Source organism: Choloepus didactylus, chromosome 27 (genome assembly GCF_015220235.1).
Source record: "Choloepus didactylus isolate mChoDid1 chromosome 27, mChoDid1.pri, whole genome shotgun sequence".
Lineage (NCBI taxonomy): Eukaryota > Metazoa > Chordata > Mammalia > Pilosa > Megalonychidae > Choloepus > Choloepus didactylus.
This window is the reverse complement of record NC_051333.1, coordinates 11,247,385-11,381,839: the sequence shown is the minus strand read 5'-3', so window position 1 is coordinate 11,381,839 and position 134,455 is coordinate 11,247,385. Positions and strand designations below refer to the sequence as shown.

The 134,455-nt window shown below is 56.6% G+C and overlaps 10 protein-coding genes and 1 long non-coding RNA gene across 21 annotated transcripts in view; all 11 read left to right on the top strand.

The window, feature by feature from the left end:
• Positions 1 to 2,497, top strand: part of BCL3 (BCL3 transcription coactivator) — a 10,293-nt gene extending 7,796 nt beyond the window's left edge. For both annotated transcript variants that reach the window (XM_037820053.1, XM_037820052.1), the window contains exons 4-9: positions 9 to 213; positions 311 to 399; positions 583 to 660; positions 1,073 to 1,240; positions 1,564 to 1,681; positions 1,866 to 2,497. In XM_037820053.1, coding sequence (XP_037675981.1) covers positions 9 to 213; positions 311 to 399; positions 583 to 660; positions 1,073 to 1,240; positions 1,564 to 1,681; positions 1,866 to 2,053 — 846 coding nt within the window. In that variant the 3' untranslated portion in view covers positions 2,054 to 2,497. The remainder of the gene's footprint in view (positions 1 to 8; positions 214 to 310; positions 400 to 582; positions 661 to 1,072; positions 1,241 to 1,563; positions 1,682 to 1,865) is intronic.
• A 9,025-nt stretch (positions 2,498 to 11,522) lies between these two features.
• On the top strand, positions 11,523 to 26,713 carry CBLC (Cbl proto-oncogene C). Of its 9 annotated transcripts, XM_037820500.1 has the most exons (13): positions 11,523 to 11,659; positions 11,740 to 12,660; positions 14,952 to 15,098; positions 16,224 to 16,380; positions 16,549 to 16,670; positions 17,925 to 18,062; positions 19,768 to 19,855; positions 20,489 to 20,620; positions 21,151 to 21,312; positions 21,576 to 21,656; positions 24,562 to 24,677; positions 24,794 to 24,869; positions 24,975 to 25,034. In XM_037820500.1, exons 2-12 carry the CDS (start codon positions 12,308 to 12,310, stop codon positions 24,801 to 24,803), a joined length of 1,506 nt encoding a protein of 501 aa, XP_037676428.1. In that variant the 5' UTR covers positions 11,523 to 11,659; positions 11,740 to 12,307; the 3' UTR covers positions 24,804 to 24,869; positions 24,975 to 25,034. The 9 variants fall into 9 exon arrangements, with proteins under 9 accessions (XP_037676428.1, XP_037676427.1, XP_037676432.1 ...); XM_037820499.1 differs by lacking the exon at positions 24,562 to 24,677 and having other exon boundaries at positions 24,975 to 26,713; XM_037820504.1 differs by lacking the exons at positions 24,794 to 24,869; positions 24,975 to 25,034 and adding an exon at positions 22,932 to 23,675 and having other exon boundaries at positions 24,562 to 24,639.
• Positions 26,714 to 27,287: 574 nt separating this feature from the next.
• On the top strand, positions 27,288 to 29,355 carry LOC119521890. The gene is made up of 3 exons (XR_005214435.1): positions 27,288 to 27,373; positions 28,391 to 28,592; positions 28,806 to 29,355. It is a non-coding gene; the product is annotated as an uncharacterized LOC119521890 (long non-coding RNA).
• A 59-nt stretch (positions 29,356 to 29,414) lies between these two features.
• Positions 29,415 to 38,458, top strand: BCAM (basal cell adhesion molecule (Lutheran blood group)). Its single transcript, XM_037820344.1, is given in 16 exon segments — positions 29,415 to 29,570; positions 31,226 to 31,347; positions 31,892 to 32,120; positions 32,205 to 32,275; positions 32,548 to 32,644; positions 32,721 to 32,903; positions 33,376 to 33,512; positions 33,871 to 34,027; positions 36,058 to 36,173; positions 36,271 to 36,303; positions 36,306 to 36,414; positions 36,534 to 36,670; positions 36,847 to 36,991; positions 37,085 to 37,229; positions 37,864 to 37,981; positions 38,068 to 38,458. Coding segments are annotated over 16 exon segments (1,893 nt in total). The 5' UTR covers positions 29,415 to 29,482; the 3' UTR covers positions 38,074 to 38,458.
• A 5,155-nt stretch (positions 38,459 to 43,613) lies between these two features.
• Positions 43,614 to 69,278, top strand: NECTIN2 (nectin cell adhesion molecule 2). Of its 2 annotated transcripts, XM_037819856.1 has the most exons (9): positions 43,614 to 43,925; positions 52,848 to 53,243; positions 56,754 to 57,050; positions 58,290 to 58,407; positions 58,602 to 58,750; positions 65,250 to 65,403; positions 67,252 to 67,315; positions 67,459 to 67,545; positions 68,188 to 69,278. In XM_037819856.1, exons 1-9 carry the CDS (start codon positions 43,838 to 43,840, stop codon positions 68,458 to 68,460), a joined length of 1,626 nt encoding a protein of 541 aa, XP_037675784.1. In that variant the 5' UTR covers positions 43,614 to 43,837; the 3' UTR covers positions 68,461 to 69,278. The 2 variants fall into 2 exon arrangements, with proteins under 2 accessions (XP_037675784.1, XP_037675785.1); XM_037819857.1 differs by lacking the exons at positions 65,250 to 65,403; positions 67,252 to 67,315; positions 67,459 to 67,545; positions 68,188 to 69,278 and adding an exon at positions 61,392 to 61,579.
• A 1,365-nt stretch (positions 69,279 to 70,643) lies between these two features.
• TOMM40 (translocase of outer mitochondrial membrane 40) lies at positions 70,644 to 82,360 on the top strand. Its single transcript, XM_037819887.1, has 10 exons — positions 70,644 to 70,794; positions 70,885 to 71,164; positions 71,855 to 71,922; positions 72,403 to 72,495; positions 73,320 to 73,421; positions 73,509 to 73,614; positions 79,195 to 79,317; positions 79,462 to 79,538; positions 79,651 to 79,753; positions 80,668 to 82,360. Exons 2-10 carry the CDS (start codon positions 70,891 to 70,893, stop codon positions 80,805 to 80,807), a joined length of 1,086 nt encoding a protein of 361 aa, XP_037675815.1. The 5' UTR covers positions 70,644 to 70,794; positions 70,885 to 70,890; the 3' UTR covers positions 80,808 to 82,360.
• Positions 82,361 to 82,907: 547 nt separating this feature from the next.
• On the top strand, positions 82,908 to 85,836 carry APOE (apolipoprotein E). Its single transcript, XM_037819888.1, has 4 exons — positions 82,908 to 83,006; positions 83,818 to 83,879; positions 84,389 to 84,578; positions 84,783 to 85,836. Exons 2-4 carry the CDS (start codon positions 83,837 to 83,839, stop codon positions 85,480 to 85,482), a joined length of 933 nt encoding a protein of 310 aa, XP_037675816.1. The 5' UTR covers positions 82,908 to 83,006; positions 83,818 to 83,836; the 3' UTR covers positions 85,483 to 85,836.
• Positions 85,837 to 88,264: 2,428 nt separating this feature from the next.
• Positions 88,265 to 90,558, top strand: APOC1 (apolipoprotein C1). The gene is made up of 4 exons (XM_037819902.1): positions 88,265 to 88,346; positions 88,450 to 88,527; positions 88,984 to 89,131; positions 90,343 to 90,558. Exons 2-4 carry the CDS (start codon positions 88,470 to 88,472, stop codon positions 90,401 to 90,403), a joined length of 267 nt encoding a protein of 88 aa, XP_037675830.1. The 5' UTR covers positions 88,265 to 88,346; positions 88,450 to 88,469; the 3' UTR covers positions 90,404 to 90,558.
• A 7,815-nt stretch (positions 90,559 to 98,373) lies between these two features.
• On the top strand, positions 98,374 to 100,147 carry APOC4 (apolipoprotein C4). Its single transcript, XM_037819727.1, has 3 exons — positions 98,374 to 98,530; positions 99,358 to 99,490; positions 99,919 to 100,147. The coding sequence occupies exons 1-3, from the start codon at positions 98,470 to 98,472 to the stop codon at positions 100,073 to 100,075; spliced, it is 351 nt and encodes a 116-aa protein (XP_037675655.1). The 5' UTR covers positions 98,374 to 98,469; the 3' UTR covers positions 100,076 to 100,147.
• Positions 100,148 to 100,680: 533 nt separating this feature from the next.
• Positions 100,681 to 102,268, top strand: APOC2 (apolipoprotein C2). Its single transcript, XM_037819728.1, has 4 exons — positions 100,681 to 100,759; positions 101,431 to 101,506; positions 101,675 to 101,825; positions 102,017 to 102,268. The coding sequence occupies exons 2-4, from the start codon at positions 101,452 to 101,454 to the stop codon at positions 102,105 to 102,107; spliced, it is 297 nt and encodes a 98-aa protein (XP_037675656.1). The 5' UTR covers positions 100,681 to 100,759; positions 101,431 to 101,451; the 3' UTR covers positions 102,108 to 102,268.
• A 3,779-nt stretch (positions 102,269 to 106,047) lies between these two features.
• On the top strand, positions 106,048 to 132,662 carry CLPTM1 (CLPTM1 regulator of GABA type A receptor forward trafficking). The gene is made up of 14 exons (XM_037819995.1): positions 106,048 to 106,131; positions 111,784 to 111,896; positions 117,056 to 117,179; positions 118,664 to 118,822; positions 121,517 to 121,634; positions 125,686 to 125,771; positions 126,476 to 126,596; positions 127,205 to 127,449; positions 128,116 to 128,209; positions 130,038 to 130,228; positions 130,472 to 130,567; positions 130,845 to 130,980; positions 131,616 to 131,783; positions 131,974 to 132,662. Exons 1-14 carry the CDS (start codon positions 106,060 to 106,062, stop codon positions 132,231 to 132,233), a joined length of 1,983 nt encoding a protein of 660 aa, XP_037675923.1. The 5' UTR covers positions 106,048 to 106,059; the 3' UTR covers positions 132,234 to 132,662.
• Positions 132,663 to 134,455: the final 1,793 nt, after the last annotated feature.

The following is a 134,455-nucleotide window of genomic DNA, read 5'->3' as shown; positions in this document are numbered from 1 at the left end:
GTTCCTAGACCCCGCTGCACCTGGCCGTGATCACTACGCTGCCGTCCGTGGTCCGGCTTCTGGTGACGGCTGGCGCCAGCCCCATGGCCTTGGACCGCCACGGCCAGACGGCCGCCCACCTGGCCTGCGAGCACCGCAGCCCGACCTGCCTGAGGGCCCTGCTGGACAGCGCGGCCCCGGGCACAGTGGACCTGGAGGCCCGCAATTACGACGGTGAGGCCCGACGGGGGCGCCAGGTGGGGGTGCCCAGCCGCCCTCCCGGCCTGCGAGGCCCCAGGCCCGGGTTTGACTGAGCGTCCTTCTCCCCTAGGGCTCACCGCCCTGCACGTGGCCGTCAACACCGAGTGCCACGAAGCCGTCCTGCTGCTGCTGGAGCGCGGCGCCGACGTAGACTCGGTGGTGAGTCCGCGGGGGGTCCGGGGCGGGGGCAGGGGCGGAGCCCGGAGGGGTGGGGCTTGCGCGGCTTCGCGCCCGGGCGGGGCGGGGCTTGAGGGAGCTAACGCACTAGAGAGGTCGGACCGCGGAGACCCGCTACAGGGGCAAAGCTTAGAGACGCTCAGCGACCTCCCCTCCCCGCCGCAGGACATCAAGAGCGGCCGCTCCCCGCTCATCCACGCCGTGGAGAACAACAGCCTGAGCATGGTGCAGCTGCTGCTGCAGGTGGGTGTGGCCCCCGCGCCAGGCCCCGCCCACCCTCCGCTCTGGCCCCGCCCCTGGCGCCCACCCCGCCTTCCACTTCTGGCCCCGGCCCGGGCCCTGCTCGCCAGCTTTGAGTCCCCCTCTGACGTTACTCCCCTGGCCGCGACTTTGGCCTGGGCCTGCTCCCTTTCCACGGTCACCCCCAGCACGGCCTCGGGCCCGCCCGGCGAAGGCCTTGGTGACCCCACCTTCCGAACTTGGCCCCGACCCCGCGCGGACCTCTCGCCTCCAACCCCGGCCCCTTCCCTTTTCCGGCTCCGCCCCTACTTGGGCCCGCGCGGGATCGGGCTCAGGTGGCTCCAGCCCCGCGCGCCCTCGGTTCCACCTGGACCCCTGCGGTGACCCCCCTCGCCCCCCGCCCTCCGCCCCGCAGCACGGCGCCAATGTCAACGCCCAGATGTACTCGGGCAGCTCGGCCCTGCACTCGGCGTCGGGCCGCGGGCTCCTCCCGCTCGTGCGCACCCTGGTCCGCAGTGGCGCCGACAGCGGCCTCAAGAACTGCCACAACGACACGCCGCTCATGGTGGCGCGCAGCCGCCGGGTGAGTGCGCGCGCCCGCGGGTCGGGGGTGCGTGCGGAGCCTGCGAGCTTGGGCCTGGGGGTGCTGGGCGGCGTGGGTGCCAGGGCCACGGGTGTGTGTGAGTCTGTGTCTGTGCCCGTGCGTAGGTGGTCCCAGGGGGCAGGCTGCCAGGTGTGAGCTTTAGAGCCGAGGGGAGCCCGAGACACAGAGGAAGGAAACGACTAGGAGAGAGGCCCCCAGTGGAGGCCCAAGTCTCTGACAGACCCTGTGGGCAAGAGGAGATAGAGAGGGGGATGTGTGGGCAGCCGTGGCTGGTCCCCCGGTGACGCCTTATCTTTCCACAGGTCATCGACATCCTGAGGGGCAAGGCCACCCGGCCTGCCCCCACATCAAAGCCAGAGCCCTCCCCTGAACGAAGTGCCACCACCTCCCCCGAGAGCAACAGCCACCTCAGCTCCAACGGTGAGAAACCAGCTCCAAACCCCTCTGCCAAAGGACTAGGAACCCTAATGCCCTGTCCTCCCCCAGCCCCAGAAACCCTACCCCAGCCCCCTCCTGTCTCCGACCCTGGGGTCCTGGCCCCCGCCCATTCTCTCTGCATGCAACTTCCTGCTCCCTCACTCCTGGTCTCACTTTCCTTCCACAGGTCTCCTTTCTGCATCACCGTCCTCCTCGCCCTCCCAGTCTCCTCCCAAGGACCCCTCTGGATTCCCCATGGCTCCCCCCAATTTCTTCCTGCCTTCCTCATCTCCACCTGCCTTTCTGCCCTTTGCTGGGGTCCTCCGAGCCCCTGGCCGGCCGGTGCCCCCCTCCCCAGCTCCAGGAGGCAGCTGAGAGGGATGGGGGGGCAGATCTCGGACTCATGAGGAGGGGCCTCCCTGCCCTGTGGGATCCACCCTCCTGGAAACTGTGAAGATCTCACTCTGCCCCCCCGCCCCAATCTTTGGGACCAGGATTTGCACAAAGACACACGCCCCTCCCCTTAAGCCCCCTCTTCTGAGCACAAGTATACCTTCATCTCGTCTCCCCACGCAGGACTCTGACCTCCCAGTATTCTCAGGCACCAGCCCCCTGCCTGGAATTCCTTCCAAATGTTCCTTTCCTTGTCCTCTCCCAGAGCTGGTGGCAGCAGCGCACAGCTCTCCCCTCCACCTCCTGCCCAGGTGGAGGAGGAGGGGACAGACGATCAGACCTGACCGTAGGCGAGCACTGATAATGATGTAAATTATTAGGCATTTTGGTTGGATTTCTTTTATAATAAACTATTTTTGTACCATGTCCCTTGCTTGGCTGGGCCCACTTAATGAGGAGCTCTGGAAGGGGGTCTATTTGTGTGTGCATACCCCGAGTGACGTACCACCGCATGGCATGTGTGACCCTGGGATTGCAAGTGCATTTGCTCGTGAATGCTTCTGACACTGTGTCACTGCACAATGGAGTCTGGGGATGAGTAGGTGGGTGACACTTTCCAGGAGACACCACTGGACTGTGCATGTGACCCTGGGTGTGTATATGCATATGGTATGTTTCTGGGGGATTCTACAGTTTGTGGGTCCTTGTGTTATGGGTTGTTATGGGTTGAATTGTGTCCCCCCAAAAAGATATGTTGACGCCCTAACCGCTGGGACCTGTTACTGGGACCTTATTTGGAAACGGGGTCTTTGCAGATGCAGTCGGGCTCAGCTGAGGGCATGCTGGTGTCCTTGTGAGAGGAGGAGGGGCACAGGGAGAAGATGGCCCTGTGCAGGCAGAACGGAGATTGACGTGATGTGGCCACAAGCCACGGAACCACCAAGAAGGTCGGCAGCCACCAAAAGCGGCAAGGAAGGGTGGTCCCCTACAGGTTTCAGAGGGAGCCCGGCCCGGCCGACACCTTGGTTTCAGACCTCCAGCCTCCAGAACTGTGAAGCAATACATTTCTGTTGTTTTATGCCCTTTGGTTGGTGGTACTTGGTGACAGCAGCCCCAGGACACGAAGACGTTGACCGCCCTGTGGCTGATTGTCTTAGGGTCCCCCCTGTGTCTTCCTAACCCGAGACCCGGGTCTTCATGGCCCTGGAGATGCTTCCCTCTGTGACTCTGCGGACCCCCGTGAGACCCCATGTCTGTGTTTTGACCCTGTGGGTTGTCAGTTTCCTATGACGCTGTAACAAATCACCGCAAACTTTGCAGCTTAAAACAACCACATTTGTTCACTTTCACCGAGCTGAAGTCGAAGTGTCAGTGGGGCTGCTTCCTTCTGGAGGCTTCAGGGGAGAATCCGTTTCTGGACCTTTTCTGGCTTCTGGAAGCCGCCTGCATTCCTTGGCTCGTGACCCCTTCCTTGCATTACTCCAACCTCTGGCTTCCAGTGTCACATCTCCCACTTCTGTGGTGAACTCTCCTTCTGCCTCTGTTATAAGCACCCTACCTTTAGGGCCCACCTGGATAATCAAGATAATCTGCCTATTTCAAAACCTTTAACATACTCACAGCTGCGAAGTCCCTTTTTCCATTAAAAAAAGGAACATATCCACAGGTTCCAGTGATCAGGACCTGGAATCTTTGGGGGCCATTAGTCAACCTCCCATAGGGGACAATCAGAAGCAAAGCTACTAGGAGGTGTCAACTAAAGGACCAGTTACAGAGCTTGGCCCTTGCACAGCGTGGGAGCTGCTTAAACTGACTCCATCAGACCACTGTATTCGCCTCTGATGCGAGAGCGTGAAGTCCGCAGGGTTGGCAATTGGAAAGGGGAGTTGGATATAAAGGGGGGGGAGCAAGAACAAGCCCCAAGCAAGAGGCAGAAGCGCTGAGGATGGACTCGAACCCGTGTCACTTCTTACCGCCTCCAATCTCGATGGCGTGGGCGTCCTCCGGGAGAACCCGGTGTTCTTTCTTGCTTTCGATGGCTCTTCTTGGGTGCCCGTGTTTTTGTGTGTTCCTGAATGTTGATGACGGTGAGTCTTGTTTTCTTTTTGTAAATCTCTGGAGGCCTTGCTGGGCCTCTGGGGATTTGTGTGTCTTGGCGATTGCAGACACTTCTGCTGTCGTGACTCTCTAACATGTGGCTGTATCTGTGGGACCGACTGCCTTCACTTCTTCCTGGGTGAGGCCATTAGAGTCTGTGGATGGATGTGTGTGTGTGCACGTGCACATGCACTTCTGGGTGATCCCGTACGAGCCTGCCCCTCCTGACTGGGATGGATGCACATCTTGGTGTATGCTTGTGACCCTGGGCCAATGTTTCTGACCCCACCTCTGGGCGAAAGCATCCCTGGAGCTGCCTGTTGAGCCCTGCAATCTGCTATATGTGAGAACTTCCCATCCGGTAATTTTACTACACCTGGAATGATGTGTGCAGTGACTGTGGGGGCAGGACCGGGCCTTCCGCCCTCCTGCTTACCCCCGGTAGCCAGCACATTCCCTGCCCCGGAGCAGACTCTTGGGAAGTGGGGGGAGGATGGGTGGGCCCTCACCCACCCTCCCCTGCGGTTGTGTGCAGGAGCTTGATCCCATGTCACCTTGGGCAAGAGAACAGAAACGCAAATACTGTGACTATTTATGGACCAGGGTGGGCCCCAAACTCCAGATGAGGAAACTGAGGCTCAGAGAGCACAAGTAGCCTTTCGAGGCCTCACTGCTGGCAGCGGACAGAGCTGGGGTCCAAAGCCAGGTCAGCCGCCTCCCCCCCCACTCATAATTGGTGTGCTCTCTTGCCTTGTGGGAGAGTGTGCATGACTGTGCCTGTTATTCTAAGTGTGTGCACGAAGGTATGTGTGTGTGCACACGTGTGCTGCTGGAAAGGGGGAAGGATGACAGGTGTGGGTGTCACTGAAAGTTCAGGCCCTGGAGTCAGACTGAGTTCAAGTCCCACCCTTCTTAATCAAGGGACTTTGTGTCCCTGAGCCTCGGTTTTCTCACTTGTAAAAATGGGGGCACAGCCATAGGAGCCACCCCACAGGGTTGTGTGGATTAAGCCTGAATGAATTGTACCCAGCGCTTATTACAGGACATGGCGCTGAGTAATGGCTGGTTACATGGGAACCGCGGATGTTATCATCTGGGAATTATTTTTGAGGATAGGAAAAAGAAAAAGTAGAAATGATAGCCCCTGTCCTTTGTCCTGATGGGGGGACAAATGGGATAAGAGGTCCTAGCTAGGTCCTAGCTTACCTGTGTGTATGTTTTACACTCATGTAAAGGTCCAGTTAACAATCCAGGGTTAAAAGGGTGGCCCAAGGATGTCAGAGACCCAGGCTCTTTCTGCCTTGTTGCTCTGCTACCTTTACTTCGTGCTTTCAACCACATGGTCCAATATGGCTGCTTCAGCTCCCACCATCACATCCACACTCTGATCATTGGGAAGAAGGAAAAGGAAAGTCAAGTGAATGTACCCCTGCCTTTTAAGGCTACAATGCAGAAATCACACACATCACATTCCATTGGCCATGCCTATAACAAGGGAAGCTGGAAAATGTAGTTTATTCTGGGCAGTATGTACCCAGCAAAACCTCAGAGGTTCTGTTTACAAAAGGAAGAAGCGGAAAATGGTATTGAGGGACAACAGGTGTATCTGTCACACCAGGGCTCTGCCACCGAATGGCTACATGATTCAGGGCAAATGACTTCATGGCCCTGAGCCTCAGTTTCCTCCTCTGTAAAATGGGGCTGACAGCCACCTCTCAGGGTGTAAGGGACATAGCCTGTTGTCAGCCAGGGTCCTGAGTGTGGGTGATGTGACTCTTTGTGTGTGAGAGACTGTCCCCAAGTTTAAGAGCTGTACCCGGCACTGACCTTGGTAAGTTACTTCCCTAAAATAAAGGATCTGGCTTCTGAACACATGGAAATCCCCTCTCAGCCTCCTAGACCTTGGGACTGGGCAGGTGTCTTTCCACACCCATCCCCTTTCCCCCGGAGAAAGGCAGATCCAGTGGGGGATAGGGGCCCATTTATGGGGTCTCCAGCCTCCAGCCCCCATAGAACTAAGCACTTGCCTCTCAACCACCACTACCACCAACTAGACTGTTTTCTCAGCAGTACTGGTCCTAGGATTCCAGGGTCAGCCCTAAAGCCAGAAAAAGTCATACGTTGGTGCATTTCGTGGGGCCCCCAGCCCCAGTTGCAAAGTTTCACTTGTTCTCACCACCATGGGTAAACCCAGACACTCAGTCAGAGAATGTCTCTTCCAGATGCGTGGGTGAAATCTGCCAAATTTTAAATGCTGGTGATGTTCCAAAGAATGATTTTAAGAGTGTGAGAAAATAGAACATCTGATGTTTAAGTGTATTTGCAGACCCTAATGTAAGTCAAGCCTCCGTTTCGCAGAAAGGGAAAATGAGGCACAGAAAGGAAAGAAACTGACCAGGTGAGGATACAGGCATGAGATTCCATGAATTTAAGTGTCTCTGGTTCACCTTAACCAAGTGATCAAATTCATTGCCAATAAGGGGATAATCAACATCATGTACCTCCTGATACAATGCACCAAGAAGGACAGAAAAAAAAAAAAAGCAGAGCACAACTTCAGTGACATTCCCTGCCACTCAGTCTAATCACCAGGAAAGAGCAGACAAACCGAAATTGAGGGACATTCTACAAAATAACTGACCTATAATCTTAAAAAATTTCACAAACTTGAAACATGAAGAAAAACCGAGGAAGTTACCAGACTGAAGGAGATTAAGGAGACATGAAAACCAAATGCAACCTACGATCCTGGATTTGGTTCCTACTGGAAAAACATTTCTGCCATAAAGGACAGTTTGGGGACAGCTGGCAAAATTTGAATGTGAACTGAACTATTAGATACTAATATCAGTATTAAACGACCTGATTCAGGCGATTGTTCTGTGACTATATATGAGAATGTCTTAAACTTAGAAAGACTCACTGAAGCATTCAAGGCTGAAGGGATATAATATCTGCAGTTTACCCTCAAATGGCTTGGGGAGAGGAAAAAAGAAGAGCAAGACAGTGATAAAAATCAAAGGTGGCAAATTGTTAACAATTGATGAATTTGGGTGAAAAGTATAAAATAATTCTTTACCCTATTCTTGCAATTTTTGTAAGTTTAAAATGATTTCAAATGAAAAGTCATGTTTAAAAAAAAAAAAATCTATGGCTTTAAGCTTCTGTGTTTCTGAGAGTCATTTACCCCAATCACGTCATTTAACATTGATATCAGTATGTAATAGTTCAGCTCGCATTCAAAGTCTGTGCACGCATCTGTGGTCAGGATTTGGAGAGTACGGTGGTGGGTGAATTTGCCGCTTCAGACCCTGTCTTGGGGTTGTGACGAGTCTTAAGCGTTTGGTTCAAGTCCAAGGGCGGGGCCAGGCGCTTGCGGTGCGGCCAGAGCTCGGAGGCTTCCTCGGCTTTGATGGGCAGGCCGTGAAGGGGGTGTGGTCAGAACCCTGGGGCGTGGCCAATGCCTCGGAGGCGTGGCCAGGGCCTGGAGGCGTAAAGGCCACGAGGATAGAGATTAGCCTGTACCCAGAGCGCCCTCTTCCGGCTGCCCGCAAGATCTGGACTCTGTTGAGGTAAGTAGTACTATTAGCCACTTATTTTTATTTTAACAGCGTCATTGAGATACACTCCACATACCATACAACTCACCCATTTAAAGTGTATAAAATTTAATGGTTTTTAGTATTGCTATAGAGTTGCATAGCCATCACCACAATTCTAGAACGTTCCATCACCCCCCAAAAGAAACCCCTACCATTAGCAGACACCCCCCCACCCCATTCCTTCCAAATTCCCTCAGCCCTAGGCAACCACTAATCTACTGTCCATCTCTATAGACTGGCCTATTCCAGACGTTTCCTATAAATGTAATCATACAATACATGGTCCTTTGTGACTGGCTTCTTTCACTTAGCATCATGATTTTGTGGTTAATCCATGTTGTAACATGCATCCACACTTCATTTCTTTTAATGGCCAAATAATATTCCATTGTGTGGATAGACCATATTTCATTTATCCATTCATCAGTTGATAGAAATAATTTGGGTTGTTTTCACTTTTTGGATACTATGAGTAATTCTGCTGAGAACCTTTGTATATAACTTTTTGTGTGGCCATATTTTTCAATTCTTTTGGGTATATATATGGGAGTAAAACTGCAAGGTCATACAGTGTTCCAGTTTGCTAGTGCTGCCGTTAAGCAAATACCAGAAATGGATTGGCTTTGGTAAAGGCAGTTTATTTGGTTACAAAGTTATAGTCTTAAGGCCATAAAGTGTCCAGGGTAAGGGGGTACCTTCACTGGAGGATGGCCAATGGCGTCCGAAAATCTCTGTTAGCTGGGAAGGCACATGGCTGGAGTCTGATCCAGAGTTCCAGTTTCAAAATGGCTTTCTCCCAGGACATTCCTCTCTAGGCTGCAGCTCCTCAAAAATGTCACTCTTGGTTGCTTTGGGGGCGTTTGTCCTCTCTTAGCTTCTCCAGAGCAAAAGTCTGCTTTCAAAGGCCATTTCCAAAATGTCTCTGTAAGCTGCAGTTCCTCTCTCAGCTCCTGTGCATTCTTCAAAGTGTCCTCCTTGGCTGTAGCAAGCTCACTCCTTCTGTCTGAGCTTATATAGTGCTCTAGTAAACTAATCAAGGCCCAAGCTGAATGGGCTGGGCCACACCTCCATGGAAATTATCCATCTAATCAGAGTCATCACCTATGGTTGGGTAGGTCACGTCACCATGGAAACAATCAAAGAATTGCAATCTAATCAACACGAATATGTCTGTCCACACAAGATTGCATCAAAGATAATGGCGATTTGGGGGACATAATACATTCAAACTGGCACGTACGGTAACTCTACATTTAACATTTGAAGGAACTGCCAAACTATTTTCCAAAGCAGATGCAATATTTTACATTCCCATCAGTAATTGATGAGGGTTCCAATTTCTCCAGCTCCTCACCAACACTTGTCATTATTTGTCTTTTCTATTATAATCATCCTTCTGGGTGTGAATGCCATCTCACTGAGGTTTTGATTTGCATTTCTCTGATGACCAATGATGTTGTGTATCTTTTCATGTGCTTGTTGACCATTTGTATATCATCTTTGGAGAAATGTCTATTTAAGTCCTTTGCCCATTTTTCAGTTGTGTTAATTGTCTTTTTTGTTGTTGAGTTGTAGCAGTTCTTTATATATTCTGGATATTAAGCCCTTATCAGGTTAGCAATTATATTCTCCCTTTCTATAGGCTGTGTTTTCACTTTCTTGATAGTGTTCTTTGATATACAAAACTTTTAAATTTTGATGAAGTTCATTTTATCTATTTTTGTTGTTGCTAATGCTTTTGGTGTCATATCTAAGAAAGCACCACCAAATCCAGTGCTATGATGGTTTCCTCTATGTGTCATTCTAAGAGTTGTATGGCTTTCACTCTTATGTTTAGGTTTTTGATCCATTTAGAGTTAATTTTTGTGTATGGTGTGAGGTAGGGATCCAACTTCATTATTTTGCAAGTGGATATCCAGTTTTCCCAGCACCATTTGTTGAAGAGACCATTCTTTCCCTCAATTGAGGTACTTGGCACCCTTGTCAAAAATCATTTGGTCATAGATGTATGAGTTTATTTCTGAACCCTCAATTCTATTCCATTGGTCTATATGTCTGTCTTTATACTGGTACCACACTGTTTTGATTACAGTGACTTTGTAGTAAGTTTTGAAAATGGAAAGTATGAGACCTCCAACTTTGTTCTTCTTTTGCAATATTGATTTAGCTATTTGGGGCCCCTAGTGATTCCATAAGATTTGAGGATCAGCTTTTTCATTTCTGCAAAAAAAGGCTGATGAGATTATTTATTTTTTTTGTTTTTTGGCTGATGTAATTTTCTTCAGTTTTGCTTTGAATCTGTAGTTAGCCTTGGGCAGTACTGACATCTTAATAATATTGTCTTTGTATCCATAAAAGTATGTCTTTCCATTTATTTAGATCTTCTTTAATTTCTTTCAGCAGCATTTTGTAGTTTTCAGTGTACAAGTCCTTCATCTCCTTGGTTAAGTTTATTCCTGGGTATTTTACTCTTTTAGGGACAATTATAAATGGAGTATTTTTAAAATTTCCATTTCAGAATATTTTTTGCAGGGGTATAGAAACACAACTGATTTGTGTGCATTGTGTAGCCTGCAGCTTTGCTGAATTCGTTTATTACATCTTTATGTTTTTAAGAGTCACACAGTTTGGTTTGTGTGTCCAGTTCATTCATCCTAAATGCTGTGTGGCAGTCCATTATGAGAGTAGACCACAATTTATTTATCCCTTTTCCTGGTCATGGACTCCTAGCACTTACCTTGTTTCCAGTTTTGTCCATTTCTGACAAGGCTGCAATGAATATCCCTGAACACATCTCTTGGAGTTTTCTTGCTGAACAACATCCATTAGTGGGTTGTGAAATCAATTTAGTGGGTTGCAAACAAGATTTTTTCTTTAATGAAATGGAATTAAATAGAATAGAAGATATTATAGTGCATTGCACATACTCAGGGTGAGGGTTGCCTGTGGATCTTTTGTTTCTGGGGTATATCCCTGTATTAATGTCCCAAAGAGAGTAAAAATGTTTCCAAGCCACAGCTCTGAAGGATGTACCTGGCAATAGACTTGCCCTATCAAAGGTTTTATGGAGGCTGCCAATTTGCTCTCCAAAGGAGTTTGTCCATTTACACTCCCACGGGCTCCTCCTCACCACTGGGCTTTGTCAGAAATTTGAATGTTTGCTAGGATGATGGGTTTCCATCCTATTTTCCGGCGGAGGAAGCTGAGGCTGGGAGAGGCAGAAACACCAAGTGATGGGGTGCCGATCGGGTGCATCCTGACTGCACAGACCCGGTCTCTGCCTCGTCTGAGATGCAAGGTCGACACTTCCACGAGTTCAGGATTCTCGGGTTCCAAGAGGGGAGGGAGTGGGGACTGGGGAGGGGCTCGGAGTGGCTCAACTCTCAGCCCTGGGATCCTAAGCCCCCTCCCACCTCTGACCTCACCTCCAAGGGTTTTTGATAATTCAGTAAGAAATGTTTGTAAAGCCTGACACATAGGGCGCGACAGAGCGAGTGTTCAAGAAATGTTAGCAATTACTAGAATTCTCCGATTCTCAGTTCTCTAGGGATGTGAATATTTGCCATTAGAACGCGGCGTAGTTTCCCGGGGGCGTGGCCAGGGCGCCGGGGGCGTGGTCTCTACCCTTTGGGCGTGGCCGAGGCGCCGGGGGCGTGGCCTAGATGCTTTGGGGCTCCCACGTGGCTGCCCTGAGAGCAGCACGGGCTGGGCTGATGCTACAGGTTCTGCAAGTTGGAGAGAACGGCGCGCTCCGTCAACCCTGCGCGGACAAGCCCCGCCCGGGCCCCCCGCCTTCTTGAGCCCCGTCTTCCTGCCTCTTCCCCGGGGTCCCAGGAATCCGCCTCCTTTGGAAATGTGGGCATCTGAATTCCACCCTAATTTCCTGCAGGTACCGGCCGTGGGAACCTAGGTATCCTGTCGCCAAATTCTTGCCCCCTCAGTCATCTTCCTCTCAACTCTTGCTTCTAGGGGACCCAGCGGTCTGGTCACGCTGTGCCTTCCTTCTTGGGGACAAAGGAATCGAATGACCTCCCTCACCCTTCCTCCGAGAGAGCCCAGCTCTCTGACCTTTAATCCAGTGCCACGACCGAGGAACCAGACCTTCAGCCCCCAGCCAGGAGTGCCGCGCCCCGGCCCCGCCTCACTGAAGGGTGTGGCTGGCGAAGCCCTGTCACCCCCACCACCCCCAGCCCGCCAAAGTCCCAGGTGTCTCCAGCCCTCTTCCCCGTGCAACCTTGGGGCCCGGCCCTCAGCCCTTCCCTGTAGGGGCCAGGCGTGCTACCTGCAGATCCCCCCCACTCAGGAGTCCCGTCCCACCGCCACCCACCGAAGCCACCCCACCCTGCTCTCTCAGGGGAATCAGACTTCCGAGTCTCACCTCTAGGGGACCCAGGTGCCCTCTTTGGAAACCCGGACGTCTGCTGGTGTCCCCTCTCCAGTTCTCCAGGGCCCGCCCCCGATCTCCCCCGCCCCGTCCCGCCCCTTACCCTGGGCCGGACCGCGCCCGGACCTCCCTCCCCGGGCACCCGAGGGACCCATGGCTGCGGCGGCGGTCCCGTGGAGGCGACAGCGGGAAGAGCCCCGCGCGCTCGGCCGGGCCGTGAGGCTGCTGCAGCGCCTGGAAGCGCAATGCGGGGACCTCCGGGTCACCTCGAGCCCCCCGTCGCTGCGGGACCTGCTGCCCCGCACGGCGCGGCTGCTGCGCGAGGTGGCCCACGCCCGGCGGGCGGCGGGCAGGGGCGGCTCCGAGGGTCCCGGCGGCGCCGGGGACTTCCTGGTCGTCTACCTCTCCAACCTGGAGGCCAAGAGCAGGCAGGTGGCCGCGCTGCTACCACCTCGCGGCGGGGCGGGTGCTGATAGCGAGCTTTTCCAGGAGGGCTCCAGACTCAGGTGAGTGAGCGCAGGCCCTCGCCCCGCGACATAGGTGACATCAGAGTGAGGCCCAGGGCGGGCCCCAAGCTCCTTCCTCCTCAGACCCAGGAAGCCAGAGCCCCAGGACCTGCGACCTCCTTTCCAGGAACCTGGAGTCTGGGGCACCTCTCGGTTCACCAGCAGTCAGGGCTCCAAGACGTCTCTCAGACTCCCCCACATCTACCTGGGAGCCCCTCAGACCCAGGAGTCCAGGCCCCAGGCCCTCCTCCATGAGGGAGCCTGGTAAACTGGGCCACCCAGTTTTTTCTTTCCTTGGGGACCCCACCCTCAACAACCCCTGCCTTCCCCCCACCCCCATTTTCACCTGTCTTGGTCACCCAGCAGCCCAGTCCTCCCTGTTCTATTCCCAGAAGCCTTAGCTGATGTTCTGTCCTGGAATGTGGTGACCCCCTGGGGACCCTGAAGGAGAAGGGGTGGATTGGCACACCTGGAGAAGCCCATCATGAGGTCCCCATCTCCATCCCTGCCTGGGGGACCCAGAGGCCCCTCTTGGTCTTTGGTTCCTGAGGACCAGCTAGCTGGGATCCAAGGGCTGCCCGCTGTGGTGGGTGTTCTGAACTCGGGGAACAGGGCTGCTGAGTGACCTGGGTCCCGTGAGGTTTGGGGTCTGAAGCCCAGTGCAAGGCCCCCACCCCTGGTTCCCAACCCTGTCAAGCCCGACCCCCTTAATTTACAGCAAATATATTCTAGTGTCTTAACCCAAAAAGAAATGCGCAGGTTAAACCACCCACCTACCCACCCATGACTTTTTAAAAAATCACTATAATACCCAAACTTTAATAGAAGGGAATGAAAAAAGGAAAATTTTTCTACATTTGAAATGAAAATGCTGAGTCACAATTATTCTGGAAGACAGATTGAATAGTCAGACACTTGGGCCTATAAATCAAAGTTGCTGAATCAGATAGTCTTCCCTTGACATGTCAGGTAGTTGAATTTCTGCAAAATCCAGTATAAATTTAAAATGTGCAAAAAAAGCTTATGTAAAATGGAATCGGGTCCCAGGCTCAGATAATTATAAATATCTGATGGGACATTCGAAAGTCAAGTGGGATGCAGTCAAATATTGCTTGAGGGGATTGTCCCCCACAATCTAGCCTCCCTGCCCTAATTGACTGTGACAAGTAAATTTCTAGAAGTCAATTTCTAGACTCAGTACATTCTAGAAACTTCTGGCAGATATTCTACTTCTGGTGGATATTCTACAATCTTGAGCATCCTAGGATGTTCTGTGTCAGCACTGTCCACAAAAATATAATGCAAGCCACATATGTAATTTTTAATTTTCTAGTAGACTCATCGCAAAAAGTTAAAAAAAAAGTGGAATACATTTTAATAACATTTTCTTTAATTCACTCTATCCAAAATATTATCGTTTCAATTTATAATCAATATAGAGCAGTTATTAATGAGATATTTCATTCTTTCATTCTTTTTCTTTTTTTTTTAGCACAACATCTTTGAAATCCCATGTGTATATCACACTCACAATACATCTCAATTTGGACCAGCCATATGTGTGTGGTGGCTTCCATATCAGACAACAGAGCTCCAGGCCCTGGGAGGTTATAAACTGCTTATAAACTGTCAGAGGTGGCCCCAGGAGGCTATTAATAATAATAAACACAATAATAATCACCATTCATCTGCTCTGAGGGCCACCCATCTTCCCAGGGTGCTAAGCATTTTATGTTCTGGCAGGACATGTAAGAATCCTCGTCACTCCCCTGTGTGATAGAGGCCGGCCTTAGTCTACACTTATTTCCGTTTCACAGTTGAGGAAACTGAGACTTAGGAGAAAAAAGGAACTTGCCAAAAACCACACCATTGGTAAGGGTCACAGCCACCCTTTATTGCCACCCACATCCTGCAGGAGAAAAGTCAGGACCTCACCACTCAGAGCTGCTGACACTGGAGAGGAAAGCTCCGAGGGTGGGGGCATGCTGAGCCCGGGATCCATGGTCCAACTAGGCAAGGATTGTCCCCTGCCTCCCCGGGCTGCCGGCAGAGGCCGGGCTTTGCTGGGGGACAACATGAGTGCTGGGCAGAGCCTCCGGTTCCTTCACAGATGGGGAAACTGAGGTCCAGAGCAGGGAGGCCTCAGGCAGGACGGTGAGGCGGGCTTGGGAGGACTCTCCCCCTGCACCAGTGCGCCTGGCACCCTGTCCCTGAGGCCATGTCCTGTGGGGAGAGGGCCCTCAGTGGGAGCCCCATGGCCCGGCCCAACCTCTCAGAGCCTATCCCCTCAGGCGACAGCTGGCCAAGCTGGCCCTCATCTTCAGCTACATGCACGCGGAGCTGGGAGCACTCTTCCCCCATGGGGAGTACTGTGGCCACACCTACCAGCTCACCAAGGCTCCCGCCCACACCTTCTGGAGGGAGCGCTGTGGGGACCGGTGAGTGAGCAGCCAACTCAAGCCCTCAGCGACTGGAGCCCCAGCCTGCCCCTGCCTGGGGACCCAGGAGTCCCGGTCCCCAGCACCTACTCCCTCAGACCCAGGAGTCCCGGCCCCCAGCCCCCTCCTCCCTCAGACCCAGGAGTCCCAGCACCCATGCCCCTCCTCCCTCAGACCCAGGGGTCCGGGCTCCCAGCCCCCTCCTTCCTCAGACGCAGGGGTCCAGGCCGCAGCCCCTTCCTTCCTCAGACCCAGGGGTCCAGGCCCCCAGCCCCCTCCTCCCTCAGACCCAGGAGTCCAGGCCCCCAGCCCCTCCTCCCTCAGACCCAGGGGTCCAGGCCCCAGCCCCTTCCTTCCTCAGACCCAGGGGTCCAGGCCCCCAGCCCCCTCCTCCCTCAGACCCAGGAGTCCAGGCCCCCAGCCCCTCCTCCCTCAGACCCAGGGGTCCAGGCCCCAGCCCCTTCCTTCCTCAGACCCAGGGGTCCAGGCTCCCAGCCCCCTCCTTCCTCAGACCCAGGAGTCCAGGCCCCCAGCCCCTCCTCCCTCAGACCCAGGGGTCCAGGCCCCAGCCCCTTCCTTCCTCAGACCCAGGGGTCCAGGCCCCAGCCCCTTCCTTCCTCAGACCCAGGAGTCCCAGCACCCAGGCCCCTCCTCCCTCAGACCCAGGGGTCCCGGCCCCCAGCCCCCTCCTCCCTCAGACCCAGGAGTCCAGGCCCCCAGCCCCCTCCTCCCTCAGACCCAGGAGTCCAGGCCCCCAGCCCCTCCTTCCTCAGACCCAGGGGTCCAGGCCCCAGCCCCTTCCTTCCTCAGACCCAGGAGTCCCAGCACCCAGGCCCCTCCTCCCTCAGACCCAGCGGTCCAGGCCCCAGCCTCTCCTCCCTCAGACCCAGGGGTCCTGGCCCCCAGCCCCCTCCTCCCTCAGACCCAGCGGTCCAGGCCCCAGCCTCTCCTCCCTCAGACCCAGGGGTCCTGGCCCCCAGCCCCCTCCTCCCTCAGACCCAGGAGTCCAGGCCCCCAGCCCCTCCTTCCCCAGGACCCAGGAGTCCAGGCCCCCAGCCCCTCCTTCCCAGAGATCCCCCCACACTAGACTCCCAGAGGCCTCAGCTTTGCTTCTTGCCCCGTAAGGTGCGTGCTGTCCTGGGCTGCATTTGAGTCCCTCTTGTGCACCTGCCACCCCATCGAGCCGGGCTCCACGGCCCTGGCCTTGCGCTCCACCATCGACCTCACCTGCAGCAGCCACGTGTCCGTCTTTGAGTTTGACATCTTCACCAGGCTCTTCCAGGTCAGGGAAGGCTGGGGCTGGGGACCCTGGACTCCTGGGTCCAAGAGAGGAGGGGCTGGGGTCTTCTGTGTAAAGAGCCATTCCCCACCATGAGGGTGAGCACTACGGGGTGGGGGGGGCAGGCTGCTCCTTTGGCCCTTCCTTGACCCAAGCCCTGCCCCACCCCAGCCATGGCCAACACTCCTCAAGAACTGGCAGCTCCTGGCGGTCAACCATCCGGGCTACATGGCCTTCCTCACGTATGATGAGGTCCGTGCACGCCTGCAGGCCTACAGGGACAAGCCAGGCAGGTAAAAGGTCCAGGCCTCGTGGGATGGGGCTGCCAGGGAGGGACTCGGGTGTCCGGGTCCTGTGCTAGTGGGTGGTGGAAGCTTGGACATCCTTCAGGAGGCAAGAGCCGAGGAATTGAAGCTTCTGGGTCCTCAGGGAGTTGAGGACTCAGAGGTAGGATGCCCAGTGGCCCTGCCTCCCCAGCTCCTCTTCGGAACCTCTTGGACCTTCCCACAGTCCAGCCACTAAAGGGGCAATACCTGGCTCGGCAGAAGCCCCAAAGTCCCTGCCCCAGGTTCAGGTCCATTTCTAATAGGTCAGAGCCCATGCTGTACCATCTGTTAAATATTTTGAATCTGATCTCCCCACCTGCTGGGCAGGAGACGGGGTCCTTAAATTATTTCAAGCTGGTAGTTTTTGAGCCCAGAAGGTTAAGTATTGATGAGCTGAGCTGCCTGGAAAACCAAGAAGTTAAGGGAATAGGAGGTCAGATTCATGAGTTATTTAGGATCCCTAGGAAGGTGGGTGTATTAGCCTTCTTCCAGGTAAGGATCAAGCTGGTTTAAGAAAAGAGGAAGAAGAAAAGAGAAAGGGAGAGGGAGAGGGAGAGGGAAAGGAAGAGGGAAAGGAAGAAAAAAGAAAAAGAAAAAGAAGCAGAAAAAGAAAAAGAAAAAACACCAGAAGGAATGAATTAATTTCCATAATCAAGAGACCGGGATTTGGATTTCAGGCACAGCTGGATCCAGGTGCTCCAATGCTACTGATAGGAATCCATTCCCGTTCATCCCCGTCTCTCCTTTCGTCTGTGTTGGCTTCATTCTCAGACAGCATCTCTCCTCAAGGTGGCAAAATGGCTTCTAGAAGCCCCCCCACTGTACACCTTACCAGCTTAGCAACCTCTGTAGAAATGGGGTACCTTGCTCCCTGATACTTTCAGCAAAAGTCTCAGGCCTGACTCCCATCACTGTGGTCAGGGGTCCTGAAATTGACCAAGGCAGAGTTGGCCTTGTCTAAACCCCAGTGAAGGAGGGAGAGGTCCCCAAATGAAAACTGGGGACTTGTTATTGGAAGAAGAGGTGCCAGGCAGTCAAAATCAACAGACAGCCTCTACAGTGGTGGACAGGAATCCAGCAGCACATTGCCTAAAGAGTGGGGACTTAGGCCGGTAAAGGGGCAAGGACACCTGATTCCTTAACAGGGTGGGGGCCTCTGAGGTCCCTGAAGAGACAGTAGTTACCACCCCCCTCACCCTGCCCACCTCCCTCTCCTTCCAGCTACATCTTTCGTCCCAGCTGCACTCGCCTGGGACAGTGGGCCATCGGGTACGTGAGCTCAGATGGCAGCATCCTGCAGACCATCCCTCCAAACAGACCCCTTTTCCACGTGCTCCTGGAGGGACAAAAAGAAGGCTTGTGAGTCCCCATCCTGGCACTGGGAGGGTGTCAGCAAAAGCCGCTGCAAAAGGTTGTGTCTGTTGGGCACTGCACAAGATCACCGCTTCTGAGGGCACGTAGCATTCACAGGACAGACATGTACATTTGCAATACTATGATATTCCAGCAGGTGGCAGTCAAGGGTTTTGAGGAAGGGGCATTTTCCTAGTTCAAAGCTAGCAAAGCTGCCCTGTGGGCTAGGCCCAGCTCTGAGCAGCGTGGGGGGACGTTGGGTACAACCTCAGTGGCCATCATTCCTTGGAATTGGGCTCGAGAGCTTTTGGTTATAAGTGTCCATATTCTTATCTAGAGTACAGTCTGTTAGGACAGGAAGGGAATTGGGGAACCAGCTAGGCTGGTGGCTATCATTCTGTCACCTTGGCTGCCCCAGTGCCCCTCAGAAGTTGTCTTAGATAGAAGCTGAGAGGAAAAAGCAAGCAAACCTTTAAGCAGAGCCCTCATATAGGTTATAGATGCTCACGTGTGTGTATACACGTGCATATACAGTTATTATATCCCCACTTGTCAGCTGAGGAAACCGAGACACAGAGAAGCAGGGTCATTAGCCTCAGGTCACACAGCTACTGAGCTAACGAGCTGGGATTTGGAGGCAGGCAGCCAGGCTCCTAGCGTGGGCCCTCAGCCTCTGCGTGCTCCTGAGTTCCAGGTCAAATTTCACTGGAGGAGAAGATTCCAGAGTCTAAATCAGCATGCACACCACCAGTCTGGTTCATCCCCCCATACACACGTGCACTGCCAACTGGCAGACGAGGAGACCGAGAGACAATGAGGTCTTCCTGCCGCACAGCAGGGTGGTCATAGCGGTCCCCTTTAATTGGTCATTCACCAGCGAAGACAATGCTGTGTGCTTTATGTGCGATCAGTGTCATATTTAGTCCTTGCCACCAGCCTTTGCCTGGGCATGGTTACAGGCATGTTACAGAAGAGGAAACTGAGGTAGTGAGCTCTCGCGGTGTGCTTATGGGAAAGCTGCTTGAGAGTCTGGGCCAGCGTTCCTGCACTGCTCTCCCTGGGCGGCCCAGCGGAGGGGTGGGGGGCACCGGCCTCGCTGCTGGGGACTCCTGACCCCACAGCTGATGTGAGGCTGCTATTCTGACCCGGATGGGAGACCCAGAGGGTCCAGAGCTCTTTCTCAGCCTCTTTGAAGCCCAGTCCTCAGAGCTGACCTCTGGGCCTGGCTCCGCATCTCTCCTGGCCGCACCGTGGGGCCTCAGCCAAGCGCCGCCCCTCAGGGAGCCTCTGCTCACCCTCTGTGAAGTGAGGCCATGGCGGGGGGCTCCCTCCACCCCGATATGCTAAGATTCTGGGATCTGGTCACTCCCACAGTCTGAGACTCTGAGATATGGTTAGGCTTAGGTCTGGAGAATCCACGGAGGGAGAGGTTCTGGGGAGCCTAAGTCCGAGATTTTCATCTGTTTCCTGGTTCTGGTTCAATCTGATCCTTGTTTCCAGTGCTTGAGTCACTTGGGTTTATTGTGCCTGCCCTGGGGGCCGAGGGGACGCGGCCTTGCCCTGGAGAGTCTTAATCTGAGGAGGGAAGAAGGAAAATATTCCCAGGCCAGCAATGGGTTTGAGGCAAAACCTCATCCCAGGTAGTCAAGGGGGCCCTGTGGAGGGCCCTAGTCAGTCTGGGCTCATGGGTGCACCCTCTCCCCTTCCTCAGCTACCTCTACCCAGATGGGAAGAACCACAACCCGGACCTGACTGAGCTCTGCCAGCTGGAACCGCATCAGCACATCCACGTGTCGGAGGTGAGACCCAGGGCTCCTCCTCCTGTGGTCCCTGCTCACCCCCCCACCCCCCGCCCCCCCACTACCCCCAGCTCGGGCATGCTCTCCCATGGCACCAGGCCCTGGAATCACAAAGGCCTTGAGGTGGAGTGATGGCTTGGTGGCTGTGTGACCCTGAGTAAATCACTTCACCTCTCTGAGCCTCAGTTCAGCCCTTGGAAAAGGCTCCTCCTGCCTCTTTCCCAGGCGTTATCATGGGGCCTGATGGAGGAAGAATGCTTAATGGCTAATGCACTTGAGTATTCCTCAGTGACAGCACCTGTGCTGTCCTCAAAGTATAAGTATAGCCCATGCACATTTGGGATATACTTATACTTAATTTTTTTTCCCATTCTTTACCTGAAATTCAACCTTAACTGGACACTCTGCTTTTATTTGCTAAATCTGGTACCCCCTAAGGGTAAGCACCCCTAGAGAACATGCCTCATAACAAGGAGGGAAGGTGGAGGAGGCAGTGGGGTAACCAGACCTTGAACTTCGGAGAGGGGTCTGAGCCGGAACAGAGGTTTGGGACTTTGTTCCTGAGGCTGAGTTGTGTCCTGTGCCTGACACCCCCACCCGCCCCTGCCTTCTCCTCATCTTCTTGCCCACCAGGAGCAGCTGCAGCTCTACTGGGCCATGGATTCCACCTTCGAGGTCTGCAAGATTTGTGCTGAGAACGACAAGGACGTGAAGATTGAGCCATGCGGGCACCTGCTCTGCAGCCGCTGCCTGGCTGCCTGGCAGGTGGGTCTGGCTCCTGCCTCACCCTCCAGCCCGGTCTCCTCCACCCAGGAGGATCTCCCATAGGTCTCATCCATCTGTTGGGGAAACTGAGGCCCAGGGAGAGCAGAGAGCTGCTCAGGGTGACTCAGGTCTGTGTCTGGGCCTCTGGGCCATCTCACTCTGCATCTGTCTCCTCTGTTTCTCCTTCTCCAGCTCTGTTATTAGGGGGAAGGCTCCTTCCTTCCCTTGCTGGGTGATCTGAGATGGTGGCTTCCTGTCTCTGAGCCTCGGTCTCCTCCTCTGGAGAATGGGGCTGATGGCAGTGACCTCTAAGAGGCCTAGTGGTGATTCAAGCCCGTGGGTTCCTTGGCAAAGGCCCTTCTCTCTCTGTGTCAACATCTCTCTCCCATCTCTCTCTCTCTCCGTGATCCTCCTCTCTCTCTCCACTTCCCGCCCTCCCCCCTGCCCAGAGGCCCTTTCAGTCCCAAGAGACATGCTGGAGAACAGGGAGGCCCTGACCTTCCCCTTGTCAACCCCCTCCCTGCCCCCAGCACTCGGACAGCCAGACCTGCCCCTTCTGCCGCTGCGAGATCAAGGGCCGAGAGGCCGTGAGCATCCATCAGTTCCCGGGGAGGCCGGCAGAAGCCAGGGCCACTGCTGAGGGCTCAGAGGACATCAGTGACCTGGGAGACGAGGAGGGGGAGCCAGAGCAGGTAAGCAGGAGCTGGGGCCCGGACTCCTGGGTCTGAGGGAGGGGGGAGCCGGTGACAGGGTTCTTGAGTCCTGGGGGCCCAGACGCTGGCCTCCCAAGGGTATGGGGCGGTAGCTTTCTCTGGTTCTAACCCTCCTGAGGGTTAAGACTTTGTCACTTCTCCGGTAAATCTCCGGAGTCTAGGCCCGGCCCTGAAGACTGGGACACGTGGGTGGGTAGAAAACGGCAGCTCACAAGCCCCATCCCCACCCTCGTCTTCCCCAGGTGGTCTCCTCTGCTCCCCCACTGCCACCTCGGCTGGCTCTGTCCCCCAGGGGACCCAGAAGTGGAGGTGGACTGAAGGTGGTGAGTCAGCCCCCCCCGAGATGGGCAGCTCTGGTCTCATTCCCGGGGTCCTGGTCCAACTGGGAGCTCGGGGCGGGGGGTGGGGGTGGGGCCAGGGCAGGCGCTCAACCTTGGCACCACCCACAAGGCCTTGTGCCAGCTGGCACCCACCACTCCGTGACCTCGCCTCCGATTCTTCTCTTCCTCACTCCTTCCCCTCCAGGCTACTTGTTTTCTTGCTCCTTCTCCAGCAAGCCAGACGCGTGCTGCCTCAGGGCCTTTGCACTGGCCGCATTCTCTCCCTGGACTTCCTTTCCCCCGGGCTGTCCCTCCATCCCCTCCTCCTGCTGCATCCTCACAGCCCTTTCACACCTGGCCAGAGTGGGGTTGCTGTCAAGGGGCTGTAAACTTTATAGCTCTAGAATGTAGGTGCTCAGTAAACAGGGGTTGAATGAATAAATCGAACTGAGTCTTCCCAACAGCGCTCTGAAGTCTCCTCATTTTCCAGAGGTAAAAAAAGCTCAGAGAGGTGACTTTCCTGACCCAAAGCCACACAGCCTGAAAGAGAAGCAGCCAGTGTTGGCGGGCTTGCAAGGCCCCCAGAACCAATTTTCTTTTCTTTTTTTTTTTTTTTAAAGGAAATGACCTAAGCAGGTCAAGGTCCTGGCCTTTCTTTCTCCCCCACCCCCCACCCCTCACCCCCCAGAATTTTCTGAGCCCCCATCCTGCTGTGGAGGGGCAGGTCTCTGTTGGCTCCTCTGGCTGAGTACATGCAGGATTAGATCAATACCGGGCCAGTCTTCAAACAAACAGCTCAGGAAGTCCGGAACATTATTCGACCACAGCAAACAAGAGAGCCAGCAGGAAGGGGGGTGGGGTGGTGGTGAGACCAGCCAGGGAAGCTAAAAACGGTCTCAGACCCAGGGCCAAACAGCAAATGGAAGCATTAGGAGATTACGAGGCACTCAGCCGGTTCCCGGGGGGCCAGGAGGGGGACACAGCAGAAGGGCAGGCTGACAAGGCACCCGGGGCTGAGCCGCACCTCTGCCTGGGCCGTGCCCTCCGCCGGGTGCACCTTTCCCACTTCTCCCCAGTCCCTGCCAGACTCGACTTCCGGTCAGCCCCTCACCCCCACCCCTGCCTTCATCCTTCAAAACATGCTGCAGAAGACAGAGCCCTGGGAACACTGCTCCTTCCCTGCAAGGTGACAGTCACGAAAGGAACAGCTGGCAGGTGAATGACCTTCGCCACATGCCTGGCACTGCTTCTAGCATATTCTGTTCATTGTCCCAACAGCCCCATGACGTCGACGCTGGTGTGATCCCCATTATACAGAAGGGGTCGCTGAGGCTCCACACTCCAGAGCTCGTTCTCCACTCCCTCTGTGGGCCTCGATGACCTGGTCTGTAAAATGGGCATGAGGCTAGTCGCTGCCCCGAGGGGCTGTTGCGGGGACAGTGTGCCCTGGTGCCGAGGCCCAGGTGGGGACCCCAGTGATGGTCAGTGCCGTGTGGAGCGACACTGTCTGTCAGCAGGACCTTGGCTCATATCTAGCCACCCGCACCCCACTTGCCACTGGGGATCTCTCCAAGCCTCAGTGTCCCCATGTGGAGAATGGGAACAAATGTAGCTCAAGCCCCCTAGGTTTTGATGAAGTCGGTGAGATTGGGTGTGTGTAACCCCAGTTGGATCCCCCATCCCACACCCCTCAGGAACCCCCACTATCTCCCCAGGGCTCCGAGAATTAAAGCCCAAGTCCTCTCCATGGCCCCCGAGGGCCCTCACCCCCCCACGTCTCCAGTGTCCTACCACCCCCACCCTGCTCACTTCTTTCCAGCAACCGTGAACCCCTGGGCGTGCGTCTAACAGGTCAGCTCGTTCCCACCACAGGGCAGTGCCAGGTGCTTGTTGTATTCAGGCTTCCGCTCAGTCGCCCCCTCCCCAGAGAAGCCTTGTCCAGCCACCCTCCCATTTCCAGGCACCCACCCTTCTCCCCAGGCTCTACCTCAGTTCTCTGAAGGACATGCAAGGCTCTCTCAGGTACTTCCTTGTTCCCACATTGATTATTCAGTCTCTTGCTCAGTAAAAGGTCAGCTCCACCTGGGCAGAGATTTGTGTCTGTCTTGCTCAGGGCTGTTTCTTCAGAGCCTAGGACAGGGCCTGACACACAGTAGGTGCTCAGTCAGTCAGTGGGATGGATGGATGGGTGGGTGGGTAGATGGATGGATGAATGGATGGATGGGTGGGTGGGTGGATGTGTGGATGGATGGATGGGTGGGTGGATGGGTGGACAAGTGGGTAGATGAACGGATGGATGGATGGGTGGGTGGATGGATAGGTGGATGGATGGATGGATGGATGGTTGGATGGATGGATGGGTGGATGGGTGGACAAGTGGGTAGATGGATGGATGGATGGGTGGGTGGATGGATGGATGGGTGGGTGGATGGGTGGACAAGTGGGTGGATGAACAGATGGATGGATGGATGGATAGGTGGAAGGATGGAGGGTTGGATGGATGGATAGGTGGATAGACGGATGGATGGATGGATGGATGGATGGATGGATGGATGGATGGATGGACGGACGGATAGGTGGATGGATGGAGGGTTGGATGGATGGATGAATGGTTGGATGGATAGATGAAAGGGTGGATGGGTAGGTGGATAGGTGGATGGATAGATAGATGGGTGGATGGGTGGATGGATGGGCGGATGGATGGACTGATGGATGGATGGATGGACAGATGGACAATCATATTAAAAGTTCTTCCTACTCAAGGCAGAGGTGCAAGGGAGAAAACAGTATGGACTGGGAGAAGGCCCCATCACCCAGCCTGTCACCCCTGCCTAGACTTGTGAGGTGGATCAAGCCTAGTGTCCACTGCTGCAGCACACTCTGACATTTCTCACCCTGCTCCCTCCAGGCCTCACTGGCCCTCCCTCGGCTTCGGGCTCCTCTCCCCTTGCCAAAAATTAGGACTGTGGCCTCATCTCCGTGGGACATCAGCTCCAGCCCCCAGGCTGGGGCAGAGGCCACGGAGTAAGTGGAGGGGCAGCTGGGGTCAAGAACCCTTGAGTCTGGGGGGAGGTGGGGACAGAGGGGAAATACTAGATCCCAGAAAATCAAGAGCCCCCCTCAACCTCTGTCCATTGCAGAAACTCCTAAAGGGAAAGTACCCCCTCCAGCTGCCTCTGTGGGGGCCCATGATCGCTGCCCAGGCCTGGAGGCCAGGTGAGCCCACTCCCCTCCATGCCCTTTGCCCTTCCCCCAGGTTCCCTTCCTGCCTCACCCGGATGTGATAGGATCTAATCCACTTTCTCTCTTTCCACCTTACAGGGCACCAAGATGTGCTGCTAAAGGGAGCCCCAGGGGCTGGAAGGGGTTTGTGAAGCGGAAATAAACTGCCAAGCCTGGGCGATTTTCTGGTGTGTGGAGAAAGAGCACAGCGGCCACCAGGGGGCAGCTTGGCATTGGGAACAGACGGCCCCCGAGGCCTGATCCTCACTCACTCACCCCAGGAGTCCGGGTCCCTAGAGAGCCAAGAGTGAAAGATCCGGTTCCTCTGGACCAGGAGTCCATCCCTCAGGACAGAAATCCAGAGTTCCAGGCTTCCAGAGAATCAGGGCTCCAGTCCTGTCCCTCCTCCACAGCCCCACTCCCCAGCTGAACCATGGCAGAAAAATTCCTAGACCTAGACTCAGATATCCAAGTCCTAAATCCCTATTCAAAGAAGACCCCACATTTGCTTGAGAGTTATGCACCCAGTCTGGCCGCCCCCACCCTCATCCGTCTTTCTTCCAGTCTCCTCTGGGATCCTTCTCCCAGACTGACAACTTCCAACCTAGATCGAGCTGAAGAAGTATTTTCTGCCTCATCGCTAGTTGGAAGGACTATGCCTCCCTCCACTTCCATTTAAATCCATCCGTATTCCCTGAGCCTCTGCCTTGAGCCCTTGCCCTGGGCCGGGCAGTGCTGGGAACACGGCAGGGATCCCAACAGCCCCTGCCCCACTTTCACAGGCTCACAGTCCACTGGGGGAGACAGACCCATCCCTAGTGTTGACCCAGAGTGGACAGAGCCAGTGGGGCGGGGGGGTGGAACTAAGAGGCTGCGGGAGCCCAGAGGGAGTGACTGACCCAGCCTGGGAATCAGGGAGGACTTCTTGGAGGAGGGGACATTAAAGCTGAGACTCAAAAGATGAGAAAAAGGATATACCAGTTTAAAGGGAGTGTGGAAGCATGCATCAGAGATTTAGTTCCCAAGCACTGGAAACCACCTCTGGGGCAGAAAGGGAATTTATTGAAAGGATTTTGGGTCACTCACAGAATCCCGGGAGTGATTGGAGAACCAGGATTAGAAAATAACCAAGAACACAGGCAGCCGGCCAGCACCGGGAACCCAGCCACCCTCACGCCGTCAAACCGGTCTGATGAGAAGAGACCGGTGCCCCCGATGACCACTGGACAGACACTGCACCTGCCTGGCCAACTCTGAAACAGCTGCTTTTCTCATGAGCCATTGCTCGTAACAAATTACTCCAAAGTGCCATGGCTTAAAACCCGCAACAGTCATTTTAACACCATGGTTTCTGTGAGCCAGGATTTTGGGAGGGCACCTTTGGGTGTTTTGGCCCAGGGTGCGTCTTGCAGTTGCAATCAAAGGGTGGCTGGAGCTGCTGGAGCCACTGGGGGCCGGGCAGGCACCCCACTGGTCTCAGAGTCTCCCCACGTGGTCTCCACGTGGTCTCCCTGTTTGCTAGTTTGGGCTTCCCCAGGCCATGGTGGCCTCAGGCATTCTGCTTAAATAGTGGCTGCAGACTTCACGCAGAGGATTCCAGAGAAACAGGCCAAAGCTGCGTGGTCCTCTTGATATTTTTAAAAATTGTTATTGCAATAACATATATAGAACATAATGTCCATTTGAACCACTTCCAAGTACACAACTTGGTGGTGGGAACTACATTCACGATGTTGAGCTGCTATCACCAGCATCCATTACCAAAACTTGGCGTTCGCACCAGAGATTGCATTGCCATGAAGTCTTATGCATGGTCTTTTCTGACCTGATTCTGCAAGCTGAGAACTTTTTTTTTTTTTAATTTTTATTGTGGGAACATATATACGGCATAACGTTTCCCATTTGAGCCACTCTCCAGGTTTCAAGTCAGTGGTGTTAATTACATTTGCCACGTTGTATCTCCATCACCACCACCCATGACCGAACCTTCTATCACCCCAGACAGAAACTCTGTGCTCGTTAAGCTTTAACTCCCCATTCCCCACTCCCAGGTAGCCTGTAATCTTCTTTCTGTCTCCATGAATTTACATTCCATATCAATGAGGCCATACAATATTTGTCATTTTTCTGTCTGGCCTATTTCACTCAACATAATATCTTCAGGGTTCATCTAGGCGATAGCAAGTAACAAAATGTGGACTAAATTTTACAGTTAACCATCACGCGCTGCGTGTAAAACAATGAGATAAAAGTACAGAAAAGACAAGGCTTTCTAATTAAAATATGGACGTAAAGCAAGGATGGAATTGGCAAATTAATTCATTCACTCTGCAAATATTTACTCAGCTCCTCCCCATGCCAAGTACTGTTTTAGGCACCGGTGAAGAAAACAAAGTTCCCATTCTCTTGGAGCATTATTCTACTGGGCAAGACAAACGGTAAAAGTAATGAGCCATAAAATAAGGGAGAAGGGAGTGGCTGGGATTGCAGGTGATGAGGTAAGGATCTGAGGCAGGTGAGGGAGGGAGGGAGGGGGGACTGTCCCAGCAGAGGGAGCAGCATGTGCCATGGCCCCGAGGCTGGAAGATGCTTTGCACATAGGAGAAACAGGATGGCCGCAAATTGTCTCATCAGGGGGCTGAGTGAGGGGGAGAGTGTGGGGGAGGAAGTAAGGTTGGTACTCAAAGGAACTTGTGAGCTGTGGAGGGAGCTTTAGCTTTGGCTCTGATGGGAGCCATGGGAGGTTTCTGAGCAGAAGTGTTGTGATCTGACTCACATTTTAACCATATCCCTCTGGATATTTGGTGGAGAATAAATTGCAGGGAGCAAGGGCAGATGGTGTTACAGGGCTAGTTTCTGCAAGTCTGCCAGGGGCTGTAAATGGTATTTTGGGCTTCCCTCCACACCTCCCTTGTCCCTCACCTAGAACCTCAGCGGCTCAGGTTCTTGAGAAAGGTGGAAGGGGATGCTGATGGGAGGGCGCCGACCTGGGTGCAACTGCAAGCAGCAGGTGCATGAGCCTGGGACGGCCGAGCTGGGTGTGGATGTCCGGGGTTGCTTCAGGTGAGCTCGTGTCAGGGAGCAGTAAGGGGCTGCATGGCAGTGCACCTGCATTTGTCCTGCAGTGGTTTGTTTGGCATGTCTTCTGATGAGCCAATCCGGGTGGAGTTTGCACTTCAGTTTCTTGCTCCTGGAGTGCCTGGTTTTGCTTGGCCCTGGGCTGGATGGTGCTGGGGACACAGCCATGACTGAAACAGCCCTGGCTCCAATTTCCTGGGGCTCACAGCCCAGAGGGGGAGACAGACCTGTCCCTAGAGAGTGATGATCCAGAGTTGGCAGGGCTGGGATGAGGGAGACAAAGGGTTTGGGGGGGTGGGGGGGTGGTAAGAGGAGTCAGGGAGGGCTTCCTGGAGGAGGAAACTAATACTAAAAAGTCACCTTTCCAGGATATCAATTGATCATCTATGTGACCAATGGGTAAAGTAACCTTGACCAGGCTGACCATTATCTCCCAGGCTGATCTCTGTGTCTGATGGGGCCAAGAGCAGCTCCAGTGACCTCCAGTCTGATGAGAGGCCCAGGGAACCACTCCCCTGGAGGATTGTGTCCCAGTTCCACCCAGTTGTGAAGGAGTTTCTGGCAGTCTGACTGTGATCCTCAGTCTGACCTGAGAACCCCCCACTGTGACCAGTGGGCCGGGCTCCTCCCCTTCCCCAGGTGCCCTGGCCTGTGCCCCTCCCCCACCCACCTGCTCCTACCAGCCTGATTCTCCTCCCCTCCCCCTAAGGCTGAGAGGGTGGGAAGGGGAGAAGGAGGGAGAAAGGGGGGTGGCATTCCTGGGATTCCCTGGATGGGGGGGAGAAGAGGGAGGGCCCTATGGGGGAAAGCAAGAGAGACAGCACCCAGCAGCCTTCCGGTGCCCTCCCCCAGGCCCCCATCTCCACAGCGCACTGGGCACTGGGCGGAACTGGGACTGGAAGACCATTAGCTATGACAGGTCGGCCAGGTCAGTTCCAGACCACTGGTCAGAGAGGGCCCCTGGCTGCAGGGCAGGGCCTCATGAGACACACTGAGCAAAACCGTCCCAGGCCACTGGTCGTGGTGAGAGTCACTGCGCAGACTGGGAAAGTCTAACTTATGGTAGGTGGTTCACCGGTTATTCTGGGGGAGGCTTAATTCAGGCCATGGGTCCCTATGGGGCTGGGGGCCACTGGTTACACTGGGATCTGCTGGTTCAAAGGGACCAGGTGAGCCCAGGCCTCTAGCCCTAGTGGGAACGCGCCCCCAAGGCCCCTGGTCAGCCTGAGCGAGGAGAGGGCCCGGGGTCTCCATTGCCCGGGGGAGCTCCCAGCCCAGGGCACTGACCCGACTAGTCGGTCAGTGTTCCCGCCGCGGGCGCGGGAGCCCCGCGCTGGCCGGCCGGGGGCTGGGAGGGTCCGCTCCGGGCAGTGGGAGGGTCCTGGCCCCGCGCCCGGCCTCGGGGGGTGGGGGCCTCGGGGTGGGGGGCCGGAGGGCGGGGCGAGCGCCGGGGGCGGGGCCTCCTCTTTCCCCGGCCCCGCCCCGCCCGGCCCAGCCCCGGCTCAGTCGCCGCCGCCGCCGCCGCGAACATGGAGCCCCCGGACGCGCGGACCGGGGCGCGCGGGGCCCCGCGGCTGCTGCTGCTGCTGCTCGCGCTCCTGCTGGGGGCGCGCCCAGGTAGGGCTCGGACCGGAAACGGCACGGGACTGGGGGTGGCTCCGCGGGACCCCGGGAGAGGAAGGGCGAAGGGGCTTCCTGGGATGGGGAAGCACTGGAGAGCCCCCTCCCAGTGACAGCGCTGGGGACAGCCGGGCAGGGCACCGCGGCGGATCGGAGACCACCTGAGAGGCAGCCCCCTCCCGGCTCAGGACGCGGGAATCCGGGCCTCCTCCCTCGGACCCAGGAGTCCGGGACTCCTTCCCTCTTCGCCCAGGCTACAGAAAACCAAAACTCCGGGACTCCCCACCCCCAAAATGTTCTCAAGTTTTGAGGGGGCCAGGGACCCCTCAGAGAAGCCAGGGATCCTGGTGGCTAGAAACCAGCAATTCAAACACATGGGGGTTTCTCCAAACTGGATTCAGAGATCAGACTGTAAAGAGCTGCCTCTCTCGGCCAGAGGCTGGGGCACCGATCCTCGGCGGTGGCTGTGTCTGCTTCCGACTGACAGTTTCCCCTTCGCGGGGCCCCAGGCACAGCGGCACACCTGCGTGGTGGTGGGCCAGAGGAGACCCTGGGGGCTGGGGATGGAGGGACAGAGATGGGGGAGACAGGGCCAGGCCAGGGCCAGAGGTAGGTGGCTGGGAATCAGGCCCCTTGTTCAAGCCGGGCAAAGAGTGGGTCCCCAGGGGCTGGGCTGGGCCGGGCTGGGCAGGGAGGAGAAGGGCGGTTCTGAGAATCAAGGACTGATGCCAGGATGCCAGCCCAGGGGGTGAGAGAGCATGGTTCCCTGACAAGAACGCCTCAGTCGGCCAGGATCCTGGGACCCAGGGCCCCTTCTCCAACTCTCCAGGACTAAGGCATTCAGGCTGCGGCCCCCTCCTCCCTCAGACCGGGGAGTCCAGGCCCCCAGCCCCAGCCCCTCCTCTCTCAAACCCCCCAGCCTCCTCCTCCCTCAGACTCAGCCCCTCTCTGCCTCCACCTCTCATTTCCACCTCCCCGGGCCTCAGATCCTTCGGGGTTTCTCTCCATCTCTCTCATTCCTTGCTGAGCTAAGGGCGCCTCCCCCGGGCCGTGTGGGGCCCTGGCACCTGCATTTGAAATCCTGGGGTAACATTGGATCTTCCCTCACCAATCGCATTGGACTAAATGTCCCTCGGGGGCAGGGCCTGGCACCGCTATGTGGGGAGAATGTCTCTCCATGGGGCCCCTGTCTCTGCATGTCTCCTTCTGGGAGTCAGCCCCTTCCCCGTCGTGGCACCTCCACCTGTTTCTCACACCCTCCCTCTCTCCCTGTCTCTCTCTGACTCCATCTCCCTCCTCAGGAGTGGGGGGCTGGGGCGTGGGCTGCGTCGGGCCTGGAGCTGAGGCGGATTGAGTGTGTGGGAGCGGTGAGGGGGGGACAGGGCTGGGCAGGTTTCAGGAATGCGGGAGGGACAGGCTGGCTCAGACCTGCCCAGCCTGGCGCCAGAGCCCCCTACCCGCCTCTCGGCGCCCCTGTCTCCTTGACAGAGCAGAGAAGGGGGTAAGGTGAGTCACCTCGAAACAGGGTTGCGTTGAGGCCCAGCATCCTGGGTCTGAGGGAGGAGGGGGCTGGGGGCCCGGAGGAGGGGGGACAGTGTCGGGAGGGCTCTCTCTGGTGGCCATGGGTGCCAGCTCGACCGCTGTCCCCGCAGACGCCCAGGCCGAGGTGCACATCTCTGTGCCTCCCCTGGTGGAGGTGATGCGAGGGGAGCCCGTGGCCCTGGACTGCACCCTCTTGGAGGCCCACGACCATTTCATGCTGGAGTGGTTCCTGGTGAGTGCTGCCAGCAGGGAGTCGGGGCACGTGGGGCTGGCAAAGGGGACCTCGTCAGAGCCTCCAAGCTGCACCCCCATTTCACAGATGGGGAAACTGAGGTCCAGCCAGAGGGAGGGACTCACCCAGGTCCCCTGGTGTCTGGGCATGGCTGATTCAGGATGGAGTCCTCCTCCCGAGCGCTGGTTCTTGAGAAAGGGCTAGAACATTCCGAGTCAAAGATACCAAGAAAGGGAGAGAGCTGAGGCAGCACGAAAGAGCACGAGGGAAAGTGAGAGGCAAAGAAGAGAGAGATAAAGCAGGACAGACAGAGAGAGGGCTGGGAACAGAACGAGAAGAAAAGGGGAGATGGAGAGAGCAGAAAGAGAAGATAGGGAAGCAGGGGTGGAAGGGAGGGGAGAGAGAACAAGAGGGACAAGAGAGAGAGATAAGAGGAAAACAGATGAGCCAAGAAGAAGCAGAAAGAACGGGCCCTGGAGCAAGACAGAGTGAGATAGAGGAGGCTGGACTTCCACGGGCTGAGGCCCCCCGTGTCCTCTTGCAGACGGACCGCTCCGGGGCCCGCCACCGCCTGGCCTCGGCGGAGCTGCAGGGCTCCGAGCTCCAGGGAACAGTGCTGAGCCCCCAGGGCCGCAGCCCTCCGTACGAGCTGGACACGCAGGGGCGCCTGGTGCTGGCCGAGGCCCAGGTGGGCGACGAGCGTGACTACGTGTGCCTGGTGACAGCTGGGGCAGCAGGCACTGCGGAGGCCACCACGCAGCTCCGAGTGTATGGTGAGCATCCACGGGCCACCCCTGGGTGGAGAGGGGCGTTGAGAACCCAGGGAAGGGGCTTCCAACGTTATGCCTTCCCCGCAGCCAAGCCAGAGACCACTGAGATCATCCCCAACAAAGGGACGCTGTCTGTGATAGAAGACTTTGCCCAGCAGGTACCCTGGGGGTGGGCCTTGACTCCAGGATTCTGGGGGAGGAGGGAGGCCAGGACCCCTGGGTCTGAGGGAGGAGGGGGCTGGGGGCCTGGACCCCTGGGTCTGAGGGAGGAGGGGGCTGATGTTCAGAGTTCTTGGCCCTGGGGACACCAGGGGTTGGGGGCCCGGACTCCTGGGTCTGAACCAGGAGAGTCCTGAGGGAAAAGGGGACTGGGGACCCAGACTTCAGGGTCCCGGCTCAAAACCCAAGCCCACACCTGCGTCCGCCTCAGATTGCCACCTGCATCAGCCGGAATGGGAACCCGGCCCCTCAGATCACGTGGTATCGGAACGAGCAGCGCCTGGAGGTGCCCCTGGAAATGAACAAGGGTGGGTGCCAGATCCTGGGCGAGCGTGCGGGGGTAGGGGGGAGTGCCAGCTGACTGCCTCCCCCGTGTCCCCCCAGAGGGCTACATGACCATCCGCACCATCCGGGAGGCCTCGGGCCTGCTCTCTCTCACCAGCACCCTGTACCTGCGGCTCCGCAAGGCCGACCGGGAGGCCAGCTTCCACTGCGCCGCGCACTACGGGCTGCCCGACGGCCAGCACGGCCGCCTGGACACCCCTGCCTTCCGCCCCACCCTGCACTGTGAGTCCTCGGGGCCCCTGACCTCTGACCCCTCACTCGGCCTGACCCTCCAAGTCAGCCCGTGGCTTCAGACTCCCCTCTGGGCCCCGAAACCCCCACCTCGCGCTGAAACGTGTGGTGAGGCTGGTTTCTGACCTCTGACCGCTGACCCCCACCCTGAGTCCCTCCGAGTTTTATGACGGAACGCTGTGCTCTGCTCTCTCAGTGATCACCTTGCCCTGTATTGGGGCCCAGTACAACTTCACGCTGACCTGTCACCCACACCGACCTCCAACCTTTGACCTGTACCCTCAGCTCATCCCAACCTCTTACCTCTGGCCCCTGACCTCAAGACTTTGCCTCGAAACATGTGACCTCTAACCTTTGGCCATCCCCAGCCCTCTCCCTGAACCCAGCCCTGCCTTTCACCTTTGACCCGTCCCCTGTTCGTGATTCTGCCCCGAACCCCAGTCTCCTCTGCCCTTTCCCTCAGATCCCACCGAGCACGTGCAGTTCTGGGTGGGCAGCCCGTCCACCACGGACGGCTGGGTCCGTGAGGGCGACTCCGTGCAGCTGCTTTGCCAGGGGGACGGCAGCCCCAGCCCGGAGTACACCTTTTTCCGCTTTCAGGTAACCCGCCCCGGCGTCCCCTGGGAGCCTCCAGCCCCTGGCCTCTGGGAGTGCCCACCGTGCCAGCTTCTGGCACTTGACCTGAGAGGTGGGGACCTGGCTTAGCAAGGCACCTGACCGGGCCGACCCACGAGCTCACAGGACCTCTGCCCTCTAATCTGAGGGAGTCCTGCTTAGCCGGATGCCTGACTTGGGTGACCCTTGACCTGGCAGGCCTCTTGATCCCCTCCATGAGCACCCCGCTGACCTAGTGACCTTTGACCCACCAAGACACGTGACTGGGCCTGGCCCTGACCTCATATGACCCCACCAGACCGGGGTCTCTCCTGAACCTGGCTCTTCACCCCCGGCCCCCCAGGACAAGGAGGAGACGGTGCTGAACACAAACCTCGATGGGAACCTGACCCTGGAGGGGGTGCAGCGGGGCCAGGGTGGCACCTACGGCTGCAGGGTGGAGGATTACGACGCTGCCGAGGACGCCGAGCTCTCCCAGACCCGGGAGCTGCGCGTGGCCTGTGAGGGACTGGGCGAGAGGGGAGCGAGCGGGGGGCGGGGGTCTTGGCCTCCTCCTCTCCCTCCCCCCCCTGCCGCCTGCAGTGGCCCCATCGTCCTGAATGTTCTGCCTCCATCCCTTTCTCTCCATTTCTGTGACCCCTGCCCCGGCCCAAGGGCCCCTTCTCCTCCCCAGTCCCCACCCCGATCTCACCTCCCCCTACTCATCCCCCTACAGGGCAGCCAGGGGGCTCTTTCTAAAACACAAACTTGACCCTCCCCTATACAGAACCTGCCATGGCTCCCCAGCACCCTCAGGAGGAAGCCCAAGGCTCTCAGCAGGGCCTCCGACACCTGGCTCTGCTTCCTGTCCACTTGGCCAGCTTCCCCTCCGGCTGACCCTTCTCCCCAGTCAGGGCTGTCTCCCATCACACCCCGAGCTCTCCGCCTCATTCCCGTGCTGTCCCCTCCACCATCTATCTCCTGCCAGTCCTTGGGATCCCAATCTACCAAGAAATCTTCTCAGTCCACTTTGCACCTGAGCCCCGTGCAAGGGTTTGGGACCCTAACACACCCTTTCCTGGAACTAGATCCTGCACCAGATGTTGGGGAACATCTGTGATCAAGATAGCCCAGCTCCGCCTTCCCAGAGTCCCCAGTGTAGTAGGGGAGACAGGCGGCAAATGCTGAAGAAGACACTTTCAGTAGCAATAAAGGCATTTACAGGGAAAAGGCAAGGGGCAATGGGATGGAGGGGCTTTCGGGGTGAGGGTGGAAGTTATTTTAGATGCAGGGTGTTGCAGGCTGGGCCCCCCACCCCTCTCCAGGATGCAGATTGTGATTTGGAGACCTGCAGGTAGAGCGTTTATTGGGGAGTGACTTGGGATGAGCATCCACAGTAGGAGGGGGTGGGGGAGGCAGGATCGGGCAGAGGGAGAAGCTGGGATGCGATGCCATCTCAAGAAGGCTTCAGTTGGCCCCACAGGGCACTCGGAAGCTGAGATGGTCCTTTGGAGTTGCCCCCAGCTGGGGCAAAGCAGCAGGGCCTTGACACCCCCACATCAACTGGTCATTGAGTACGGGCTGCCCCGGGAGGAGGGCGTGACCTTGGGCCAGGATCTCTGCAGCCGGGGCAGTTCCCAGAAAGGCCGACAGCTGCGGGCTGACAGCTGACAGCCTTCTCGGCAGCTGGGGGAGTAAATCCTTCAGTCCTGGATGTCCACAACGGGGTGGTCAGGGAAGCCTTTCTGAAAAGGGGCCATTTGAGCATGGAACCAAAGAACGGAATCAGAAACGCGCAGAGCTAGGAGAGCGTCCCAGGCAGTGGGAGCAGCAGGTGCAAAGGCCCTGAGGCAGGTGTGCCAATTTGGCACAAGAGAACAGTGTGGCTGGAGCTCAGGGGGCAAGGAGGAGCATGGGAGATGAGGTCAGAGACGTAGTGGGGCCAGACCAGGCAGGATATTACAGGATGGATCAAGGAATATAGCCTCAATACCAAGGGCACTGGGGAGCCACTGCAGGATTTTAAGCAGAGGGGAGGGCTGACCAGTGAGTGTTTTGAAAAGATTCCTCTGACTGTTGGATGAAAGATGGACATGAGAGGTTAAGGTGGGTGTAGGGAGACCACAGAAGAAGGGACTGGTCTGGGCAGCCCCCATAACAGATGTGGAGAGCAGTGGGGGAACCCATTTGAGGGCAGAGTGGATAAGGCAATGCGGAGAAGGCAAGGGTTTGGGCTCGAGCTCCTGGGAGGGTGGTAGGACTGTGAAAGGAGCACTTTCCACCCTCCGGGGTTACCCACCGCCCTTGAGCTTAGCTGCCAGCTCTGGAGCAGGTGGCTGAGATGGGGGTGCAATTTGGAGTTAGCCTCTAGGTTTAGGCTTGAGGGACCGGATGGGGGAGAGATTTCCAGGAGGTGGGGGGAATGAGGAAGACCACTTGCCATCCTCCACCTGGGGTTGTCCGTTTAAGTTTGCACCCCCAGCAGCCCGGGAGAGCCCCTAGCCCAGTGGGAGAGGGGCTGAGGACGGTGACAGTCTCCTGCCCCCTGCAGACCTGGACCCCCTCACGCTCAGCATCGGTGACGAGCTCACCCTGACCCTGGGCGGCAGTGCGGCCGTGAACTGCTCCGTGCAAGGCCTGCCCACCCCCACCCTACACTGGACCAAGGTGAGAGGGAGAGGAGCCCCCCACTTCCTCCCATCTGCCCGCCCTCCCCACTTCACACCCGCCCCGGCCTCCCCTTCCTGTCACCCTCCCACCCTAGGATTCTGCACCTCTGGGAAACAGCCCCATGCTCCAGCTCTCAGCTCCATCACCTTCGATTCCGCCGGCACGTACACATGTGAGGCCTCCATGCCCACGGTGCCCCTTCTCAGCCGCACCCGGAGCTTCAAGCTGCTAGTCCAAGGTTTGGGGGTGGCGGGGGGAGGGGGGGACAAAGAGGGCGAGCTCATGGCTGGACGCTCCGTTTTCTAAGACTCTATTTCTCTCTTCCTCATCTTTCTCCCACCCCCACCCCACCCCCAGGATTGCCAGAGTTAAGGGCAGAGGCCACCCAGCCCCAGCCCGAGGGCGGCTGGACGGAAGGAGATGAAGTCAAGCTGATCTGCTCTGCCCGCGGCTACCCAGAGCCCAAACTCCACTGGAGCCAAGGGGGCGGCAGCGTAAGGGCCCTCACCTCTACCCTAAACCCTCCGGAACCCAGACCCCCTCCCCGAAGTCTCTTGGGCCACCCTGTCCCCCTCACTGACCCAGGCATGTGGCCTCCCCTTCACCTCTGCCCTCCCCCACCCCCAGCCCTTGACCCCAGGGGGCCTGGGCCTGACCTGAGCCTCCACAGCCGGCAGAGCCAGCCCCCGGGGGGCCCGGCTGGGTGAGCAGCTCCCTGACCCTGAAGGTAACCGGAGCCCTGAGCCGCGACGGCGTCTCCTGTGAGGCCTCCAACCCACACGGAAACACCCGGCACGTCTTCCACTTCGGCACCGGTGGGTGACACCGGGGTGGGAGAGGAGCCGGGCGGGGGGCAGATGGAGCCCGGCAGACTGACCCCCTCCCCTCCCTCTGTCCTGTCCCTGCAGTGGCCCCCCAGACTGCCCAGGCCGGAGTGGCCGTCATGGCCGTGGCCGTGAGCGTGGGCCTGCTGCTCCTCGTCGTCGCCGCCTTCTACTGCATGCGACGCAAGGGGCGCCCTGGCTGCTGCCGGCGGGGGGAGAAGGGGGCCCCGTGAGTTACCCACAAATCCTGAATTGGTCTGGAGAAGCCAACCCCATCCCTAGCTTCACCCCCGACCTCATCCTCACTTCAACCCCAAAGCTGATTCACAGGCACTCCCCAACCCCACCCTCATCCCGTACCACATCCCTACCTATACAACCCCAAACCCAACCCATAACCATCCCAATTCCTTCTCAAACCCATAGTCAACCCCATCCTCTCCAAATCCAGTCCCATCCCCAGCCCCACCCCAGCCACTCCCCCTGACTCCAACTTCTTCCCCAACCCCAAACCATCGCCACCCAACCCCTTCTCCAACCACATCCTCAATCGAAAACCCAAGCCGTTAACCATCAGTAAACCCAAATTCAACCCCATCCCCATTCCCTCCTCCAACCCCAATCTCATCCCCATCCCCAACTCCAAACCCACCCCATAGCCATCCCCAAACCCCTTCCTAAAGCCCCCCACCCACCCACCCACATGACCCTCTCCAACCAAAAACAGCATCGTCCACTCCACTCCCACCCCGTCTCCAACCCAGGCCCACTCCTCCCCAAATCCGCCCCCACCCAGCACGACCCCCGCCCCCACCCCCCTCCCCAGCCGCGACCCCCTCTGACGTGCTGCCTCCTCCCCCCAGGCCGCCTGGGGAGCCAGAGCTGAGCCACTCAGGGTCGGAGAGGCCGGAGCAGACCGGCCTTCTCATGGGAGGCGCCTCGGAAGGAGCCAGGGGTGGCAGCGGGGGCTACGGAGATGAGGTGGGTGAGGGCCGGGGGAGAGGGGCCCTGCGGGGCGCTGGAGAGGCCTCTGGGGGCACAGGCTGACCCTGTGCATCTCCTCCCAGTGCTGAGTCCGAGAACCTCCCGGAGATGGCCCCTGGACCCGGAGCCGCGGGCATCAGCGAGCACCGCCCCGGCCCCGCTCCCGCCTCCGCCGCCCCCCCCCTCGCAGGCCCCGCCCTCCCTTCCTTCCTCTGCCTCCCGGCGGACGACAGCAGCGGCCCGCGGAGGGAGGGCGACTCTCCCAGGCCCCAGAATAGCTCCTGGAGCCCAGCCCAGCACCGGCCTGGGCCCGGGCTCTGAGGGTCGCGGCCGGGGCTATTTTTACCTCCCCCCACACTCTGCTGCCCCCCCCCCCCACCTGATGCCCTGCTGCTAGTCTGACACTGGATCCCCGTCCCCGCCCCATCCTCCGTGGACACTGGAGTCTGGAATAAATGCTGCCTGTCACCTCAACACCCTTCTGCGGCAGGACAGGAAGGGGAAGAGGGTGGCGCAGGTGAAGCTGCCCTCCCAGCTGCCCTCCCCCGCGGGCCCACCCTCGTGCGAGGCTGATGTCATGGAGAGAGGATCGGGAGAGAGCGGAGGGTGACTCAGCCGGCCGAAGAGGGCAGAGAAGGCCTCAGGGGTCTAGAGGGCGTGGGGCCCGCCCCAAGGAGCAGTGCCTGCCGGGGGTGGGGTGGGGTGCTGTCCCCTTAAGTAGAAGCTCCAGTCTCTCTTGCCAGAGCCCCGGAGGGAATTGATGCTGGAGGAGAAGCTGTAGTTGATGGAATTAGGGAGGGGGCTGCCTCCTCTGGGTCGCTGGGGAGGGAGGGGAGGCTGGGAGGAGCCCGGATGGAGGGGCCTGGGGCCGAGAGAGGAGAGAGAGAGTGATGGCGAAGCCAGCTGGGGAACCAGCAGGGGCAGAGGAAGAGGGATTTGAGGAAAGGATGGGGGAGACTTAGGGGGAGGCAAGAAGGATGGACCAGGAAAGCTCAGAGACAGAGGGACAGAGACAGAAAGAAATCTGGGGGGAGAGAGGCAGACACAGACAAACAGATTTAGGGAGAAAGGCAGTTAGACAAATAGAAACAAGGACAGAAAGAAAGAACTGGGATTCAGAGAGAGAATTACAATCGCAAAGGAGGAGGAAAACGTTGAAAGAAAAATCTAGAGGGGAGCAGGGTGTATCACCTTGGCCAAAGGACGCCACCTCCCGGAGCCTTTGTTTCTTGCCCATCTGATGGAGGTAAATGACCCACTGGCCCAGACGGGTCTGCCCCTGCGACATCTCAAGTAACATCACCTCTCCAACCTCAGTTTCCTCAACCACAGAGTGGATGGCGTGGGAGCTGGCATGGCGGGGACTTAGTGAGAAGCTGGGGAGCCTCCTGATCTGCTGCCAAGTGGATGCCCCTAGCCCTGCTGCAGAAGAGCTCCCGGGCCAAATGAAGACGCTCACATCCTGGGGGTGCACTGAGTCCCTTTAAAACAAACCGCGAGTGGCGAGAGAAAAGGGGTGGGGCCGGTTGGAACACTTAGATCTGGGGACTCAGGGAAGAAGGGCCCCAATCCCTGAGGTCTGGGGTACGCAGGCTCATGTGTCCTCCTTCCTATCTTTGTTCAGCTCACATTCTACTATGTTTAACGGGTCTCATGAGCTGCTTCCTCGATTCCCATCCTTATCTCGCCCGCCTCCTTATCTCTCTAGTTCTCTATATAGCAGTAGAGAATGTTCTTTTTAAAACTACAGCGAACAGCAACAGGCTCATAGGGTGATTGGGAGAATTTGATGGGCTAACCCGTGGACAGAGCCCAGAACCATGCCTAGCCCTACAGAGTAAGGGTTCAGGACACGTTTATTGTCATTATTTTCCAAAGAAAAAATGGAGGGGCAGAAAGAAAGGCAGACAAGGGTCCCTTGGTCCAGGAAAGGGACTAAGGTGGAGAGAGACACCATTCTAAAGCGAGAGGCTTGGGGGAATGGCTAGGGGAGAGGAGAGGGACCCCAGGGAGACAGGGGTTCCCTGCCCAGCACCTGGCCCCCAGTTAACTCGGGGAGGGTCCCAGCCTCCCTCCCAGGAGGGTGCACATTTGCATAAGGCTCCTCCTCTGCATGACATTGGAGTTGATTTGCACTGGCCCTTTTAGGTCCTCTTACCTTGGTAAAGTGCCTGGGAGAAGGAGAAGGGGGGGAGGAGGGGCAAACCATGGGATCTGGGACTCAAGAAAATAAAGGCAAGTTTGGAGTAAACCCTCCTTGCTCATCATCCTTCTGTGGCTCCCTATTGCCCTCTGGTGCCTGAGCTATCCCTTCACCCTGGCCTGTGGGGTCTTCTAAGCTGTTGCCCCTCGTACACACCCACCGCTCATTCCCTTATACGTCCTCCTTGTGCCTTGGTGACTTCTCTATTCCTCTTACCTGGAAAGCCCATTTCCCCCACTATAACCCCAAGCTCACATGTCCTGCAAGGCCTGGACATATTGAAGGGTTCAGAAAAGTTTTCACCCCTTTTTCCCTGCCACTGGAACTTTACAGGAATCTGTGCCTCTTCTGGACTCATAGATTTCATTAGCAAGGATACATTTGGTTGCAAACAACAAAAAATGTAAGTCAAAAATTGTTGTCAGTGAAAAGGGAATATCATTCCCTCATTTAACCAGGAAGTTCAGGGACTTACCAGCTTCAGGTACAGCTGGATTCAGGGGCTCAAATAGTCTCACCAGAAGGCTGTCCTTTTCCTTCTCAGCAGTGCTGTCCTCCGTTGCACAGGCAGAGTCCTTGGTCTCAAGTGACACCCAGAGCACTAGATTTCTACCTTACCCAGCTTAGCAACCCCAATGAAAGTGGGTGCCCCTTTCCCATTAGTTCTAGCAGAAGTCTCAGGGCTAATTCTCTTGGGTAGGGAATGGGTCTCAGGGGCATAGAATGTTCTGATGGGTTGGCCAGAGACTGGAGTCAGGCTCACCGTGTACCATAAGGACTGACGAAGGTGGGGGGGTTTCCCCTCCACAGGAAAATTAGTTGTTTCCAGAAGAAGGGAGAGAGCCTGCTGGGAAGATAAAGTGCTTGGCGTCCACTCCACTTCTCCACCAGGAGCCTTTGGCCCTGATTCCCTGCCTCCCAGTAGCTACAGCTCTTGAGTGAAGTGCTGCCTCTGGAACTCCTTGACACTGGAAGTTGACTCTCCCGGCAGGGAACCCACCCAGTCATTTGTCAACAAACATGGCAGTATCCAGCCTTATACCTATCCCCGTAAACCTGTGATCGAGGGTGTGAAACATGCTTCTGGAGCTGCCTTCCTGGGCTCGCTTCTGCCCACAAAAAATGGCAAGGACTCCCAGGCCAGGAGAAGGGGGGCTGCTGGAGATCTGCCTGGAAGAGGTCTTCTGGGGACTGGTTGTTTTACTCGAGGGAGAAAGGGATTCCATGATTCCATGACAGGCCAGGACTTGTGGGGGTTGTGAAGCAAGTTAGTGGCAAGGCTGGCACTAAAGCCCAGAAGTCCTGGCCTGCCAGTCTCGCCCCAGATTCGGGAGAGAGGGACAAAGCACATTTATCAGGCACCTATTTGTCCAGCTCACCTCACCCAGGCTTGTGCCAAGCCTGAGATACCCATTATCTCAAGGTCACGTAGGATGGAGGGTCAAGCTCAGACCGCTTGGGTTCAAACCCCAGCCTGCTAAGTCCTTGCTGTGACTTGGAGCAAATCACCATTCCATGCCTCAGTTTATTTTTCAGTGAAACAAAGATCTTAATAGTGTTCCTTTCGTGGGATCCTTGGGAGGGGTGTAACTAAGACAAATAAGCTGTTTAGAACAGTGTCAGTTCCAGATCTGCCAATTTATAACTCTGTGATTGGGGTCAAGTCACTAATTCTATAATTCTCTCTCTCTGTGCCTCAGTTGCCTGATCACATAGGGTGCCCTGTGGGCAATGTCAGGTAATAGTATAGTGCACTCATATCAGTACCCGACATACAGTAAGTGCTTAATACACTGATTAATAGTGTCGCCAAGACTGGACGTTGGTCATTGAGAAGCTCCACCGCTAGGGAAAGAAGCCCCCAAGAGCCTGCCCCCTTTCCCCGCCCCCAGCTGATCGCCTGGACCCCTCGACCTGGAGGAACTGGAATGGGGGGGTTTCAGGCGCTCGGCGGCACCCCCGCCCTCACCCCCCCATTCCCGGCGGCCTCGCCAGCGCCCCGGGCAGCCCAAGGAATGTGAAGAGGTAGGTGGGGGTGGGGAGGAGCAGGAGCCGCCGGGGAGAGACAAAGGGGCCGAGTCAGAGCGAGAGACACAAAGACGCGAGCGACGGCGGGAGTCTGGGGAGATAGGGGAAGTGGGACAAGGACACGGGGAGGGACCGGCCTGGAGCGGAGGCCGGACCCCAGGCCAGGCCCACTCCGCGGAGCGCAGGGCCGGTCTGTGCTGCCCCCTAGCGGGCGGCTGCAGTAGGGGACGGCGCGGCCCGCGGGGGAGAGCAGAGGAAAGGGGGCTGGAGGGAGCGAGGGAGCCCGAGCCAGAGACGCGCAGACCAGTGAGGGACAGGGAGAGACAGAGAAGAAGCAAGAGACACAGAAATGCACAGAGACGGAGATACAGAGAGACAAGGACGGAGAAACAGAGACGCAGGAGAATCAAAAGGATAGAAAGAGACACGGGGACCGGGAGACACTAAACAGTGACAGAAAGACAAAGACAGACCAGAAACACAGCGACATCGAGACGTGGAGACAGAGAGACGCAAAGATCAAGAAATCCAGGGATGGAGAGGGAGACACAAAGAGACACTAAGACAGACAACTCTAGAAGGAAACGAGGCAGCGACACCCAGAGTCAGAGACAGAGATTAGACAGAGACGAGGGTTTGCTGAGAGATGCCCTCCACCGACGCAGTAGGCGACAGGTGAGGAAGACGCGCTGCAAGGGCGGACTGGGGGGCGGGATTCCCAACGTAGGGGCGGGGCTCCAGAAGGGGCGGGCCTCTGAGAGCCCACGTGCCTCAGGCAGGTACAAGGGGAGGGTCACGGCTAACGCCGAGGGCTTAGAACTTTGGGCCGGGCAGGAGACTGGACGGAAAACCCAGAGCGGATGGGCGGGCCCTTCGCGGGGGCGTGGCTGCACCGAGGCGAAGGCGCCGGGAGCTCGGGAGGGGGCGTGGCCATCCCCACCCCCCAGCGAAGCCAGGCGTAGATCTGATGCGGGCGCGGCGGAGTGGGCGTGGCTAAAACTCTAAAGGGGACCGGAGAAAATACTGGAGGCCGCGGAGTTTGAAACCACGAGGCGGCGGGATGGAATTCTGGGGGAGGGGCGAGCGTACACTCCTGGGAGAGGACGCGGTGCGAATCGGGGGAGGGGCGTGAAATCCTGGGAGGGGCGGGATCAGGATCCGGGAGGAGGGGCGTAGAACCCTGGGAGGGGGCGGGTCAGAACCCCGAGGGTCTGGGAGTAGAATCCTGAGGGAGCGGGGTGAGAATCTTAAGGACTGATGTGGGCGGGGTGGGGGTACGTAGAATCCTGGGCGGGGGCCAGGGCTGAATCCCCGCGAAGGGAGCGCGAAGAATCCCGGGAGGGGGCGGGGCCGGAGCGCGGGAGCAGCTCCGCGGGGAGGGGGCAGGGAAGGGGTGGAGCCAGTGACGTCAGCGAGCCTGAGCAGCTAGAGCTGAGCTGGGGGCCGGGGGTCGGGGATCCGGGAGAACCGAGTTCCGAGAGCAGAGCCTGGAGAGCAGAGCGCGGCGGGTATCCCCCCGGAGCCGGAGCCCCTCAGGCACCTGGTCGCCCGCCCACTCAATCCACGCACACATAGTGGCCCGAGAGCCCCTGCCCTGGCCCCCGTCCCTCCTCGGGCCCCCCATGGCCTGGGCCGCAACCCTCCAGCCGTCGAAATTGTCGCCGACGCTGTCGCTGTTGCTGCTGCTGCTGCTGCTGCTCCGGGAAAGCGGTAAGAAAGCGCGGACGGCCCCTGGGATCCCCTCCCCGCGTGGAACCTCCCCCAGTCCCCACCGTCTAGCCTGAGCGCCTCCCCGCACCCCACCCCAGTCCATCGATTTCCCCCTTCTCCTGCCTCCTTCCTGGCTGGCTCTGCCAGTTCCGACCCTCGCACACCCCATTCTCTGAGACTCGAAGCGCCTCCTGTCTGCATTCAGCTGAACCCCCAACACCCTTTCTTAATCCCGACTCCCCATCTACGCCGGCTTCTCTGTCCCCGCCCCCCCCCCGCCCCTTCTTCAGATCCTGGTATAGAAAGAGTTAAACCCCAGGCATGCAGGAGGCCTCGCGCCCCCTCCCCACTCCCCGCCTATCGGTTAACAGGGATCTGGGTTTCCGTCTTCGTTCCCCGCCGCAGAAGTCCCCCCCCCCAGCGTCGTTGAGGCGAGACCACCTCCTTTTCCCTTCTCCCAGGTTTTGGCGTCTGAGGCCTGGAGAGAATTGAGGACAGAGGGCCAAATATCGTGGTCCTTCAGAGGGGCTGTGGGCTCGGACTTTAGGTCCTTTGATGGCCGAGGATGAGAGTTCGGGCGACCTGAGGGCAAGGATCTGGGTGCTCCAACTCCGGATCTCCTGGAGCCAAGGGCTCTGGTTCCCGGGTCCCAGGAAACCAGGGGCTGGGGCCGAGTACAGAAAAATTAGGGGCTGGGGGCTCTTGTCTCCTGAGTCTCAGATAAAATGAATGGAGGCTAGGGGCTGTCTACTGGGGACCAGATGGAACCGGGAGTTGGGGCTGTCTCAGTCTTGTGGTTCCGGATTTAATGGTGGGCAGGTGGCTTTCTTTTGGGTTCCCGGTAGAACTGGCGGCAGAGGGCTCAATCTCGTGGGCTTCGGCTTTAATTTGGGCAGAGGAAAGTCTTTCGAGATCAGATGTGATTGAGGGCTGGAGGCTCGGTGTGCTGGGGTCCCAGGTGGAAGGGAGGCCGAGCTCGGGGGCTGGGGGTCCCCCAGGTGGGAGAGGTCCCAGGAACTTTTCCGAGTTTCACTTTCGCGGGGCGGGGCGGGTGCTCTCTCAGATCCCGGTTCCGGATTCCCGGGTTTCGGGACCTTATCTCGCTCTGGCTGCGCCTTTGTCCTCGGAGCTGCTGTGGGTGGTAAAGGCCGCGAGCCGCCGCCCTAATCCCCCTCCCGCCCTAATCCCCCTCCCAGGGAAGGGAGGGGCTGAGAGGAAACCGGTGAAGGAGGCCCTGGCCCCGCCCTCCACAGGTCTCCAGGCTGTTTATTCCCCGTTGGAAACTGGGGATGCTGGGTTTTCCCAAGGGTTTGCCCAGAAGGAGGCTCAGGGGGATTTTGGGGGGTACCCCTTGGCACCCCTCTGGTCTCATTTTCCCCAGGATGTCCCTGAGCTGTCTTCCAGCCTTGACACAGAGCTGAGAGCTGCCTCTTTACCCCTTGCCCCTTGGTCTTATCAGAAACAGGGAGAAACCCTGGGAACCTGCCTCCCTTGGCGTGAGTGCTCAGTATCCAGCAGGCCTTGAGCCAAGGGTTGACTTGGTATGTAATCTCATGGAAGGCTCTAGACTCCCTTGTTCCTGTTCTCATTCTGCAGATGAGGAAACAGAGGCTCAGAAAGGGCAAGCTGCTTTCCGGGGGGGTCCCTCTGCCATTCCCCAGAAAGCGGTGCTCCAGACCCCACCTACCCTTTTATAGGCAGCCCTTCAGACCCTCTCACCTCAGCCTGGGGGGCTCCAGAAAGTGTGGGTGCTTTTCTTAGCTTCCATTGCCTCCTTCGTAAAACTGAGATGGCCATCCCTTCTCTGCTGGGGTTCCCAGGGGAAAGGAGGGATGGAGCCACAGATAACAGGGGACAGAAGCCCATGGAGGGAGGGGGCTGGGGTCAGCGGCACAAACAGGAAGGGAACAGAAAGATGGGGAGGAATGGAAGATGTAGGGATGGGGCAGAAAGACAAGAGGCAGGCAGGGCAAGGGAGCTGGACACAGATGCTGGGTTGAAGCCATGCCTGGGAAGACTGAAGGAGGGAGACCCAGTGGTTTGGTGAAAGGCAGGGAGCCCAGAGTCCTCGGCCCTGGGAGGGCGGCGAGACGGCGGCCCAGGGTGGTTGGGCACAGCCAGCCTCAAGGCCAGCGGCGTGTGGGCCCTCAGGGAGCGGGGCCGGAGGACAGGGAGTTGGGCACGCAGCCGGCTCCCCCACCCCCGCCCGGGACGCTGTTACATTTTTAATGTCCCAGCAGTGCTGAGAAATGGGGCAGAAGGGGGAGGAGGAGAGGAGAGGGGCCCCAGCGTGGTGGCCCAGGCAGAGACACAGAGGGACAGCGGTTGGGGACCCCAGGGTCAGAGGCACAGAGAAGCACTGAGAGATAGAGAGAGAGAGCCCAGAAATTGGAGGCAGACAGCCAGGGTCCAGAGACTGGGAGCCCCAGACCCAGAGAAGAGGGAAGAGATTATAAGAACAGCTAAGGAGTGTGGGGTACTTCCTTGAGCTGATGAAAATGTAAAATTGGCCATGGTGATGCATGCCCAACTTTGTGAATATCCCAGAAGCCACTGAATTGTACACTTTAAATGGGTGACGTTGTACAGTATGTGGATTCCTTCTCAACAAAGCTGTTAGGAAAGGGAGAGAGTGAGAGGCACAGGGAGGACAGACCAAGGACCCTGGGGGACACAGAGAAGAGTGACAGAGGCCCTGGGACCCAGATATTCAAAGACCCTGGGAGCTGGAGACACAAAAGGGCAGACCCAAGACCCAAAGAAGCAGGTACAGAGACATGAGTTCTTGGGAGACACAGACACAAAGCAATGCCACCGAGAGAATTAAAAGACTTTCCAGAGATGGGAACTGCAAGCAGCAGAGCCGTTTAGGTGGAAAATTCTAGGGGCTGGGCAGAGGAGATGGGGGGTGGGGCATGTCACTGGGCACCATCCTGGGTTTCTCTCCCTGGGGTTTAATGAGAAAGAGCAGTTCTAGAGATTCACCCCTCAAGAAGTATCAGACCCCATGGGGCGACCTTCAGTATGGTTCAAGCCCCTGCAGAAAGGAAGGGGGTCTCAGCCCTGGTAGGGGAGGAACATGCCCCCCACCCCGCTGCCACTGCTGCGGGACACCCACCATCAGAGGGACGCGGGATTGGGGGAGGCAGGAGGCGAGGTGCAGATATGTGGGCACAGCCAGTTAGCCAGCCCTATATCCTGCCCTGCACTGCTGCTACTGCCTCCCAAACTGGCTCCCGGATTTCCGCTGCTGGGGTGGGCACTGTGATTAAAGCAATTAATTAATGAGGCGGCCGAGGTCAGAGCTCAAAGCACGCGCAGGCTTTCAAGGGTAGGTTTGAGTCCCGCCGTGCCCTGGCAGGGCTTTAAAGGTCTGGAGGGGATGACCCAAGCCCTGAGGGTCCTGGCTGCCAGCCCCCTCCTCCCTCGGTCCCTGGAGTCCCAGCCCCCAGCCCTCCCTCTCCACGGTTCCCTGCCCTCCTGTTTGCCTTGGTCTCTGCATCCCTGGATCTCAGGCCATAAAAGCTCCCCCCTCCCCGGGCCCACACCACATCCTGGACAGCTCCCATCTCCCACTGCAGGAAGCCTGCATGCCTGGTTGGTCAGTGGGCAGAGGAAGTGTGTCTGGGGAACCAGCTGACACCTCATGAAGCTGTCGCCAGTCCAGCTTGCCAGGGAAGCTGAGGGAGGCCCAGGTTCCCACGGCCCCAGTGCTCCCACTGCCGTGCTGGCTGCGCCCCGGCCAAGGTCAGAGGGCAGGCACCAGCCCTGCAGTGTAGTAGACACTGGGGTCCTGGCTGCATTTCCCCACCCCCTGCCCGAGACACAGAACATCCAGGCATCAGCCCAGACCCTGTCCCTTCACCCCAGCAGCCTGGCCTGTTCCAAGCCTGCCCCTCCCCTGCTTGTAACTCTCCGTGACTCCCCAGTGTCCTCAGGACAAAAAGCCCAAACTCTTTCACTTAGCCTCAGCCTGTGAGATCTCGTACGCTGCTGATTCTCCATCACTATCTCCCTTATTCGTTCAGCACCTTTGTGGAGCGCCTACTGTTTTCCACGCACTGTTCTAGGCTCTAGAGATGCAGCAAGGACTAAGGCAGAGAAAAAGCCTTGTCCCCGGTGCGGGGTGGCAGACAGTGAGATCCATGAGGTGGCGAGGGGGCTGTGAGGAAAAGTGAAGCAGCGCTGAGGGGATACTTGTTATTTCCAATCAGGTGGTCGGTGAAGATCTCACTGAGCAAAGACCTGAAGGGAGTGTGGGAGTGAGCCGTGGGGACACCTGGGGGGAGAGCATTCCGGACACGGGAACAGCGTGTGCAAAGGCCCTGCGGTGGGGCTTGCCTGGCGTGTTTGAGGAATGGCGAGGAGGCCACGGTGGGTCACGGGGAGTGAGTCACGGGGAGAGGGTAGGAGGTGAGGTCAGAGAAGGGACGGGAGCAGTTGGTGCAGGGCCTCGTGGGCCTCCGTGAAGACTTCGGCTTTTTTTTCTGAGTCAGTTGGAAGCTGTGGGAGAGCAGAGAGGAGGGAGGCTGCAGGGTCGGGGGGACAGACTGTGTGAGTGTGTGTGTGTGTGTGTGTGTGTGTGTGTGTGTGTGTGTGTGTGTGTGTGTGTGTGTGTGTGGCAGGGGATGGGGATGCTGTAATAGTCCAGGCTACTTAGACGAGCCAGAAGGGGTCAGACTAGAAATATCTGAAAGATTCTGTGTCGGCTGGGAGAGAGAGAGCCAAAGAAGGACCCCAGGATTTCCATCCTGAGCTTTTCACTGAGGTGAAAGAAATGTCTTAAAAACGGACTTACCCCAACCCGAGGCTGATTGATCATCCCATTGGGTCCTTCAGAATCAGAAACTCAGAATGCAGGATCTTGCAGCATTGGGGTTTTGGAGCCTAGCTCATTCACTCATCCAGCAAATATTTACAGAGCGCCTGTTTTGTGCAAGCCTGTGTTGTTGATGCGGGAGATACAGCTGTGAGCAAAACAAGACAAAAATCCCCGCCCTCCTGGAGCTGACGTTCTGGAGGGGACGTGCAACGTCAAGGGTGTAAGATGGCAAGAAGTGCTAGGCAGGGAAAAATGAGGCTCGGGGTAAGGAGACTGGGGCCACCGGCCCTGGAGGGGAGAGAGATGCCCTCTGGGGTCGGAGTCTTTGGGGTGAAAAGAACAACCTGAGGAGTTTGCCTCACAAGAAGCTACACTTGGGGGTCTCTCACCCATGGCCAATGGCACCCACGTGCCACCCTGGGGGGCCAGCCCCCTCCAGAAGGGAAATCTGGGCATCTTGCAATGGCACGGACCTCTCCTAGAACAGGAAATCGGAGTCCCAGAAAGACGCGGCCTGTAGAGAGGGGTGTGGGGCCTGGAAAGCTGTGGGGTCCTCTCCAGATCTTTGCTGGAGGCCCCTCTTGCAGGAAGTCCTCCCTCTGCCTCGGGCCCTCTTTCCAGCCTTCCTCCACCTCATCCCACCCCCAAGCCCTCTCTCCAGCACCCCCACCACAGTCTTCCCAGCGTTCTCAGGGAGAATGATTGGTGCAGTATTTATCTCCTCCACTGAAAAGGTACCTGCTCCCAGCACAGGGTCTGATGATCAGTCAACAGTGTTTACTGAACACCTACTACGTGCCACGCGCTGCTATAGGTGCTGGGAATTCAACAGGGAACAGACAGATGGATCTCTGCCCCCAGGACCTGTTTGTTGAGTAATTATTTGTTGCATGAACATAGTTGACCAGTAGGACGTGAAAGAATGGCAGGCAAGCAGATTCTCCCAGGATCCCCCACCGCCAAATTCCTTCAATTTCTTAGCTATTCTGATGCCTGATAATCGAGTTCTGGCCTGCTGACCACCTTCCCCTTATGCCTCCTTAAGTTAATTCACTCTCTGATTGCGGAACCCTCAGTGGCTCCCACTTGCTGGAGGAGAAAACCTGAAGCCTTGGCCCCACCCTCCCTGGCTGTCTGCAGCTCATTGTGGAAGGCTTTTCCTGCTTCTGATTGAGTGCTCCTCCCTTCTCACCCAGGTAGAAAGGGGCAGAGCCTTTGGGGGGCCAGGTGGGTGATGTGTCCTGGCACCCAAGAGAGCTGGGGTGAGCCGGGGAGGGGGTGCCCTGTGGAAAGACAGCGACCCATCCTCCACCGCAGCCAATGGTTGCCCCCCTGGAGTCCCTTGTCCTGACTTTTGTCTGGAGTTTTTTACGTGCTGTCTCCAGATTCACATTGAAAACAATGCTCTGTGGCCAAGGCCACATATTCTCAAGAGCCAGTTTTGGCCTGTGGTGGGCAGCCAGCCACCCCCACTTAACTCCCGGGGGCCGGGCCCTGCTGAGAGCCCCCATGAGAAAACATTGGGATTGTCACAGTGGGCCCTGGAGGATGGCTTCAGCATTCCTGTTTTACCAGTGCAGAAATTTGGACTTGGGAACAGGGTCAGCCAGCTGGAAAGGGGCAGAGCCAGGAGGGAGTGTGCTCCGGGGGTCCTGCCTTTATACTCTGCAGTGCAGCCCCCCTGAGGTGGTGCCCTTGGATTCGAGTTGAAGGACATTTGTGGGAATTCCAGGAGATGATGAATATGGCACATTTAGGTCTGCCCCGATGGTCTTCCTCCCCAAAGTCCCTGGGTGTGACGCCTCCAGGGGCTCTCTTCTGTCCAGGGACCCCCTCGATAGGGTCCCCCATTAATGCTCCCTGGGTTCTGGTGTGGGGCAGCCCACCCCCATCCTCTCTTAGTCAGAGAGAGCCAGGCAACAGCTGTCCCTCAAGGCAGGACATGTCCCTTCAACCTTGCCTTGGGACTGAATGTCAAGGGCCACTTGTAGTTACAACTTCCCTCTCTGAAGGGAAGTTGATTTAGCAAGCACTGATCAGGCATTTCCTGTGGCCTTCTGCCGAGTGCTCTACAAATATCATTTAACCTGGTAACAACCCAAGAAGTACTGTATTTTTCTCCTCATTTTTTACAGAGGAGGAAACTGAGGCACAGAGAGGTTCAGTGACTTGCCCAAGGCCACACAGCCAGTAAGGGGGGGAGGGTATCTGAGGCCAGGCAGCCCGTGCCCTCAGTCACCCTGCCTGGCACAGCAGAGAAGCACTGCTTGTTACCCCTATTTTTATTAAAAGTGAGAAAACAAGACAGGCTAAGAAACGAAAACATGTTCATGCAAAAACTTGTGCACAAATGTTCACGGCAACATATTCATTGTGGCCCAAAAGGGGAAAACAACCCAGATGTCCACCAACTGATGAACAGGTGAATAAAATGTAGTCCATCTAGACAGTGGAATAGTATTCAGCCCAGAAAAAGGAATGTAATTCCGTCGCGTGCTACAGTACAGATGAACCGCGAAAGCACCATGCTGAGTGACAGCAGCCAGTCACGAAAGACAACATGGTGCGTGATTCCACTTACATGAAATGTCCAGAACAGGTAGATCCGTAGAGACAGAGAGTAGATTCATGGTTGCCAGGGGCTGGGAGGAGGAAGGCTGGGGAACGACTGCAGACTGGGTGCAGGGTTTCTTTTTGGGGTGATGAAAGTGTTTGAAAATGGATCGTGTTGATGGGTGCACAACCTTGTGAATATACTAAGAGCCACTGCCTTGTACACTTTAAATGGTCAAATCGTATGGTATGGAAATCATATCTCAATCAAGCTTTTGAAACAAGAGAGTTATAAATATGTACGTGCATGTGTATTTTTTTTTAAGGCTGAGAGGGCTATAGTTTTCACAGAAAGGCGAGAGAAAGTATATTACTATGCAGCAGGAAATGAAAATGTGCTGCACATTTTAAATTTTTTTCAAGTGATTTTGTGATTGGCTTATTTATTTTTATTAACTTATTTTAGGAGGATTCCCCCCCCCACCCCAGTTTTCTTATGATTAATTTCAGAGACACAAATGGAAGTTGCCAGAATGGTCCAGGAGTCTCCTGTTTCCTCTACCTGGACTTGCCAGTGGGTGAAATTTTGCCATAGTTGCTTTATCTCCCTATGTATACCTTTTTTTGGTTGTTGCCGAGACATTTGAGAGTAAGTTGTAGACATTGTGACATTTCAAGCCTACATTTTCCATGAAAAAAGATTCTGTATAACTACAATTATCATACCTAAGAATGTTAATAATTCCATAATATTATGTAATCTAGACCAGACTCAACTCAAATTGCCCTAGTTTTCCCCCAATTTTTTTTTTTTTTTTTTTTTTAGGTTTGATTGTATGGATGTGTGTGTGATCACATTCACAATGCTGTGCTGCGGTCGCCACCATCTCTATTACTGGAAAATTTTCTATCACCCCAAGCAAAAATCCCGCACTCATTAAGCAATAAACTCCCCATTTCCCCTCTCCCCAATCCCTAGTAACCTTAATCTACTTTCTGTTTCTGAATTTGTCCATTCTAGATAGTTCCTGAAAGTCAAATCACACAATATTTGTCCTTTTGTGCCTGGCTTCTTGCACTCAACGTGATGTCTTCAAGATCCATATGTCGTCATATGTATCAGAACTGCATTCCTTTTTATGGCTGAGTAATATTCCATGGCGTGTATGCACTGCATTTGTTAATCCATCATCTGTTGGTGGACACTTGTGTTGTTTCCATCTTTGGGCTGTTGTAAATAATGCTGCCTTGAACGTTGGCGTGCAAACATCTGTCCGAGTCCCTGCTTTCAGTTCTTTGGGTGTAGACCTAGGAGTGAAATTGCCACGTCGCATAGTAGTTCTCTGTTGAACTCTCTGAGGAGCTGGCAAGCTGCCTTTCATGGCAACTGCCCTGTTTCCCCCTTGTGGTGTTTTTGGACCAGGGCACATGCTTTGTGCCATGTCCCTGCATTTTTCCACGTGTACCTGTGGGGCTTGCTTCCTGCCCTGCCCCGGGGGCTTCTGGGTCCTCCTCCCGCCTGACCCCTCTCGCCCCTTTCTCTCCAGGAGCCCAGGATGTGCAGGTCCGCGTACTGCCCGAGGTACGGGGCCGCCTGGGGGAGACCGTGCAGCTGCCGTGCCACCTGCTGTCCCCGGCCTCCGAGGTGTATGTCTCACAGGTAACGTGGCTGCGTCTGGATGCAGCCGGCAGCAGCCAGAGTGTGGCCATCTTCCACCCCTCCTACGGCCCCAGCTTCCCCAGCCTGGGGCCCGGCAAGGAGCGGCTGTCCTTCCTCGCGGCTGGGCAGGGCCCCTGGGCCGGGCAGGGCAGTGACCTGAAGCTGCGGGATGCCACGCTGTCCCTCGAGAGGCTCACGGTGGAGGACGAGGGCAACTATACCTGCGAGTTCGCCACCTTCCCCCTGGGCAACAGCCGGGGGATGACAAGGCTCAGAGTGATAGGTGAGCAGTGGGGGCTTGCAGGGGGCAGCGGGGACGGGGTATGTTGTGGGAGAGCCTCCGCTTCTGCTGTGTCGTGGCCTGTGTCAGTGTGGCCTTTGGTCAATCGGCAGATATTCATTGAACACCTATTATGTACCAGATGCTGTTCGTATGCTGGGGACACGGGAGGCAACCAAGCATGCATTCAAAAAACATTTATTGAGCACCTACTGTATGCCACACACAGTGTTCCAGGCTCTGAAGATAAAGCAGTGAGTCGACAGACAAAACTCGCTGCTGTCGTGGAACTTACACTCCAGTATGGGGGCCTCAGAGAGTAAATAACACAAGAAAAATTAAAATGGGGAAGAAAAGAGAAAAAGAAAAGAACGAGTCAGGTGGTTAGGAAAAGGGAAGTCAGAGGGGGGCGGGTTGCAGTTTAGCAAAGGAAGTCCAGGAAGGCTTCTTGGAGGAGGTGATTTTTGAACAAAGAACAGAAGCTGGTGAAGGAGCCTTACGGGCAGCTGGGGAAAGAGTGTTCCAGGCAGAGGGAACAGTGAGTGCATTGGTCCTGAGCTGGGGCCCACCTGGGCTGTGTGAGGAACATCCAGGACACCAGTGAGGCTGGAGATGTGTGAGCGGAGAGGCAGGTCGAGGAAGGAACGGGGAGACAGACGGTGATGGTGCACGGCCTCGTGGACCTTGAGGACTTTGGCTTCTGTCCCGAGAGAGTCGGGAGCTCTGGGAGGTTCTGAGCAGAGGAGGGGTGTGATGGGCTTGGGTTTCCACAGGCTCCCTCGGGCTGCATGGAGGGGGCCGGGGTGGGAGGGAGACCTCAGAGGTGGAGGCAGCAGGGGTGGCAAGAAGAGGTCAAATTCCGGAGAGAATTTAGAGGTAAGGCCAGAGAATAACGAAATTAGCAAACAGAGGGAACACCAGGGTGTTGGAATAGTCACTTAATGTAAGGGACCCGATGGCCTCATTGAATGGAATAGTCAGGGAAGGACAAAAGGACGTTTTAGTCAGTGCAAGCAAGGAGGCTGGACTTCATGCCAAGTACCATTGGGAGCCATGGAGGGTTCCAGACCACCAGAGGGACCTGTTCAGATTGTTGAAAGTATAAAAAGACAACTGGCTGCTGTGCAGGGGCTCCTGGAGGGGTGGCTAAAAGTAGGAGGCAGCAGGACAGCCAGGTGAGGGAGGGTGCTGGCTTGGGAGAAGGAGGAGACAGTAGAGGCAGGGAGAAGTGGGGTGGGGTGGGAGGGGAGATGAAGGTGCTTTTAGGAGACGGGGTGCTGGGCTTGCCTGTGGATTGAAGTGGGCAGGAGGATGTGGGGGGGACTCCCAGCCTTCTGGCTCCAGCCACCCGGCACAAGGGGAGTCCCCAGGGAAGGGATTTTTGCGCAGGGTGCCCTTTCTTGCTCAGTCTCACAAAGGAGGCCCCTCTTGGAATTTCCCTGGGATCCCACCTTCCCCTGGCAGCTCCCCAAAGCCACGTCACTCTGGACACTTCATTCTGCCCCCTCCCAGAGAGTTTGAAAAGTTCCCCCTGCACCGTCCCTGAGTAAACACTTCCCTTTGCAAGGAGCCCTGAAACCACAACTGCTTTCCATAACTCAGAGCCCAGCTCCTCTCCCCCCACCCCACTCCTCTCTCAAACTCTCAAAGGGTCTTTCACCCTGTGCAAGCATTTGTGCAAGCATTTGTTCCGCTGAGAGATGCTTAAGCACAGGGCCTGGTGCTGGGGGAGGACTGGCGGAGGGAGCGGGTGACGGGGGCGCCCCTAGTGGGAGAGGGCAGGGCGGCTCCTGGCAGGGACGGAGACTCGGGCTGGGACCTGGGGGCGATGGGGGCACAGCCTTCCAGGCAGAGCAAGGAGAACGTGCAAAGGCGCCTGGACCCCAGGGTGGGGGGAACATGGAGGGAGGCGTGTCCGGGGCAATCCCTTCATCCCGAGGGAGCTAGGGAGGTCTCACGGGCCCCTGGTCAGGTTGGGGCTCTGGGGTGGGGTGGGGGTGTGTGGAGGGGCGTGCAGAGGAGAGGGGGCCGTTCAGGAGCCAGAGTCTGGGGAGGTGGACACCCAGCTAGGGGGTGGGGTGGGTGGTTCTGAAGACACTGGGAGGTTGAGCTGGGGTGGGGTCATGCATAAGTGAGCGTCAGCTGGGATACTTAGTCCTCGTGGAGGTGCTTTTTCTTTTCCTGACATTTTTCCATGTGTTCCAGGGGGTTTTGGGGTAAAAGGGCAAACAGATTATCAGATTTGGAAATCGCTGCTACCTCTAGTCCACTTCTGGTGCCAAATTCCAATGGCGATGGCAGGAAGAGGAGCAGGAGGTCTGTCTGCCTTGGCTTGCTTAAAAAATATGTATATACATATATAAATTTTGATCGTGGTAACATATATACAATATAAAATTTCCTCTCCCACTTAGACTTTTTTTTAATTAAATTCAGTTTTATTGAAATATATTCACCTACCGTATAATCATCCATGGTGTACAGTCAACTGTTCACAGTACCATCATATAGTTGGGCATTCATCACCCCAATCTGTTTTTGAATATTTTCCTTACATCAGAAAGAATCAGAATAAGAATAAAAAATGAAAGTAAAAAAGAACACCCAAATCATCCCCCCCATCCCACCCCATTTTTCATTTAGTTTTTGTCCCCATTTTCCTACTCATCCATCCATACATTGGATAAAGCAAGTGTGATCCACAAGGTTTTCACAATCACACTGTCACCCCTTGTAAGCTACATTGTTACACAATCATCTTCAAGAGTCAAGGCTATGGGTTGGAGTTTGATAGTTTCAGGTATTTACTTCTAGCTATTCCAATACATCAAAACCTAAAAAGTGTTAACTATATAGTGTGTAAGAATGCCCACCAGAGTGACCTCTCGACTCCATTTGAAATCTCTCAGCCACTGAAGCTTTATTTTGTTTCATTTTGCATCCCTCTTTTGGTCAAGAAGCTGTTCTCAATCCCACGATGCTGGGTCCAGATTCACCCCCGGGAGTCATATCCTGCGTTGCCAGGGGGATTTACACCCCTGGGAGTCAGGTCCCACGTAGTGGGGAGGGCAGTGAGTTCACCTGCCAAGTTCCACCTAGACTTTCGAACCACATCCTGCCTTGACTTTCCTTTTTAAATCTCAGCCGATTCCAGGGATTTGGACCTTATCCTTCCTTGCCTTTCTAGCAGAGCGGGACTGACAATATAATCTTGCGGCTGGCACTTGTATTGCACGTACTGTGACAGACACTGTCCTAAGTGCTTTGCATATTAGATCATTTAATCCACCCAACAACCCCATGGGGTGGGTTCCTGTTTTATCTCCATTTTACAAAAGTGGAAACCGAGGCAGGGTTACACAACGACTTGCTCAGAGCCAGGCAGCCGCTCGGCAGTGGGGTTGCGATGGGAAACCCGGGCAACCTGTGGCTTAATCCCCTGCTCTGCCACCAAGGTGTCTGCTGAATGACAGCCCATGACGGGTGACCGTCCTGCTCTGGTCCTCTCCCCAGCCCAACCCCAGAACCACGCCGAAGCCCAGGAGGTCACGCTCAACCTGGAGCCCGTGCCCGTGGCCCGCTGCGTCTCCACTGGGGGCCGCCCGCCCCCCCGCATCTCCTGGTTCTCGCCCCTGGGTGGGGAGGCCACCGACAACCAGGTGCCAGGGCCCCTGCCCGGCACAGTCACCATCACCAGCCGCTTCACCCTGGTGCCCTTGGGCCGGGTAGATGGCGAGAAGGTCACCTGCAAAGTAGAGCACGAGAGCTTCGAGGAGCCAGTCCTGCTGCCTGTGACCCTCTCCGTGCGCTGTGAGTACACCAAGACCTGACCCCGCACCCAGTCCTGTCCACAGTGGCACCTCTAGGGCACCATCTACACTGGCTCTCATGGGCTACATTCTGTACTGCATCCCTCCCATGGTCTACACTGGCTCTCCTGAGCAACATCTATACCTGCCCCCCATTACCTGCATCGACTCTGCTAGGCCTTGGTTGATGCTGGTCTACACTGCTGGTTCCCCTGAGCTCTCTCTGTGCCGCCCCAACCGACGGTAACCCGGAGTGGGCTTGCAAGAGCCAATTCTGTACACCTGTTCCCAGTTCCACATTCAGTGAAGTAACATTGGTGGCTTGAACTCAGCTGTGGGGGAGTGTTTACACCAGGGAAATTGGCAAGCACTACGAATCAGGGCTCTTATTGTTTCTTTCCCAGAAGGCTGGTTTATCAGCACCGCACGTCCCCCCCCATCACCTCTTCTGGCGCCTGGGGACCCCAGGCAACACGGCTCCCTCACTGTCTCAGCTACCCTGGGCCGTGGTCTACACCACCTACCCCAACATTGTCTCCCCAGCACCCCTCTTTGTCTGACTCTCCTGGGGTCTCCACACTGACCCTGTCTGCATATTATTTACATTGTCCCCCACCCCGAGTCCTGGCAATACTGACTCCTCCTGACGTGTTCTTGGTGTCTCCACTGGCACCCCGACAGTGCTCGGCACTCTTCACGTGGACCCTGCCAAGGATTAGCTTTGTTGACTCTTCTAATCGCTGTCCCAACCTCCCCACACCCCACGAGCTCACCAGGCAGTGCCTGCACGTACACTAATCCCCAAGCCTTGTCTACACCGGCTCCCTTAGGCAGTATTCGCTATATGCACCAACACATGGCCAAGCTCCCCTGAGTGTTGTCTACACTAAGTTCCTCTTGGTGTCTACACTGGTTCACCAGATACAACTGCTCTGACACCCTCCCTCCCCACATCAGCTACTCTGAGTGTGTCAAAATCATGCACACAGTCATCTGCAGTGGCTCCTTCACACCACCTGCCCTGAACAGTAACTCCCCAAATCCTCCACATTGGCTTCCCTGCACAGTGTCTACACTGGCCTCAGCCTATGCAGCCTGGGATGACTTGCCCCGGGACAGTTCCAGCTGCTCTCCCTCCTGCCAGCCACCCCATTTCCTTAGGATTCCCATTTATCTCCGTGCCTACCCCTATCCTCTGGAAATCTCTCCATCTCTGAGCCAGCTCCCCCATCTCTTCCAGACCCCCCTGAGGTCTCCATCTCCGGCTATGATGACAACTGGTACCTTGGCCGCACCGAGGCCACCCTGAGCTGTGACGTCCGCAGCAACCCAGAGCCCACAGGCTATGACTGGAGCACGTGAGTCAGGGAGAAGGGGGCTGGGGGCCTGGACACCAGTGTCCTGAGAGAAGGCTGCAGAAGGCTGCACTTCCTTGAGGGAAGGAGGGAGCTGCAGTTGGGGGACCCGCGGGCTAAGTTTTAGGTCTCTGAGGGTGTGTGTCAGTAGGGACTGGGCCCTGGTACCCCCTGACCTGCACCCCACACCCCTGCAGGGCCTCAGGCATCCTCCCAGCCTCCGCAGTAGCCCGTGGTCCCCAGCTGGCCATCCACCCCGTGGACAGAGCGGTCAACACCACCTTCATCTGTACGGTCACCAACGCCATGGGCACGGGCCGTGCTGAGCTGGTCGTCCTCGTCCGAGGTGAGTGGGTCCTGGGGGTACCTGTGAAGACCCCGGTCTACCCCCTAACCATTCCTCTCTTCTGAGTTTTGGGGCTGCAGTGGGGGAGGCTGTGCCGCCGACCGGGGTGCGGGTGGGATTCAGACACGACTCGCTGCTCTCTGAGGGTGCCCTGGCCTTCCCCTCTCACCCCCCAGGCTGGCATCTGGATTGGGGTGAGAGGGATGGCGTCAGGGGACGGGTTAGGAGGATGAGGCCTATTGTGGGGGTTTCTTAAGAAGGAGAGACCTGGGAAAGGTCTTCAGGAAGGGACCTCAAAAAGCCACCGGGGGGCTCCGGCTTATGACTTACCCACAGAATCACACACATGGTTAGGGGCAAGAGTCAGAAATGCAGATGGGCCCAACCACACACAGCCGGAGCAGAAAAGAACAAAGAAACACCAGGCCCAGGGAGTGGGCCGATGGAAATGAGGCAAAAATCACCCTTGGAGGCCCACAAACCTGGAGGGAGGCAGGGACAGCCATCTAGCCCCATGCCCCAAGAGACAGAGACACACAGACACCACAGGATCCCCCCAAGCCAGAACCCACCACCTGCAGGACCTGCATCTGGAGAGAGATGCCTGTGCTACATGATTCTGTGGCAGCAATGCAGAGGCACCGAGACAGAAACTCATCGGACAGTAATCCCACCCACTCAGACCTTATCGTCACCAAGACACACACCCTGCGAGAGCAGTGACACCAGCCAGGGAAGAGCCATGCTTGTATAAACACCGTCTCAGCACCCTGCACCCCACCCCCTCCACAGCACACCTGGGCAGAGAGGCAGGCAGACTGGCTGTCCCCATCACACAGACACAGACACACCCAAAGACAGACTCCCACAGCCAGAGACAGATGGAAACAGACCTCCTTACTGAGATGCTATCTCCCACTCACGTGCACTTTTGGAGAGAACCCAAATGCCCAAAGGAAAACAGACCCCTCTGTTTCCAGACATGACATACCCACTAGGAAACAATCACAAACCATCCCAGAGGGAAATCCGCCCACCCCCTGCAGGTCCGGCAGGCTCCTATTTATAGGGACATGCACCCCCAGAGGGGGACACTCTGACACACACACTGGGAGCAAAATCTGTCTCAGATGGCCATAGTCCCCCCGCAGAACCGCCGTCGCTCACAAACGCACCCAGAGATGCACGCCTTCAGAAACTCCGAGAAACCCCGCTGTGGAGAGTCTCGCTCACCAGAACCTCATCCTGCAAATATTGGTTGAGGTGTCCCCTTTAATGAGCGAGACCCAGGCCCTGCCCACAAAGGAACACACACGAGGGGCAGCTGGAGGGGCAGCTCCCCCCATCCAGCAGGACAGCAGACTGGAAATCCGGCCCCTGCACCTCTAACCCAAAACTCCACACCCGAGAACTCACCTCCCCACTCCCACTGCTCAGGAGACACCTCGGAGGAACAGACAGCCACAAAAACGTGGACACCCCCACGCGGCCCCAGACACACAGGCACCATCGAGAGAAACCCAGGGCCATCCACTGCTGGGAACAACTCTGGTCTCAGAGAGAATGCAGGGCTTCAGATTCATCCCTTCTGCAGTGTACACCCACTGAGCCTTACACAAAATCACACTCCCAGCAAAAGACAACCCTGCTTCCCCATCCCCCTCACAGACAGCCACAGAACCTCCCCAGTCCGAAATATCATTGCAAAGCCCTGGGCCCCGAGGGGGACACCCACAGAATCGTCGCATCGCAGTCCCAACACCCACACCCTGGAAATACCAACAGATGCCCAGGCCCAGAGAGAAACCCCATTCAGACCTCTGGGTGGAGCCACCCCCAAAGAAACCCACCCTCCCGGGCACACTCATGCACACATACGCTCAGAGCCTCTGTGCCAAAGACACAGTCTCAGGTTTACAGCATAACAGACAAGCACACCCTCCACGGCCCAGGCCAGAAATCGCATCAGGGAGGACTTTCCAGGCTCATAAACACGCTCAGCCACCGTCTCCAAAATCCCACCGACAGCAGCTCGGACAGACGCGTGCCAACCCTTGCTAGAGCAATGGCTTCCAAGCGTTTGTGACCAAGACTCAGTAAGAAATCCATTCCACACCTGCACCTGGTGTGTGCTTACAGACGTGCAATACAGTTTTATAAAACAGTCCTTACCTTTCACAGCTAAGATATACTCTTTTTTCTACTATGCTTTTTTTTTTTTTTTTTGATGTCAGGAGCCCCCAGTTTGAAAACACCACTCTAAAGGAAACATCCAGAAGCACAGCCCAGCAGCAGATCCCCTTTGTCCCACCAACTCAGCCCCCGCTGTGTGTGTGTGTGGGGCGGATGGCATCTGACCCCCCACTGGTCTTACCCAGTCAGGACTTGCCTGCCTTGGGGGTGGGGTGGGGAGGTGTGATGTGGTTCCCTTTGCGCCCCAGTTGGGTCCCTCCTCAGTGCTCCCTGGCTCCCTGTCCACCTTCCTGCCCCGCCCACTGCCCCCTCTCTTCCCAGCCTGGGGCTGAGCTCAAACACAGCTCTCGCTGGTTCCACCCAGGGATCCGGTGACCTTGAGCGCAAAGATTTTGTGGGGCTCCTGCAGCCCGTACCCCAGGGGTTGCAAACTCAGGTGCCTTTACAGGGGCTAGGTGGGTGCCACGAATGACGAGTGGCGCAGTCAGCAGTGGAGAGCTGGTTTCCCACCCACCCAGCCGCCACCCAGCTGCACCAGTGGAGCTGCAAATTCTGACTTGCCAGATCTCCTGATTTTTTTTTTCCTAAGAGTATACCTGTCTTTTTAGGTGCAATCATTAAATTTTTGGAATGTTGGCTAGTTTTCTTTTGTTGTTTTCTTTTTTTAATTTTGACAGTGGTAACATACATACAACATAGCATTTCCCATTCTAATCACTTCCAAATGTGGCCCAGTGGTGCTAGTTACATTCATAATGTGGTGCCATCACCAGCATCCATTACCAGAACTTCTTCATCATCCCGAACAGAAACCCTGTACCCCTTAAGCTTCAACTCACCAGCCCCACCCCGGCCCCTGGTAATCTGTAATCTAATTTTTCTGACTCTGAATTTGCATATTCTAATTAGTTCATTTAAGTGAGACCATTCAATGGCTAGGAGTTTCAATTTTAGAAAAACACTGTGCAGGTGTAAAGGAACACATCTGGGGGCTACCAGTTTGCAACCCCACCCTGTGCAGGGGCCCAGCCTGTGGCAAAGAATAAATGGCTTCTCCCTCCCACCCTGCACCTCCATTCTTCAGCACAGACAGGGGCTCCCCCTAATTCTGGCCACTGCCCCCCCCCAACCTGTGTCTCCCCACCCCCCGCCAAGTGTATCCTCTTGACCCTGTGTCTCCCTCTCTTTTGTCTCTCCTCTCTCTGCTCAGACACCCATGGGCCTCGCCGGGAGATGTGGGTCCAGTGGTGTCAGGGGCTGTGGGGGGGCACTGCTGTTGCTTCTGCTTCTGACTGGGACGGGGAGGGGTCCTTGGCCTTTGTCCTATTGAGGAAGAGTAGAAGGAAGAGTCCCAGAGGAAGGGGAGAAGGCAGAGGAGCCTAGACCCGAAAGCTCAGGTGTTTGGGAATGGAGGGCCCTGTCTTCCGGGCACCCACAGCCCCTGGTCCCATGAGATCAGAGGGCAAGGACAAGGAGGAAGAGGAGGAGGGGGGAGGGGAAGGCAGAGGAAGGCCATAAGGACGTCGTGGAGTCCCAGCTGGAAGGTTCCCTGCGGGCCGCATTTGTGTGACTAGGACACCGAGAGAGACAGAGCCGGGATGGCCCAGGCCCCCTGCCTCCACCTCCTGCCAGCGAAAGTGGTTCTTGCCAGCAAAGGGTCCCCAGCTGGTTGGACTTGTTTGTTTGGATGACACTGCAGCCTGAAAGCCACTGCCTTCCTGGAACTTGGACGTGAGGCGCATCTCCGTCTCCGAGGCTGCGTGGGGAGAGGCAGGCCTTGGGACAGCTTGTGACCTGAGACCCAGAAAGAAGCCCCAAGAGACTCTTTGACTTTTGGGCTGCCCCGGGCGGTGTGACACTCAGGAGTTCATAAACGTCTTGGAGGAAGTCGTCAGGGGATTTCGTAATACCATCGGACCACCGCCCCCCACCTTGGATCCTGGGGAAAGAGTGTGTGGCACAAGGCTGTTGGGTCCCAGGGGTGGGTGAGGCCTGAGAACTAAACTCCTGGGTCTCCAGGAATTTGGAGGCAGAGGGGGTGCCTCTGGGCCCTGGAGACGGGGAGCGCGGTAAAGGTTAGACTGGAGAAGGCCTGGGAGGCTTGGATCCCTGAAGGACACTCTGGATGCCCGAGACCCCTGAGGCGAGTGGGCATGGGAATCAGGTCAAGGGTTCTGGCCTCAGAGGCTGCAGCACTTAGACTCCTGGGCCCCAGGACAGAGGCACCTTCCGGGTGAAGCTGGCCAGACCGGTCAGAGGCCCATTTGTGGGCTGGGCTCCTGCACCCCCGGGCCCTGGTGGGGGGAGAAGGTGTGGAGGGAGGGGGTGGAAGGTAGAGGGGCGTGGTCTGATTCTCTGGCGCCTGACTCCGTGCAGTTGTTGAGGATTTTGGGAAAGGAGATCTGGCCCCCACTTTCCCGGGGCCCTGAGGTAATGGGGTCATTGGTGGAATCAGCAGGCCCCCCAGGAACCAGGAAAGCCCCACCTGGCAACAACAAGCCTCCTTCTTCTTCCCTTGCCCAGAGCTGAGCCCGGGGCGGGGTGGATTTTAGTGATTCAGAGGGAGTATCACACGCTGCTCCCCCCTGCTCCCCCAACCAGAAAATCTCCCCACCCCAGCCTGGATGTAGTCACATGGCTGCCCCTCAACCACAAGGGAGGCTGGGAAATGTAGTCTTTCTTCTGGGTAGCTATGTGCTCCGCTAAACTCACCAGTACTATGAGAAATGGGAGGGGCGGGGGGCGGCTGTGCTGGATATTGGTCCTGGAACTCCCCCCCGGGGTGGAGGGAGTGAGCAGTGTTAGAATCCCAGTTCTGCCACTTTCTGGAATGTGTGGTGGGCAGAGCACCTCTTCTCCCAGAGCCTCAGCTGCCTCCTCTGTCATATGGGGGTGTGTGTGGGGGGGGTAGCAGCTGCCTTAACAAGGCGGGGCCGGAAGTGGTGCAGGGCTGAGCGACCAGGAGGGAGCTTGGTATACAATTGTTTATTCAACTAATATTTACTTCCACTTGCTCCGTGCGAGGGGGACCCTGCGCTCGGCAATGCTGGGGACATAGTGGTGACCCACTCAGGCCTGGCCCTGCCCTCCTGGGACACCTAGTTGACGGGAATAACAGCTTTAGGATGGTGGTGTGTGGTCTGTGCCCCTCCAGGGGGTGCCAGGCTGCCGAATGGGAAGTCTGGAGATCGGAGAGCCCTGGGATCCAGACAGCCTTCCTCTGTGAAGCTTCTAGCTCCTCGTCTGTACAGGGAGGTGGATGTAAGGGCGAAACTTGTAGGGCTTTTTTCCACATGTGCATGTTATTCTGGTTGTTTACTGAATGTGCCCCCACACACCCACCCATCCCCCGCCACACACATGGCAGTGGGAGGTCAGCGCCAGCAGGGCAGGAGCAGGGAATTTTGCCCGTGGCTATCCCCAACACCAGGCGGCAGCTGGTGCACGCAGGCTGGGTAGGTCCTTGAATGCCCGTGCTGCCTGCTCACATGGCTGGAAATCACCCTTGTGCCAGGCACTGCCCCTGGCAGCTCACAGTCTAGTGTGCAAAGAGTGTGGAAACAGGGAGTCGTTCCAGGAACGACATCTTTAGGAGAGGAGAGGTCCAGGGGGCCGGGGACTCCCAGCTCCTTTTTCTGTTAATTTGGGTCTCCACTGCAGATGACTCCACTCCCTGGGGTGAATGAAGGGGTTTTGATCCCAATCCCAGAATTTTGCATTCTCTACCTTTTAACCCCTGGCCCCACCACCCCACATCCCCCCAGAAACACAAGTTCACCTCCCTGCCCTCCTCTTCCCCCTCTCCTCCTCATCACTCTGTTTTTGCCACCCCGTCTCCTTGCTCTTCCTTAAAATCCCCTCAACACTCCCTCCTCAGAGACTTCGCCCTGGCTGTTCCCTCTGCCTGGAACACTCCCAGATATTCCCACGGCCAGTCCCCCACCTCTCCTTTGGGTCTTTGCTCAAGTGTCACCCTCAGCCTCGCAGTAAGGCCCCCCCTGGCTTGAGCCCCCACTCCAGCCACTTCCTCACCTTGGCCCCACAGTGTCTCTATCCCATCCCAAGCTATCAGCGCGTTCTCTTTGTTGGGTTGCCTTTGTCCTCCCTGCCCAAACTAGAACACGAGGCCCTGGAGGGTGGGGTCTCACCATGTTTTGTTCGCCGGGCACCCAGCAAACGCTCCGGAAGGAGGAGCTGGGGGAGAGATGCCCCCGGCCTGGGCAGCTGGGTGGGGGTTTGGGGTGGGGCACGAGGCGCTGCGACTTCCGCCTGGAGACACCTCCTCACGCTCTCCCTCCCCTCGCAGACACCCCCAACACCGCGGGCGCGGGGGCCACGGGCGGCATCATCGGGGGCATCATCGCCGCCATCATTGCCAGTGCTGTGGCCGGCACGGGCATCCTCATCTGCCGGCAGCAACAGAAGGAGCAGAGGCTGCACGGGGCGGAGGAGGAAGACGAGTAAGTGACGCGCCCTGAGGGGTGGCGCGGAGGGGCCCCGGAGCTGGGGAGCACCGGGTGAGGGGTGAGGATGAGGGATGCGGGGTGAGGATGAGGGCCGCGTGGAACAGAAACCCGCATTCACGTGACTGAGGGGGGGGGCGGAAGGGAAGCCCGCTGCTCTCTCCTGTGAAGCGGGGTTGCGGCATGACAGCTGGGCTCGGTGAGGTCATCCGAGCCCGGGCTCCTGCCATCCTGTTGCTCTCCACCTTCCCTACGTGGAGACTTTGTTCACATTCCAAAATGATTCCCCACTCGCGGAGGAGCCATTGCCGTGAAGGTGTCTGTACATGACAACCAGACAAGGCTGACCCAGCCCCAAAGACCCCACCCCCACCCCATTCCATTGTGGGAAGGAACAGCTGAGAAGTTATACCCACTTTCTCTCGTTTCCCATTGGTCAAGACATAGTCACATGGCTGCCCCCTAGCCGCAAGGGAGGCTGGGAAATGTAGTCTGGGTAGTTATGTACACTGCTGAACTCTCCTGTGCTATGAGAAATAGGGGGGGGGGTGTTGGTGTGTGTGCCGTACTGGATATTGGGGGACATAAGCTGCACTTTTCAGCGTACAGCGCTCCTCCTGTACCAGACCTCAAGAGATGAGATTTTACACGGGTGTCCTCGCCTCACTAAAGCCCCACATGCATTCAGTTAGCAAACAAGTTTTAGTATTCGGAAAGCAACCACTCCAGGGCAGGCCCCAGAGGTTAGGAACACGATGATGAGACAGACATTTCAAAAGTGTCCACACAAGTAGATACATCATGGAAACATAAATTCTCAGAGGGAGTCAACTAAAGAGGAAATGGGTTCAGAGAGCCAAAATCACTTGCTGAAGTTCATCCAGCAAATAAGTATTTTTGTGGCCATTTTTTTTCTCAAATAACACCAACTAGGGTATCTGGGGAGGGGTGGAGAAATAAACACTTGTTGAAAATGCACACCACCCCCCAAATTAAAAAAAAAAAAAAAGCACCCTCCTGGGCCTCACCCCAGACCCCAGATCTACTGAATCAGACCCTTATAAGAAGGGCTCCGGAACAGTATTTATAACAAGCTTCCTAAGTCACAATGATGCACGGTCAATTCAAGCCAACAACTTACTATTGATCTCCTCCTCTGTGCCCTGCCCAGTACTGGGACTCACAGTCCAGAGGAGGAGACAGAACTGTCCCCGTACAGGGATGGCCCAGTATGAAAAGGGATGGGATAGGGGGGCTGAGGGGGCTGTGGGAGCTCGGGGGGTGGGGGGGGGCACCTGACCCAGCCTGGGGATTCATGGAGGGCTTCCTGGAGGAGAGGTCATCAGAGCTGGGGATTAAAAGCATAATAGGCACCCTTCATTATTATGTATGTGGAATGTTTGGTGTAGGGGTTGCAGAATGAGAGAATTTAATCTAGTTTGGGGGACAGCAGAGCACTGTTCATTCATTTGTTCATTCTTTTAACAAACAGTTGCTGAATTCCTCACAGTGAGTTCTGGGGACACATTGCTAAAGGCACAGACTCATTGTTTCCCTTGCAGAACTCACAGCAGGGTACAGAACTGATCAACATCATAAATAACATTTATGTTGCCTCCAGTGGGGAATGCAGGGTAGATTTGTATCAGGAACTCCTGATTGGTCTGAAGAATCAGGGAGTTTTCCTGGAAGAAAAGGAATTCATGGGATGAGTAGGAGTTAGCCAGATGTGTGTGTGGTGGGGGATGGGGGGAACAGAAAGGCTGTTCCAGGCAGAGGGAACAGCATGTGGAGTGACCCTGAGGTCAGAGGGCTTTGCACCTGACCCTGTATCATGTCCCACAGCCTGGAGGGGCCTCCCTCATACAAGCCACCGACCCCAAAGGCAAAGATGGAAGAGATGGAGATGGTGAGCACATTCCCTGGAGCCCAGGCTACCCCCACCTCCCCATCCACCTTTTCCCACTGACCCCAGGGCTGGGAGGGGAGGCTGGTGGGGAGAGGCTGGCTGGGGGTGGGGATCCTGATCTGCCCCTTCCCCTCCTGCCACAGACTTCCCAGCTCTTCACCCTGGGGGCTTCGGAGAACAGCCCACTCAAGACCCCCTACTTCGATGCCAGCGTCTCAGGCACTGAGCAGGTAGGAACTCTGAGGGAGGACAAGGGTGGGTCCGGGGTCTACGTTTTAAGGGCCAAGGATCAGACCCTGGCATAAGAGGTCAAGGACTAAAGGTCACCACTCAGAGTCAGGGCTATGTCTCTGGTCAGAGCTTAGAGCACAGAGATGCATTCAGGATTTGGTGGTGGAAGTCAGGGGTGAAAACGACCTAGAGTTGAAAGTCACATGGTCCATGAGAATTGCTTGGAACACTGCCCTAGGAGGTGGAACAAAATAATGGTCACTCTTCAGTGATCTACTGTAGGTCAGGGGTCAAAATAGGAGGTTGAAACAAGTCAAGGTTCAAGAAGCTATATAGGGTTCAAGAGTCAGTAGTTGAGGTCAAGATTGAAGTTTCATGGGGTAAGAGTTGGGGTCAGGGATCAAGGGACAAAAGAGAGCCCAGGGTGAATTCCATGCCCTGGGCTTTGGGTTGGGGGTGAGCAGTGTGATTGTCCCATTGCAGCACTGACCTGGGGCACAAGGAGTGACAGGTGGTGAGTTCAGGTCCGGTTGGTTGGCATGAAGAGAAGTTGGTCAAGTTTTGGGGGCCAAGGAACAGGTTAGGATTCTGTCTCATGCTCAGGAGGTGACGGTGGGCTCCTACCCCTCTCCCACCTCCAGGAAGTGCCTCGATACCACGAGCTGCCCACCCTGGAAGAACGATCAGGGCCCCTGCTCCTGGGGGCCACCAGCCTGGGGGCCCCCATCCTGGTGCCATCAGGGCCGCCAGCTGTGGAGACAGTTGCCGTGGATCTACAGGACGAAGACGAGGATGAGGAGGAAGAGGACTACCTGGACAAGATCAATCCCGTCTACGACGCCCTGTCCTATGCCAGCCCCTCTGATTCCTACCAGGGCAAAGGCTTTGTCATATCCCGGGCCATGTACGTGTGAGCCACCACAGCCTGGGGCTCTTGCCTCTCACCTTCTGATCCCTCAACTTTCTACCAGGGATATGATACCCCTGACCTCTGGCCAGGCCACTGTCTGTCAACACACATATCTCATCTGTGACTTCTACCTTGATGGCTCCACCATGACCTTTAATCCGTGATGTCTGACCCAGAGAAACCCACCGTGACAACGGAAACCTGGTAACCTTATCCCATGAGGCAGGGGATACGGGAGTATGTTTCTGCACAATCTCTGATCCAAGGAGTCCTCTCAACAACTGTGGCCTTACACCATACTTCTCATCTACCCACCAATGTCTCCAGACTCCCCCACAATCTCAAAGAACATTCCAGACCTCCATTTGCCCTCAGGCCATAAACCCCAATAGCTCTGCTGGGGTGGGTGTTGGGGGGCTCCCTGCTGCTCAGACCTGAGCCCTCCAGGCAGCAGAGCCTCATTTGCCCCCTCCTCAACCTTGTCTGCTCCTTGAAGGCAGAAGGAGGGGGTTCCGCCAGCCCAAGACATCTTCCCCATCTCCGCCCTCCTGCAGGCAGGAGTGTCAGGGTCCAGACGCTTCCCTGAACCCCACCAACTCAATTCCTGTCCATGGGGCATGGAGCCCCAGCCCAGGGCTAAATGGGGTGAGCCCTGGGCAGAGTGCCTTGACAGCCTTGGGAGAAGAATTTGCTGTTACCTTGAAGACTACTGAGCCCTTTTACCTCTTCCCAGTGGGATGGGGACCCAAAATCCCCCTGGGAGAAAAGTGGGTCACTTGGGTTGGGGTAGCATTTCCTACAAAATATTAATTTATACTTTGACCAGGTCTTGTGTTTTCTATGGTGCATGAAAGAAGTAGGGGTGGGACACGATGGGTAATGAATAGGGGGCCCAGGGCTTGAGGATAAAGGAGGAGAATTAGCCGGCTGGAAGTCCAGACAGGTTACAGACAAAAACAAAATGGACAAAGATATGAAGAAGAGAACTAAGTGTGAGGGTAATGAGCAAAAATATATAAACCTAAGGCAGAACGAGGGCAATGGAAGAGGGTCATGGAGGAAAATGATGGTTAATAAAAAGGAATCGGAGCATCAGTGGTCTTATGAGAAATGGAGCGAAATAAACAGAACAAGGATAGAAATAGCAGTAATTGAGTAAGAAGGGCTTAGGTTTGGTGTGTAAATGACAAGAGTAGGACAAAGGCAAAATTTTGAATAATGTTTAAAATGGAGCCAGGGCATGATGGGTAATGGATCTGAATGAATGAGCCAGAGAAGAGTGCTGAATAATGGAGAGAAATAGGGGCTGCGGGCACGACGAGTAATGCACAGGAATGGACTCAAAACATGACGGGTAATTAAACAACGGGCAGAAGAATGATGGAAGTGAGCAGGCAGGAAAGGGCCGAATGCAGTAGGGGCTTTGAAGCTGAAATGAATGGGACGGAGGGAGGCATGACGGGTAATGGGATAGAATGAATGAGCCAAACATAGAAGCTGCAGTGACCCGCGGGTACAAGGCATGCTGGGTAACAAAAGGGGTGGGTCTAAGGCAGCTGTTGCGTTAATAGGTGACGGAGAATTGTGGGTAACGAGGACCAGAGAAGGGTTCACAAGGTAGCCGGCTAGAATTCTCCCGAAGCATTATGGGAAGGGACAGCACTTCCGGTCTTCGGTCGGCGACTCTGGACCTGAGGGCAGCCCCTCTGCCGCGGTGCCTGGTGGGACGCAAGACCTGACCTTGCTGCCTAGCAGCCTCTTGCCGTGCAACGCATCTTTACCCACGTCCTCTGACCCTGGTGCGTTAGCCAATGCGGGGATCAGACTGATACGAGACAGAGGTCGGCCCCCTGTGCACACCGGAGCCAATCAGAACGCTACAACAGTTAAGGCCGACCAATCATCACCGCAACCTTGCCGCGGGGCGGAGTCGAAAGGGAAAGAGGCCTACAGAAAAGGGGAGGAGGCTCCGCGCCAGTGGGCGTGGCATGGGCGGTGCAAAGTGCGCGGTGCAGACCAATGGAGGGCGAGGGCTGGAAACCGCGGCCTCAGGAGCCAATAAGCACGGGTACCGCGAGCCAATGGGAAGCGCTGTCACTTGTCTGCGACAGCGGACCGATAGAAAAGAACGTTCGAAAGAGGAGGGTTGGACTCTCATTACGGGACTCCAATAGCGTGGCTGGGCCCTGAGGCTAGTGGGCAGACCCCAAGACGCCCTGAACCAATAGGCTGGGTGGGGCGGGGCGACCGTGGCGGCGGCGGCGGCAGCGGGTTCGGTTGCGCCTGGCGCACGGGGTGAGAGCGGAGCCCAGGCCGGGAGCAGGCGCCGCCGCCGCCAGTGAGAACCGGGGCCCGCAGCAGGGCGGGCGTTGGCTGGGGGTGGGGACCGGGCCGCGCGGGCCCTGACCTCTGACCTCTCACCCCGCAGGCGACCATGGGAAACGTGTTGGCCGCCAGCTCGCCGCCTGCAGGGCCGCCGCCGCCGCCGTCACCCGCCCTCGTGGGGCTGCCGCCGCCTCCGCCGTCGCCGCCGGGCTTCACGCTGCCGCCGCTCGGGGGAGGCCTGGGCGCCGGGGCGGGCGCGGGTCGAGGTGCGGAACGGACCCCCGGGGCTGCCGCCGCCAGCGGTGCTAGGGGCGCGGACGGTGGGGCCTGCGGCTGCCTGCCCAACCCGGGCACGTTCGAGGAGTGTCACCGGAAGTGCAAGGGTGAGGAGTGAGGGGCCCCGGCGGGAGGCTGATGGCCCGGATCTGAAGGAAAGGCGAAAAACATCGGGGACCTTGGGAATTGGCATGGACTATTGGAGTCACTATTAACAGAGTGTTAGGAGTTGACGTTGGGATTGAACAGTGGAACTTTGGATATGGGGCTGCAAACGATAAGCTCAAATGGTGGAACCTGCGGGTGGAATGCTGTATTAGTAGAAAAAAGTCTTCGGAACCCCAGGAGCCGTGGGGATCATCCGAGCCAGCCACCACCTGGGTCGGCGAGGGAACTGAGGCCCAAGGTCACGGTGTCAGCACGGTGACATGGTGGGGTGGAACCCAAAGCGCCTGGATCCTGGCTTGGAATCACCCCTATAGTAATAAAGGTGGAGACTTACGGAGCACCGTTCTAAGCATTCTCTCTCTGTTAATTCTGAAGTTCTTGCAACATCCCCATCCCCATCTTATAGATAAGGGGCTTGACATGCAGAGAGATAAGTGACTTGTTTAATGTCACACAGGTGGTAGCACTGGCATTTGGATGTAGGCAAAGACTCTGGCCCTGTCTGCTCCACTGTACTGTCTCTTTATGAGTGGTGTACTTTGTGAATTCTGTTTGGGGGGTGCTTGGAAGGAAGGGGTGAGAGCTGGTGTGGGTGTAGGGTGGAGTGTGACAGCATTTCTCTCCTTCAGAACTGTTTCCCATTCAGATGGAGGGCGTCAAACTCACAGTCAACAAAGGGTTGAGTAACCACTTCCAGGTGAGCCTTCCTGGTGCCCTCACCTTCCAATGCCCAGCCATTCCCCTGCATCTTCCCATACAGCCCCTTTACTCTCCCCTAAAGGGCTGGGCCTCCTTGGTGCTTGAAAAGACTTAGGTACAGTGCAGGCAGATTGCCCAGTGGGGGCGGCAGCGGTGGGGCTTGGGGACATGGAACCCAGAGATCTCCCACCCCAATCTAGCCCCCAACATCCAGACAACTGAAGTGACAGCTATGTATGCCCACCCCCAGCACATCCTTTCTCTGAGTCTAAGTCTCTAATCTAGCCCAGTGAGCTTCTTAGTCTCCATCTCCCGCCCAACCCAAGGAACCCACCACCACCACTTTTGCCCTCCTTTGATTTGGGCAGTCATACTGTCAAGTATTCCCCACACAGGCTGAAGGGGAGCTCTCGTGTGTGGGTGGGGTGGGGTGGGGTGGGGGGACCGTCTCATCCCCCAGCCCTCCCTTTTCTCCCAGGTGAACCACACAGTAGCTCTCAGCACAATCGGGGAATCCAACTACCACTTCGGCGTCACATACGTGGGGACAAAGCAGCTGAGTCCCACAGAGGTGAGGTTCCTTTTGTCGTTCATCCATTGTATCTTTTAACAAATATGTAACCAAATACCAGGCTAAAAAGATTTCTCAGGAGAAGGTCAGAGCTGCTGGTAGAGCTGAGGCGTTGGGCAGTGGGGACTGTGTCTCTCCGAGGCTCACCGAAACATACGGAGCTCCTTCACCCAGCAGAGGCCCTCTGTGGCCAGCTCTGGCCTGGCTGATGACTCAGAGTGAGCTGGGCCAGGCTGTAGATCATGCAGGCTTTGAATGCTCAACTAGGCATTTACACTTCTCTAGAGGGCACCAGGGGCTGTGAGAAGATTTGCACAAGGGAAAAACATGGTTAGATTTATGGTTTTATATTTTAGAAGTATCCCTCAAGCTGTTTTGTGAAGGCTGGATTTGGGGGGGTCGGGTGGCAAAATTAGAGGCCTGGAAGGAGGCTGGGGCACAACAAAGCAAGAGAGCACGGGAGACTGAATTAGGGCCCTGTCTGTAGTATCCTAAATTTTCTCCTTCACATTCGTTCATCCAGCAAACCTTCATTGTGCCCCTATTCTATGCCCTGCCCTCCTGAGGCTCACAGTCCAGTGTGGGGACAGACCTATCCTCAGAAAGTAACAGTTCAGAGTGGGCAGGGCTGGGGTGGGGAACCTAAAAGCTGTGGGAGACTAGATGGGGGAGACTCACCCCAACCACGTGGTCAGGGAGGGCTTCCTGGAGGAGGGGCCCTCATTCAGAGGCTTTCTGACCCTTGGCTTCTCAGCTAGGCCTGTCATTCAGGTACTTCCAGAATGCTGGGCCCTGACCTCCAACCCTTGCCCTCTGCCCCACAGGCCTTCCCCGTGCTGGTGGGGGACATGGACAACAGCGGCAGCCTCAATGCCCAGGTCATTCACCAACTGGGCCCCGGCCTCAGGTCCAAGGTGGCCCTCCAGGTGAGTGGCAGATCAAGCCGACGACTGCCCAGCTCCCCAGCCACCCCGAGCACCAGGCCACCCTCACGCTCTCCTTTGCCCCCACAGACCCAGCAGTCGAAGTTTGTGAACTGGCAGGTGGACGGGGAGTACCGGGGCTCCGACTTCACGGCGGCCATCACCCTGGGAAACCCGGACGTCCTGGTGGGCTCAGGTAAGAGCTGTGGTTCTCGGAGGGTGGTCACAAAGCCCTCGCCCGAGCTTTCCTGGCCAGTCCGGTCCCTTCTGTGGCCTCCATTCCCGCCACCTAAGGAATGGCCAAGGGCAAGAGTGACTTTGACATGTCGGGCAGCGTAGCGGGTAAGAGTGCAGGTTCAACCCCAGCTCCCCCTCTGTCTTAACTGACTTCAGGCAGGTTCCTTCACATCTCCAGGCCTCAGTTTCCCCATCTGTGAGATTGGGCCACTGCCTAGGGTTGTCGGGTGCGTTATGTGCATTCACATGTGAAAACCTTGGAATGGCATGTAGCAGGTGCCGGGTAAACACCAGCTGCTCTTACTCTCACTGCTGGGGCTCTGGGGTTACTTTGGAGCACAGGACAGGTCACAGGGTGGCCCCAGCTCCACATGCAGCGGAGGCCTGGGATGGGGGCTGACTCGGAAAATTCTCTTTGGGGTGGGTGGCGGCAGGGACTGTCTGACTAATGTCTGTACTTCTGGTCTCTCTCTCTCGGTTCCCTTTTCTGCTTGTGCCTGTCTGCCTTTGCTTTCTCAAGAGTCATCTAATAAACATTTATCGAGTATGTAGTGTATCTATCCTAGGCCCTGAGAGTATGGCAGTAAACAAGGAGAATTAAGTCTCTGCCCTCTGGAAGCTTCCATTCCAGTGAGGTAGACAGAGAGTATACCAGCACACAAATAGCAGTTGTCAGGTGATGGGGGCTGCAGAGAAAAATCAGGAAGAGAGGGAAAGAGGGTCGAGTTCTCAGAGAAGACCTCACTGAGATGGGACATTTGAACAAAGACTGAAGGAGGGGAGGGAGGGAGCCAAGCAGCTAATGTGGGGAAAGGCTTTTCAGCCTGTGGGAACAGCACACGCAAAGGCCCTGAGGCAGGACAGCGCCCGGTGTGTTCGAGGACCGTGGAGGAGGAGGGAGGGGCCGAGGCCACCTCACAGAGGGCTTTGTGGAGCTCTGGCCTTTCCTCTGAGGGAGTCTGGGACCTCTGGAGGGTTTCAAGCAAGGGAAGGACATGGTCTGCGATTCTAACATGTGGCCATGTGCAGAGCAGATTACCAGGGATTCTGTTATAGGGGAAGTCAAGGGCGAGGAGGTGGGATTCTGGATATAGTTTAAAGGCGAAGCCAGTGGGATTTGCTGCTGGATTGGATGTGGGGTAAGGAGGGTGGGTGGGGAGACTTCAAAGGTTTTGGCTCAAATGACTGGAAGGGTGGAGTTGCTGGTTCCCAGGTCCGGTCCGTGTCTGTCTGGGCTGCCATGGGAGTCCTAGCCCACGGTCAGTGATCATGTCTGCCTGGAGGAGTCCAGGGAGACTTCTCAGAGGAGGTGTCACCTTTTGGGGGCCAACTGAGGCATTTTCTGTCCCCTGCTGACCCCTGATGGCATCACCCATTCTTCTATCACACAGTCACTACAGTTGGGCCCCAGGAGCTTTCTGGAAACCCTGAAGCTTTTTTCTACCCCAGGACCTTTTCACATGCTGTCCCTGTTAATTTAAACTCTTCCCTCTGGTCTTACCCTGGCTGAGTTCTTCCAGTTTTGCTTTCAGCTCGCGTGTCATCCTCACAGAAAGAAGGTGAAAGCAATGCACACCCTTGCACTATATCGCATCACCCTGCCCCCTAGTCTTTGTAGCATTTGCCTCTGAAGTCATCTTGCTCTTTGTCACCTTGCTCCCCAACTAGGATGTTGGCCCTTGGAGGACAGGCAGGGAGCTGCCTGTCTTGCTCCCACTGTGTGCCCAGTGCCTGGAACTGTGGCGGGAACCCTGGGTGCTCAGAAAAGACTCACTTCACGAAGGAGGTGGCGTCGCTAAGGCAGGCTCCGCTTTTGATCTCGCCCTCTCCGTCAGGCCCTAGGCCCCTTGGCTGCATCATCTCCTCCATGCAGTCATTCCAGGCCCTGGGCGTACAGCAGTGAGGAAGACAGCTCGAGGAGTCTTCTCAGCAGCCTGGGAGGTAGCTGCTGCCATTGCCCCTCTTACAGAGGAGGAAACCAAGGCCCAGAGAGGAAAACAACTGCCTCAAGGCCACGTGGCAAGTCAGACTCCAGGGGCTCTTCCTGCGGCACGGGCACCCTGCTTCGATTGCCTCAGCTTGGCAGGCCTGGGCCATCTCCTCCTTGTGAGTGCCCCAAGGCTGGCCTCCGGGGCCCCGTGCCCTGCAGCCCACGGCCACTGTTGATGTTCTCAGTTCTTACAGGTGTCTCTTCCCTCCCAGGCCTGTGCTAAGTGCTCACATAACTCACCCGGCAGCTCAGGTGCTGGGGCCAGGCGGCTCCACCTCCAGCCAGTTCCAGGACCTCAGGCGAGCGGCTCCACTCCCTGGGCCTCAGTTTCCCTGGCATGCAGGCATGTTAACTGTGGCCATCTCACAGGTGAAAGGGTCAGCATGTCTTCGGTCTTGAGTGCAAAGCCCGACATGTAGAGAGGGCACATCCTGTGCAAGGGGCAGGGGCTATTGGTGTTTTTACATCCCCATTTTACAGAAGAGTGAGGCCTGGGGTGAAGGCATTCACCCAGGACTGCATGGCTGGAATTAGAACCGGGGCCTAGCCCAAGAGCCCGCGTCATCCAGGCTCCTTCCCCACAGCCTCTGCTCCTCCTGGTTCATGCCAGGCAGGCCCTGAGCAAGGCCGTGCCGGGACACCCAGCAGCACCCAGGCTGCCCTCCTGCCCCCGTGGGGCTCCCAGGCCACTGAGGGGGGCGCGGGCTTTTAAAGAGATCCTTGACCACGAAGTTACTCCCGTAGTGAGCAGTTCTGCTCAGAAAGAGTTGACGACTGTGAGAGCTTATTACAGGACTCTGTCCCGCCTGTAGTGACAGGGACAGCTTCTCTAAACTGATGGCACCTGGACCAAGGGGGTGTCAGTCAGAGGGAGGGCGAAGAGAACGGCAGTTCAGGAAGAGGCCACCGTGTGGACGGAGGCCCGGAAAGCATGGTGTGGTCAAGCAAGGACAAAGTTCTGCCCAGCTGGCACAAGGAGCCACCTTCTGTCCAGTGCGTCTCCCACGTGCGTGACTGCCCTGGGTGCCCACCATGCCTGCCCCAGGGAGTCCTGATTGGAGCCCAAGAGGGCAGAGGCTGGGACGTGGCAGCCCAAAGCGGCCTCTGCTGCTTCTGCCCCGGCTCCTTCCAGTTCCCCAGTCCCCTGGTCCCTGGCCCAGGAGGTAGAAGAGGGACAGACTCCTTCTCTGGGTCAGCCAGTCTCTGCCCCTTGCCCGAGGCTCGTCTCAGACCTCTGACTCACTTCCTTTCCTTCCCATGGGTTTTAAATTCACGGGGTCCTTCCTGGCTGCTTGCGAGTTCTTTGCTCACGGAACATGTACTTACTGAGCAGCTGTGAGCTGCCAGGCCCCTTGCAAGTGCTAGAACTGCAGGTGCGGTGAGCCCGGGCTTTCTCAGCCTTGGCACAGTGGCCACTGGGGGTCGGAGACTTGTGGGGCCTGTCTTTGGCCCCACTAATGCCAGCAGCACATGCACATGACATCACCAAGTGTCCCCTGAGGCACACAGTTGTCCCCTGCTCTGGTGGAGCTAACATTCCCGTGGAGGAGATTGACATAGATAACTGCAGTGTAAGGGGGTATGGGGGTGGCATCCTGGGCCTGGGGGTTCTCAGTGCGATGGTCAGGAAAGGCCCCTGAGGTGGGAAGCGTGAGCAGGGGCTTGCGGCGGTGGCAGCTCAGGGGTCCGCCCGTCCCCTCAGGAGTGCACTTGTGCTGCTGGAGAAGGGCAGAAGTGCAGGGCAGCTGGAGCAGAGACGGGCGTGGGGGGCGAGCGAGGGGACTCGGGCGTGTGGGGGACTGGGTGGAAGCAGGCAGCGCAGTGGTCCGCTGTGATGGTGGCTCAGGCCAGGGCAGTGCTAGGAAGAAGTAGATGCAGGAAGTCACTAGCTACAAATGTTTAGTGGACCCAGTTGAGCAGCAGGAAGGATTCGGCCAGCAGGAGGGGCAGTGTGTGTGCCAAGGAGGGGGCTCCACCTTGAAGCTGGGGCCAGGCCATGTGGGGCCTTGTGTCTGCTGTGAGGAGCCAGGGTTGTCTTAGAGCACTGGGGAGCCATGGCAGGTTCAGAACATGGAGGGGCAGGGGCAGGTTTGCTTTAGCAAGGATCCTCTGTTGGCTGTGTGTGAGGCGTTTGGAGAGGGTGAAGAGTGATCAGGAGATAGAGAGGAGGGTGGTTGGAGGGACGTTGGAGATGGCAAAGGTCTCGCGGCCCACAGCCCTGTAGTTACCAGAGCCGACAGGCCAGGCTCCACGTTTAAGTCCTTGCCTCTTTGCATGACTTTTGACAGCTACTTTAGCTTCCATAGGCCTCAGTTTCCCCCTCAGTTGACTGAAAGGAATAATCCTAACAAGCAGCGTGTTAGTAACTGTTTAACAACTGGCTCTTGGGGTAGGGGCGGGGACTCATTTGTATCATTTACTTGTTGGGGGAAGAAATGTGCACAGTTGGCACTCGTGAACCCTAGGGGCCAGCTCCCACACACCCCCAGTCCCAGCCACCCAGGAAACCCTGCCAGGGCCCGGGCTATGGACCCTCAGCCCTTCCTGGCCCACTCTGGGGGCTGCCAGCCCACCCAGCCCCCCTGCCAGGTCCCCCCGAGGGGCTTCTGGTTTCCTCTGTCTGGCCGCAGCTTCCCTTGGCTCCCGTGCTTCCCTCCTGCTCCACCCCTGCCGCCCTCCCCGTCCACCTTCCTCTTTCCTCCGCTGGCCTCTCCTTCATCTCCGTTGCTGACTCGGTTTCCCTGTCTCTCTGTGTGCCGCCTTTTTTCTCCCCATTCCGTCTCCCACTCTTCCTCCCCAGTTCCCCCTTTGATGGCATTTGTGGGAGCTACTTTCTTCTGGGCTCCAAAGGCACAGAAACAAATCCAGCTGAGTCCTTGGGCTTAAGTGATTCAGCCCAGTGGTGGAGGGAGATTCACTTGTTCAGCAGGTGCCCACGGAGGCCTGAGCCGTCCTGACTACTGGGTACAGCGGGGCCCAGACTCTGACTTCAGAGTAGCAAGGAATTCTGCTAGCCGAGCCCCTGCCACATGCCTGGCATGTTCTGCTCAGCAGGCGGGTGCTCACTCAGTTAACTTCCATCACATCCCAAAGCGGTCGTCCCCTTAACCCCAGGTGGAGAAGTGACCCGGTGGCCTGCAGTCACCCGGCTGGCCACTGGTGGGGCTGCATTTTGAACCCAGGATGTGTTGCCTCTGCTCTCCTGCCTCTGGCAGTGGTGGAGTGGCTCAGAGCCTGGGCTTCAGGGGGTGGACAGGCCCAGCCTCTGGGCCCCTCCCTTGGCCTCCACGACCTCCTCTGTAAAAGGTGGGGCAGGACTACCGGCCTCACGGGCTTGTGCACACACCACAGGGCCCCTGGGAGGCAGAATTCTGGGCCGCAGAGTAGGAGCAGGGGTATACAGCCAAGGACAGGCCTGAGCCTTCCAACAGGGCAAGCTGGAAGGCTTCCTGGCCAGAGGAGGGAAGGCACCTCCCCAGATGCCTGGCTGGCTGGCTGGCTGGAAACTGCCCGGCATGCCCAGGTCACGCCCTGCCATCTCTCCCACAGGAATCCTTGTGGCCCATTACCTCCAGAGCATCACGCCGTGTCTGGCCCTGGGTGGAGAGCTGGTCTACCACCGGCGGCCTGGGGAGGAGGGCACCGTCATGTCTCTAGCTGGGAAGTACACATGTGAGCCTGGGCCCAAGGGCAGGAGTTGGGAGCTGGGGGGCCTGGACTCCTGGGTCTGAGGTAGGGGGAGGGGACTGGACGCCCAGACTCCCAAGTCCCCTTGGTAACCCACCCCCACCCCACCCCCACCCTGCTGTCTTCCAGTGAACAACTGGCTGGCGACGGTAACACTGGGCCAGGCTGGCATGCATGCAACATACTACCACAAAGCCAGCGACCAGGTGGGTTGGCCCGGGACCGGCTGCCGGGGGCCTGGTGTCCAAGGCTCGATTGCCAGGGGCTGCGCCTGGGTCCAGTCGGGAAGTTAACTCTGTGTTTCCCTGGGCCCTCCAGTTGCAAGTGGGCGTGGAGTTTGAGGCCAGCACAAGGATGCAGGACACTAGCGTCTCTTTCGGGTACCAGCTGGACCTGCCCAAGGCGAACCTCCTCTTCAAAGGTACAGGCCTCAGTTTCCCTTCATGGAAAATGGGCAAGAGATGACCCAGCTCTGAGTGGGTGTGTAGGCCCAAGGAGAGGATGTGGGACAGTGTTCTGAAACTTTTGTGAGCTTCCCAATTATCCAGCAATGCTAGTTAAGAAGGTAGGTGCCTGGGCCCTGCCCCTGGAGCAGCTGATGGCCGGGTCTGGGCGGGGCCTGGGGCCGAGCACCTGCTGCGCCCCCCCTCCCGCCCCCTGTGCACACGGCCCTCTGGGTTGATTTCGTGAGTGGAAGGCAACCTGGAGAGCATCCGACCCAGGCTGTCACCCCTGGCCATCTCTTAATTCTTTCTCCTCAGAACCCCAGTGGTTCTCCCATCTTGGGTGGGTAAAAACCATATGGAAGGGCTCATTCCATCAGCCAAGGGTCAAGGTGGCGAGGAGGCCCAGCGATTTCATTGCTTCTGAACTCGGCCTTTCCTACCTGCCCCTGGACCCTCCCTCTGGACCCAGCTTGGTGTCATGGCCCGGGTTTGAACTCCCTCCGTTAGATGGTCAACACCTCTGCCTCCCTGGCGCTCAGTCCCTGGAAGAAAGCTCCATCATTCCTCCCACAGATGCTCACTGGACACCTGCACTGTGCTCAGCCCTGAACTGGGCAGTGCCAGGGACACTGCCCTGACCATCTTGCGGCCTCACGGGGCTCCCAGTGGAAGTGGGGGGCAGGGTGCCTGGAGGGGGTCACTGAGCTAAGCCCCCAAGAGGAAGGGGGGTGCGTCAGCTGCATCCAGGGGTAAAGAGAGCTCAGGGTGGGTGAAGCAGCTTCAGGTGGCACGTGTGGCGTTGGTCTGGTGCCTGCGGTGGCCTGGAACGCGACTACAAAGGCACGAGCGGGAAGCAGCGCCCCTCTCACCCCGGCTCTCCCTGCCACAGGCTCCGTGGACAGCAACTGGATCGTGGGTGCCACGCTGGAGAAGAAGCTCCCGCCCCTGCCCCTGACCCTGGCGCTCGGGGCCTTCCTGAATCACCGCAAGAACAAGTTCCAGTGCGGCTTTGGCCTCACCATCGGCTGAGCCCCTCCTGGCCCTGCCTTCCACGCCCTTCCTCCTTCGGACCCCCTCCCCTTCCTTCCCTCCCTCCTCGGGGGCCAGGGGAGGCAGAGGAAAGGAGGGGCCCCATCACCCCAGCAGCTGAGGAGGGGATTCTGGGGCGCTTCAGGATCCTGAGCCCCAGGGGCAGTGTGCCCAGTGGGCCTGGGCCCCAGGGAGACTGGATCCGAGGGGAACTCGGGATTCTGAGCACCAGGGGCAGAGGTGGCCAGACAACCTCAGGGAGGAGTGTCGGGGTGTCCCCACCCCCCCCAAAGGGCCCAGGGCCCGTCCCGTGGGGGCAGCAAGAAGAGGAGCTTCCCCATCCCTGGCAGTCCGTCCCCACCCGTTTCCCACCAACCCCTCGTATGAATCATGTTTATAAGTTATGGAAAAACTGGGACGTTTTACAGAAAAAAGAAAAAAACAACAAAAAATATACACGGAAAAAAAAAGCAAGGTCGGGGGGCCTCAGCTTTCCTGCGTGTGTGTCTGGGGACCCTGCGGCCATGCCCGGCTGTCCCAAGGCCTGCCAGCAGAGGGGGCTGCAGGAGCGCCCGGCACTTGGTTCACCCTCGGCGGCTGCGTTCGCCAGGAGCCTGCCTGCGGCCGACTTCTCGGGCCTCCCCGCACCGGGAGGGGGGCCCTCGGGGTCCCTCACCCAGCCTGGCCTGTCTAGTGGCTGGGGGAGGCTTTGTCCCTCAACAGGCGTGTTGGTGCCTCTAAGTTGGGCAAAGAGGCCAGGACCTCAGGGTCTCTCCAGATTCCAGAAAGCAAGAAATGATGGTGTTTGGGGTTTTTTCCCATAGAAGTTTCACAAAGGATTCCAGCGACCGGAAGTGCTTTAGAATTACAAAGGGACCCCTTCCGGGCCTTGGCCAGGGCTGGAGGCCTGAACTTGGGGTCATGAAAGAGGCGGGGTGGGCAGGGTTTTGCCAACATTGACCTGAGGTTAACTGCCAGCTCCCCGCCCCGGGTCCCCCACACGGGAACTGACTGCCCATCCCATGGGGTCTGGGAGAGGGAGGCTGCTGGCAGGGTGGCCCCTAGTTACTCCCGAGAAGCCACCTCCCTGCCAGTGCCCTCGGGCCCGGCCCAGCCTTGGGGCTCCCTTCCTGGGACCCCGCAGAATCCAGCGTCTCCACCCCTCAGACTGGGAGGGAACCCCAGGCCCGCAGTTCCGTGCGGCGCCCCCGGCGGCCTCCCCTCGGAGCCCGGGGCTCCTGGCCTGGGAAACCTGTTTTACATAACAGGGCTGCCAGCGAGGGGGCGGCCCTGGCAGGAAGCCCTGGTGTGGCACCTGCTATATGCCAGGGACTGTTCCCAGGGCTGCCATTAGCTTCTCGTCTCACCAAAAGATGGTGCCGATTTCCCGGTTTCAGGGATGAAGGAACTGATGCCCAAAGAAGCCACGTCATTTGCCCAAGGTCACAGAGCTGGCAACCGCACGGCCAGGACCCGAGCCCGGCAGTTTGGGAGCAGAGTCCACGGCCCCAGCCAGGCAGCACTGCCCCTGTGGGCCCTGAGGACGGCGTCAGTGCTGGTGAGAAGTGCTGGCTTCTCGGGTCACAGAAGGGGGCAGGGGCGCAGAGAGGTGCCCACGTGCCTGGGTCACAGCAGAGAGCTGGAGCCGGGATAAGACTCCAGGTGTCACTCGCCCAGCCTCGGCTTTCAGCAGTTGCCTCACGCTGTCCCAGCCCACCCCTCCCATCCCGTTTCACAGTCCCAGCTTCCTCCCCCCTCACACCAAAGAGTCCAAGACCCCAGCCTTCCAGCTGCTCCCTCAGGTCCAGAAATCCAAGCCCCACCAGCCCCTTCCCCAAAATTGTATTCATCCATCCACAGGGAAGGGGTGCTTCAGAGTGCAGCCTGCTCTGTCCCCTTCCATGCCCAGCCTCACCACCACCCCGAATGAAAGAGCGCGTGGGTCACTGGGTGAGGTGTCGCGTCTCTGTGGGGGTTGGGATGGGGGCACAGGAGCTCATCCACGTCCCACTTCCTTCCTCCGCCCTGCGGGGGTGGGATGGGGGAGAGAACAGCCCACCTCGTGACTGGGGTTGGCCCAGCCCTCCCTGGCCCTGGGGGAGGGGCAGGGCAGGGGGAGCCCTATAATTGGACGGGTCTGGGATCCCTGAATTCTACTCAGCCCGAGCAGAGGAGAAGGACGTGGTTCCCTGGCAGCTGGTGAGAAGCTGAGTCGGTGGAGCGGGGGCCCATGGATCAGCTCAGGGCTTCTGGGGGGTGGGGGCCTTTTTCCTGGCCTCCAAGGAAAAAGGATCTGGGGCAGGGGGGAGAGTGAAGGAAGCGGAGAGCTGCTGGGTGAGAGGAGTTGGCTGCACGCCTGGGTCAGGACTGAAGTGGGAGTTGCGGTGAGGCCGGAGGCAGGGGACCGGACCCAGTGGAGAGCTGGGCAGCAAGGGTGCACCCCATCTGGTCTAGGAGGTGCAGGGAGAGAGCCAGGAGATGAGCCATAGCCACACCCTATGGATAGTCACAGTCACTTATTGAGCTCCTACTGAGTGCCCCCTTCTTCCTTAGATCTTATAGAAAGCAGGGGGTGGCAGGAGGAGCCTGGGGGGGCACTGGGCATGTGGCAGCAGGATGACTAGAGCATCAGCTGGAGGAGGATTTTTAAATGAGAATTATAGTAGTTACTAGATGAAAGCGGGTGCTAGGACGTGAAGTTGAAGCTTGAAATGTGAAGGTAGAACAAGCAAGGCAAAGTTGGAATTTAGCAAGCCCAGTTGGGACGCAGATGGAGCTTGGGTGCGGTGAATGGAATTTGAACCCTGGGAGAGGGAGATGGAATTTGGGTGAAGGAAGCCGACCCAGGGATGAGAAGATAAGAGGAGATAATGAATCAAACGGACAATGGAGAGGTGGTTCGGTAAACCTGTTTGGATTAGACTGTGGCAGATATGGGGGGGGGTATGGGTTGGGGGAGGTGGGCACGGCCTTAAGTCCGGGGACAGGACTGACACGTCTCTCTCCCTAGACTGACCCATCACAGGAAGATGAAGGTTCTTTGGGCCGTGTTGGCGGTCACGCTCCTGGCAGGTATGGTGACCTGGCAGTTATTCGGTGGGGCTTGCTCAGGTCCCCTGCCCCTCTCTCCCTCCCATCCTCATCCTTACCCCCATCCCCCTTCAGGCCCTGGATACCGCCCCCCCTTCCTCCTCCAGTCTGCCTTCCCCTTGAGAGCAGGCTCCAGTCTGAGGCCTCTCTGACATCCTTTGGTTGTGGGCAACTGTTTTAATCCCTCTGGGCCTCAGTTTCCCCATTCCTAAAATGGAAATAACAGTTTCTACCGCATAGACTGAACTGTGATTTTGTTCGTTCTCCATCTGTACAGCCCCCCACAACCCCGGCATGGCCCTATGTGGGGCCCACAAAGACACTCAACACATGCTTGGCAAGTGATTAAACACACTGGGCACCCCCTCCCCTCACTGTTCCAAAGAAGCCCACAGCACTTGTGGAGGAGCACTTGTGGAGTGGCCACTGTATTCCAGGCGCCTAGAGGGGGCAGAAGGGCCCTGACCTGGCCTTCAACTTGCTCTTCACAGGATGCCTGGCCGACACGGAGCCGGAGCCGGAGCCAGAGCTGGAGCTGGAGGTGCCGCTGGGGCAGGAGAAGCCGGGCCAGCTCTGGGAGCTGGCCTTTGGCCGCTTCTGTGAGTACCTGCGCTGGGTGCAGACACTGACTGATGAGGTGCAGGAGGAGCTCCGCAGCTTCCAGGTCTCCAAGGAGCTGACGTGAGTGCCAGCCCTGGCCCCGGACATCCCCCCCCCCCCATGGGCAGCTCCCTGGGGACCCTCGAGTCTGGGTTTCTCTCTGTTCCTGTCACCAGCTCTTGGCAGTGCAAGACTATCCATTTCCTGCTCCGCCTCACCATCTAACTCCTGGCTTGGCTCCCGTCCTGTCTCTCCATCCTCCCTCCATCCTCTCCTGCCCCACAGGGCGCTGATGGAGGACACCATGAAGGAGGTGGCGGCTTACAAGTCGGAGCTGGATGCCCAGCTGGGACCCATGGCCGAGGAGACGAAGGCGCGCCTGTCCAAGGAGCTGCAGGCGGCGCAGGCCCGCCTCGGGTCGGACATGGAGGACCTCCGCGGCCGCCTGGAGCAGTACTGCAGGGAGGCCAAGGCCATGCTGGGCCAGAACACCGAGGAGCTGCGCGCGCGCCTGACCTCCCACCTGCGCAAGCTGCGCAAACGGCTGCTGCGCGACGCCGAGGACCTGCAGAAGCGCCTGGCCGTGTATCGTGCGGGGGTCCGCGAGGGCGCCGAGCGCAGCGTGAGCACCATGCGCGAGCGCCTCTGGCCGCTGCTGCAGCAGGGCCGCGTGCGCGCCGCCACCGTCAGCGACCTGGTCAGCCAGCCCCTGCGGGAGCGGGCCGAGCAGCTGCGCGACCGGCTGGAGGAGGTGGGCCTCCGGTTCCGCGACCACCTGGAGGAGGTGCGCACCAAGGCGGAAGAGCAGGCGGAGCAGCTGCGCCTGCAGGCCGAGGCCTTCCAGGCCCGCGTCAAGAGCTGGTTCGAGCCTCTGGTGCAAGACGTGCAGCGCCAGTGGAACGAGTTGGTGGAGAAGGTGCAGGCGGCCGTGGCGCCCGCTGCCACAACTCCCACGGCCACGGGTCTGCCCAGTGAGAATCACTGAGTGCCCCGGCGCTTGGCCCGGCCTGGCCCCGCTCCTGCCCCACCGGCCCCTGCCTCCCCCCAGCCAGCAGGGAGCTCTGCCTCTGCCCGGCTGTCCTGCTTGAGGACCCCAGCCTAATAAAGATCCATGGAGCTTCACAGCAGCCTCCCGGCGTCCGCGCGTGATTTCTCCCAGCCTGAGCCTCAGTTACCGTTTCCTTCCCCACCACACTGGCCTCGAAGTGCTCCATCCTGACTCCTGGCTGACTGTGTGTGTGTGTATGTGTGTGTGTGCGTGCATCTGGCTCTGCTTCTCTTTACTCCATTTTGTGTTTCTCAGACATGAGTTCTGGAATAAAGCCACCTTTGAGTTAAATCCTGTTGCCTCAGACCACCTGTGTGATGCTCGGGGAGGGGGTATTCCCTGAGCCTCGGTTTCCCCATAATAACATCTGCCTCCTACAGTCATCGTGAATCTAAATAACCCCAAGACCAGTGCCAGGTTATTATTTTCATCCACTCTATTCTGTCTCTCCCATCCAGCCTTATCTGATTCTGCCTCCTTCCCTCCCCTGGCCTCTGAGTCTCTCTCCATTTTGCTCTCCCTGAGAGTTGGCTTCCTGTTTTCCTCCACCTCTATCTTTTATCTCTCCCCACTATGGTTTTGTTTCCCCCCCTTACCTCATCTGGATTTGTCCTCCCCACCGCCCTTTAGCTTGAGCCCTCTGCTTTTCTCGTTCCCTCCCTCATCCTGCTGAGCTGCCCTGCCCCCTGCCCCTACCCACACTCTCCCTCACTCTTCTCCAGGCCTGTGGTCTGCCTCATTGTCTCCCAAAGAGCCTCCCCAGGGGAGAAGGGAGAGGTGGCCTCGCCCTGGGTGGGCCTGTTCCCAGGAGGCCCCGTGGATGTCAGGGCCAGGGAGACCCAGTGAGAAATGGGCAGGGCTGGCAGGGGAGGCCTGAAGCTCCTGGGAGCCGCGGGCACGTTCCCCTCCCACCCCCTCAGTTCTCAGAAGCGGGCTCCCAAGGGGGGCGGGCACGGGACGGGCTGGGGCCTGAACTTGTGTCTCCCGGGCCAGGTTCAAGCCTCTCCAAATCCCTCTGGTGTCTTGGTGCCTGTTCAGCCTTGAGCCCCACCACGTGCAGGGAGATGATCCCTGGGTCTGAGGGAGGAAAAGGAGGGTCTGTGAGTTCCTAGGCTTGGGGGTGGGGGGGCGAGCCCAGGTCTGCTGGCTTCCCCAGTACAACAAGGGCAGGGGCTGGGGGGGGCTTCAGCCCTGTCTCCCAACTTGGGTTGAATCTTTTACATTTTTTTTTCAATTGAGGTGAAATTCACCTAACACACAATTAACTATTATAAAGTGTTCCACTGAATTCTCGTGTGTATCTTATGGCCCTTCAGAGCTGCTATGAAGTTCTGAACCAGGAAGACATCAAAGCAGGAGGGGTAGGGGTGCCCCACCTCACCACAGCCCCCAGACAAATTTAGGGGGTGGAACAAGGGCCTGGGGAAGGGCATTTGGGGAGCAGTGGGTGCCGTGGGGTAGGGGAAGGGAAATGACTCCAGCAGGAAAGCGGAGCTGGGGAGCAAAGAGCCCCCCTTAACCCCTCCCTGACCTGAGAGACACCCCTTGGTTGTCCCTCAGTTTCCCTATTTGTGAAATAGAAACCCTTCCAGCTGAGGTGAGGGGGCTGTTTGTCTTTCTATTCTTGGGGAGTGGGGAGCCGAGCTCGGCAGCAGATGTCGGGGAAGGGGGATCGGGGGCCGGCGGATGGGAAGCGCTGAGCTGGCGGGAGCAAAGGGCTGTTGCAATCCTGCCAGGGTGACGTCTGTGCCATCCCTTTCACAATCATCCCCCCACCCCCAGGCCTTGACACGTGGTTGGGGGATGGGGGGGCACAAGACCCAACCAACCTCCCCCCACCCCCAACTGCCAGGGATCATTGGAGGTCAGAGGCAGCGAGCCCGCCAGGCCCGGCCACGGAGGCTGTACTCCAGCCCTGGGGGATGTGGTGGGGGGAGGAGGGTTTGGGGGTCAGGCTCGGAGCCAGGATGTCCAAGCAGACCTAGGGGGCCTGGGAGGTGAAGAGCAGCAGATGGAGTGCTTACGGGGGAGGGGAGGAGGGGGCCTGGGGTCTGGTGGAATGGATGCGGGGCATGCATTGGGAGCCTTGAAGATTAAATTTTGGGGTTGGAACAGGCTGAAGAGATAACCCCTCCCCCAAAAAGGGGGACTAGCTGGGGGCTCTGAAGTAACGACCCAGAAGGCAGTGAGGGAGGTGTAAGGCACTCCCAGGCACTGACGAATGGGGGGCTTGAAGGAGATGGGCAGTGATTTGGGGGTTCAGAATGTGGGGGTAGATGGAGACGCCCAGAGGCAAGGAGAAAGAGCTGTTTACACTGAGGATTCCAGCTCCTCCGAAGGGGGTGTGTGAGGAGTTGGTGGCCTGGGGACACAGAGTATGAACTGGGGGGTGAGTCCCCCCAACCCAGGGTCACCGAGGGACCCCCGGAGATGGGCGGCAAGCAGGAGGCCCCAGAGGGAAGACGGCCACAAGGAGAGGTGAGGGCTGTCTCCGGAGGAGGGGAAGGGGCTCTGACAGTCTGCAGACCACCCTCCCGCCAGCCCCCAGTCAGGAAGATTGGGAGATGAGGGTGCCAAATGGCAGACAGGGAGTTCCAGGCCTCTGGATGCCCCAGGGCCCCAACTGAGCCCCCTTCCCGCCAACAGCCAGGGGCAGGAAGAGGGCAAGGCAGGTGCAGGGAGGCAGGAGGCCAGGGGGAGGCTCAGGGGGAAGGAGAGAAACCCGCCCTGCCCCTGCCCTGCCTGATAAAGGCCCCGGGCTGGCCAGGATCTCCAGCCCCTGCTGACAGCGCCTGATCCAGGTGAGTGCTCAGTGCCCCAAAAGCACAAGAAAGGGAGGGGTGGGGATGCAGAGGAGGGAGGAGAGAGGCCATGATCGCTCACCCACCTCGCTTCTGCCCGCAGAGCACCCCTCCGACCCCGCTATGAGGCTCCTGCTGTCGCTCCCGGTCCTGCTGGTGGCCCTGTGCACGGTGCTGGAAGGTAAAACCCCAGTGGGAGCTTTTGAGAGTTTGGGGTTTGGAAGCATGCAACTGGCCACAGGCTCGGGGTCCAAGCTTGGGGGACTCGTGGGAGCTCTGGGGCCCCCTCTGTGCCCTGACCTCCAAGGGGGGGTCCATGGAGCCCCCAGCCCTTCCCAGCCAGGTGGGTTCCAAGGCTCTCCAAGGAACGCACAGCAGGCAGAGAATCTGCTCAGGGAAGCCCTAGAAACCAATGAAGCGTCGTCACTCACCCCCTGGGGATTGCCTGGCCTGCTTCTGCACCCTGGGAAGTGGGAAGGGGTAGAGCCAGGCAGTCTCCAGCAGCTTGAGCCCCAAGTGGTTGCTCCAGTACCCTCCACTTTCCAACACCATGACCCCCTAGAATCGCATTCAAGGATCTTTCCTATCCCTGGAATCCCGTCCTAAGGCACTCCCCGCCCCTCCGTCTTCCGAGTAGGCCCAGCCCCGGCCCAGGCAGCCCCCGACTTCCAAAAGACCCTGGAAACCATCCCAGAAAAGCTGAAGGAGCTGGGACACACCCTGGAAGACAAGGCCCGGACAGCCTTCGACCACATCAAGAAGAGCGAGATTCCTGCTAAGACCAAGTGGGGACCCTTCCCTGGGTGGGAGAGGGCTGGGGTGTCTCTGGGTGGAGCCTGGAGGGAAGGCCCAGGCCCTGCCCCTTTTACAGATCGGGGAAACTGAGGCCCAGAGATGGCTGGCCCCATCCCTGAGTTCACACAGCCAGCTCAGGGGGCTCAGTCTCGGTAGCCAGATCCCTTGACTCCACCCTGGGCACATTTCAGAGCTGGCCCCAGGCCGTGGTGAAGGACCAAGCCTGCCGGCGACCCCTCATGCCCTGCGTGTTCCTGGGAGAGGGGCTTCCCCTCTGCAGCCTCGGTTTCTTCATCTGTAAAATGGCTCTTATGGGAAGGAAGTAAACTATAGAGGATCTGCAGAGGGCCTGGCATGTATTATTGGCTCCATTTGGTGCTGCCAGGTTAGAGAATCGCTGGTTGGGGGATGGTCATTGACTGAGCATTTGCTAAATGCCAGAAACTTGTTCCAATGTGGGGACTAATACAATAGCAAGCAAGATAAAATCCCAGCCCTTGGGGAGCTGACATTCTAGGTGGGGTAAAACAAACTATAAACCAGCCAACCAGCCAGGAGATTAGTCCAGAGAGAACCGAGGAGTATAAACAAATGGGCAGACAGCCAAGGACTGGGAGGGGTTGGGAGGGGACTTCCAAAGATTTGGTGGCAGAGTCTTCTTTAAGGAGGTGACACTTAAATTGAGATTGGAGGTTAGGAAAATACAGACAGGCAGAAACCCCATAAAGAACACCCCCTATCCCCCACCCCGTGGAGTTAAGTGCAAATGCCCTGAGGCAAGAGGATCTTTAGATCCTAAAGGTCAAATTCGCAAGCAAGGATTTCTGGAGACGATGACTTTCCAGGCAAAGGAGCTCTTATAGGAGTAGGGGAGGCCCAGGAAGCTGGAGAAAGAGCAGGCTTGGAAAAGGGCTGGTGACAGGAAGACGGCAGACCTGGAAAGCCAGGCCAGGATGAAGTTCCAACTTCAAGAGGCTCTGATCCATTGGGAAACTGAGGCACAAGGGTTGGGTCACCCAACGCCAGACTCCTGCTAAGCCCACAGACAAGTGGGGAGGCCGGCTGTTTTCTTGGGGAAGGGAGGGGCAGGGAGATCAGGAAGGGGAAGTTCAGGGAGGCAAACAGGGACCAGGGACGTGGGGATTTGGCCACCCTGGGGGGAGGTGGCACCCAGTGACCCTTCCTCCGTGTCTTCCGACAGGACCTGGTTTTCAAACGCATTCAAAAAAGTGCGAGACACATTTGCAGATGTTTTCTCCTGAACACCACGAGGGCCAGCCTGCTGTCTTTCGTGGCCTTGCCCCAGCTCCTTGGTCCCAGGAGGGGCCCCTGAAATTTCCCATACCCTTGTCCTTGCCCTGAAGACTCCCTCCACGATGACCATGTCCCCCCAACCAATAAAAGGCCTATGAGAGTCCTGCCTGAGTGTTTCTTTTCTGTGGGACAGGGGCTGGGGCTGCAGGACAGGGTGCAGACTGTGCCTTTGGAGAAGAGACGCAGGAACTCAGACTGAACGAGCATTTTCTACTTGCACCGGGCTAAGGATTGTTTCGCTAATGTCGCCTCCTCCAGGAAGCCTTCCTGAAGCTCTGCCCACTCTGGGTCTTTACTGCCTGGGGGCGCATCTGTCTCCCCCACTGGGCTGTGAGCCCCATGAGGGAGCTGTCGTGGTCACTGCTGTGTCTCCAGGCCTGGCCCAGCATAGGACTAGGCATAGTGGCAGGACTTATTGATATTTGGTAAAAGGAGTGATAATGCTGAATCCGAAAAATTAAAAAAAAAAGTCTAAACACATCAAATGTTCATAAAGCCCCTTTGAGGTAGATGGTGTCACTGCTCCTATTTTACAGATGGGGAAACAGGCACAGAAGGCTAAAGCCAAATGCCTGTAGGTAGAGCTAGGATTGGAACCCAGGTAGTGGGTTCCAGGGCCACCTTCTTACCCACCTGGCTTTCCTCAGCCCGGAGTCGCCCTGCAGAACATTCCGGATGCAACTCTACACCTACCCCCAGCCTTCCTCACCTCACTTCAAACATATTAACATGCACCCACATCCCTTATTAAATATAATTCAGATGAGACGTGTGTTGTGGTCAGCTCATTGGCCCAAGGTTATATTCTGTGCCTATTCAATCAAACCATTAGTAATTTTTACCTGGCCATTTTCTTTTAGAATTTTGGAGCCAATCAATTTATTTGTAAGGTCTAACATTTTTCTAAGCTCCAGAAAAGCTCTTGGGGTGGAAGCCCAGGAGACCAAGGCCCAGAGAAAATGGACTAGCCATTCATGAAGTGAGAGGGAACACGGATATTGGAAGAGAGGCTCAAACTCACAGTGAGGCTAAAGCAACCAAGAGATGCCATTCAGTTCCTGGCCACCCAGGGGAAAGCAGAAGGGTGCAGAATGCCAGGTGTTGGCTGAGGGTATGGACACATGGGGGCTGCACACACACACATCGTGAAAGGGGGTCCCATTATGGAGAGAAGCCTGGCAGCTCCTGGTGACGTTAATTATATCCCCTGGGTCCCGGCAAACCCACTCGAGAAGCAAACGTGCAGATGGACAAGGATGTTCCCTGCAGCGTTATTTGTGGGGGTGGGAGCTGGAAGCAAATTAGGGGTCCATCACTGGGAGATTGGAAAAAAATGTGGAGTACTATACAGGAGAAAAAAAGGAGCTAGACGCTCATTCAGCAACCTGGAGAGATCTAAGAACACCTTGTAGCATTGAGGGAAAAGACAGAAGCAGGAAGCAATCCATAGCACAGTGTCATTGGTGTAAAATTAAAGCACATGCATGTGAAGCAAACTGCATGTTTAAGAATCCTTCCATACTCACACTGGAGGGATGCTGAAAGAGGAAAGAGGAACCCGAGGGAGCATGGGGGGAAAAAGTGGGAAAAAAAGAGGGAGAGAGAGAGGGAAGAAGAAGGGATGGAGGAAGGAAAAGAAAGCAAAAAAGAAAGAACTATTTTGCCTTAAAGCCCCCCCCCCCCCATCAACTTTCAAAGGCTCCAGGCACCTACACATTCCTACTCAACAGCCAGAGGGATCCTGTTAGAATACAAGCCAGATCGAGTCCCTCCTCTGCTCAGATCCCCCCACCTCTATCAGAGTGAAATCCAAAGAACTTACCAAGGTCTACAGGTTCCACATGATCCAGGCCCCACTACCCCTGGGGCCTCCCCTGTCCCTCACGTGCAACTTCTCCTTGCTGCTCCAATGCACGGAGCAGGTTCCTACCTCTGAGCCTTTGCATGTACTGTTCCCCCTACCTGGAATGCTTTTCCTCTAGATGTGCAGACATCTGCCTGTCTCGTTCCTCACCTCCTCCAAGTCTCTGTCCACATGTCTCACACACACACACATGCACACACACACCCATAACACTGCACTCCCAGCACTCTTCTGTCCCCTTATCTGGGGATGTCGGCTTCGTGAGGCTGTCCTGTTTCCCACGGTGCCCCAGTGAATAGAAGAGGAGAAGTGCCGGAACCCAGGGGAAGCTCAGTAAATACTTACCGGATCAAGGAAGGAGCATTTATGTTCCAGTTGACCAGCTGGCATGCAATTTATGTTTGATAGATGTTTGATTATTATCATTCATCACCCATTCATTAAAACTAATTTTGCAATTTTGCTTTTATACTTTAGAGACAATGCATTTGTTCTTTTCAGGTTTACAAACATACCTTCAGGACTTCAGAGCAAATAGCTCTGATCACACCAAGAAAGAGGGAACCAGAGAGTCCCAGACATGTATGTGATAACATTCACACTCCAGACAGCACCCCCAGGTATGCCTGAAGCTGCTAAAGCACCCAGCCAGGGAACACACCACACAGTGGGCAGGGCTCAGCCTAGGTGGTCCTGGAGGTCTTCCTGGAGGAGGGGACATTGGATCTGAAACCTGACAGGTGATTCAGAATTAGCCAAGCAGAGAAAATTGTGGAAGAGGATGATAAGCAACACAAATCTTTTCCATTAATATGTATTAACACATGCATGAAAAACTGAACAATGAATGAACGGAGCCATTTTTAAAACAGTTTGGCACTTGCTTAAAAAAAAAAAATGCTTCAGGGCTCGGTCCCCTGAACCACCTGCAAGAACTGGCAAAAACTTCTTTCTCAAAGTTCCAAAAAAAGGAACTGCAATTAAAGGCCAGCAGGAATAAGGTGAGCATCCAATGAAGAAAAATTTTGCTTAAAGCTGTAGGATCCATGGTGCCCTGGCAGCCCCCCTCCTACACCTCACTGCTCTGCATCCAAGTGCACGTCACTGTCACTGGTTCCGGTTCTGGAGGAAGCAGAGTAACCCTTGTGTACACACTGGGAGCACATATCTCTGGCCCACTCTGTCTGGTGTGGGCCTGAGAGTCTTGCTGTCCCAAATCGCCCTGTGGGTAGAAGGGGCTCACCGAGCCTCCTACAGAAGCTGTGGGAAAGCAGTCAAGTCACTGCAAGGGACTGCTGGCTGCAGGACACACAGTGCAGCGCCTGGGGACAGGAGGACACTGTTTCCTAGGGAAGAGGGGGCTTTCCTATTCATGTAAACGTGGGATTCCTAGGGCCATGTGCATGCCAAAAACAAGAGGCATGTGAAGAAAGGATTAGGGAGGCCTTCTGTTTTGGCCTGGAGCTATCCTCTAAACTCACAGTATAGACAAACCCTGAAGGAGAGCACTGTCACAGGTCAATCTGCAAACATACAAGCTTTAAGAACAGACACCTCACAGTCTAAATTCCAGAGATAACACAAAAGATATTTAAATGTCCAGGTTTCAACAAAAGATTACAAAACATTTAGGAAGCAGGAAGTGATGACCCAGGCAAAGGAGAAGATTAAAGCATCAGAAACCATCAATGGAGAGGATCAGACCTGGGATATTCCAAAGAGACTTCAAGAAAATGGTCCTAAATATGCTCCAAGAGCTAAAGGAAAACATGGACAAAGAACTAAAGGAACTCAGGAAAACAACAGGTGAATACAAAGAGAGATGGAAATTATGAGAAGGAATCAAACAGAGTTGAAGACCACAGTAACAAATTAAAAATTCCCTGGAAGGGTTCAAGAGCAGATTGGAGCTGGCAGAAGAAAGAATCGGTGAACTTGAAGATAAGACAATTGAACTCATTCAGTCTAAGGAGCAGAAAGAGAAAAGAAAGAAGAAAAGTGAACAGAGCTTGAGGAACCTGTGGGACACCATCAAGTATACCAATATATACACTGTGGGAGTCCCAGAAGGAGATGAAAGAGAAAATAGGGTAGAGAGAATTTTCAAAGAAATAGTGCCTATAAAATTCCCCAAATTAACTAAAGACATGAATATACATATCCAATATGCTCAAGGAACTCCAAACAAGATACACCCAAATAGACCCACAATGAGTCATGTTATGATCAAACTGTTGAAGGCCACAGATAAAGAGAGAATTCTGAACGCCACATACAAGGAAGCCTCAGGGATATCTAATGCCAATTTCTCATTGGAAACCATGGAGGCGAGAAGACAGTGGGAAGATGAATATAAAATGCTCAAAGCAAAAAAAAAAAAAAAAAAATTAGCAACCCAAGAATTCTGTATCTTGCAAAACTATCTTTCAAAAAGGAAGAAGGGGTTAAGACATTTCTAGATAAATAAAGGGTGAGGGATTTTGTCACCATTAGACCTATAAGAATTGCTAAAGAGTTCTGCAGGTTGAAAGGAAAGGACACTAGACAACTGACTGGAGCCCCATGAAGAAATAATGATCTCTTGTAAAGATAATGGCATGGGTAAATATGAAAGCCAGCATATAGTATTTTTGATTTGTAACTCCTCTTTCTCCTTCCTATGGGATCTAAAAGGCAAATGCATAAAATATAAGATAAATCAATGGTTTTGGACCCAAAATGGACAAATATGTAATTTGTGGCAAAAACTACCTAAAGGTGGGGGGGAAGCAGGGGTATAGAAATATGGTTTGTGTATGCTGTTGAAGCTGTCAGACTGGTCTCAAAGCAAACAAAACTGTTACAGATTTAGGATGTTAAATTTGAGCCCCTTGATAACCACAAAGAAAATATCAGAATGTGCAAACTCTTAGAGACAGAAGGTAGAGTACAGGTTACCGGGGCGGGGAGGGGGGAGCAGGGGAAATGAGGAGTTAATGCAAAATAAATGTAGGATTTCTGCTTGGGGTAGATGGAAAGTTCTAGTAATAGATGGTGGTGAGCGCACTGCACCCTGTGCATGTGACTGATCTACTGAATGATAAGCTTGGGAGTGGTTGGTGTTTGGGTTTCCTGGGCTGCTCAAAGCAGATATCCTGAAGTGGTTTGGCTTAACAATGGGAATGTATTAGCTTACAAGCTTACAGTTTTGAGGCCATGAAAATGTCCAAATCAAAGCAATGCTTTCTTCTGGAAGACCAGCTGCCGGCAATCCTTGGCTCCTCTGCCAAAGATGCATGATAACATTTGTGGTTCTCTCCCTTCTCTTCTACTTTCCTTGATTTTAGCTTCTTGCTTTAGTAGCTTCCTATCTCTCTCTCTCCCTCTTCATTCCTTTTATGAAGAGCTCTGGTAATAGGATTAGACCCATCCTGATAGAGGTGGGTCACCCCTTAACTGAAGTAGCCTTATCAAAATATCTTGTTTACAATGGGTCCACATCCACAGGAATGAATTAAATATAAGGACATTTTTTTGGGGGGAGGGTACATACAGCTTCAAATCACAACAGTTGGGATGGGAAGATTTCTGTTGTATATATGTTTCCACAATTTAAAAAAAAGAGAGAAAGAGAAACTAAGAAGATGACAATTAAATTCAATACATGATCCTGGATGGGATCTAAAAGAATGGAGGAGAAAAGGTTCAAAAGGACATGATCGGGACATAAGAAAAACATTGGAATATAGAATGTAAGCTTGACATCAACATAAAATTTCTTGAACTTTATAACTGCACTTAGGGTGATTACATACATGATATCTTTGTAGGAAATGTGCACAGAAGTATTATGTGATAAGGAGTATGTCCAATCTGCCATCAAATGTTCAGAAAATGGATTAGATAAATAGATAGATACGTAGGAAGAAAGAATGATAGAGCAAAGTTGGCAAAATGTTAAAATTGGTGGATCTGGTTATCTGGGGGGTTTAGAGGACTATTGGAATTCTCTATATGGAGTTCGGATTATTTTTGCAACTGTCTTTTTCTAAACATAGAATTACCAAATGACCCAGCAATTCCACCCCGAGGTGTATCCCCAATAGACTTGAAAAACACACATCCACACAAAAACGTGTACACACATGCTCAAAGCAACATTATTCCTAATCACCCCCAAAATAGACTCAACGGAGAGTTGCAGGCTCCGAGAGAGAAGCCCCCTGCCCCTAGACACACATAGTGCCCTCCCATCCCCCTCCACCTCCCTGTCCTCCATCACTGTCACCCCCGCAGTTGTTTGTGAGCTGCTTGGGATTTCCAGCCTAAAGGACCTTCAACCGTTCCTGTCCCCAAGGTGGGCAAACATTGCAAGCAGCAAAAAGCAAACACCCCAGAGCCCTCCCAGCACACTGACCTCGGAGTGGGGACAGGGGTCAGGGACCTCTCCCGGCCCACCCCACCCCGCTCCAACCTCCCCCTGGCCTCCTGGGATTTGGGTGGAAGGTGGGGCGGAAGTTGTCCAGGCTCAGCTAGGGAGTTGGAGGGGGCTGGGTTCAAATCCACCACTTGCTGGCTGGGGAGATATGTCGGTAAGTAGCTTCACCACCACGCTCCCAGCCTCAGTTTCCTCATCCATAAAATGGGAATGATAAAAAGATGCCCACCTCATGGGGCTGTTGTGACATCCAATGAGGAAACCCACCCTTGCCATGGGGTCTGGGCACAAAGAGTGGTAGAAGCTCATGCAAAATAAACATTGGTTGTTGTTGGTTGAGCGCCTTTGAGTGTCTGGCATTGCTTATATGGAGCTGATCTCTCTCCAGGGCAACCCTTCCAGGTATGTGGTACGTGAGTCCCACTGATGGATGAAGAAACAGGCCTAGAGAGGTTAGGCAACTTCCCCAGGTCACACAGCCTGAAAGAGGCAGAGCCAGGCTCTGTGCCTCTCAGCACAATGCCTGCAGCCTGAAAGAGGCAGAGCCAGGCTCTGTGCCTCTCAGCACAATGCCTGGTAGTTATTTTGCTGATGATCATTAGCCAAGGACTCCAGGGAACATTTTTTGAGCATGTACTGGGGCCAGGGGATGGACAGGGGTCTGCTGGTGGCTTTGGGGTCAGGACCATCAGGTGGTGGCCCAGGTACAGCTGCCACATTTAGCAAATAAAAACACAGGACTCCTGGAGACATTTGGTTTTCAGATATATGGTGAAGAATTTTTACCATTATATCCCAAATATTAAATGGACATACTCATATTAAAAAATTCTTCTTTGTTTATCTGAAAGGCAAAGCTACCTGGGTGTCCTGTATTTTATCTGGCAACTAGAGCAAGGGGTCCAGCCCACAGTCCCCTGGGAAAGGGTCTGATGTCGATGACCCTCTACTATGTGCTTCTGGAAACTTCCCCCTCCGGACCTCGCCTAACCTCCATGTGGCCTCTATGAGGCCGGTGATTATTATCATACCCATTGCAGATATGGAAAACTTCTGGCTCAAGGAGGGACTATTTCAACCCTGGTCAAAGACGAAGCTGTGGGGGATTTGAAGCCCAGGTGTGGCTAAGGCCAGAGCCATGGAAGGAAAGAGCTGGAATGCAAAAGCAAAGGGATGCTTGGAGGTGATCAGGCCTCAGACCACCACAAAGAAGCAGGCCAGACGCACAGGCTGCACTGCTGACCGTCTCCTGCCCTGCAGCCTGGTAGCCCAGGGGTCTTAGAGACAAAAGCCACCATGATAATAAACAGCTACGATTTTGTGAACACCTGTAGTTCCAGGCTCCGCGTTGACAGCTTTCCTGGTATCATGTCATTCATTCAACTTCCTGAAGGGTGGGCCGTGGCCCCTGTTTTATGGAGGAGGAAACTGAGGCCCAGGGAGAGAGGTCGACACATGAGGTGGGGCTGGGATTTGAACGCGATTCAGGGTAGGATCCCGGAGAGCCTTCTGTCTCCCCGGCTGTCAGGTCAGGGAGCTGGCGATGGTGGGAGGGAGGGAGGCCAGCAGGGGCAGGCATGGCCTCTGTCACTGTCACCTGGGTCCCTCTCTCTGAAGTCTGTGCCAAGGGGTGTGAGGAGGCGGCCAGGGGAGGGCCCTGCTCAGCCACCCCCACCCCCACCCCGGGCCTGGAGAGCTGAGGATTAGGGGACAGAGAGAAGGAGCCCCCAGTCATGTCACCCAGGGCCCTGCCCTCCCTCTGCGTCTGTGTTCTAGTCCTGGCCAGTGCTGTGGGTGAGGAGGGATTGGGGGGGGCGGCAGGCGTGGGGACCCCCTAGCCAGGTGGGGTGTGAACATGCTGGTCCGTAAGCACGCAGGTTGGAGTTTGTGTGCTTGTGGCGAGTGTGTGTGTGTGTGCACACATCTGGAAGTGCAGGTGTAAGCGTCTGGGTGTGAAGTGAGAACACGGGGTTGGGGTGAGTATTGGGGTCACATGTGTGCATTTGGGTGTGTAGAAGCAGAAGAGGGGGCTGCTGTGGTCTGTAGTGTGTCTGGGAACACTCATGTGCATGTGAGCATGGCCCCTGTGTGTCTGTGGGGTACATGTGTGCAAGAGATTGGAGCATTTCTGTTTGTGTGGACACGCGTGTGCTGGTGCGTGTGGATTGGTATAAATGTCTCTCTCATGTGTATTGAAAATTGCATGTAACTCTTCTCTAGCGCTTGCAATGTGGTAAGTGCCTTAAATATATTAACTCTTAATTCTCCCAATAATCCTCCAAAGTAGGTCCTGCTCTGATCCCATTCTGCAGAGGGGGAAACTGAGTCTTGGAGACCGTGGGTGGGAGGAGTGGGAGGATGGGGGCTGTTCCCGGGCAGGCAAATGGAGACATCAGGGTGTCAGAGAGGTGGGCTTACAGACTGAAGGAGAAAACAATAGGTGTGCAGGGGTGACAGGCGCGGCGGGGGCCAACGGATGGCTAAGACTGGGGCCAAGAGGTCCGCGGGGGCTCAGAGCACTGCCAAAGGTGGCAGTGAGGGTGAGCGGGGAGGGAAGGAGGGAGGACGGGTTCTGGTTCTGAGGCCCTGGCCCACCCCAGCTGCCCTGTGGTCCCACCTAGTGTGCCAGGAAGAAGTGTCTGCAGGGACCCCGAGCCCAAGCCCACCAAGGCAGGAGACAAGTCGCTGGAGCCTAGTGCGGGAAAAGATGAAGGAGCTGGTGACCAAGACCAGAGAGAGGTGGCAGTGGCTCTGGTGGGTGTGCACTGGCATCCGGGCTGAGGGGGGGAGGGGACTGGGGGCCTGGACCCCTGGATCTGAGGGAGGAGGGGGCTGGGGGCCTGGATCCCTGGGTCTGAGGGAGGAGGGGGCTGAGGGCCTGGACCCCTGGGTCTGAGGGAGGAGGGGACTGGGGGCCTGGACCCCTGGATCTGAGGGAGGAGGGGGCTGGGGGCCTGGATCCCTGGGTCTGAGGGAGGAGGGGGCTGGAACCGGGATTCCTGGACTGAGGATGAAGGAGAGGGTGGGGTAGGGTCTGAAAGGTTGGGGGGCGTGCGGGAGGTGAGAGTTGAGAGCAGGGACTCCAGGGTCCGACCGAGGGAGGAGTGGGGGGGGGAGTGCAAAGCACTGGGGGGCAGCTGGAGCCTGGGCAGGTGATGCCCCCTCCTCCACTGGGGCCCCAGGGCCTTTCAGGGCTTCGTGCGGACCTACTACGATGACCACCTGAGGGAGCTGGGCCCCCGCACCCAGGCCTGGCTGCGCAACTCCAGGGACAGCCTCCTGAACCAGGCCCAGAGCCTGTGTCCCCGGCTCCTCTGCAGGGAGCAGGACGCGGCTTAAAGCGTCCCCGGAAGCCCCCTGCCCTCCAGCCTCCCCATTGTCCACAATAAAGAAACTAGGATCCCTCCTCGCCCTTATGCGAATCCCTCCTCCTCTAGCCAGAAGTATGCCCACCCCACCCCCACTTAATGATTAATGAGTGGAGGAAGAGTCTCCCAGCAGGGAAGGTATGGTGGTGGGGGTGGGGGTGGGGGGCTATGGGGTGGCCGGTGGGGAGCAACCTCAGTCCCCAGACCCGCCAGACCTGCCACTGAGGGCTTGTAGGGGTGGGAGACTTCGTGGCACCCCATTTTGGGAGAAAGGATAGAGGGCAGGAGGAGGGCAGCACGTCCCTACAGAGCCCAAACCCCCCATCCCCAGTCCTCTGCCCTCACTTCCCCGACGGGACGCACACCGCAGACCCCACTCCTTCTGAGAACCCGCATCTTCCACCCCACTCTAGTTTCCTCCGCAGTCTGTCTGCCTCTGCAGCGAATTTCAAGCGGGGGCTGCCGCGGCCTGACCTCGGGGTGGGGGGATGTCACTGCCCTTCCCGCCCCCGCCCCGCCCCCTCGGGCCGTCCGGTTGGCGGGGACTTTGGCCTTGGCCGCCGGGTGGGGGCGGCCGCGGTGAGGGTGGGTGGCGAGAGCTATAAAGCCCTCCGTGCCCGCCGGGAGCCTGGTGACGACCGCCCGCCGCAGTCCGGTAAGAGAGGCCGGGCGGGCGGGGGGAGCAGCCGTCGGGGCGAAGGTCGACGGTGGTGGCAGAGATGGCGCCCGGGGGTGGAATCCCGGCGTTTGGAATCGTGGGATCCTTGCCCCGGGCTGCTTGCTCTCCCGGGGCGGCTTCATCTCTAAAACAAACGGGGACGAGCAGCCCGTGCCCTGAGCTCTTTGATCGCGAGCCTTGGGTGGGGGGCCCGTGAGCGGGTGCCGAGCTCGAGGGCCGGCTCTCGCGGTGTCCGTTGTGGTCGCAGTGTCTTGAGACTTCCCAGAGGATGAGAACATCCTGCCCTCCTGCAGAGCACGCATCCCCGCGGGAAATCTCAGCGTCTGACTCGTTTAATGTCTATTCATTGGATTTCTCGCTGGTGTCAGCCGCATGAGGCTGGGGCCTTGGTTTCCTTCACTGTAGTGCCCAGAACTCTGCCTGGCACATAGCAGTTGCTCAGTAAATGCTCCCTGACTGAATGAGTGGGTGAATGTTAGAAGGAAAATTTTTAAGTCGGGAGTAGAAGCCCGAGAAGGACACCCAACCTTAGAGATGGCTCAGGCAGGGAGACGGAGGTGGTGCAGGATAGGAGGGGCGGGACCCCAGGAACAGACGCCTCCAGGGAGCACGTGGAGGACAGACATGTCCCACAGCCCCCACCTCAGTGTTCCAGGTCTCCCGACACCATGAGCACCCGATACCTCCTTGCTGTGTTTCTGGTCGTCCTGGTGTTGGGATTCGGTGAGTGTGGTGGTCATAGGGGGTGGGGCGGATCTTTGAGGAGGGGGAGGAGTGCCAAGCATCTTCCCAGCCGGGTGCTTGCCCCCACCCTCTCTCTGCTTCCCTGCCTGGCTTTCACCTGGCTGCAGGCCCATCGGCTCCCCTAAGCATCACGCTCTCCCTTTGCAGAGGTGCAGGGGTCCCAGGAGCCTGAGGCCACCACCCCACCCCTGCTGGCCCAGGTGCAGGAATCACTCTACAGTTACTGGGATTCAGCCAAGGAAGCCGCCAAGGACCTGTACAGAAGGACCTACCTACCAAGCGTGGATGAGAAGCTCAGGTGTCACCCCCACCTGCTCGTGGCCCAAGGGTCCAGCCCCCAGTTCCTAATGCATCCAGGACCCAGAAGTCCTAGCCCCAGCCCCCTCCTCCCTCAGACCCGGAGTCCAGGCCCCAGCCCCCTCCACCTTTGGACCCAGGAGTCCCCTCCCAGCCCCTCCTCCTTCAGACCTTCTGTCCTTTCTCCCTCAGGGACATGTACAACCACGGCACGACGGCTGTGAGCACTTATGCAGGGATTGTGACTGACCAGATCCTCACCATGCTGAAGGGAGACCACTGACAGCCCCCCTCCCCACCCAAGTCTGTAGGGGAGGGCAGAGCCCAGGCCCTCTGACCCGCCCCAGGATCTCCAACTGCCCTTCACTTCCCAGCAGCTCTCAGCATCCTGCTCCCAACTTTAGCCTGAATTCTTATCAATAATAAATTTTTTTTAAAATCTAAGTTTATTCTCTTCCATATGGTTGCTTTCCTGAGGCCTCAGGGGCGAGGACTGGGGTATTACCTCACTTCAGGCAACATTTATTGGGCACCTACTGTATGTATTTAGCACTAATCTGGTCAGTGGGAACAAAGAGGTGAAAAATAACAGTCAAGAATCATAACAACAATAATTAGAGACTGCCCAGCGCTAAGGCTCAGCGTTCTCTGTAAAATGACAGTCAGACAGCCAACCCACAGCCGTCTCTGGCAGTGTTCTGGCCTTGGGCTGACACTTTACATGTGCCATCTCAGTGAGTTGTCCAACTACCCTGTGACCGAGCGGAGTGGGGACTGAGGCCGAGAAGTCATTGTTGAGCTTAGGAAGTAGTGCTGAGGTTGGCCGGGACTCAAGAAGATGAACCACGCAGCCTGTGCTCTTTGGCAATTCCTAGAGCTCAACCAATGGGCATTTATTGAAAGCCCACCAGGTCCTGGGAACACAGCAGTGGGGAAGACAGATGGCCCTGCTCCTCCGAAAGCCATGGGTCCTGGCCCAATGCTGCCACACAGTTTATTTTACTACAGCTTTGCAGTATGTTTTGTTGGTGCTTTCCCTTTGCTAGTGACAGTAATAGCACTTATTGAGTGCCTACTGGGACCAGCTGCTCCGTTCCATCCTGAGGCCAGAGACAGAGAGGCCCCTGCCCGCAGGTAGCTGTGGGAAAAGGCAGAGATAAGCAAACAAAGAAAGGGAGAAGGTAATTTCAGACAGCAACACAGGCAAAGAAAAAAAAGAGGAGTAAGTGAAGAGATCAAGGTCTGAGCACGGTCAGACACAGGCCCCACAGCCCAGCATGGAGAGCTGGGAGGGGATGGAGAGATTCTGCTCCCAGTTCGGGGAAGGGGTGATTAGTGGGTGGAAGAGAGGATCTGGGAAACAAGCAGAGAATTGCAGCAAAAAGGACAGGCGTGCAAATAAGGGCAGAGGTTCCTCAGTGTGAAGGGTGGCAGTCCTGGGGCCCATGGGTGGAGGGGGTGGGGACCTGGAATCCTGGACCCTGCTCTCTCAAGTCCCCCAGGGTGGGAGTGGGGGCTGCCAGGCTTTGAGGATCCCGGCTCTCTGTTTCTCATCGGCTTGGCATTGACCTCCAGCCAGCCTGCCTGCCCTCGTGGAGCAGTGTTCTCAGGTTCTGAGGCTGGCAGCTGCGAGTCCAGTAGAAAACACGGGCCCTGGGGAGGGGCTGCAGGCAATGCCCCCAAGTCCCCAGGGCCTGGGAAGAGCTGAGGCTGCCAAACCCAAGGGGTGACGGCGGGGGGGGGGCCCTGAAGGAACAATCCCTGCTCTGTCCACTCGTTCCCCCACAGACTCAAGCCAAAGAAAATGACTGCCCAGGCCAGTTCCGCTTCCAACCAATCCTGATGCCTTTCCCAGACTCCTCCTTCCTTTCTCAGACTCCCCCACCCCAGTCCCAATCCCTTCAGGATCCCAGGGTCCAGTCCCCAGTCCCACTTCCTCAGGGTCCAGAAGTCAGGGTCTCCAGCCCCTCCTTCCTTAGACCTGAAATCACAGCCCGCAGTTGGTGTTGGGCGCCCCCTAGTGGACGGAACAGTGGGTCTGTCCGGTGTTTCACTTCACTGGTTATTAGGAATGGAAGAGTTTCTAATTGGGCCACTCACTGAACAGACCCAGGGGAAAGTTTTGGCTGGAGGGAAGGAGGCTCCGAAGGGGTCCCCTCCACGTTCACAGTCTAGCTGAGAGTTTCCCATGCTCTGATAGGTCTGACTCTGCAGTATATGACAGTCGGAGGACAGATTGGGGGCATTTTGTATCTGGAGCTAGGAGCAGAAATGGAGTTACAGGGAAGCTTATGCTGCAGCAATGCTCCTCGCTTATCTGGGCTTTCCGTGGTCCTTCACCCAAACGTGTACATGTTATTTTGTATTTTTTTTTAAGTGAGGCCCACAAAACATAAGCTCAGTCTGCCCGTCTGGGGGTCTTAGTGTTGGCTCACAGTTGAGTCCCTCATTTTGCATTTGGGGAGCCTCATCCTTTTGTTCGGTAATTCCACTCCCCCTCCCTTGTCACTCCCCACTCCTCCCAGCAGTGCTGGAGACATTGCAGGGACCATGACCGTCCTGGGTCTACAAGCCCAGTAGGGGAGACACACCCATCCCTGATAGTGACCACACAAAGTGGGCAGGGATGGGGTGGGGGAGACTATGGGTCTGGGGAAGCTGAGAGGGGACGCCTAATGTGGCCTAATGCACAGATATACCCAACAGGCTGAGGAGGAAAAGGGGTTTCTTTAGGCTGGGGGTGGGAGTGAGGGTGGGGTGGGGTGGAAAGCAGGGGAGATTTTCCCTAATCTGACTCCTTGTAGAGATTTTTCAATCAGCTTTTATAAATGTTAGAGACAAAGCAAGATAATCGTCTTGGGTAACAGAGGTCTGGAAAACTTCAGTAGCTTTTTATCTCAAGTATTTACTATTTCCTTCAGGATTTACATCCTGTGATACCTGGGGCATGGTGCCTCCAAGTCTGGGGCAATAGGTGAAAGCTTATTTATTATCTGGGAGGTCTGGGGCTATAGATGAAAGCTTATTCATATCTGGGCGCAGACTTTACATTTACATATTGCTTTTCTGGAGACTAAGAGCTTGACATCACAGCTTGCTTACATTTCAAAGTTACATTTGTGAGGTTACTACAGATAAGGTTCAAAATAACAGCTAACTGATATTAACCACTCACTGAGCATGAGGCCCTGGGCCAGGTCCTTTACATCTGCGATCTCACTGGGTCTTCCCAATAATTCTGTGGGTGGGGCGGGGTGGGGGGAGAACAGCAGGTATTATAATTTCTGTTTTATAGAAGACAAGAAACTGAGGATCAAAAAGGTTTGTCACTTGTCCAGGATCATTTAGCCAGTCAGTAGTTCAACCAGGGTTTGAACCCAGATCAGACTTCCATCCAATCCATTGGTTAAGAGGTAACAGCCGCTGAGCGTCTCCTGCTTCTCTGGGCCTCCATCCATCCTCCCCAAGCCAGGACTTGGAAGAGCAGGGAGATACAACAAATCATGGAGTTTTTAGAGCCCTTGAAGCCGACCGGGACCAGGGCTGCGGGGTCTGCAAGAGAGCAGAGACCTCTAGGGGACCGCGCAGGTATGCTAAACTAGCAGGCTCCAAGAGTTAGGGGAGAAGATGACCGTGAGAACCCTGAAATAAGAACTCTGAATATTGGGAAAGAGGACTTGCCAGAGAAAAAGTCTGCATTAGGAAGAGGGGTCAGCAGGTGAGGAAACCAGGAAGAAGGCTAAAAACGAAGACGGTGGCCAGGCAGGTTCCTTTAACGCGGAAGGACGAAAGCAGGGGATGAACTGAGCGGAGCATTTTGAAACGTTACGGTGGCCGGTAAGCCTCAAGAAACATGGAACGGAAAGAACTCAAAGAATCGACGCGACGAAGGGAGCAAGATGGCACGGAAGCCTCATGAAACTAAAAGGAGGGTTTATTCAAGGGGGCTGGAGGAACAGAGCCCGTGGAAAGCGCATATGTTAGCCGAGAAATTCTGGGAGTTCGAAGCATGCAATATACCCACTAGGTGGAAACAAATAGGCTTGGGGAGGGAGGGAGAACGGGTATGGTGGCCGGGTTGGTCCCTTCACACCCGGAAGCGGCTTTCCGGCAGAGGAATGGCTGAGGCACTCCTGCAGGATACGGTGGCCGGGGCGGGTCGGAGCAAGCGTGAAATCTCGCGCGATCGCGCTGGGGCGGGGCTGGCGGCGGGGGCGGGGACCTGGAGGGGGAAGATGGCGGCGGCGCAGGAGGCGGACGGGGCCGGCAGCGCCGTGGTGGCGGCCGGGGGAGGCGGCTCCGGTCAGGTACGGAGGCCGAGAGGGGCCTGAGGGGTTCTTCCCCACCCGGGGGGCCTCCCACGGGGCGTGTCCTACCCCTCCTCGCGGAATCCCTTGCACTGGGGGTGCCTTGCCCAGAGGGACCTTGAATACCCGGCCCAGGTGGGGCCGGGCGGCCCGGGAGGCCGGACAGTGCCGGGAGCGGGGGCCTGTTGCGCGCCGGGTTCCCTGCACGCTCGCGCCGGGCGGCCACCAGGCTCATTGCTCGAGCCGGGGAGAGAGTGACGCGGAGGGGCGCAGACTTGTACACGGGCGCCCCGGCTTCTCGACCCCGCGATTCCAGGCTCTAAGACCGTTCCTAGAGAGATTTGGCGTTCGGGGTCTCGTCGGCAGTGCCTGAGGTGTGGGCAGTGATTAATTGGGAGTTTTCTAGCTGTGGGCAAATCAGCTAGTCAAAATGAGTAGCGGTGTGGGCTGCGGAGGCCGACAGACCCATTTTACAGATAGGAATCCAAGGAACAGTGAGACTAAGGTGCTTGCTAGAAGGTCACCAGGTTAGATTTGGAGATCCATTGCATGTAGAAATCGCCAGTCAGGATGACCCAAAGTGGCCAAAACTGGGCTGGGTGTGCCTTTAGTAGAAGCTAGACCTATGGGGGAATTAGTCCAGGTGCTGGTGACTTCTAACCCATTGCCTCCTCAGCTAAACTGAGGCTGCAGAGCATGTCAGTCAGGCAGTCACCGTTCAGGCATTTGAGGAATCTGTGAAGGAGTGACAGCAAGGTGCTGTCGACCCACCCACTGGGTTGTCACTGCCATGTGGGAGGCAGCACCGGGTGGGGAGGAGAATGAAGCTGACTCCCTCTGTGACCTTGGGCAAGTTCCTTTCTCTCTTTGTGCCTTCATTTCCCCAGTTGTCAATGGAAAGGTTGGACAGGAGGGCCAGCCCTGTGAAGGGCCGCAAACATGGCTTCAGTCGTGTCCCTGCTGTCAGTGGAATGGGAAAAGAGACAAGACAGATGTGTAAACAGTTACAATTCTGAGTGACAAGGGTGGTGACAAAAGTCAGTCCCAGGACTGAGGGAGTCCAGAGGAGGGGCAAATAATATCACCAGGGGAGAACACCAGGGTGAGATTTGTTTGATGGAGCCCAGCATACCTGCTCTGAATGTTTTCAGCGTTCCCCACCAGGGCCTGGCACAGGGGCCTCAGGAAAGATTTGTTGGGTTAGTGCTGGAATGAAGAGAAAGTACCCATCTTCATGGGCTTCCCTGTCTCGCTAAAAGGAGGCCTTTCTCCCTCTGAGTTTCTGTTGATTATCGGGGTGGAGGTGGGGGAACATCAGAGAGTCTGGGGCTCAGGTTGCCCTAACTGCCATGAGCTCAGCTTCCAGATTCATTTTCTCTTGTCCCACTTTTGTTTAAAACCTTCCAAAGCTTCCCCCTTGGCCTTCAGGATAAAGTACAAATTCCTTAGCTTGGCATTCGGGGCCTTGTATGATCTGACTTTTCTTCAGACGTGTCCAGGGTTTTTCTCAACCATGGCACTACTGATGTTTTGGATTGGACAACTCTTTGTTGAGGAGCAGTCCTGTGTATTGTAGCATGTTTAGCAGCATCTCTGCACTCTACACACTAGATGCCAGTAGTGCTCCCCCAGTTGTGACAACCAAAATGCCCCTGGTTAACCACCACTCTGAACCTCTTTCATTTCCACATGTGCCTTGGTATCTCTTTCCTCACGGCCTTTGCATGTGCTTCTCTCCTCTTTACCTGGCTAATCCTTACTAGTCCTGCAGATTTCAGACAGTCCCTCCTCCAGGAAGCCCTTCCTGACCCCTAGGCTGGGTCAGGCACTCCCTCTGGGCTCCCACAGTCCCCAGGGCTCCCTCGACTCCACCCTGCTCTCTCTGGGTTGTCAAGGTCTGGGGATGGGTCTCTCTCCCTTACTGGACTGGGAACCCCATGAGGACTGGGCTGGGGCTGTCTCGGTCACCACCGCGTCCCCAGCCCTGGCCCCATCATTGGGCTGGGCACAGAGCAGGCACTCTCAGTTAGTGTTTGTGGAATGAATGGGTCCTGAAACAGGTGGAGCCAGGCAGCGGTGGCTTCCTTCTGGCCCACGTGGTCTCAGCTGCTTGCCAGGTCCCTTAGAGGATGTGCCTCTGGATTGTCTGGGAGACTGGATGTGTGGGTCCCAGCGCGAGAACTGTATGTCAGTTGCTGCCAGGTCCACAGTCGCACCACCCTCCCACCCACAGGGCCTAGCACAGGGTGGGCCTGCCCTCGGCCCAGTCTTGCGCCCCAGTAGCCTGCTCGTCCCTTAGCCAGGGGCCCAGGACAAGGTCTGTAGCTGTGCCATTCGGTCTTTCCGCTAATGCGTGTGGTGCCTCCACTGTGTGTTAGGCTCTGTTGCTGGGGAGGTGGCCGTGAACCAAACAAGGTCCTTCCCTCTTGGAGCTCAAGTTCTTGATGAGGGTGGGGGTGGAGGGCAAAGGACTGGGACAGACAATTAACTAGATAAATAAGAAAAATGCTAATGGACCAGATGGTGCAAAGTGCCATGGAGAAAAATAAAACTGGGGAGGGGGTTAGTAGGTTGTCATTTACGTAGAGTGTCCTGGGGAAGTCTCACTGAGGAGGTGACATTTGAATAGAGTCCTGCAGGGGGTGAGGGAGGGAGCCGTGCAAACGTGTGAGGGATGAGTGTTCCAAGTGAAGGGGACAGCGTGTGCAAAGGCCCTGGGGTGGGAGGTGCCTGGTGTGACGAAGGACCATGAGGAGGCCGGTGTGGCTGGAGCCGAGGGGTGAGGGCAGAGAGGCGGGAGGGGCCGGGTCATGTGGGGTCCTGGGGGCCACTCTGGGAGATGTGGGAGCCATGGCAGAACCACCACTTTGTTGTATAATTTAGATGCCGTAACAGTTACCTGTGTGAGTGTAGATTCAGGGATTTTCAGTACGTTGATGAAGCTGTGCAGAGTAACCATCCCCACAATCCAGGTTTTGAACTTTCATCACCTCAGAAAGTTTCCTTGTGTCTTCTGCAGTCAGTCCCCTCTCCTTTGCCCAACCCAGCAACCACTGTCTTCTTTCTGCCCCTCTGGTTTTACGTTTTCTAAAACTTTCATATAAATAGAATTACACAACACGCAGACTTTGGAGTCTGGCTTCTTTCACTTGGCCTACTGTTTTTGAAGCTCATCCCTGTTGTTGTGTGGATCCCTGGTGGTCCTCTTCGTTGCCGAGTGGTATCCCGTTGTGTAGCTGCATCAGTTCATTCATTCACGGAAGGACACTTAGGTTGCTTCCTGTTTTGGGCCATTATGAAAACTGCTGCTCTGAACATTTGTGTAGAAGCTCTTTTGTGGACGTACGTTTTCATTTCTCTTGCAAAGATACCTAGGAGTGAGATTGTCTGTGTGTATGCTAGGTGCGTAGTTAGCATTCCCGCCGGGTTCCAGTTTCTCTCCATCCTCGCCAATAATTATTTTCCATCTTTTTTGATTATGGCCATCCTAGCGGTGTGAAATGACATCTCACTGCGGTTTTAATTTGCATTTCCATGGGAGGTTTCCCAGCCAGACTGTCCACCTTGGAGGGTAAAGAACCGACCTGGGAGTCAGCCAGCCGCAGGCTCAGTCCCGGCCTGCCCCCTCACCAGCAGCGTGGCCAGCCAGGACAGGTGACTTCACGGCTCAGGCCTGCTGGAAACCATTATTTGCCGCTCAGCTCACCCCTTCCCACATTCCCTTCCCTCTCCCACAACTCCCTGCCTTCGGCTCCCTTGTGGCAGCCTCTGTGAGCCAGAAGCAACCCTTGGGAGGCCTCCCTGAGCCCCAGCCCAGACCTGCCCTGGTCGCCGTCGCTTCCCTGTCCCGGTTGCCTTCAGAGAACCTTTTCCTTTTCCCAGTCTTAATGACCCTTTTTCCCTTCAGACTGAGAGCTTGGGGAGGGTGAGACCCAGAGCCGGGAGCCGCCACTGCCCCCTGCCCAGTGTCACCTGGCACAGAGTAGGCAGGTACTCTTTCCGCGACACAAAAGACAGGTTTGGTGTCCAAAATGTACTGGTTTTTTGACAACCTTGGTCATGGGTGAGAGAGGTGACATGACACGTCCAAGGCCCCCACCCCTGGTGTATCGGGGTGCTGTCCCGCACTTGGGGAGGTAGTGGGGAAGAGCTTTCTCTTTGCTGAAGGGGACGGGACAAGAGGTGGCGAAGGATGCATTTAACAGACACTGCTCTCAACCACGACAGCCCTGTCTGGCCACAGAGGCCTCTGTCCCTGCTCCCCAGGGCCTTCTTGGTGAGGTGGGGCAAGTGGACAGAAGGAGACCTTGGAGAAGAGCAGGCGGGGTATGGCGGAGGGCAGGCAGGGGCCCCGGGAGCCCTCAGGAGGGGGCAGTTGGGTGGCCTGTGAGCTCGTCGGTGAGAGGCGCAGGTGTTACTGAGCCCCTGCTGGGGCCTGGCCCTGGCCCTGGGCTGGGAGACGCTGCTGCTCTCTAGCGACATGGCAGCCCTGGCCCTGTCCCCCGGAAGGCTGAGGGGTGAGGGGATAGAAGCTTCGAGGAGGGTGGAGGAAGGTAGGGCTTGGGACTCCTACAGGGGGCATGGAGGGGATGGGAAGAACTTGCCATCCCAGACAATGCAGAGTCTCTAATTCAGAACTTCTGAGTGTCGATTCTCCCTCTGGGGATCCCTGCTGCACTCGCTGGCCTGCCCCCCACCCCCTTCATCCTGCTGCCCTTGTCCTTCCCGAGCAACCCAGACAAGCTGTCTGACCTCCCCACGCTCCATTTCCCTGCTGCTGAATGGAGATGTTAACGGCTCCTGCGTTCTGGGGTGGTGTGTGCTGGGCGCGTTGCAGATGGCGCCTCTGCTGACGTGTGCACCTCAGGTGTGGTTCACGGTGGCCTGGCTCGTGCTGTGGTTGTTTCTCTGTGTCTGTCTCACCTGCTGGAACAGGAGACCCTGGGGGGCAGTGTTGTGCTACAGAGGGCCTGACTCGGAGGTGGCATCCAGAACTGTTCAGCCAGGGAAGGACCTTTCAGATAACCCCAAGCTGGGCAGAATCTAGCATCTGCCACGTAACCCCTTCTGCATTGTCCCCACCAGTCACCTCCTTGTCCCAGGCAACAGTGGAGAGTCCTTCAAATCCGAATCCATTTATCTGTGTCTCTCACCTTCTGTTTCTGCACCTGCTGTTCCCTCTGCCTGGAACCCTCTGCTTCCCTCACTGCCTCTTTGGCACTGGCTGACTTGTTGTATTTTAGAACCTAGCTCTGATGTCCCTTCCTCCAGGAAGCCCTCCCTGACCTTCACCCAAACCAGACCAGCTGCATCCATGGGCTTCCCATCCCAGCCCTGCCTGCCCTGGGCAGTCACTCTTAGGGACTGGTCTGGGTCCCCCATTGGCCTGTGAAACCTGGGAGGACAGGGCCAGGGCTGTCTTGGTCACATCTGGGTCCTAGCCCAGGGGAGGTGCTCAGGGAGTCAGGGAGTGTTTCCCATTTGGAGAAGACCCACTTCCCTTCCTTGGCGCTCATGTTTATTCATTCTCCAGATACCGTCAGGCCTTCCCGGTGCTTGCCCCTGTGCTGGGCCTGGCGTGCAGAGATGCCTGAGCCCACCCCGTGCCACTGGCCACTTCCTCCTGCCTCAGCCTGGCTTCTGTCCCCGCAGGTGACCAGCAATGGCAGCATTGGGAGGGACCCGCCGGTGGAGACCCAGCCCCAGAACCCACCACCCCAGCCTGCACCCAACGCCTGGCAGGTCATCAAGGGCGTGCTGTTCAGGTGAGCAGGTGGCACGTCTGTGTTGCTCATTAAAAACGTTCTGATAAGAAAAGCACGAGGAGGAAAGTAAGTTACCGGCAGAGTGGATCCGTGGGTCCATTCCCCTGCAGGGGCCGGAGGGTGGGGGTGGGGCTGGGCCCCCTCCCTGCCTGCCTAGACCCGGTGACAGTCCCCTTCCCTGCTCTGGGCCTTTGCTGACCCATCCGCAAAACAGACACTTTCTTTTCTTTCCTTTTCAGCGTGTTATTTAGCAAAATGGTTACAAGAGCAGGCCCTGCAGTTAGGCTGGTGGTTCCTTCCCTGATCAGCTGTGAGGCAGTGCATGGCGAAGTTGTTTCAAACAGTCACCCCCTTGGCAGGAATGTCCCTGCACGGCCACATCCAGCTGCAAGGCAGGCTGGGAAGGGCGGTCTTCATTCTGGGAGACCAAGCACCCTGCTATAAAACAAGTGTTCTGTCACCGAGGAAGAAGGGGAGAGTGGTTATGGGGAGATAGAACTACCTGCCTCTTAATATCCGATTAGAGTTTTTCCCCTAAACATACAAATAATACAGGCTCGTTGTACCAAATAAAATAATTCAAACAACGCAGAAGCATGTAAAGACTCAGGTAAAGAAGTAGTGGTGGCCACACTGTAGGGACCCTACGCAACTGGCCCCTTATGGGATTATATAAGGTCGCTCACCGACAGAGTCATTCAGAATAGAGGAAAAGCGGGAGCAACCTGCCTGTTGAATATAGGGGCTCGGCGAAAGCAATTTGGGGGGGTGGGTAGCATCAAATCGCATGTAAGAGCCCAGCCTGCTCTGAAATCTCTGGCCTCCACCTCCAGGCTGTGTGACCTGGGTAGGTGGGCACCCCGTTCCTGCCTCCATTTCCTCCTCAGGGTTACAAATCCTGACAGTGAGCTGATGGGTCACCGAAAGGAGTCCATGAGATCCGCATCAGCTCTTGGTTGCTTTTGCTGTTCAATGTAAAACAAGGAAAAAGGGAAATATAAAGAGGACCAACTGAGAAGCAGCCCCCGATCCCTGACAAATCCCTGCTCTTGTTCTGGTGTGGCCCAGTCACCACCTCCCTTGTCGCCTTGGACCGCGTCACGCAGGACGTTGAGAAGCTGCAAGCAACACACCCCCCCACGCCCCAACCATGTTTGGCCCAGAAACTGGGGAGTCTTTTTTGACACGTTTGCCTCAAGTTTCATTAGCCCTGGAGCCCCCATCCCTTATCATCCCAGTTCTACCCCACCACCCCCATGTCCAGTAGCAACTTAGAATTTTCTTATGTATCAGGTCCCTTTTTTCTTGCTTCAAGCAGCTGTGAATAAAGATTTTTATCCTTCCCTTCATGGTTATGTAAGGGGAAGCGTATTTTACACACCCTTCCACCCCTTGATTTTTTTCGTTGACAGCATATCTCAGGCCTCTCTCCTGTTGGTACCTGAGTGCACTTCCTAAAGATAGACGTTTTTCATACAGTCACGACACAGGCTGATTTCTTTCCTTAGAACCACGCAGTGCCAAACACCACTTCATGGGGGTGCTCCGACACCGTCTTCTGCGGAATTCTTAAAATGGGATTTAGGGTTTGTTTCTGGGAGTCCGTGAGCTCCACGAAGCTTCAAACAGATTGTGTGAGAATGGCCTTTTTTTTTTTGAGGGATTGGTGTCCATGACTTTCAGGCACAGCCTCAAAAAAACTATACTCGTGGTTACTTGGAGTGGGGGGTGGGTGAGACAGGAGCTGGGAGGATGAGGGGATGAGGTGGGAGGGAGAATTTCCATTATATATCTTTTCATATATTTAAAGATTTTTGGAACCATGTGAATGTAAAATACCTGTTTGGGGTGGGGGTGAGATTCAATGTCTGAATTATTTGCTCACCCCAGTAAAGCTGAAAGACATTAGGTAAAGTCTGATCGCCTGCATTCCCAGCGTCCTGGGGCAGGACTTCCTGGCCTGGGGTGTGCAGATGGACAGGAGTGTCCAGGAGCCTTTGAGAGGCTATGAAGGTACACGGCGGAGGTTTTACAGGGGACCGAGGAGATCTAGAACCTTAAAATGTCTGATCCAATCCCCCTTGTTTTACACACAGGGACCCAGACTCCCCGAGGGGGCTGGACCTGCTGCTGGCCCCTCACTAAGTCAGAGGCAGAGCTGCTGTGGGCCTCACTGCTCCCAGACTCCCCCTTGGCATATTTACTGAAATGAGAGCCTCTTGGAGGCAGAGGGGTCCCCAGAGATTGCCGGTTCTAGACCTTCCCTGGCCGTGCGCATCAGGGAGTTCTTGGGGAGGCAGCAGCTGGCTCAGCTCGGCTGTGGCCCCTGAGACAACACAGACCCCAGGGCTCCATGGCTTCTGCAGGCAGAGGCAAGTCCCTGTGCCTGACCCTGCCCTCCGGAGCAGTTCGGGGCTCAGCAGGAAGACACCCCACTCACTAGAGTTCCCTTATGGTATCTTTCTGTTCCGAAGTTTTGTGTTTGTCCTTGTCCTATGACAACGATATCAATAATAATAGCTAATACTTCTAAAGTGCTTCCCATGTCTGTACCAGGCCCTGTTCTAGGTACTTTACATATGTGTTGATGCATTTAATGCACATAAACAACCCTATGAGGTAGGTACTGGTATTATCCCCATTTTGACAGATGAGGAAAGCAGAGGCCTAGAGAGGTTATGAACCTTGTCTGTGCTTACACAGGCAGGAAGCAGCAGAGCTGGGCTCCGGGTCCAGGTGTTACAGTTTAGATGCTGGTCTCTCAGTGTCTCTGCTATATTGCCTTTCATGCCTGTAATTAATAAGTGATTTGTTAATGACACAGCTGCGTATCCGAGAGACCTAAATGAACACAATAGAAGTTTATTTCTCTCTTGTGTCCCAGTCTGGATATAGGCAAACCAGGATTCTGCAATCTTCTGCAATCCAGACTCCTTCCTCCTTTTTTGTTCCTCCATCCCTAGATTGTGCCCCCTTATCATCGTGGCCTTAAGTGGCTGTTGAAGATCTGGCCATCACATCAGCATTCCAGGTAGCAGGAGGGAGGAAGAAACAAGAAGGGATGCTTTTTTCCATTAAGGACACTTCCCAGAAGCCCACACAACACTTTTTCCACTTTTTTTTTTTTTTTTTTTTTTTTTTTTTTTTAACATTTCACTGTCTACAACTTCACATGTATCCTCACCAAACTGTAAGGGAGGCTGGAATTATAGTCTTCATTTTCTTTATTTTGGGTGGCCAAGGGGCCCAGCTATAATTGCGGAGATTTCTTATTGAGGGAGGAGGGGAAGATGGATATTGGGAAACAGTGAACTGTCTGGCACTGTTTTGTTTTGGGGATTTTGTTTGTTCATTAAAAATTTTAATTAAGGAAAGCCTAAGGAAGAAAGACAAAATCCCTTGAAGATGACCCATTACCCTGTCAGTGGTGCTCCTCTGACACTAGATTCCTCTGCATGTGGTTTTGTTAGCACATTTTCAGCATGATATGTTTTGTTTCGAGTTTGTTTATTTGTTTTGCTTACTTGCACTCCCTGTCCTACCAAACCAAACTAAAAGAATCCACTTTAAAGTCCAATGTGTATGGTTTCAGGCCTTTCTCTGTTTTTACGTCTTAATAAATGGACATAAACTTATAGTATTTAGGGTTGTTGTTCTTTGACATAGATTATTACACAAAAATGGAATCATATTGTAGACACATCCCTTCATCCTGCTTTTCTCTTTGAACAGTTTGTCTCCACATCAACTGTAGCTCTAACTATGTCACGTTAGATTTACTCAATTCTGCCAATTGAGAAAATGATTCCAAACGATTGGTTTTAACTAAGCTACTGTCACTTTGTTCCTATTTCTGTTTTTCCTATGGCGTTATTTTGAAGGTAGTCTTTCTGAAGCTCTCTTGATACAAAGGTGGAGGATTTTATAATCCAGTTCTTCGGAGTTCCATGGTTCTGAGCTTCTCTAATTTTGGTTCTGGTGTCCGTTGTCTTACTGGTTCTCACTCACAGTGCCTTGTTGCCTCGTGTGCCTGGTTCACCTTTGATGGCGTGTTGGCCGTTATACTTGAAAAATTGTTTATAGGGCTAATTTGAGGCCCAGAATGAAACTATTTTCCTCCAGAGAGGATTCGCTTTTGCTTGTGCCAGGGGCCTGGGGCCTTATCATCCCAGGAACTTGCACCAGATTCAAGGCTTGAGCTCCCTGCAAGACTCTGGCCCAGTCTACCTGGGTCTGCAGCCCCTGGGGAGGGCTAGCCCCTCTGGTTCCCATCATCCTGGATGGGGAGCCCTTTGGGGTCTCAGCCTCTGGTTATCTTCCGCGGGCCCTGGGCTAGCATTTCTGTCCCCCATCAAAATACTTAGCAGATGTTCTCAGATACAAAAAGACGATTCCGGAGCTCCTTTGTATCTTTGGGTTCCAGTTTTCCCTTTAGTTTGTATCTGGTAAGTCTACAGTCTTGTCTGTTCTTCTGTGCTTTTAATACTACAGATGCATATATGTGTGTGTATGTGTGCATTCAGAATATGCATATATTAAATGCACACACGTTTATTATGTGTAACATGTAGGTGTAGCACACACGTCTGTGTATATTCGTACTAAATCTAAAATACACATGTACGTGTAAATAAGGTATATTTCTATATCTTAAACATAGCAGGTCATTTTATCACACCTTTTCAGTTTTTTTCAGTTACCAAAAATAGGAACTAGCCCATTACCCACTTTCTGCTTTTCTGGTTTTTAAGTTGAAGTTCTCAAATGTTGCTCTTTCCAAGGTTCTGTGCTTCTAAAACGCTGGGATTCCAGGTTCTTGGGATTTTCCCACTTTAGGATTCCAGGGGTTGGGGACTTAAGGTTCCAGGGTCTGAGGTTTTGAGGGTCTAAGTCCCCCAATCCTATGGCCACCAGGAGCCCCTGGGGGACTCAGGGTAGGGGTCTTGCCTGAGGTGAGGGCAGCGCAGTCCCCTGCATTGGCAAACAGTGGCATCAGGGGTCTCCCCCAGACAGGGCCTTCAGGAGCATCTTGACCCCTCGCCAGCCCTGTGGCTGCCCTCTCAGCACCCCGGCAGGTGCTGAGTCAGAGGGAGGTCAGGTGGACCCACAGGGGGACGCAGAGGCTCGGGGGCTCACCACCTGCTTGCTTCCCTCCTCAGGATCTTCATCATCTGGGCCATTAGCAGCTGGTTCCGCCGAGGGCCGGCCCCGCAGGACCACACGGGCCCTGGAGGAGCGCCGCGCGTTGCCAGCCGCAACCTGTTCCCCAAAGACACTTTAATGGTAACCGCTGGGTGCGGGTCTGAGGCAGCCTTGAGGGGTGGCAGCGGGCAGCACGGGCAGTTGGCGCAGACCTGGGCCTGGACCCCGTCAGCCCCGGGCGCTCAGGCCTGGCTTGGAGCCATCGGGTCCCTCCGCAGCGGATGAAACCTGTCAGCCAAGCCACACCTATGAGGACAAAGTAAATTCTCTGTCTCCTGGTGGTGCTGTCTGTCGGGAAGAGGGACATCGGAGGTTCCCCTCAGCTGTTTAAAAACCAAATCAACAGAGTCCTTAGACCTTCTGTTTCAAAAGTGTGTTCAAGCTTTAGAAGTTGCATAGGGAAGCCTGCAGGGAAGAGGGGAGGGGAGGCTGCCAGAGGCAGGGTGCCAGGGGGACAGTGCTGTCACCATGGGGTCCGGAGTGGGCAGGGGCTCTGGAGCTTCCACAGCAAGTGCTTGGATGCAGTTAACCACGCTTCTCTCCGCCTGGCAGTTCTCTGCAGCTCCGGGATCCCGGGTTTCACAGCACCTTGCAGGGTGCCCACTGCTCAGTGTCTTTTCCCAGGGGCCTTCAGGGCTCTGAACAGAGATGTAGTGGGGCCTGGAAAGGAGGAGACTCTTCTCCCAGGCTAGGCTTCCCACCTCCCCTGTGTTCTGAGTAGCTGCCTGATGCTCTTTGCAGCTCTCAGCTGTGCTATTTTATCCATGTGCCTGCAGAGCTCTTTTCTAGAAGGCCGTGAGAGGCTGAGGGTGAGAAGATAATTCAGGGAGGTGCTACCCCTTTCTGCCATGCTAACTGGCAGGCTGACCGTCCCTTAATTGCTCTTTTTTTGGGGGGAGGGGTGTTATGCAATAGTGTATTAGATGTGATACTGTAAGCATAGTCAATAAGAGTAAAATATAATAGGACGTTGTCAAAATTAATGCGATTTACACATCAAATGATATTAAAAAATTAAAAGAAATCCATGGACTGGAAGATAATATTCACTAGTCCTATAACTGATAAAGTTCTTGTGTCCAGAATGTATACAGAAGGCTCATGTCAAATATTAATCAAAACTGACAAAAGGTATGATTAGACATTGTACCAGCAAAAAACAGAAACATGTAATAAGCATAGTAAAAATTGCTCAAGATTATTAGATAACTGAACATTAAAACCACAATTACATACCACTATTTGCCTTCTGGAATTTCTGTTTTCTGACATTTAGTCTCTGTAATTGTGAGCCTGTTGAAAAATGTGAACCCCTCAATTGCAGTTGGAGTGTAGGCTTCACTGGCTAAGACCAGGATGGACATGGTATTAAAAAAAAAAGGGGAAGACTTAGTCCACCAGCTAATATTCCTCTCTCCTTTAATCTCCTTCTACCCCCCTACCCCCCAAAAAACCCCTTGTTCAGGTTAGTGGGCCGATTGTCGCCACAGCCCCCCGTCAGCTCTTCCCTGTCACCCTTCAGAGGCCCCTAGAGCAGCCCTGAGCTCTGCCCTTCCCCTCAACAGAACCTGCACGTGTACATCTCGGAGCACGAGCACTTTACAGACTTCAACGCCACGTCTGCACTCTTCTGGGAGCAGCACGACCTCGTGTATGGTGACTGGACGAGTGGCGAGAACTCCGACGGCTGCTACGAGCACTTTGCAGAGCTCGACATTCCGCAGGTGGGGACACTGAGGGGCCTTTCCTCCAACCCCTCCCAGGCCTGGGAATGGAGTCCAGGCTCCAGGCTGCGGCCTCTCCCACCAGGAAAGCAGCGGGTGGAATTGGCCTGGGATCCCCCCACTTCCCTTCAGGGTTCTGTGAGCCTGGGGTTTAAGCCAGCGGAAGGTTAGTGATTGTCTCTGCGGGTGTCCAGTCGTTTCCAGTTGGTCAGACAACTGAGTTTTAAGGTAGTTTTAGTTGATTGAGTGCTTACTGTGTGCAGAGCAAGCCTGGCTGCCTCACAGACTCTCCCAGCGACCCTGTGATGTTGGAACTATCATTATCCCTTTTTGATGGTGAGGAGACTGAAGGTACAGAGAAGTGAAGTGACTTAACCCAGGGTCACACAGCTAGTGAGATATTTGCACTCCGGCCTCTGGCAGCCCTGGGTTCCATTCCTGGCTCCTCCATGGTCTCTCTGGCAGCAGGCACAGCGAGCCTTTGCCCCTTCATCTGTAAAGTGGGGGGTTTAGTGGGCCCACATGACATGGTGGGTTAAGGCGGCCAGTGAGCTCGTGTAGAAGTTAGGGATGCTGTACAGATGCCCGTGCTCACAGGTCCAGGACTCGGGGACAAGAAGGGTCACCCCCATTTCTCCCTGGAGAGATGGAGATCAGAGTGAGGGGTCAGTGGTTAGAGGGCTGGGCTGTCACTGCTCTGGAATGAGGCAGCCGGACCCACCCGGTCATGGGGTCCCTGGGCCTCCCAGGCCTCTCCCTAAAAGCAGACCTCACTCCGTGCAGGCTGACGGTCACGAGAGGGACAGGGTGCCTCTCCCCAGACTCCTCCCTCAGATGAGTCTCCTCTCCTGGGCCAGGGCCCCAAGGGGCCAAGAGGAGTTGGGGAGAGGAGTCTGAGAGATTGCATCCTGCAGGTGGGTGGTAAAATTTTAGTGGCTTTTGACTAGTATTTAAAAAAAATAAAAGAAGTGAAACAGAAAAATATCAGAGTGCACTGTGCATAGGATGACTGTTTTGTAAAACTACAAATATTTTAGTACCATGTGTGTGTGTTATGTGGGCTATGATGGAAAATGGGCTTCTTCCTGTGGCTCTGGGTGGGAAAAGCTGGAGAAATTTTGCTCCGGTGGAGCTTCCTTGACCGAGACACAGGTCAGGCAGGAGGATTGCTTGTGATGGGGTCGTCACAGGGCCTTTCATGGCCTGTGACCACTGACCTTTGTCCTCTGAGCCATGCAGCCTGCACAGAGCAGGGCAAGAGGAGCCCGGAGAGAAGGGAGCTTGTGCAGCAGGGGCCACGAGGTGGCTGCTCCGTGTCTGGGGCCACACTGGGCGCGAGGGATGCCACAGTCAGTGAGGGAGGCCGGCCCCTGCCCTCGGGGGCTCACGGTGGAGCACTGCCCCCTAGTCACTGCACCACCCCTGTCCTGCAGGCTGGGGCAGGGCTGCCCTTCTCAGTGTCTCCTGCACTTACTGAGGCCTGGGGGAGAGGGCACAGAAGATAAAAATGGCCTCAGAATTCCCATACAGAGCTCCCACTCTGACCTGCCATCAACTTGCTGAGTGACCTCAGAGGTCTCTGCTCCCCTCTGGGGTCTCCATCTTTCCGTCAGAGACGTGGCTTGGAGAAGACCCCTTTCTACCCTAAATGCCAATCCCAGGCCTTCTCCCTGCCAGAGGGGCCTTTCTGAAGCCTGTGGAAGGCTCTCTCCTGCTAAACCCCTCCCTGTTCCACAGCCCTTAGGAGAAGAGACTGTCCCCACTCTAGTGCCTGGTACCCTGGGCCCAGATTGGGGAGGGAGCGTGCTCCAGATAACAGATTACAAGGGGGTCAGTGAGAGAATCCTGGCTAAACTTTCTTTCTGAGCTGTTTAAGGCCCTGGCCGATCCTCCCAGGGTTACCTCTCGGGGCTCCCCCAGCCCCCCCCCACAAGCCTGCAGCTGGCTCAGAGCTCTTGTGTTCTCTGTTCCTAGAATCCTCCCCTATCACCTGCCCAACCTCCAAGAAGTCACCCTGACCCTCAGGCTGGGTCAGATGCCCCTCCTGACCTCCCTGTCCAGCCTCGCCCACTCTTGTCTTCCTTGTCTGGGGACGGCTCTGTCTCCCTCCCTGGACTGAGAGCCCCTAAGGACAGGTCCAGGGCTGTTTAGTCACTGCTGTGTCCCCAGCACCGCTGAGCATATTGAGCGCACAAACAAGCTGAGCACAGGGCAGCTGTCCGCCGCTCATTTCTCCCCAGCAGGCCGTCTCCTCAGCCTCCTCAGCCTCCTCAGCCTGTCTGCTCTGTCTGTCTCCATCTTGGTCTGTCTGGGTGGCTGGAGGCAGGGTACATGCACTCTTTTGGAGGTAGGTGGAATAACTGCCGGGAGGTGACTCCCTCAGAGTCCTGGAGCCCAGCCCTTTCCCTCTCCCCAGGCCCTGCCCTGAGATCCAGGAATCTGAGGGGCTGGCAGGAGAGCTGCTCCCCAGGGCTTGGGCCTAACACTGTTCCCTGCTTTGGGAGGGGCTGGGTTTCAGGGGCAGGCAAGTGAGGAGGACATGGTATGGCCCGGGAGCTGGAGAGGGTGCAGAGCCACCCTGCCCCCTCCACCCTGAGCCCTCGAGTACGTCACTGCCCTCTGGGAGCTTTGGTTGTCTCTTCGGTACCAGCTGGGACTGAGAATGGTACCCACCTGCCCGCTGGTCTCTTGCAGAGTGTCCAGCAGAACGGCTCCATCTACATCCACGTCTACTTCACCAAGAGTGGCTTCCACCCAGACCCCCGGCAGAAGGCCCTGTACCGCCGGCTCGCCACCGTCCACATGTCCCGGAGTAAGTCCCTCCCTGCGGCCCAGACTCCTGCCGGGTGCCGAGGGGCAGCAGGAACCTGGGCTGGGCCTGGCCGACAGGCTCACACCCCACCTGCCCTTGACACACTCCACAGCCAACCTGTGCTCACCCAGCGGGGAGCACACCAGGGGCGCGGCTCAGGCCGTCCAGGAAGCGGCTTGGAAGGAGAAGGTAGAGAAGGGAACTTCGGGAGGGGAGGAGAAGCCATTTAGGAAAGGGGCAGGGCAGGGGTCGGCTTGTGCATTGCACAGGGCCTGGTTGAACTAGACGCTCAAAAGTCATTTGCGAATGAATGATGGATGGACTAGACAGAGGGAAGCTGGGGGGACCTCGGAGACAGGGGCCGTGGGCTCCGAAACTGCGTCTGTGTAAATCCAGCCCGTGTGAACGCACGCTGCCTGAAGGTGCTGCCCTCCGGGGTCCGGTGAGCGTGCACGTGTCTCATGGCTCGGGGTTGGCTCCCAGGTGGCTTCTTGGGAGGTGTCCTAGGGGCCGTGCTGGGAGCTGTCGGCCCGGACACGCACCCCCTGAGCAGGGCGGCAAGGGCTGCGACGCAGGTCAGGTCTTCCACTTCAAGGACTGCCCCTCGCCCTCCTCCTGGCTGGCCCTGGGCGGAGCTGGGTGCCCCCCGGGGGGATCCAGTGGAACAAGTGAGCGTCTCTGAGCCGCCCTGGGAGGGCTTCTGACCCAGCATCATGTGGGAAGGTGCTCAGGGCATCTTGTTAAATGTTTTTTATATTATTATAAGTATATGGCTTAAAATTCAAGTAATTCAACAAAACAACAAAACCCAGCAGACTTCTGCCTACCTCTTCCCACCCTTGATTCCTGTTCCCCATATACAGCCACTTTCAGACTCTTTTAGCTGTTTCTTTACTTAATCTCTGCAGCTCTAATGAATGGGTCAATGCTGCTATTTCTTGGGTTTTTAATTTTAGACATAACCTCTTGACTTTTTCCTCTGAAAGAGGAAATTCCAGGATAGGATTTGAGTATGTGACTAGTATTCACCTCCGAATCACAAAGCAAATTTAATTATTTTTCCCTTCCCATTCAACTGTTTTCCATGAGGTTGATAGTTGTCTTCTTTTTGCTTGCTTGGCTTTTAGTGTCTTTTTCCTTGAGACCAGTGGGTTCTGATTGGCAGGTACGGGAATCTCTCTCTTACCTGAGTTTGAGCAGGCCTGGGGGATGGCCACCTTAGAAAGTCCCCCATCCCCCTAACATGAAGTCTGTGTCCTCTGCCCCACTGTTATTTTATTTGAGACCATCCCAGATGTACCCTGTGGATTTGGTTGAAACCTGGCTGCTGTGTGGCGCTGTCCCAGGGACATCGCCCCTGCCCGTGGGTCAGGTCTTCCTACTACTTTGGGCATAAATATATCCTAAAGGACAGTGACTTTTTTGGTTGCTCTTTGATCTGGATGAAATTAAAAGTTGGTGACCCTAGGTTGGTCCCCAAAATTGTTTTGGGGAAGTCACCTGGAGTGGGCCGAGCACTGTCCTGGGGGGGAGGTTGGTGGGAAGGTGCCTGCGGGAATGTCCTGTCTGGCCAGCTTCTGGGTCACAAGATCTGCCAAGATGCTTTCCAGGGAGAGGGGAGCCTGGGGGTGTGATCAGCAGGGGCCGTCCCCGCGGAGGTGTCCCTGCAGGTGACATTTGTCGGGGGTTGGACGGGGTTAGATGTGCCCTGGGTGGATGGTCTGCGCACTCGCACCTGATCAATGTCTGGGTTTTCTGTGGCTTTGTCTCTGGTGAACGCGATCCCTGTCATGGGGTGGGGGTCGTGGTCAGGGTCAGCGCAGCACAGGTGGGTGTGGTTGGCATACAGAGACTCTGCGGTCGGGGGACTCGGGGGGACTCGGGGGGACTTGGAGCTGGCCGTCCATCGATCCCAGAGCAAAGAACAAGGGCTGTGGGGTGGTCCAGTTTCCAGGACCCAGTGTTCTAGCAGCAGTGCTGTCCCATAAAAAACTATCAGTAAGGTATTTTACTCTCTTGTTTTTTCTGCACCAAATCTTCAGAATCCACTGTGGACCCCACCCTCACAGCATGGCTCACTTTGGACCAGCCATGTTCCAGGGCATCCACGGTGGATGGCACAGCTCTTAGGGGCCTTGACTCCGAGAAAGCAGCTCTTTCTTCCCCTCAGGAGCCAGGGTCTTCTCGTATTGTAATCCCAGAAAGTTCTAGGCCTGTGCCAAAGCCTGTCTCCCCCGGCCCTCCCCCTCTCGCAGCCCAGCGCTGCCCTCGGGCCAGGCGGGCACAGCTGCTCCTCCTGTCCCTGGACGGCCTCTCCTGGGAGCAGAGCAGCAGCACAGCCTGTGGCCCTGGAATTTATTTTCCAGCATGCCCGCCCTGGGATCTTTCTTGCTTTCCCCGGCTTTGGGGATGGGATCTCAAGTGAGTCAGTGATGGTGGAGGTGGTGGGGTCGCTGTTGGGGTTAAGAAGAGCAGCGGTCCTGGGCTGCACCCTTCTCCTGGAAACCCAGCTGACTCCCAAAAGTGCTTTTGAACGTGAGCTCGTGTGTAGAGTCCAGAATCCCCTGAGTCCTGGTGCTCGGTGGGCAGGATTCAGCCCTGTGGTTTCCATAGATGTGGCATGCAGGACACCCTGCCCGACCCAGTTCTGTGTAGAGGAGCTCCTTCAGGGTGGTTCTCCTTAGAAGAGGTGGGATTTTTATTCTCATTCTCCAGAGGAGAGACTGAGGCTCAGGAAAGTGATGTAACTTACCCAGAGTCCCAGGAAACACAGCCGATCTGACTCAAGAGTCCCCTGAGCTCCCTTCCCATTTCTCCGTCTCTCCCAGGCTGTGGGAGCAGGATGAAGAAGTCACAGGAGAGGCAGGCCATGTTTTATCCCAGCTTAAGGGAGAGCAACAAAGTATCCAGGCCCAGGTGGGGTGGGGAGATCAGCACGTAGCAAGCACGAGCCCCCTCCTCCCTGGCAAGTCTCGGTGAGGTTTGGGGCAGGGTGGCGGGAGCTAGTGGCCAGCTGGTACCGAGGGTTGACCCAGGTCCGGCCTCTGCAGGAGGAAGCGAGGTTGACCCTTGTCTGGGGATGTTCAACCCTGAAGCACTTTTCACCTTGGTGGCTCTGAGCCTCTTCCAGAACTGTCTGCCATCACCTCTTTAGGTTCATTTATTCTCTGGTCCTTGTATTCTTGTATCCTGGGGATACATCAGTGTCTGAGACAGGCCCGGGCCTTCCCCCAGGGACTCGCAGTCTGGTTGAGGGGACAGATGGCAAACAAGTAGACCAGTGGACAGGGAGTTTGGGGCAGCGAGGTGTATGGTGGGGAGCAGTGACTGGCAGCGTCTTTCAATAGGGTAGTCAGGGAAACCCCATGGAAGGAGGGACTTGGAGGAGGAGAAGGAGCCCACACTGGAGATGGTGGGGAACATTCCAGGGAGTCGGGCAGCCTGTCTGAAGGCCCAAGGCCGGCGGATCTGGAGGAAGCTAGAGGAGTGAGCCGGGCAAGGTGGAGGGCGGGGTGGAGGGTTGGGGGGCTGGACGGTGGGGGCCTGTGGTGCCCTGAGCGTGGCAGGCGTCCCTCAGGGGAGTGGGAGCCGCCTGGGGTTCTGAAGTACATGGCGCGATCAGATGCCTCTTGGAGAGGAGGTCACAGCTGCAGGGGCGGCTGGGGAGGCCAGCGAGGGGGCAGCTGCAGTCACCCGGGGGGCAGATGCTGGGGCCGGCCCTGGGTGGGGACAGGGGCAAGGGGGAGCTGTTGGCTTTGAGGCAGGCACTGGAGGGAGCTCCTGCAGGACGGGCTGATGGGATGGGCACAGCACAGCAGGTTCCGCAGACGGGAGACCCCAGATCTCTCTGGGGTGATTTGGTGGATGGTGAAGCTGCCATAAAGATGGGGGAAGCAGGGCAGATCAGACTTGGGGAGGGAAGGTCAGCCTTTCCAGGTACTGTTGTTACCAGCTGGGGGTCCCGCAAGCAGCACTGGTAGGCCGAGGCCTGGCGTCTGGAGGGAGCTGATGCCAGCAGGCCTCCTGCCCCGCTCCCTCCCTCCCCCAACAGTGATCAACAAATACAAGCGCAGGCGGTTTCAGAAAACCAAGAACCTGTTGACGGGAGAGACGGAAGCTGACCCGGAAATGATCAAGGTAGACATGCGCAGGGCGGGTGGCTTCGTTCGGGCCCCTGGGGACCACCGCTGAGCCGCCTTGTGGTCTCTGTCAGGCATCCCCCCTTCTCTGGGATCCGGGGCCAGGAATCAGAGCTCGTACACGGGGAGCGGGGACGATTCCAGGCAAGGCTGAAGTGGCCGACGTATACGGAGTGCAGGCTCTGTGCCCTCTCCCAGACCTCATTCCCCTTTGCACCTCCCCAGAGTCTCCCAGCCAGGAAGTGGCGGGCCAGGAATCAGACCCCAATCACGATGCTCTAGAAGGAATAGTGAGAATTCTCTCGCTCTCAGTGGGTGGGCGAGGGGCTGGGAGTGCTGACCTGGGTGGGCACAGGAGCCCTTCTCCCTTAGGCTGGCCTGGGTGGGCCACGTGGGGCTCAAGCCCTGGCAGGAATGTTCCACAGCTGCCACCTGACGTCCTCTGGGCCGTGCCTCTCTCCCCTTGGGCCTTGGTTTCCCCCTGGGTGGGTGGAAGGAGCCTCTTGGGCCATGAGGAGTGTCTGGGGAGGCGGATCTGCCAAGGCCTTGGTGCGGGGGCTCGTCCTGCTGAGCTGTGGCTGTGGTGCTTGCTCTTCTCGCTGTGGCGACTGCTACAGGAGCACTTGGGGAAGCAAGCAGAGGCCGTGGCCTACCGGGCCTCTCCGCCTGCCTCTGAGGCCCTCTCGCCCCGTCTCCCCACAGAGGGCTGAGGACTACGGGCCCGTGGAGGTCATCTCCCACTGGCACCCCAACATCACCATCAACATCGTGGACGACCACACCCCGTGGGTGAAGGGCAGCGTGCCCCCTCCCCTGGACCAGTGTGAGCTCCCCGGCCCCTCTTGGGCTTCTGACCAGGCTGTTTCCTTGTCTCCTGCCTCCGTCCCCCTGAGGGATCTGACTGGGTCTTCCGCCCCCTCCTGGGTTCCCCACCCTGCCCTGCCCCCACCTGGACACCCACCTTTCTCTCCTCTCCCACGCCCTCCGGCACCCAGGACTGACCCCCGCGGGCCAGGGTTGCTCTGCAGTCAAGTCTCATTCAGCGCACATGCTGTTTTCACACCATGTGTGTCAATGGACAACTTTTGAAATTGGGGCAATGTCACTTAATAACCCAGGTTTCTGGTTTCTTCTATAAAGCCTGGGTATGTGCGAACCTTGGGTCCCCCTTCCCATGGGACAGCCCTGGGCTGGAGCCGAGCCCCCTCCAGTTGGGCCTGCCCAGCGCTTTCCACCCAGTCCCTCCACTGAGCCCAGGGGCTCAGGGGTCCCCCAGCTCCTTGTGCGTGACCGGGAGAGGTCCTTCGTCCCCAGGCTGGGTCAGAAGCGCCCTGTCAGGACTGTAGAATCTGAATTTGCTGCTTTTGTCCTCGAGGCCTGTGGCGCCTCCCACCTGGGCTCAGTGGCACCCCATTCCCTCCATGTCCACAGACGTGAAGTTTGATGCCGTGAGCGGCGACTACTACCCCATCGTCTACTTCAACGACTACTGGAACCTGCAGAAGGACTACTACCCCATCAACGAGAGCCTGGCCAGCCTGCCGCTGCGCGTCTCCTTCTGCCCGCTCTCGCTGTGGCGCTGGCAGCTCTACGCTGCCCAGAGCACCAAGTCGCCGTGGAACTTCCTGGGTGACGAGCTGTACGAGCAGTCGGATGAGGAGCAGGACTCGGTGAAGGTGAGCACTGCGCTGGCGGGGCCGGGGCGGGGGGCCGGGGCGGGAAGGGGAAGTGACGGCCCCCTGCCCCCAGCTCGGAGCTCTCTGCCCACAGTTTCACAACCTCCCAGGCCCTGCCAAGCCAGCAGGAAATGGGCACTTGGCCCTGCAGCTCCGGCTTGCTCTGGGGTCCTGTCCTCGCGGCTTCTGTGCTGCCCTGGGCCGGGCCCCGCCTCTGCCTGTCTTCCTGATCCTGGCTTCTGCCCTCTCGTCCCTGCTCACTCTCAGAATGTCTCCAGTCATCTGTTCTCTCCATCTCCCTGCCTGGGTCCGTGACGTCGCCTCTGGTGCTGGGTTTCTGTTCCTCGTTCCTCTTCTGATTGCCCCAGTCACCCCTTCTCCGTCTCTCAGTCTCTCCTTGCTCCTCTCTGCCTCTCCAGCCTCTCTGTTCATCACCTACCTCTCCACCCCACCCTTCCATCTCTGACCTGCTCCCCTCCTGGCTGGCTTCCCCTTCTCCTCTCCAGGCAGCCCCAGGGCTCAGGTCTGTGGGGAGTGTCCACAGGTCCTCCCCTGGGGCCCGAGCCAGGAGAGGGGGCCGGGAGAGGGGGCTGGCTGCCTCGCCAGCCCCTGGGCAGGGCAGGCAGGAAGGCACTGATCGGAAACTCCTTTGCCCTCGCCCGCCAGGTGGCCCTCCTGGAGACCAATCCCTACCTGCTGGCGCTCACCATCATCGTGTCAATTGTCCACAGTGTCTTTGAGTTCCTGGCCTTCAAGAACGGTAGGGGCAGGACCCTTGGGCCTGCAAGGGGCCACGGGGAGCTGGGGACCCCAGTGTGCCTGGTGGGAGGATAGGGCCTGCCCGTACCCCCTCCCCTCTCTTTCCACATGTCCTCCCCCTGTGGGGTCTCCCAGCCCCACTCTTAGACGCTTTGTGAGCTGGAGAGGGGCAGTGGCCCCAAACTCCCAACCCAGAAACTCCCACCCACAGAGCTGAGGGAGGGTCAGAGGCCAGGAAGTAGCGCTGGGGAACTCCAGGGCCGGGAGCAGGGAAGCCCCAGAGCTGCTCCTGCTGCCTTGCCCAGCAGGCCGCCTGTCAGGGAGGCCCCTCAGGGTGGAGTGCCAGGGCCCGCCCAGAGTGGGAAGGCAAACACCCTGTCCCCAGAAAGTCCCTTGGCTCCAAAGGCCACCAGTGCCGATGGCCAGCGTGTGTGCCACTGGGGAGGGTGTGCTGGCACAGGGTCACTCTGGCCGCTGTCACAGCTCCTAAGGGGCCTAGCCAGGCCTGGGGCTCAGGCTGCCGCCCCAGAGCCCCCACCTGTTACCTCTGGGCCTGTGGGCGGGTACCCGTGTGAGAATCCCAGCCTGGAGAGGCAGCTGCCCTGCCGCTTCCTGAAGAGTGTTTAGCACTGTTGGCACAGTCCTGCCATTAGTGAGTGTTCCTTTAGAACCCGGCGTCCGCGCTCACAGCTCCTGGTGCCCTGGCCCCCGGCAGGGAGTTTGCCCACCAGCATGTGTCGAGCATGCCCTAGGCGTGCGCCATCTCACTAAACCCTCTTCTGATGCTTGGAGTGGCGCTTGGCTGGGGCACTTTCTTCCAGATGAGAATTGAAAACACCAGATAGGGACAACCCAGAGTCTGAGGTCCCACAGTGAGGGGGCCGGGCCGGGTGCCTCACTGCTCTTGAGCGGGAGCCGATATCCATCCCGCCCCATCAGAACCCCGCACCCAGACCCATTCTCCCCGGTTGGGATTGGTGGAGGTTTTGTTTGGTGCCCCTTCAAAGTCCCCCAGAGAGATGATGGTCTGATGGGCGGCAGCTGAGGGTGCCAGAGTGGGCGGGCCAGGTTCCCAGGCTGGGTCACAGAGCCCAGACCCGGCCCTGCCCCTGCCCCTGTGACTGTGAGCCCACCTGCCCTGGGGAGAAGGCCTCATGGTTGTGAAATGCTCAGCCTGGCCAGGTCTAGATATGGCAGCTGTGGTTCTCTTTCCCCATTAGGCAAGTGGGGAAACCAAGGCTCGGCCAGGGGCATTGCCGACCGGGTCCGTAGGCGGGGTCTGGGGGAAGCTCTGGAAGGAGCCCCAGGTCAGAGACCATAGTCCAGGTCCATGGCTACCCCGAGGATGCTGTTACCTGGGCCATTTCCTTCTGGGTTTCAGGGGTGGGGGGCTGGGGGAGGTGGTCTTCCCACTCCAGGGAAAGCAGGATGGCTCCACGGTGCATAGCCCAGGTCGGCTGTCACACAGACCCGGCCTCCGTCCCATCCTGCCCTGCTCAGGCTGAGCGGCCTCAGGGAAGGGACCTCCCCGCCTGGCCCCTGCACCTGGTCCGCAGGGCGCCCCCTGCATGGCTGCAGGTGACTCCACCGTCACTGTCTGTCAAGGGCCTGAGCCTGGCCCCCGGCCTGTCTCATGTTCAGGCTGGCTCCTGGCGAGCCGGAGACCCGTTTCATGGGGGAGGTAGCAGCGTGCACCCCTTCCCGTGGAAGACCCAGCCCTGGCCTGGGCTCCGAGGAGGCTGTGTGGCCTTGCGGGGGGCCTGAGGGAGCTGCAGGTGGGCCCTGGGAGGCTCCTCACTCTCCCGGCTCTCCCCCACTCTCATGCACAGACATCCAGTTCTGGAACAGCCGGCAGTCCCTGGAGGGCCTGTCCGTGCGCTCGGTCTTCTTCGGCGTTTTCCAGTCCCTCGTGGTCCTCCTGTACATCCTGGACAACGAGACCAACTTCGTGGTCCAGGTCAGCGTCTTCATCGGGGTCCTCATTGACCTCTGGAAGATCACCAAGGTCATGGATGTCCGGGTAAGGCGGGCTGCTCCGGGGGCTGCTGGCGGGTGGGGGGTGTTGGCTGGCCCAGCCCAGACCTGGAGCTGGCCCCCGGGGGTTTCCCAATGCCTGCCACACTCCCAGAACCAAGGGGATTTTCGAATCAGGGGATTTTCTGGGTCACATGGGGCAGGGGAACTGGGAACGGTGGGGAAGGGCAGGGGCCGGTACTGGGATGGGGGTGGGGCCGGCATGGCAGCGGCTCCCTCCTGTCTGCAGCTGGACCGGGAGCACAAGGTGGCTGGCATCTTCCCCCGCCCGACCTTCAAAGACAAGTCCACGTACGTCGAGTCGTCAACCAAAGTGTACGATGACGTGAGTGTCCCTCACGGGGAGCCCGGGGGTGGGGAGAGGTCTCCAGCCATGCCCACACTCCTGAGGGATCTGTGCCCACTGCTATGGCCAGTGTCATATCTTCCTGTGTCCCACGCCCGCCATACGCACTTCCTGCTCAAATCCTGAGCTCTCAGGGCCACCTGGAAATTCCCCTGGGCAGGCCTCCCAGACCAGGTGTGGGTGGACGAGGGTGGGGAGCAGGGAGGTGAGCGTGCAGCCCGGGGAGCTGGTCCCAGCCCACCCTGTGCCCCCCCAGATGGCGTTCCGGTACCTGTCTTGGATCCTCTTCCCTCTCCTGGGCTGCTATGCCATCTACAGCCTCCTGTACCTGGAGCACAAGGGCTGGTACTCCTGGGTGCTCAGCATGCTCTACGGCTTCCTGCTGACCTTCGGTGAGCGGCCCCTGCTGCACCGGCCCCTCTGCACTGTGGCAGGCCGCCAGCATCTGGGCCTCGGCCAGGCTGGCTGGCCCTGCAGAGTCTGCAGGGACCAAGTGGGCCCTGGGGCTCAAACCCCAGTGACAGATGGACCCATTTCCAGATAGGGACAGCCCAGAGTAGGCCAGGCTGTGACAGGGTGACCCAGCCAGAGGTCAGGGAGGGCTTCCTGGAGGAAGGGAGCAGTACTTTTCAGTCATAGTCCTCTGGGGAACATTTCATTCTGGAGGGAACCAAGACTGCAAACAAGCAGACAGGCAGATTACAGGGCATTACAAGTGCTGTGAGGGCACACAAGGGTGGGGTGCATGTTTCGGGGGGTCAGGGAGACCTCTCTGAGAAGATATTTATACAGTCCTGAAAGGTGACAAGGAGGGAATTCTGCAAAGGACCAGTGACAGCTGGCACAGCAAGTGCGAAGGCCCCGGGGTGGGATGTATCAGATGTGGCGAGGAGCCAGCGTCGCTGGGGGAGAGCGAGCAGAGAGAGGCAGGAAATGCAGTCTGAGAGGTCGGGGGTGAGGCCGAGCCCCCAGCCACTGGTCCCTGCAAGCTCCAGCCCCAGCTCACATGTCCCCTCCGCCACCGCAGGTTTCATCACGATGACGCCCCAGCTCTTCATCAACTACAAGCTCAAGTCCGTGGCCCACCTGCCCTGGCGCATGCTCACCTACAAGGCCCTCAACACTTTCATTGACGACCTGTTTGCCTTTGTCATCAAGATGCCTGTTATGTACCGGATCGGCTGCCTGCGGGACGGTGAGGGCCAGCGGGTGGGCCAGTGGGTGGGCCGGGGAGCCCCCGGCATGAGGGCAGGGGCCTGCCACCAGTCGGGCACAGGCTGGGGTGAGGAAGGAGCCGCAGCCCCGGCCAGGCGCAGTCTGTGGGGGGCGTGGGGCCTGGGGCGGCCACCTCCCCTTCACCTGCTGCCCGTGACCCCTACCCCCAGATGTGGTTTTCTTCATCTACCTCTACCAACGGTGGATCTACCGCGTCGACCCCACGCGGGTGAATGAGTTTGGCATGAGTGGAGAGGACCCCACAGCCGCCGCCCCTGTGGCCGAGGCCCCCACAGCAGCAGGGGCCCTCACGCCTGCACCCGCCACCACCGCCAGCGAGGAGGCCTCCACGCCCGCCCAGGGGGCTGGTTCCACGGACGAGCCCCAGGAAGCCCCTCCAAAGCCAGCAGAGGACAAGAAAAAGGATTAGCCGCCCCTGGGCCTCCTTGTCCACTCCAGCTCCTGGTGACACCACCTGCCCTTCCTGGCCTCCCCCCCGCCTCCCGTCCCCGTTGCCCTCTCCCTGGACAGATGGGGCTGGGGCAGCGGGGGACCTCCCTCACCCAGCGTGTGGTCTGGGGGGAGGCCAGGGCTGGCCAGGGCACGTTGTTTGTGGAGGCACCGTCTGTCCGTCTGTTCCTCTGTGTTTCCAGCCATCTCTCCCCGCCAGTCCAGCACCAGTGGGAATCACGGTGAAGCCGACATGGCGCTGCCGGGGTGGGGGTGGGCCAGGCGGGGCAGGGGTCGGGGCGCCCTCCATGGGCCACCCACGGCCATCCTTCATCTTGTCCCTCATCCCCCGCCTGTCCCCTCCTCCCAGACCGCCGCCCTTTAACAGTCTGGATTTAATAAATTCATATGGGTGTTTAACTTAAACTCAGCAACCTCCTCCCCCTCCATGTGCCTTCCTTCCTCTGCCTCCTGAAGAGCCCCGGGACCTCATGGCCGGCGGCTCTCCCATCTTCGAGGTCCTGTGGGGCACAGGACACGGCAGTGGCAAGGACCTGACCCTCTGCACGCAGTCTCGGTTCCAAAACCCCCATTCCTTGGGTGGGCTGGCGGTGCACCTGAGTACTACCCACCGGCCCCGCGACCACCAAAGTGCTGAGTGGCACCCATGCCCGCGGCTCCTGGCCTCACATGCCAGAGTGATGGAAGCAGACTCCACAGCCAGGCCCGCCTGATCCCTGCCAGGCCCCCGCCCAGCGCTGTGGGACCCTGGACATGTGACTTTGCTCCTCTGGGCCTGCCCACTTGCGCCCCCTCCTAGGGATGCGGTGAGGTACAGGCTGAATCCTCACAAGGCCCTCAGAGGGGTGCCTGGCTGTAGCACTCTATGGCTTGGGGTGTCATTAGTGCCCCCAGGTCTGTTCTCTGGGCATGTCGCGTGTCCCTTCTGCATTCTCCCCCTTTATAGGTGAGGAGGCTAAGGCTTCTGGGTTTCCCTTTACTCTGAGGGTTGGGACCCCACATTCACAGGCCTTTGGGGGGGGGGGCTGTAGAGGGTGATCTCAATACTGCATGGGAAGAGGAGGCCCAGGGCTGAGAACCACAGCAGGTTCCCATAGCTCCACCTGCCGCAGGCCCCACAGGGCCACACGGGGAGCCCACGAGGTCTGGGGACATGTTGGTCCATGTGGAGCTCCACGGCCACATAGACACGGCCCCGTGGCCTCCGCCCATCCCATGTGGCCTCCATGTGCCTGCCTAGTTACCCCCTCTCTGCCCCTGTCCCTGGGGAGAAAGCCCAGGCTCCCCCCATGGCCTCTTGGCTGGCCCCCCAGGAACCCCAGAGACACAGTGCGCTCCCTGCCTCCACCCAGAACCCTTGGGGCAAGGATGGGACCTTTGAAGGGGTGTAGGCTTTTGGGCTGCCTCAAGGCGCTGGTCCTCCTGTAGCCCTGCACTCCCCTAAAGTCACTCAGGAGTCTCACTGCTTCACCCCCATGTCCACCTCCTGGTCCAGGTTCGTGTTCACCCCAGGGCCCCCCAGCATCCTCCCTGCTCTTCCCCAGGCTTCCCCCTCCCCCACTCACCATCCAGCATCCCACAGGGAACTTCCCATAGCATAAACCGGACCCTGCCCTCCCCTGCTCAGAACCTGCCTTGGCTCCCCAGTGCCCTTGGGAGAAGAGCCAGGCTCCTGACAGGTGAGTGTGAGGGCCCGACAGGTGGGGGAGTTTCTTAACCCCTGCAGTGTCATCTCCCTTGCTTTAGCTTGCCATGATCTCTTACCTCCAGGCTCCTGACCATGCTGTTCCTCTATTTGGAGCGCAGCCCCTGCCTGCCTCACCCCTATGCATCTTCCAGGTTGCAGTGTTGATGTCCACTCCCCCAGGAAGCCCTCCCTGACCCCCAGGCTGGGTCAGGTGCTGCCTCTGGGGTCCCCCAGCCCAGCCCCACCCACTCTGGGCCAGCCCTGGGACTAGTCTGTCTCCTCTGGATTGAGCCCCATGGGGGCAGGTCCTGGGCTGGGTTGGTCACTGCTGTATCCCCAGCACTGCCCAGCTGTCTAGAAGGTTTGGGGAGTACATGTTTGGACAGTCCTGACATTCACTTTCACAGATTCACCAACGCATCCAGAAGTGTGGACACTGTCGGGGCTGCATTCAGACAGGCTGATGGAGAGGCTGACATGCAGTCAGTCAACAA

Bases quoted from the DNA above. Each gene is read 5' to 3' on its own strand.
- APOC4 (XM_037819727.1), top strand. From the start codon at position 98,470: ATGTCACCCAGGGCCCTGCCCTCCCTCTGCGTCTGTGTTCTAGTCCTG. The intron at 98,531-99,357 runs GTGAGGAGGGAT...GGTCCCACCTAG, and splicing joins AGTCCTGGCCAGTGCTGTGG to TGTGCCAGGAAGAAGTGTCT. The intron at 99,491-99,918 runs GTGGGTGTGCAC...CTGGGGCCCCAG, and splicing joins GAGAGGTGGCAGTGGCTCTG to GGCCTTTCAGGGCTTCGTGC.
- APOE (XM_037819888.1), top strand. From the start codon at position 83,837: ATGAAGGTTCTTTGGGCCGTGTTGGCGGTCACGCTCCTGGCAG. The intron at 83,880-84,388 runs GTATGGTGACCT...TGCTCTTCACAG, and splicing joins GGCGGTCACGCTCCTGGCAG to GATGCCTGGCCGACACGGAG. The intron at 84,579-84,782 runs GTGAGTGCCAGC...CCTGCCCCACAG, and splicing joins CAGGTCTCCAAGGAGCTGAC to GGCGCTGATGGAGGACACCA.
- APOC1 (XM_037819902.1), top strand. From the start codon at position 88,470: ATGAGGCTCCTGCTGTCGCTCCCGGTCCTGCTGGTGGCCCTGTGCACG. The intron at 88,528-88,983 runs GTAAAACCCCAG...TCTTCCGAGTAG, and splicing joins CCTGTGCACGGTGCTGGAAG to GCCCAGCCCCGGCCCAGGCA. The intron at 89,132-90,342 runs GTGGGGACCCTT...GTCTTCCGACAG, and splicing joins GAGATTCCTGCTAAGACCAA to GACCTGGTTTTCAAACGCAT.
- NECTIN2 (XM_037819856.1), top strand. From the start codon at position 43,838: ATGGCCTGGGCCGCAACCCTCCAGCCGTCGAAATTGTCGCCGACGCTG. The intron at 65,404-67,251 runs GTAAGTGACGCG...CATGTCCCACAG, and splicing joins GGGGCGGAGGAGGAAGACGA to CCTGGAGGGGCCTCCCTCAT. The intron at 67,316-67,458 runs GTGAGCACATTC...CTCCTGCCACAG, and splicing joins AGATGGAAGAGATGGAGATG to ACTTCCCAGCTCTTCACCCT.
- CBLC (XM_037820498.1), top strand. From the start codon at position 12,308: ATGGCTGCGGCGGCGGTCCCGTGGAGGCGACAGCGGGAAGAGCCCCGC. The intron at 16,381-16,548 runs GTCAGGGAAGGC...GCCCCACCCCAG, and splicing joins TCTTCACCAGGCTCTTCCAG to CCATGGCCAACACTCCTCAA. The intron at 20,621-21,150 runs GTGGGTCTGGCT...CCCTGCCCCCAG, and splicing joins GCTGCCTGGCTGCCTGGCAG to CACTCGGACAGCCAGACCTG.
- TOMM40 (XM_037819887.1), top strand. From the start codon at position 70,891: ATGGGAAACGTGTTGGCCGCCAGCTCGCCGCCTGCAGGGCCGCCGCCG. The intron at 71,165-71,854 runs GTGAGGAGTGAG...TCTCTCCTTCAG, and splicing joins GTGTCACCGGAAGTGCAAGG to AACTGTTTCCCATTCAGATG. The intron at 73,422-73,508 runs GTGAGTGGCAGA...TTGCCCCCACAG, and splicing joins GGTCCAAGGTGGCCCTCCAG to ACCCAGCAGTCGAAGTTTGT.
- APOC2 (XM_037819728.1), top strand. From the start codon at position 101,452: ATGAGCACCCGATACCTCCTTGCTGTGTTTCTGGTCGTCCTGGTGTTG. The intron at 101,507-101,674 runs GTGAGTGTGGTG...CTCCCTTTGCAG, and splicing joins CGTCCTGGTGTTGGGATTCG to AGGTGCAGGGGTCCCAGGAG. The intron at 101,826-102,016 runs GTGTCACCCCCA...TTTCTCCCTCAG, and splicing joins AGCGTGGATGAGAAGCTCAG to GGACATGTACAACCACGGCA.
- CLPTM1 (XM_037819995.1), top strand. From the start codon at position 106,060: ATGGCGGCGGCGCAGGAGGCGGACGGGGCCGGCAGCGCCGTGGTGGCG. The intron at 118,823-121,516 runs GTGGGGACACTG...GGTCTCTTGCAG, and splicing joins CAGAGCTCGACATTCCGCAG to AGTGTCCAGCAGAACGGCTC. The intron at 126,597-127,204 runs GTGAGCTCCCCG...CCATGTCCACAG, and splicing joins GCCCCCTCCCCTGGACCAGT to ACGTGAAGTTTGATGCCGTG.